The sequence below is a fragment of the Vulpes vulpes genome, chromosome 8 (assembly GCF_048418805.1).
Source record: "Vulpes vulpes isolate BD-2025 chromosome 8, VulVul3, whole genome shotgun sequence".
Classification (NCBI taxonomy): Eukaryota; Metazoa; Chordata; class Mammalia; order Carnivora; family Canidae; genus Vulpes; species Vulpes vulpes.
In genome coordinates, this window is record NC_132787.1 from 64,115,534 (window position 1) to 64,259,712 (window position 144,179).

Below are 144,179 nucleotides of genomic sequence, written 5' to 3' on the forward strand. Positions count from 1 at the left end.
TGTTCATACTTCAATCTCTGATTAAATGTTTTCTCACTTGTGAAACGTTCCAAACTTCCCCCACCTCCCCAGGCGATTTTGGGCAGCTTATGTTCCCTCAGACCTGTAATGATAATTATCTTCTTACATTATAACCAGGCTGTTTATATGCCTTTCTCTGCACCATGCAATTTTGAGGGCACAGGCTATGTTTTTTCCTTTTATTTCTAACGCCAGGTATCCATTTATTCATTTCATCCTTCTTTCCTGTATTCGTTCAACAAACATGTACTGTGTTTAGTACCTACAGTGAGTTAGACAAGGCACTAGGGATACCGTGACACTTGCTACTCCTGCCCTCTTGGTAATTACCATCCACTAAGTTAACAGGGGACTAAGGGGGAAGCCCACAATGCTACCAGGGACATCGGTACAGGAGCTATAAGAATAGGTAGGTGGGGGCAGCCCCAGTGGCGCAGCGGTTTAGCGCCGCCTGCAGCCTGGGGCGTGATCTGGAGACCCTGGATCGAGTCCCGCGTCGGGCTCTCTGCATGGAGCCCTCTGCCTGTGTCTCTGCCTCTCTCTCTCTCTGCATCTCTATGAATAAATAAGTAAAATCTTAAAAAAAAAAAAAAAAAAAGAATAGGTAGGTGGGTACTTTGCCCAGCTTACGGAAGGAAGTTCAAGGTGTTCGGCATGAGCAGAGTGCAGTCAGGAATGCTCCTAGGCCTGCACAGCTGGAAAACAGAAGTGAGAAAGGCAGAACAAAAGGAAATAGAGGCTGGTACTGCCTGTGGACACCAGATCCCAGGGGCCTTGTAAGTCCATTAAAGAGAATGGACTGTATCCTGAGGGCCCAGTGAGTCACTGAAGTGTTCTAAACACTTTGTCCCTTTTTTCCCCCTTTAAAATTGCCTTTACCCAATTGCTTTTAATTAAAAAAGCAAAAACATGATTCTTTTAATAAGCATAAAGGCCAAAGATACAGAAACAAGAAGTTAAAATTCATGCCAACCCATGCCCTTGCCTGGATGTAGCACACGCTGTGAGGGCACCCTTCTCCCACTGGAGTAAGTACCTGCAAACACAGAATGGGCATGTGTGTTAGGTCTTATTTGCTTTTATTCAAATTTTTTATGAAAAGGGATCATAGTATACACACTTTCTACAACTTGCTTTTGCACTTAATAGATTAACATCTCTCCAGATGAATATGTTGGTAAATCTAACTCTTTGTGGTAACTACATGACATCCCATGGCATGGAGGCACCACGTTTTTTCCATTATTTTGTTGTTGGTGGATGGCTATACATTGCCCTATATTTTGCCACAGCAAAGAGTGCTTCTGTAAACATCCATGTCCATCTATTCTTGGGTACTGGTATTTTAAATCTACTGGAATAACTGCCAAAACAGGGTTGCTGAGTCAATGGTGGCATTTTGAACTTTAATAAGCATTGCCAGGTTCTTTTTCCTGGAGGTTTCAGCATTTCATATTCATATCAGCAAAGTGTAAAAGTGCTCATCTTCCTACATTGAAGGAAGATGTCATTCATCTTCCTCAAGCACAAGATGTCATTGCACAAGATGTCAATGACAAGATGTCATTGGTGTTTTAAATTTTTGCCAATCTGACAAATAAATCATCAGATTTGACTTTCTCTGACCAATCCTTTTCGACTCCACTTAAATCTTTATTTTCTTTCTGTGAATTGCCTGTTCTTGTTTTTCCCTATGCTCCTACTGCCTTTTGTCATTTTATTACCAGTTTACATGAGCTTTGAGTAAATTAAGGATAACATATTTTCGTACATGCTACCCATGTTTAGCTGAATCTATCCTTTGTCATTTGACTTTCCTTATCGTGTTTTTTTTTCTTAAAATCTGAAAAAAAAAAAAAAAGCAAGCATGTGTCCTTCCCCCCCCCCCCCCTTCAGTTCTGTGGATTTCCACAATTATTAAAAATATTCCTTCTCCTCCAAAGTTACACAAATTTGGAAAATTGGAAAGTGAATTTTCCACTAAATTTTCCTCAAATATGTTTTGTGTTTATTTGTTTATTTACAGTTACATCTTTAAACCAAACCCATCTGAGATTTATTGCTGCCTATGAGAGCAATATGTAGGAGGTGGTGTCTACTTTGCTTTTTCCTCCCAGATGGAGAGCTGATTAGGTCAACACCATTTCTTGAATCAATCATAATTTTCCCACTGAATTGAAATGTCAACATACTATGTCCATTCCTGAAATCTAGCCTCTTTCATTATTCCATGGGCCTATTCCATTATTCCATTTATTCATGTGCCAAAATATATTATTTCAATGACAATTACTTTATCTTAAATTTTAATATTTGGTGAGGTAAATGTTCTCAGTTTTCCTTTTCAGAATTATCTGTCAAAGTCCACAAGTGATCTATTACAATGATACACTATAATTATGCTTTTTAATTAAATTCCTCTGTGTTTCAAAGAGGATGTGGTTGAGAGAGTCTCAGCAGATTCTGGATGGTGGCACGAAGGAGCACCAAGTCACTCATGAAGCCTCGGTCATCACAGGCACCCTTGAGAGCAGCCCCACACGCCACCAGTTCTCGCCCACCAGACTATCTGAAAGTACCTCAGAACTCTGGACCTTGGTTGCTTTTTTTTTTTCCCCACAAGTTCCAGGGATCACTTCACTCAGATCCTAGGGGCAGCCTGCCCCTGCCCTCCTCTGGCAACTCTGTCCCAGGCAAAGGGCTGCCTGCTTGGGGCTTTCCTTCCATTCAGGTTCCTACCAGCTCTCAGCACAAAGGCATAGAGGATCAAATCCCTGCACTGCTAGCTGCCACTCCTCAGCCACTCAGGAGGCTTCCCTGGGCCATAGTCCTTTTCAGCACTAACGCCCTCCTGCCTGCAGATGTCTCCCTGCTTCCAGGCCACCCTCTGATCTCTCCCTGGGGCACCCACCACCCCTGAGCTTTTCTGAGGTACAGTACTCTGGCGCCCTCCTCATAGGCATTGCTGATGGTAGCAGGAGGGCAATAAAGTCAGAAACATGGTGTTAGGGATTGAACTATGTCCCCTGAAAATTTCTACCTTTAAAATCTAACCCCCAAGACCTCAGAATGTCGGTCCTTATTTGGAAATAGGGTGATTGCAGATATAATTAGTTAAGTCATTAGAGTGGGCCCTCATCCAATATGACTGGAAGCCTCATAAGAGGGGAAATTTCAGACTCAGAGGCACATGCACCGGGAGAAAACCTTGTGAAGATGAAAGCAGAAGTTGGGGTGGTCCTGCTAAAAGCCAAGGAATGCCAGAGATTGCCAGCAAACCACCGAAAGCTAGGAGAGAAGCTTGGGCCAGATTCTCCCTTACAGCCCTCAGAAGAAATCAACGCTGGTGACACCTTGCTCTTGGATTTCTAGCTTCCAGAACCGTGAGACAATAAACTGCGTTCCTCAGGCCCCCTATTCTGTGGGACTTTGTTACAGCAGCCCTAGCAAACTAATACCCACAGCTGACACAGCTAAAGGCAGGCTGCCTCCCCTCTCTCTGATCTTTGCTAGGGTCAGATGAAAAAAGCTTCAAAAACGTATCTTGGGCCTCAAGGACACTTGGCCCCAAGAGCCTTGCTCTCACCCGGGATGGAAGCACCTCAGGCCACCCATTACCACCCCCAGCTCAGACCCTTCAGAGAGGCTGGCTGAGGGCTGTGACTTCACAGTGGGGAGTGGAGCTCAGGAGGGGAGTGTGGTACCTAAGCTTCAGGAGTTCAGCAGGAAATGAGGAGTTAACAACAGTCCTGCAAACTACTGAAGCATGGCATGCTGAGGTTTCTGTGACTTATCCTCTGGTGCCTTCCCACTCTCTATCTGACTGTCTTGCACAGGATCCTCACTCTCTGAACTATATGAAGATGACTTGTGGACATTTATTAGGACTGTGTCCAATCATTCCTCCTGCCACCCCAGGGCCTAGGCCAGTGCCTGCTTCACAGCAAGTACTCAATCTTTGCTTATTGGATGGATGGATGGATGGATGGATGGATGGATGGATAAATGAATGAACAAACAGGCAAGAGGATTCCTTGGGCTAAGCTTTCTGTGGTACATGATTCACCAAAGCAGCTGTGAAGTCATTACCTCAAGGAGCTTCTGGGAACTGAGTAAGCCATTGAGTCCCTATGGATCCCTGTTCCTGCCACATGGACCCTGCATTCTTTCTCATTCTCTCTGGGCTGAAAGTTTCCCAAGTGCCAACCACCACAGCAAGGCTTCCAAGTTCCCTTCTATTAGTGCTCCCTCCTGGCAGCTCTTTACAACACTTTACACAAAGGAGGTTTAAATAGCCTCTGGCAAGTCTCCCTGGAATTCACAGCCAGCCCCCCACCCCCACCCCAAAAGCTACCAAAAGCTTCAGATAAAACCTAAAGGGGAAATTCTGCATTTAAAAATGGATCCCTTTTCCTGGGCTTTTGACAGCTTCTTCTTTTTAGAAAGCACAAGATCATCTTGAAACAACTGTCCCAGGGAAGACATGTGAAGAAACAAAACAAAATAAAGCCCTGAGGCCGATGTGTCATTGTATTCCAGAAACTTCCACAGAGGGGAATTGAGGAGGGTGGCTGCCAGAGCCTGGGAGAGACTGCAAGAGACACTGGGGACTTGGGAACTGGAAATGGCAAGAAAAGTGCCCTGAGCTTGGCCTAACTTGGCTCTTAAAGAGAACCCCACCACTCATTAACCAGCCCTAAAACCTGCTAAGTGAAAAAGAAAAATAAATGAGCTCATTAAACCCAGAAGGAAGGAAGACCTGGAGGCTTAACCAAGGAAATTCCCAACACCCAGTTAGAAAAACAAGGGGGTGTGGGGCACAATTGGGTTCATAGCCAGGAGTAGGGGCTGGCCCCCACACAGGGGGGTTGAGTCCTCCGGTAGCACCACCGTGGAGGCCTGGAGACAGGAGCCTGCAGGGGAGAGCTGTGCTCAGAGTGCAGCTGGCCGGGGGGCTCGGGGTGGTTTACCATCCAGGCGGTCCAGGTCTTTGGTCACACTGGCGGGGACGCCAGTTGGGAAACACTGAGGGAAGTTCCAGGAGCATGACAAATTCAGCCCGGACTGTGGTAACTGCCCATGACCAACACAGCCTCTGGTTTGGCTTATGAAGGCTGCTCATCACTTCATCTTCTCCCCCTTCCATCAACCACTGACTGAGGACCGGCCATCTGTGTGCGGGCACCGCGCCTCACACACTTTTGGACCTGACTTGGGCTCGCCCCCACTGCCCTCTCTAGGTGCCTGGCTCCTGGCCCAGCTTCACCCCCTGGCCGTGACCCCCCCACCCCCACCCTTGGAGGGAGATCCCTTCACATCTCCTTGTTCTCTAACGGATGGGGCTCTGATCATTCCTGGCATCTGCTTCTGTCTTGTAAAAGAGAATTCCCCTCCCACCATGGCAGCCCTAGGTCTGCACAAACAATGAATAATGCCTTGAATAATGTCTGCTGCATGGCGCCTGGACAAGAACAATGGGAACACAGATGAGGGAGTACCTAACTCCACCTGGGTGTTAGGGGAGTCATGAGAAAAGCAAGCCCTCTTCTGCAGAGGAGATGGACTTTCCCCACATGGAGTAGGGTAGAGAGCCAAAGCAGAAGAGCAGTGGGGGCAAAGACATGGAGATGTGGAAGTGGATGCAGATTAACAAGAAGCCCATGTGCTACCAAGAGCAAGAAGTGGTTGTGCTCATTCTGTGCCCTTGTCCCCACCCACTCTATCTGCCAAGGACCATAAGTCAGAATGATTTTCACGGCTGACTCACAGGCAAAGCTATCATTTGTCTAAACTTGGGATTTCGCAAGGACCCCCTGAAATAGGCAAGATCCATTCCTAGCTATCTTCTTGCCATCCTCTTCCAAGACAGGTATCATTCTTGAGAGGCAACATAGCATGATGGGATGAGAATGGGTCGTAGAGTCGTAGAGTCCTAAGAGTCCTAAGATCTGGATTTGAATCCCAACTCTGCTAATAACTAGCTATATGACACTGGATTGGTTCCTTAAGTTCTCTGAGCCATACTTTCCCCATCTGTAAAAGGGGGGGGGGGTAATAAATACCTACTGAATAGACATGAGGATTAGAAATAACATATGCAGTACCCCCCCACGCCCCACGCCAGATGCTTTGAGTTATGCCCACGTTCAAAGACGGCAGCCAGTGTTATCCTGGATTGTGGGATGTATCATCCTGCCCTGCTCCCCTCAGTGCCTGGCTCCTATTCAGTAAAGTGAAGAGGTGGCTTAGTCACTGGAATGACATCCGGCACTCTGTGACTTCCATCTCTGCAACAAGAACTCTAGGTTCCCCACTCTGCATCTCCACGGAGTCAGTCTACCCTTTGCCCTTGGAAGCTTTAAAAACTAATTGCCATGCATGAACGAGCCCTTGGAATCTAAAGTCACTTCCTTAAGTAGGAGCGGTGGGACACTGCGCCAATTTCAAATGCGCTCCCAGAGGTCTGCTCTGGAGGTCAGGGCTGCAGACTGTTCCAGATCTTAAAGCATGTGAGACACAGTCTTCCTCTGAGGCAGAGCGACTTACAAGAGGGGCGCCTGCGAAAGATGAAAAGACTACACCTGGAGTTCCCTGCTCCCGCGAGACAAGTGCCAACCTCTTCTTGGCCTGGAGACTCAGAAAACCAACTTGGCCTTCATGGGCTGTTAGCAGAGGTGGAAGGGAGGGGCAGGGAAGAGATGGGGCGTCCTGGCCTCCCCTAACCGGTCACCCAGGGCACTTTTCTTAGAGGTCTAGATGGATGCCAGGAGCTCGCTGCCCAGACGGGGAGACGGTAACAGCTCACTCTGTGTTTTGAGTTGAGAACAAAGGCTCGCTCGGATTCGGGGAGCCTGATTCGGGGAGCCTGCTGCCCCGGGGCTCCTGGGACCAGCTGGCACCTGGACGGCGGCGGCTGCGCAGGAGCCCTGGGGGCGGAACCCAGCCGAGCTGCGGCCTCGTGAGCTCAAGCAGGGTCCCCCCCTGGCTGAGGTTCCTGCTGAGGGAAGGGGGTCATCCTCCCGGGAGCCTGAGCGGCCGCGGGCCGCGGACAAAAGCGGCTTTGTGCAGGCTGAGAGCCCTTGGACGGCGCCCCCGTGCGGCCGCGCCGGGTCCCCGCACACCCCACCTGCTCCGACGTCTGGGACCCGCCCGAGGGGGAGGGGCGGCCTGTGGGCGGGGGGGGGGGGGGGGGGGTCCTCGCCAGGCCCTGGGAAAACCAGAGAGGCCCACATTTGCACAGCAAGTGAATGGCGCAGCCTTACCCATTCCCATACTCTGCTGAGTTTAGTCCCAGCAGTAGCCCCACCTAAAAATGGATGGATGGTTAAAGGAGATCCAAGTTGCACGGGATAAAGACGGCTTCGAGGTTAGGGCTGCCCAGTCCCCTCCTCCCCGTGGTTGTGGGTTCCCGACTCTCAGAACAGTGAACTCCCACTGCCTGAACTTGACTGTCCACTTGCAAAGGGGGGTTTTCGCCGCAACCTCAGAGACCTGGCAGACGGGACTTTGTCTGTCCTTGTCTCACTGGGCCCCACAGAGTTAGGTGTGAGCCAGGCCCCATATCAGAATTCACAGAGGAAATCTCCAGCAGGTTCTGTGATCCCTGAGCCCTGTCCCCTAATTGAGAAAACAGAGAGGTCTGTGCAGTGTCAAGAGAGGAGGGGAGGCGCTGTGAAAAGATTTCTTTGCAGGGCACTTGGCCAAGTACTCACTTCCTTTTCAAGGAGCGTTGAGGGGTGGCCTCCTCCCCTTGAGCCTGACCAGGGGCCTTCCATAGATGCACCAGAAGATCCCACCCTGTGTTCACACAGACTGGGGGTGCAGAAAGTGCTCTGAGAGTTGAGGCAGCCTGGAGAGCAGGACAGGACAAGGGAGGCTGCACAGGGCAGGGCTGCTTCCCTAGGACTCATCAGTGAGGACTCTGTGAGTGACCGCAATAGTGAGATTCCATGCACAGTGGGCCACCAGCGAACCAGGGGCTCAGGGGAATGACATCCAAAGAGACAGAACACAATGCCCGTGTCACAGGGGCTCTGGTCACAGGGAGCTGCAGGGGGTCTCTGAAGAGTCCATGAAGGCAGTACAGGTGAGAGCCTTTGCTTCAGATATCTGCCTCTCGAGGAGGCTCCCTCAGCCACACTCCCACCACAGGAGACCCTGTCATGACCCCTAGTTATTTCACCTTCAACCAATTACCAGCCTTCATCAGCACGATGTGGGGACAGGAGCTGAGAAAGTGAGAAGTTGACCACCGGCCTCTCAGCGGGTTTTCACCCATCTGCTACAGCAAAGAGAAAGGGACAAGATTGAATACTAATTTCCATTCTGATTTATTATTATTACTATTACACAAACTAGCCTTTCTAATTATTTGAGTGAGACCATTCACAACTGAAGTGACTACAAGATAGTTATTGCCTGAGTGAGAACAGAAAAGGCAAGAGTCCTGGGCAAATTTTAAAAGGATGGTAGGACAAAAGTAAAAATGTATTTTGGGGAGGAGGGCAGGGGGTGGGGGTGAATGGGTGACGGGCACTGAGGGGGTCACTTGACGGGATGAGCACTGGGTATTATTCTGTATGTTGGCAAATTGAACACCAATAAAAAATTAATTTATTATTTAAAAAAAATAAATAAAAATTATTTTGATCATGTCCCACCCAGGTTTGTTCAACATAGATGTTGCAATGTATGCAACCAATATTTCCCAGGCCCTCTCTCTGTTCCATGCTCTGCTGGGGAACTAGAGCCTCTCCCCTCGATGGCCTCCCAGTCGTGTTAGAGAAAGAGTAGTGCCTCTGCTGTGACACTTAGTGGGAGCAGGAAGTAGACCAAGGCCTGGGCATCACTGCAGCCTGGGTGCCCCTGAGTTCAGAGATCCTGAGGCTCTCTCTTCCTCTCTCTCTCTTTCTCTTCCTCTCTTCACCGAGGACTCCGTGGTGATGGCCTGCCCTGTGAGGCTCTCCACGCTCCGGGAGGACGCCACCCTCCAAGGGCTGCCCCAAGCCTGGTACTGCTCTTCAGGGGCAAAGACTGAAGTGGAAGCTCTAGGTCTGAACTGGCCTGACTCTCCCTATCACAGCAGTCCTCGGCCCTCTCCGCCCCACCACCATCCCCAAGCCATCTGCCAGGTACCATCTCTGCCCCCCCACCACTCACATCCCTCCTCTGCCAATGAGTGCCCCTCACACTCCCATCCAGCGTGCAGTCTTCTCAGGACCCTGACCTGGTTCCACAATCACCTCCCTGCTGCTGTCACACAGATCAATCAGCAGTGACCACCGTCGGAAGCCCCTTTCCCTTCCCTCACATCCTGCCCCCACCTAGAAGAGAGACCGTGTTGTGATCCTCACTTTACAGGTGTCGGAGGCTCATCATGACAGGTCGTGATGTGAATACTGAGTAGCGGTGTCAGAACCAAAAGGGATGTCTCTGGTAAAGACTCTCGGAGGGAGGGACATTTGAGCTGAAACATGTAGGAGCAATCAGAGTGAGCCAGATGAAAAGGGAGATGGGATGGGAAGGCCATTTCGGAGCAGAGTTTGCTTGAAGGCAAGGAACCAAGAAGGGTCATGACCCATGACACACTGTAATTTCTTCACTAGGAGTCCTTAGGTGCCTCCTCATCATGTGGGGCAGAAAACCTGTCTGTCTCCATGCCCTACAAAGCCCTGCTCTCTCTCCAGCCTCGGCCGTACCCCCAGCAGGCTCCCAGCACCCCAGATGCCTTGTACTTCTGTGCAAGTAGGACTGCTGATTTTACCCTGGGTCCCTCTACACGAGCATGTCCCCCCCCTGCCTTCCTGGCAAGATGCATCTCAAACATCAGCGGCTCCACAGACCTCTGTGACCTCTGTAGACACAATTACACTTGCTTCCCTCAGACCTACACAGCTGCCCTGACACATGCATTTTTAGATTTGTCGACTGCCCCAGGGACTGTGAACAAGGTCTTCACAGGTCAGGTCAGCACATTTCCACTATATGTCCCTGGGCCCCCAATCCCCCCAACTCCTCCACCCCCGGAGCTGGGAAACCCCTGGCACAAAGTAAGTATTCAAAAAAAAAAAAACAAAACTAGGAGAGTGGTTAGAAAGAGGGAAGAGAGAGAAGAAAGTGGCCAAGGTATGTTGATTTCAAGGACCCGCCGCTGAGACCTAAAGTACTTATGCCTGTGCTGGAACTCAGAGACTCTTGTAAGGTTTCATTAGGATATAAGCACACCTCACTTTTGTGGACATAAATTTCATTTTCAAAACAAGATAAGGTGACAAGGGAATGTCTATATTTGCAGGGTTACATGGCATTTCAGAATCTCTGCCCGTAACGAACACATCCTTGGATGAAAAGTCTGGTGCTGTCCCACATCTACCGGCTCCCAGAGGCCACTTCAGCCAGCCTCTGAGATTTCACTGCACACAAACCACGTCTACTTTTAATGCTCCAAAGGGTACTTCTGCTTATTTGTTTTTCTTGCAAAATACCCAGATTAGCTTTCAAAATTGCAGCTACATCTAAAGCAAATAACTTAGAAGAAAAGCAAGGGTGGGTCACTGAATAATTATTACCTGGCTTGTCCCCAGCTGCTTGTATCTCGGCCCCATTCTCCAGCTCAGCTTGACATAGCTGCAGAGTTGTTCAGTAAATGGCCCTGATGTCCACCAGCAGGGTATTGGCCAAATATACTGTGGTGCAACCACAGGATTTACCACTCTGCAAGCATTCGAAATGTGTTGAATGTCCATGTTTGTTGACATAGGAGAATGCTCCTGACGCCTTGTTAGGTTGATACATACACAGTTCTTTGTGCAGAAAAAAAAAGAATCTGAGATATGTAAACCAAAATAGTTATTATTTTTGTTTCTGTAATTTTAATAATTTTTTTAATAATGATCTCATTGTTTAATTTTAAAATTTTAAACTTAATGATCAAAGCAAAAAGATTAAATATATATTAGAATTCATTTATGCTCGGTCATATATATATTACAAGGTATTATATCACAAGGGAGATTTTACAAGGTCAGGAGGCCTACAGCCCCCAGCTTTTGTCACCTGGCAAAATGCCACTCCTATTTTAAGACTGAGCTCAATTGCTCCACTTCTGGGGACTCTTCTGACCAACTTTGTATAAATCTCCTTGGTCCACTGGGCCACCCCCCTACACCCCCAGCAACCACTATACCTAATGGTTTTCTCATAACATGCTCTGAGCTCTTGGGAGGGGATTATTCAACCTCTGGTCCCTGGCTCTACTTGGCACATTGAATAACCGATGACCAAATACATTGATGTGTGATGTTGGGCACGTCACTGCTTTTCTGTAAATCTCAGCATCATCATTAAAGTGGAGGTCAATGTACCCATCCCAAGAGTTTCTGTAAGGATTGATCTGATGCTTTGTGCATTAAAGAGCATGGGATCAGTAGACCCCACAAGGAGAGCATATTCAACAACCAGAACCCAGAGTCGACACCACAATGTGTCTGCTTCCACCCTATGCTGCAGGCTGTTGCCTAATGAGACAGAGAGTTCCATTAAAAAATCACCTTGTCCAAGCAGTGAAAGGGAATTATATGCATGTGTTTTTGTTGTGGTTGTGTTCAGTGAGAATATAGCGGTCCTTTCGCCTCCAGCTCTCCCGCAAGATCTCCACCAGAGGGCAGGGTAAGCACAGCCAAACTTTGGCCTTCCAGAGCTGGGAAGGACCCCGGCTGGTAGAACTGGGTTCTTACCATAGCTAGCATCTGGTCTTGAGCAACACAACTATTTTATTTTTGTTATTTTGAATGGAAAGTCTTCTAACCTATGTCATAAGTCAACAAAACACTGTAACCGACTTTTTAAAAAAGATTTTATTTATTTATTCATTTGAGAGAGAGAGAGAGAAAGCATGGGGGGGGGGGGATCGGAGGAAGAGGGACAAGCCGACTCCCTGCTAAGCACGGAGCCCCGACACAGAGTTTGATGATCCCACAACCTAAAGATCATGACCTGAGACAAAAATCAAAAGTCAGACAAGCTCAACCGACTGAGCCACTTAGGCACCCCTGTAAACAGACTTTTATAACCATTTTGGGTTGTTAGGCTCACTGTTTTTCTTTTTAGGTATTAACATCATACACAAATAGAAATGATAGCTAATATTGACTTGAGCCTTACTATGTTGGAGACATCATTCAGAATATTGTACACATATTTTCTCATTAGACCTTCATAACAATTATAGGAGACGGGTGCTATTGTTATTCCCATTTTCCATATGAGGAAACTGAGACCCGCAGAGGTTAAGTGAAGTGCCCAAACTCACAAAGCACAATATATAGACCCTAGCACTGTGGCTCTGGAGCCCACATGCTAAACATTGCATCACAGCTCTCCAGCCACATAACACAAAGAAAAGCACACGATGGAGAGAAGAGCTGTGTATGGACTGTTCATTTGTTTCTTAGTCCATTATGAAATGAGCACATACATATTATAGAACATATTGAAAATAAAGTAGAGAGAAGAAGGCATCCTAGATCCATCAACCAGTGTAAATACTCTCATTTATTCATAATATCCAGTAAAATAATAGATAAATTTCATACAACAGTAAAGTCATCAGTCGATGTGTGGTAGTGAAGGAAATATGACAAAAAAGGTTATTATTGTGGACAATGTCTACAATGTATAGGAAAAATCTAGCCAGATGACATAGTCTAAATCAGGATTGTGTGTCTCCTCCCTGCAACCCTGCAGGAGCATCACTGAGGGCTCCTGGCCGTCCCTACATGTGCACTTATGATGGTCCTTTAAACGCCCTAAAGTTCCCTCTGACTCCCTCTCTCCCTGGGCCTGCTGAGAATTCCCTGGCAGAGTCTCTGCAGGAGGCACTTTTCTAGCTGAGCTGCTGCCACTCCCAAATGCTGTCAAACATTAATGAAGATTTACAAAGCCACTAGGAATATTCGGGGCCCATTCACAGGACACAGTGGTCACTCCTAAACCTGCCCTCAAAACTCTTCCCTCTTTCTCAAGCTGCCATGCATTTGCTTTTGCTCATTCACTCATGCATCCACCCAGTGAATGTTTATGGAGTAACTCCTGGGCATCAGGCCCTCCATCCTCAAGAAACTGAGGCCTAATAGACAAGACCAATGGCAAAAGGTGATAGGACTGATCATTGTACAGACCAGGTGTGAATAGCCGCATGAGGGAAGGGAACAGGTGGCTGTGATTTCTCAGTCTCAAGCTTGTCAACTTGCAGGACATCTGATGGAGATGAGAAGGGTAAGACGTCCAGAATGGGGAATGAGCCAGGGAAAAGGCAAGAGTGACTATAGACCGCAGGAGGGGCACATGAAAGGCCTGAAACCTTTGGGATCTAGGGACCTCATCTCCCGGGCTACAGACGAGGGGGCACTTGCCAGAGATTGCACCTGCCCCTGGAGACTGGGGCAGGCACCAGGTCCAGGGAGGTGTGGGCTCCAGGTTGGTCTCATGTCCAATGAGAGGACATGAGCAAGATAGTCATGGGGAGGAACACAGCATCCTTGCCCTCAAGGAATTCACAATGGTATAATGAGATTATGAACTCCAAAAACTGATTTAGCCTGGGGGAAATGATGAGATGACAGAGATCTCACTAATATTTTCCTAGCAAGCTTGTGCAGATATAACCATGTTGACAACTACTTTGAGAATTTCAAGTTCCGTTTTCTGACTGTTGCCCTTCTCAGTAAAGATAGAAAGAACAGGCCAGGGAATATTCATGTTCTGGGGACTACAGGAGCAGAATGAACAGAATACATAGGCCAAATAGGATAAGGTCTTCTTTAAGTTTGAATGGATGCAGGGGTTTCTGATCATAAATTATAATTTCTTTCTTTATTGGTTGCTAGCAAGGATCAAGAAGCTTCATGATTTACTACATCTATTAATTTACCATGTATTTATTTTTCACAACCACTGCATGTTTGACTTTCAACATTAGCTTTGGGCTCTTACCCCAGGGTGTGACAAGCTACAGCTCATGGGCCAAATCTGACCTGCCCTCAATTTATTTATTTATTTATTTATTTGATATTATTTTGTTTCTGTTTTTGTTTTTGAGAGGGAGAGTTAGAAAGACAACATTAGTGGAGGGGAGGGGCAGAGGGAGAGGGAGAACTAGACTCCTCACTGAGCAGGGAGCCCAACAATGTGGGGCTCAATCCCAGGACCCTGGGATCATGACCTGAGCCAAAGGTGGACACTTTACTGCCTAACCGACTGAGCCACCGAAGCATCCCCTGCCCCTTGTTTTTATACTGCCCATGTGTATTAACCATGTCTTTTATTTGCTCTATTCTGATGCTCTGACACCTGGGGCCTGGTGTTCCCTGGGTTAGCCCTTCCCTAAGAATTATAATTCTTAAAGACAGTAAACAAATAAGCACACTTTTCAAATATAAACCAGTCCAGAGCTCACAACCCCAACCACCTGCTTTACTGGACTCTCACACTCCAGGCCACCATCCACCTGCCCTCATCACCCCAGAGCCTGGTACTAGATAACCAAAGACAGATCCTACACCCTAGAGCCAGTTTGAAATTATTCAAACTAGGCAATCCTAAACCTGCTTACCCTGACGCACTCATTCCCTCCCACAAAACCACAGGGAAAGCTTTTGCCTGCATTTCCCTCATTCCTCTGGAGTGACCTTGGTCCTTCCCTGTGTGTGCTCCCCATACCATGGCATGGTGGGCCCTCTCCTCTTGGGGACTGTGAGTAACAAACTATTTTTTAATGGCAATCATCTGATGTGCAGGCCCTGCCAAATTTTATTAAGTTCGAATAGATGGAGGGGCTTCTGCATCCATTAAATTTTCTATTAATACGGTATATTTTAAAAACATCATTAGCTAAGAATGGCTCTTACGTTCTTAAACAGTTGAAAAAAATCAAAAGTAGAATACTTCATGACATTTGAATATATATGAAATTCAAATGTTATTGGAATCCAGTCCTACTCATTCATTTACATATTATCTCTGGCTGCTTCTTGCACAGTTGAGTAGTTACGACAGACACCTTAAAGCCCATAAAACCTAAAATATTTACTGTCTTCACAGACATAGCTTGTTGACCTCCATAACATAATCCATAGTTGTTTTATTTGCTCATTGAAGCTATGAACTTGTATCAATTGACCCAGTGCTCTCTGTACAGTGCAGATCCTCTCATAGTTTGAAAGATTCAGAATCTCTGGATATAGCTTTCTTCCTAGGGTCTATCCCAAATATCTGAGCCTCTAATGTCTGATTTTTAAAAAATTGTCCTCAATAAGAAGAACATTTTTTTGTGTGACTCAGAACATCCAAATAGATAATAGAAACAAATTTCATGAGACATTATTCATCCTTAAAGTGTCTGGATCATTTTGATGGTTTCTACTCTCTTCTCCATTTTTAAAATACACTGCTCACAATCTACTGTTTTCAAAACCCACTCATGAGTCGATGTGCACATTTTAATTAACATCATAAATCTAGCTGAGTCAAATCCAAGTAACACAAAATGTTTCTCTTATAGACACTCCACAGAGGAAGACAAATATAGAAACAAATAATAGCAATAAAGCACAAAAAACATAACACAAGTTTAAAAGAATGCTCTAGAAGCAAAGAGGAAAAAAGAGCTAATTTTTTTTTTCTTAGAGCTGTTGGACAAGGTTTCATGGAGCAAGTAAGATTTGAATTTAATCTAAAAGGATGGTCAGAAAATCCTTGGTAGGGAAGGAAGAGAAAGGCAGGATTCATGCCATATCAGAAAAACATGCTCTCTAACAAAACCTCCCAGAAGGCCAAGGACAAGTCTTATTCCATTGTTCATTTCCAGCGCCTAGAATGTTTGACACTCAGTAGGTAATCACTAAGTGTTTGTCGCAGGTTGACCTACTATGCCCCAGATTCCATAGTATCTGCTTCTAAGTTTGAGTTTTTTTCTTTCTTCCTTTCTTTGTTTCTTTGTTTCTTTCTTTCTCTCTTCTTCCTTTCTTTTTACCACTTTTCACTTCTATCATGTTCATTTTTAAAAAATTCATGCAACTAACTACTGTCCCAGGCATACTGGGAGTAACATTTGAAATAAAGATCCCAAGTATGTTTCTATTGCTCTGTTTGCCAGGTTTAATTATTAAGAAATTCATCAAATCCATACTGGATGGCTGCCTTTCCACCTTGAATCCCTTTGTCTGGCCTACCATTTCCAGACTCAAGGACCACAATATGAGTTCTAAGACCTAGTGAGGCCAGAGAGGACTGCCTGCTCCACACTTCCTTTCCTAGAGCTCACCCTAGGCCCACTTGCCTCTTCTTACTACCCTGAAGCCAAGAGGAAGTGTGTGGATTCCTGCCTCTTGTGGGAACACTGGTTCCCACAAGGCTCTGCTCTTTATGTGATGCTATGTGCAGTCCAATGCCCTCTTCAGGATTCCTGCAGATTCTTCATTATCTCCTTGGCTGCTACCACTCCCTCCTGGCTTTTCCCTATTGCCTCTACTTATATGTCCCTCATCTTCCAAAACCCTCCCTCCTTTGTGATAAATTCCCTTCCCGAACCTGGCAGGAAGCAGGCATGGTTAGTTGATTCTAAGGAGCTAGTTATGTGAGCCAGTCTTACCCAAGTTTTGCCACGCCAATGGAGCTGGAGGAAAAATCGAAAAGCATCATGTTCCAGAGAGTTTCCAGGCCCAGAAAGAGAAATGTGTCCTAAGCAGGGACTTGAGGTGACCAAAAGAAGACAAAAAATAAGGGCAAGGGCAGGATGGTCATTTGAGATGTGAGTGAAGTTGGTTCTCCTGAAATACATTGCAGAAACACCCCACGAGATTCTTGTATAGGATTTCAAGAATGAGACAAAGACAGAACCAAACATTCTATAGCAGAATTAGATTATTCCATAGCACAATGGAAGGCTTGATTCCTTTAAATGATAAAGATAGTGGGTTTCCAGGTCGTAAAGGATCAAGGAGAGGCACCAGGAGTAGATGCTCCATCACAGCAGCCTACACTTGGCTTGATATGGGTATCTCATGCATCTTCCATACAGGAACTGCTTGCCAGTGGTCAGTTAAGGTCAAATGGAAAGTCTGGACTGCTCAACCACAGTTTGATTCAAACAAAACAAAACAAAACAAAACTTTCCACTTATACTGGCCTAGAAAATGACAACATTGAATATATTTCATCCCAATTAGTTGATAAAGGACCATGAACTTGAGTGACCCTGAGAAGATAGACCCTAAGAAAACTATTGGAATACTTTCCTGACCAGTGAACAATGGAACAGACATACAGACTCACTTAACCCTTAATTAGCATCACTACTTTAAAAATCGCTAGCTGTTCCCCAACTGTAGAGGTTTCGCTGAATTTTTCCCTTGGTATGTGCTCTTTGCCTGGCAATTTAATAAACTTGTGTGCTTTTAAGTGCTCTGGTTGTTTTTATCCTATTTTTTTGAGACTAAATGAAACATGAATTATCCTTTGATTGTACTGAGTTCTAGTACCTGTAGGACGAGTCTTGGGCAGAGGCTGCCAGGTGTGTATCTGAAGCTAGGTAGAGGTGTCTGGAAGGGAGAAGTAGACCAAGAAGCCATCAGCAAACAGGTGTTAATTGAAGTCATAGATAAGAGAGTTCAAGCTCCAAGTTGGATGTCGAGATTACTTAAAAAATGAAATGAAAATCTAAAAAAAAGAATAGAATCTTGGCTATGTGGGAACATTTTGTCTGAAAAGATAAGGCTTCTGTGGTGCCCTGGGAGATTCTCTAGATGATGCAAAAGTAGATCCTGAGACCTGAGACCACACACACACTGTGTGTGTGGATGTGTGACCCTTTCATTGAAAGCTTCTACTATTCTCTACTGGCAGTCAGTCCCCATATGCCCTGTTGCTTATAGTTTTATTTTTATTTATTTATTTTTTTTACTTTTTTTTTAATTTTTATTTATTTATGAGAGTCACACAGAAAGAGAGAGAGAGAGGCAGAGACACAGGCAGAGGGAGAAGCAGGCTCCATGCACCGGGAGCCCGACGTGGGATTCGATCCCGGGTCTCCAGGATCGCGCCCTGGGCCAAAGGCAGGCGCCAAACCGCTGCGCCACCCAGGGATCCCTGCTTATAGTTTTAAACTGAGTGTGTTGTTTCTTTCCACATCCATAATTCTTTTTCCAGACCTCCTTCAGAAACAGTGGAGTCATGTGGCCATCTCATGATAAAATAAGTATAAATGTTTCCAGGAATCTCCTCATAGGTTAGCATGGCGGTGCAGCATTGATTAGAAAACAAGATGTGTCAGGGAGGAACCTCAGTCTTTAGATTCCTTTAAAAGAGATGTAGCCTCATCTAGCTTTAACTTGGTTTCTATTTGGAGCCCCAGCACCACCAGCATTACTGCTGTTCCATAGGAAGAGCAGAAATTCAATCCCAGTAAATTCCAGTCCATCCCTGCCCCTCCTCACAGGTCTCTGACTCTGTAGTTGTAGAGAATTAACTACTGATTCCCTTGCAGGGGTGTCACTGCTTGCTTACTGGCCGCAGGTGCCCTAAGATCTCTCTGGAGTCCTATCACACAGTACTCTCCTCACTCACCCAAGAACTCTGCCCAGATAACATCATGCATGAGCCTTCTCTTGTGTAGGATTTCAAGAATGAGACAAAAAGATAGAGCCAAACAATCCTCTGGGCCTCTGGGACTCAGGAACTACTGGGAGGCTGTGGCCATTTCTTTCCACAAACTTCCCAACTCTTTACACTCTAACACCAGACCTCTCCTAGCTCCCTTACCCTACCCCCCACACACCCTCCCTCTCAGCCAAGGGAATTCTTCATTCTGATTTTAGCTTTACTGTGATATTTACCTTCAGAGGGATCTCACTTAATCTCCTTAGGGAGTTTGGGCTTTAGCCAGAGACTGGCATGCTATTTCCTGCTAATGCTCTTGCTTCTGAGACAATCAAATTAAACTAGCCCAACGTCTTGGACAGAGGTGGTTTGGGGCACAATTCAGAAAATTTAAAAAGGAGGGACACCTGGGTGGTTCAGCAGTTGAGCATCTGCCTTAGTTCAGGGTGTGATCCCAGGGTTCAGGGATCTAGTCCCATATTGGGCTCCCAGCAGGGAGCCTCCTTCTCCCTCTGCCTATATCTCTGCCTCTCTCTCTGTGTCTCTCATAAATAAATTAATAATCTTTTTTTAAAAAATTAAAAAGGAAATATGCAAGAGGAAAAAATATCTCAAAATATTATTCTAATATTTATTTGTATTCCCTCAGAAGTGGAACTTATGTCTAGTTCAGATCATTTCACTGTAGCTGAGACTCACATCAACTGCCAACTCACTACCTCCACTCTTGAATGTCCAAGAAACACAATGATACAATGTACTTTGTGCTGTTTTGAGCATTAATAATCTCCACTGCCATTGAACCCCTGCTCCAAAGGAGGATTAGAAATAACCTCAAATCTACACTTAAACCATACCAAGTTTACTCCACTGTGGTAACATTGACTTTCTTTTTTTTTTTTAATATTTTATTTATTTATTCATGAGAGACACAGAGAGAGAGGCAGAGACACAGGCAGAGGGAGAAGCAGGCTCCTCACTGGGAGCCCTATGCAGGACTTGATCTCAGGATCCCGGGATCACGACCTGAGCCAAAGGCAGACACTCAACCACCAAGCCACCCAGGCGTCCCAACATGACTTTCTAGTATCTCTTCACCACAGAAAGGAAGAGCCCTGCAGTAGCTGGTTGTGGTGTGGCAAAGAGCTACAGAGTTAGGGTCCTGGTAGCAGTTGGATGATAATGGCTTCAAACTGGTTCTTGGGTGGTACTATGCTAATTAGGTACTTTAAGACTTAAAGTTTCTTTAAGAAATAATAGAGTTCAAAGTGCTTTGTTAATTTGCAGAATGCAATTATAATAAATATATTTTTCTAAAGGTCGTTGGGGGTGGGGAGTGGGAGAAAGCTCCCCATCAACAACATGGGAATAGACTCTCCAGTTCCCAAAGAGGCAAACGACAGATGCTAGGACTACACCTTCAGGCACCCTTTATATAGTGCGTTATCAGAGAACTGTCTGAACAGCGTGAGCCAGGGGTGCCACCTGGTGGAGCTAGGTGCTTGCTGTTGGTGGTGGTTCTTTTCTTCCTTTAGGGAAGAATGAGAGGGAGAACAGAGCTGATGGATGCCTTTCTGACGTAATTGCTTGCGTTTTGCTCTTCATTCTCTTGGTTTGTTCCCTTCCCTTTTTAGTAAAGGGAAGAAGTAATATCTGGTATGTTCCTTTATTCCAGTTTTCTTATGCAATACTAAGGGTGTATTTTGTAGCAAAATTCTCAAAAAGGTAAATTAAAGGTTTAATTCCTTCATGACTACTCATGCTTTACCAAAAATTTGCTTTCTCAGGCAAGGCACTTCTTTTCTGCTGTATAACAAGATATTGATACTACTTGTTTCTGAACCTGTATCTTCTCATTGAATATCTACGTGAGTACATATGTATGTGATTATTTTTTAGTCGATGTGTAGTATCTTAAGATAGGAGGAACCATGGTATATTTAGCTATTGATGTGCTATATATTTTTAGCCATCAGGTTTCTTTCAATTCTTAATTGACAAACAGTACTGCAATGAGCATTCTTGTGTGTTGTGTATATTTGTGATTTTTTGGGGGGAGTTAGATTAGAAGTGGAATTACTAAGTCAAAGAATATGTCTACTTTAAGTTCTGAGATACTGTCAAATTTCCTTTCAATTCAGACTAAAACCGTATACCGTTAGCAGTGTGTGGGTAATATCTTGTCCTCACTCGTGTTTTCTCTCTCTCAATCTAGAGAGGAAATAATCTTTTTTTTTTTTTTAAGTAGGTTCTCCACCAAACATGGACTTGCAGTCACTTCCCTCAGATCAAGAATCGCATGCTGTACCGACTGAGCCAGCTAGGCAACCCAAGAGAGGAGATAATTTTACTGTTGCTCTAATTTTAATTTCCCTGATTACTAACTAGACAAAAATTGTTTTCTTTCTTTAAATATTTTATCTATTTATTCATGAAAGACACAGAGAGAGAAAGGCAGCGACATAGGCAGAGGGAGAAGCAGGCTCCAGGCAGGGAGCCCGATGTGGGACTCGATCCTGAGACCGTGAATCACGCCCTGAGCCAGGGGCAGGCACCCAACCGCTGAGCCACCTAGGTATCCCTGTTTTCATGCTTCACAGTCATTCATGTTATTTTTTGCCATGAATGTCTATTAATGTGTTTCATATATTTTAATATTCGATTGTATGTTTTTGTTTTTCATACTTAGGAGTTTTTTTTATATATTCTTTAATTTTGTTTATGGCATCTTCTGTTCTTCAGAAATTATCAATATTGGTATGATCAGGTTTATCGATCTTTTTCATGCTTTTTTTTATTTTTGTTATAAGAAGATTTTAAATATCTTTTATACATACGTAACTGGAAGTCTATACCTTTTGACCCCCCCTTCTCCCATTGCTACCATACTCACTCAGCTAGAACAAGGCAGAGGGAGAGTGTGCAGATGGCACCCACCTGTCTCTGGCCTGGGAGGGTGTTCCAGCAGGCTCTTCACTGTGTGTGTTAGATTAGATGCCTGTTCTCAGACTCACACTTTAATATATGCAAACAAGGGGCACCTGAGTGGCTTAGCCAGTTAAGCATCTGACTTCAGCTCAAGTCATGATCCCAGAGTCGGGGATCGAACCCCACATCCGGCTCCTTCTTGCTCAGCAGGGAGCTGACTTGCTTCTCCCTCTCCATCTGCTTACTGGTCCCCCTGCTTGCTCTCTCACTCTCTGTCAAATAAATAAAATATTTTTAAAAATAAAAAAATAATATAAGCAAATAAGCCTCTTTCACCTAAAGTCTGAGCCCTATCACGGTTTCTGCCCTGGGCCATGGGGCCATAAGTCTCAGCCTATGGGTGCTTTAAGACTCAAGTCTAGTCTTGTGCATCTCAGGCACACAAGCTCTTTGGTTTTCAAAGCTAGATGTTTGGGGGTTCATCTTTTAGATGTAGGACTTAAAAATAAGGGTGCTGATGTAGGGTTGGAACCCTTCACTCCTCAAGGAGATGCTCCAGATTTTGAGTTTCGTGCCCACTGCTGGTCATTGCATTGAGGGTAAGGTTCACAGCAAGATTGTGTCCTCCCCGCTCTCCTCCCCACTTTGAGGTGATTTTCTTCTCTTTGCCCAAGGTGTAGTCGTTGTTCAACTAGCCTTTGGACTATTTTCAGAGGAAATTTTTTTCATGTGTAGCTATGGGCTCAGTATGTCCATAGGAGGAAGTGAATTCAGGATCTGCCTATGTTGCCATCTTAAACTGGAACCAATCGAAAGGTACGTGTGTTTTATATTTTCTTCTATGACTTCATAGTTTTTTATTAATTTATTTAACCTTCAGGAGCCTACTTCCATAATTGGCTAAGGACCTGTTTCAACCTTTTCCCATAGGTATGGACACAATTTGTTGTTAAATAGTTTATACTTCTTTGAATTGATTTGAATAGCCAATCTTTTTCATGTGCTAAATTCCAAGGTCAGAAGAGATACCTTAGCTAGAGATAGTGCTGTCCTTTCCTAAATGCCAGTAGCCTTTTCTCCTTTGAAAACCCTTGGAAGAGAGATCAATAAGGAAGTGAATGCAAATCTACTGAAGAAATGATGAAGACCTAAGCCAGAGCAGTGGCAAAGGATCCAGAGGAGGGGGTGGGTCTGAGGCATATTTATAAATTAAAACCAGCAAGACAAGGTCTTGGATGGTTGATCCAGGGTAGGCAAGAGGGAGGAGTCAATGAGCATTCCAAACATTGTAGTTTGGGCAGCCAAGTGGCCGAGTGTTTCGCCCATCAAGATAGAAATAAAGAAGTGGATCTGGGTAGGTAGGACGTGATTAATTTAATTTGGAACATGGTGAATTTGAGTTATCTCTGCGAAATTGTGTGGAGATGCCCAGCAAGCCAGGAGTCTCTGGACATGTAAGAAACGTGGAGAAAATTCCCACACAAGAGACTGAGAGGGAACAGCCAGGTTTGGGAAGCACTCATGGCCTAAATGGCCACAAGGACAAGTAGCACCTGTGGGAAATAACCCACTAACACACACAGACCACTGGTCAATCTAGGTCAGCCATACTTCCCCAGTGAAGCTCGCCTGTGGCCGCACACTCTGTGGCTGATAGTCCTGGCTGCCGCAGAAACAGCACGCCCTTCCTAATGTGAGCTGGACCAAACCTAGGCAAGTGTAAATTTAATAACACCGGAACCTTCATAGCTTCTTTCTCTCCTAGGGGAAACAGTAAGGGGAGGAAAGATAATAAAACCAGCTAATCATCAAGTTCTATCCCCATGCGGGTGGATGGCTAGGGATAGGCATTTAAGCCACAAGCCCTTCTCACTGATCTCTATCTGGGAGATAAATATGATGCAGATTATAATTTTTGTCAATGTCACATAAAGTCCTCAGCAAACACAGCTTCAAGCTCCCCCTACCTACAGATTGCTGCATCTAACTCCTCCTGCAACAGAACCCAGGGGCTGCCACTAATCTCATCACTGCTGCTTCCTAGACCTCACATTCTTGTCCATAATGCTTCCTGGGATGTGTCAACAATACTGAGTCCAGTAGGAAGGATTCTCAGAACATTGCTCCCAGCAGAGAAGACTGGCCTGCAGCCGGCTATCAGGCCTTGATTTGTAGATTAGAAATGTGCCTGCCTCTAAATTCTTAAGAAATACTACTTGATATTATTCAGGAGGATAATTTCTTTGTTCATCTTTTTTGTTTCTTTCATGTTCTGATTGGAAGTCTCCTTTCTGCTGGCTTTGGAACACCCTAACTTTTCCTTCCACATATCCCCTGTTCATTAGCCTCCCAGCTTTATGTGAAGGAGTTTATACTGGATTCTAAGACTCATCTTCTCTCTCATTGCCATTAACCATTCTCTCCCCAAACTCAAATCAGCGTAGACATCCAAGCTGTAAGACAAGTCTTTGCTGGGACATTCAAGGAGGGCTTTCCGAAGGGGGTGGCATGTGCATCGAATGGGGAAGATTGGACAATTTCTTGTATTCACAGCTTGTATTTATTTCAAAATATCTTTGCTTATTTTTCAAACTGCAGTTCTCTCAACACCACATCAAATTCTCCTGGGGTACCCATTAAAACCACAAATTCCTGTGCTTCTCCCCAGATCATTCAATCAGATATCTCAGAGTGGGACTTAGAAATCTCCAGAAATACCGGGATCCCTGGGTGGCGCAGCGGTTTGGCGCCTGCCTTTGGCCCAGGGCGCGATCCTGGAGACCCGGGATCGAATCCCACGTCAGGCTCCCGGTGCATGGAGCCTGCTTCTCCCTCCGCCTGTGTCTCTGCCTCTCTCTCTCTCTCTGTGACTATCATAAATAAATAAAAAATTTAAAAAAAAAAAAAAAGAAATCTCCAGAAATACCTGAACAATTTATGTACACAAGACCTGAGAAACACTATTATAGGCTGAGAGCTTTGATAATAATCCTCCAGTCTTATTTTTTAAAGATTTTATTTTTTTATTCATGACAGACACAGAGAGAAGGCAGAGACACAGGCAGAGGAAGAAGCAAGCTCCTTGCAGGGAGCCCAATGTGAGACTCGACCCTGAAACCCCGGGATCATGCCCTGAGCAGAAGGCAGACGCTTAACCGCTGAGCCACCCAGGTGTCCCTCCTCCAGTCTTATTTAACTCAGCCTCAAAGTATCTGAGTAATGCATGTAATGCATGGTGTTTTTCTCTTTTCTTTTCTTTTCTTTTCTTTTCTTTTCTTTTTTCTTTTCTTTTCTTTTCTTTCTTTTCAACCAACAAGTGCAATTCTTTGGATATATAATCTCTGCCAGATGCTCGAGACATGCAGTAGACCAGATCAGTGGTTGTGGTTGGGAAGGGGTAAGGATTGACCTTCCACCCTTAGACTCTCACATTCAGCAAACTTTCTCTCTTCCCTGCCGTGGAAAGCACTGATTTGGGGGAGCTGATAGACCTGACTTCAGCTAAATACTCATTTAGTTTAGTGAAAGTGACTTTGGACAAGTCATTAAACTCTTCATTCTTTGCATATCCTGGGAGCAGTAACACCTAACACAAAGCTTTCCCCAGCATGGTCTTGACCTGAAGGCACTCGCTTGCTTGGCTGATGGTGAGGCCCTTCAGAGGAAAGGGCTGGAAGTGGCATTAATTGATGCCTTTTTAGTTAGATTTCTGCAAAGATGTATTCACCACAAGTTCAAAGATGTATTCACTACAAAATTCTGTCTCCACAATCAGCAGCCCTTCACATTTTTTGATAAATTGATCAAAGGAATATTGGTGCTGTAGGCTAAATCTAGTAGCTTGTAATTGACTAAGAAGTGGTGTTTTGCTAATGTGGAACTAGGAGACTAAAGTTTTCTTTAAGAAATACTAATCAAAAGGTGTGCCTGAGTGGCTCAGTGGTTGAGTGTCTGCCTTTGGTTCAGGTTCTGATCCCAGAATCCCCGGATAGAGCCCCACATCAGGCTCCCTGCTCATCGAGGAGTCTGCTTCTCCCTCTGCCCCTCACCCCACTCGTGCTCTAGCTCTCCCTCTCAAATAATAAAAATCTTTTAAAAAATACTAATCAATAGAGTCCAAGAAGTTGTTTTTTTTTTTAAGTTTTATTTATTTATTCATGAGAGAGAGAGAGGCAGAGACACAGGAAGAGGGAGAAGCAGGCTCCATTCGGGGAGCCCAATGTGGGACTTGATCCTGGGTCTCCAGGATCAGGCCTTGGGCCAAAGGCAAATGCTCAACCACCGAGCCACCCAGGTGTCCCCAAGAAGTTTTTTATTGAAAACAAAAACAAACACACACAAAAAAACCAACTTGTGGGGATCTCTGGGTGGCTCAGCAGTTTAATGCCTGCCTTCGGCCCAGGGCATGATCCTGGAGCAGGAGACAACACAACCTAAGTCAGATCTCGTCTTGGTTTATCTATTTAGTTGTTCAACCCGAACACTTTCTTCCTTTGTAAGATTATCAAGAAAGATGTTGATGTCTTCTTGTTTACTTTCTGCTCAATTCATTTTCCGTTACATTTTTAGCCTCACAAGTACATCTTTGCTAATGATATCAAGATATATAAATACAGTAGTTTCCTTCCAAGGATTGCACACAGATCAAGCAATCATTTTTCCCACATCTTTATTTTATTTATTTATTTATTTATTTATTTATTTATTAATAATAAATTTATTTTTTATTGGTGTTCAATTTGCCAACATCCCACATCTTTAATTTTGAAAGGTAAAATAGCATCTTATTTAGCTATTACAAAAAAAAAAAAAAAAACACATGACTTCGTTAACTTCTATAATAGTGAACACTTGGTTTAAAAATGCTTGAAAAGAAAAAAAAACTTGCTTGAGGTTTCCTCAGGATTGGTTTCCTGAGGGCAGAAGCCTGAGCTCTCAGTGCCTAGCAGGGTAGCATCTCAATATATATTTAACAAACTGAATGAAGGGTAAATGATGAGTAGATGATGTAGCAACATAAAGAGCTTTGAAATACGACACAGCTGGAGAAGCAGGATCCTTCTGAGCTCAGAACTGAATGTGGTGTCTGCTATAGAGATCAGTCCTTATTCAAAACCATTTTGGGGAGACTTGCCGAGGTTTGACAGCATGCTGGTGAAAGGCAAGGGCTTAGAAGTGGATAATTGCAGACTCTGTGAGGAAACTCCCAGCACATTCTGAGACGGAGGGCGTTAGCACCATCTCAGGGGCACCTGAAGTATCATCCTTAAGATTTGGGGAAACGGAGAACCCTAAGGGACCCTTCCTAAGTGAGTAATCCCAGTCCCGAGTAGTAGGGCCAAGAATGTGTGAGGATTTTGAGCCACCCCTAACAGGAGCATCTGTGTCACAGTTTTAAAAATATTATTGCCTGAATGTGAGGTGTGGCTCCAAAGGTTGCCCATAAACCTTGCTCAACTTTGGATCCATTTGGTAGAACTAAATTAACCATGAAGTTGATGGGAAATATAAGTAGGAGGTAGATTTTACTCATGATTTATTTTTTCACCTTTCCTGTCCAACTCTTCTGAATAGTCTGGGGCCGATTCCTGCAGTCAGCTCTTTCCATGGTTGGCATCTTGCAGTGATTTCCCCATCCATCTTCCTGTACGTCCAACAGTGGGCAGACTCCGCTGCCCACACGTGCATCCCTCCACACCCCAGCTCTCCTTCTTCAGTAGCAGCTAGATCTGCTAATCTCTCTGGATCAGGGGGCTTCAACCGCTCCTCCAAACAGCTGTCTCTACTCCTATCTTCCCAGGGAGAAGCATATCTCCTTGGAGTCCTGAAACCCATGAGCTCTGGGTTTCCCTGGGGGTGGAAGGAGGGGAGGCCAACTCACATCTTTAGACACACAAAGGAGGCTTGCCTTCCAGTGGGGGTGGGGGAAAAACACTAAGACTTACTAGCTTTGTCTCAGCAAGTTACTCTGTAACATCTCTGCATAGTATTTTCAATCCCTGGACTCTGGGGGTGCCTGGCTGGCTTGTCAGTTCAGCATGTGATTCTTGATCTCAGAGTAATGAGTTCAAGCCTCTTGGGCATAGAGCCTGTTTAAAAAAAACAAAACAAAAATCAATCCCTCCACTTTCCTATGCTCTCTAAAAAGTACTAATTAATTTAACACCAGCAATGCGGCTTCCTACTAAGTGGTGCTCACTAAGGTTCACTCTCTGGAACTGTATCTACTGCCAGTTGTCAGCTTCATCTCACCAGACATGCCAGGACTTTGGTGCTGGCTGACCATCCATCTGCTGTCTCCCCTCTTCCATCACACACCCAGTTTCTTTCTCTCTGGCAGCTCCAGATGGCAGCTGCTTCTCTGGCTACAATAGAGCTCATTTTACCTATAATTACATGTGCCCTAGAAGTTGCTGCTCACCAGGCCTCTGTCCTAGGTCCCCTTCCTGTCTCACATCCCCACCCCTCTGCCTCTCTCTCTCTCTCTCCTCTGTGTGTGTGTGTGTGTGTGTGTGTGTGTGTGTGTGTGTGTGTGTCTCACAGGATCACGCCCCGGGCTGAAGGGATCTTTTCTTTCTTTTCTTTTTCTTTCTTTCTTTCTTTCTTTCTTTCTTTCTTTCTTTCTTTCTTTCTTTTCTTTCTTTCTTTTCTTTTTTTTTGATTTTATTTATTTATGAGAGACACACAGAGAGAGGCAGAGACACAGGCAGAGAGAGAGGCAGGGTCCATGCAGGAAGCCTGACGCAGGACTCGATCCCAGGTCTCCAGGATCACACCCCAGGCTAGACACCGCTAAGACACCAGGGTTGCCCTCTTTCTTTCCTTTAAAAAAAGATTTTTATTTATTTATTTAGAGAGAGAGCATGCACACTCGTAAGCAAGGGGAGGGGCAGAGGGAGAGAGAATTCTATGCAGACTCCCCATTTTGTGTGATGTCAGATACAGAACTTGGAGCTCCATTCCACGACCCTGAGCTGAAATCAAGAGTTGGACTCTGAGCCACCTAGGCACCCCTCCAGTTGACTTTCCTGCTTACAGGCGACATATGTACCCCAAAGTCAATGGTTCCAAAGCACGCTTGGCCTGTTCCCCCAAATCTGCTCCCCACTCAAGCCCCCATTTCAGCACATGATGCCACCACTCACTGAATTGCCCAGAAAGAAATCAGAAGCTTCCCCACACCCTGTCAATTAGCAAGGCTTGTAGATTCTTTGTCCTCACTTCTACTGTCACTTCCCATTGGCCCTCTGATGCCATCTGATCCAGGGCACTGTCATGTCTTGCTGGGGTCACGGCGTCTACCTCTTAAATCATCTCCCGAAAGGGGGCTGCTATCCATTCTCCACTCTGCAGCTACAAAGACCTTACCATAGTGCAAACCTGACCTTGTCATCTTGTTTTTTTGTTGTGGGGGTGGGGGGCGGTGCTCGTCTGGGATACAAAACCCTTGTAGTTTTTTTTTTTTTCTTTAAATCTCGGAATACCCGTCAGTGGCCTCCTAAAGAAGAAATCATTATGACTTCCAAATCCCTTCATGCCCTGGTCGCATCTCCCATCCTCATCCTCTCAGGAGCTAGAACTTTCCGCCTTGCTGTGTGGCGCTGTATCCACCAGAGGGCGGCCTAACCACCAGCGCTGTGGAGCTCTGCCTTTCAGGGCCCTGAGAATGCAGTGTTTTCCAGAGAGCTCAGGCCTGATCCCTGATGTCATCCATCTCGGGTTGCTGAAGGAGGCAAGGAAAAAAGAACTGAACCACTGAAAGAATATCTGTCATTTGCTCCAAATGTTATTAAAATAGGAAACAGGAATAATTAGGGACTCCATTGGGAGGGTGGTCAAATTTGGTTTGCTATGTCCCAAGATCAAAGATGAGGAGGAGGAACAATCTAGAGAATATTATAACGATCTGATTTTTGTAATAAGGATCTCAGTCATCATACATTTTTAAAAATATTGGCCACTGGTTTGAAAATATATTTATATATATTTATATATAAATATATTTATATATTTATAAACAGGAACTTATATATATATAAACAGGAACTCAACTTTCCAGAAAACTTGTCCAATATAGTGAAGATTCCAGAACCACCTGTAGAATAGAGCATTCTACATTCATTCATCCATCTTCCAGCTGGAGTCACCTCTTTGTGTCAGGGAGGGAGGGGAATACATTCTCTAGTCTCCTGACTTCCTCAGTTATGTACATGATGTACATCTTCAGGACTCATCAATTCTCCTTCCTGCTGAGAGAATCCTCCCAGCTGGCCTAGTCTGGACAAAATGCTCTCCCACCTGCCGCAGCTCGCCTCCATCCCACCTCCATCCCAGCAACCAACATTCTGTATCTTTCTCCAGAGTAAATTATTTCTCTACATCCATCTCCATGACTGGCTCACAGCAGGTGCTTCATATTTGCGACTATGTACAATATCCAACACATGGACTGTGTGACCTTTGACCAGTCATTACTTTCCTGCAAGCCTCAATTTTCTTGTCGCTTTGGAATAACTCAGTCTGCAATATTGTGAGAAGGCTTACTCAGAGTTTATGCATATTCGTAATAATAGGATTAGTTAAGCAAAGGGCCGTCTGGAATACCAGAACCTGGTATATTTGCTCCAGGGTTTCTTCTCCAACGTATCTCCTGGGGTATTTGCAGAGGGTACCATTCAGTCGAAAAAACACAAGCCTTCTGAAGGGAATCTCCAGAAAAACTGTGGCGTGGACCTCCAACTTCCCGCCTCTCTGTGTGGCGCTGTGTCCACCAGAGGACGGCCTAACATCAGCCTGCGGAGCTCTGCCTCTCAGAGTCCAGAGAATGCTCCTTTTCCCGAGAGCACAGAAGCAACCTGCCCCTCCCCAGCCATTTGGATTGAAAATCCTTATAAAATGGCATCACATGATGTAGTTATTATAAGTACGTTGTTATCATGGCTTCCTGTGAGTTAGCTTCACCATTTCCTGTCACTGTAGCTATTAGCTTAATTCAGGACCAATGCTGCTTTTCAGTCATGTTGTAGAAAAATTTATGTAAAGGAAGAAACAGCCACAGTCTGTGCATTCATGTTTTAGAAATAAAGCAGATTGCTTTCCCATTTTATTATTTATTTATTTTATTTTTTTAGGATTTTATTTATTTATTCATGACAGAGAGAGAGGCAGAGACAGAGGCAGAGGGAGAAGCAGGCTCCATGCAGGGAGCCCAATGCGGGACCTGATCCCGGGTCTCCAGGATCAAATCCCAGGCCGAAGGTGACACCAAACCGCTGGGCCACCGGGGCTGCCCTGCTTTCCCATTTTAAAACCAAAATACCTTATTTCAGAAGACTTAGATAGAAAAATCAAAAAAAGTGCAGAGCCTCCTGACCCCTTAGCCTCACCACTTTTGTCCTCTCTGCCTGTACTTAACAAGAGCAAAGATACTCCAGGTTTTGCGCTGGGCCTCAAAAGTGCAAAGGTTTAAGAACTATTAGAGGCACTAGAGCGATGAGTACAGCGATGAGCTTGCCTTTAGGGGGTGAGCAATCAGATGGGGAAGACAGACAACCAAGAGATGATTATGATCAAGTGTAACAAGCGATTTAATACAAAAATGCACAGGTTCTCTGAGAGCACGCAGTGGAGGCCAATTTGGCTTGAGTGATGAGAAATGCTTTTTGGAAGAAGGACCAATTAAGTTGGATTTTGAAAAATCATGTATAATGAGGAGGTGTGAGTAGAGGGAGCAAGAAACCAACAGACAGAAATATACCTTCCTCTTTCCATATCCTAACGGACAGCAAAATTCTGCCCCCCCCCAAGGGTATATAAGCACCCAGAACAGTGCCACATACACAGTAGGGGCACAGGAAAAGTTTGTTAAATATACCAATATGAATCTCTAGATTTGCAGGCCACTGATGCTCCTATGATTTTTTGTCTCTATGCTACTAGCCTCCCGCAGGTGTTCATATGGCCTGCTCCTTCACTTGGTTCACATTACCCACTTCATTCTCTTACCTTTCAGAGCATTTTACTACTCCCTGATATTATTCACTCTACCTATTGCCTGTGTCCCTCACAAGACTGTAAGCTTAATGAGGGCAGGGGACTTATTTTTCTCACTATGGCATCTCGAGTGCCTCTAATAGTTCTTAAAAGACAGCAGATGCTTGATAAATATTATGTTGAAAAAGAAAAAAGAATGAGCATGAGTCATCAACCCTCACTTTACTTTGTGACTGAAACGTACATTTTTTAAAAAAGCAGGGATCCCTGGGTGGCGCAGCGGTTTGGCGCCTGCCTTTGGCCCAGGGCGAGATCCTGGAGACCCGAGATCGAATCCCACGTCGGGCTCCCGGTGCATGGAGCCTGCTTCTCCCTCTGCCTGTGTCTCTGCCTCTCTCTCTCTCTCCCTGTGGCTATCATAAATAAATTAAAAAAAAAATAAAAAAATAAAAAAAATAAAAAAGCAAACAATGGAGTGAGGTTGCTATAACATGTTGGGACATTTATTGGGACATACGATATTTTATTGGAGAACTCACAAATAAAATAAGAGAAGAAAGAAACCCAATTGTATCCATTCAGCTCACATTCTCTTCCTCTTATTTATTCCAAGGAAAAGAAAACCACCCATGACAAGTAGTGGCTGTCAAAAAGGAAATTTCATGCTCAGGGGAAAGTGAAATCTCCCACCATCAAACCAGCATACTACAGCTTCAAGTACACTTTTCTTCCGTAGGAAAATTGGAAAGACTGAAATGAGTTCACCCATCAGCATCACCTCAACCCTTTCTTGTTTCTGTGGTATTTTACAACTCTGCAAGTTATAGAAAACTGGTAGTAATTCAGTAATTCTTGTCCATAGAAAACAAATAGCATTTGGTGGAATGTGAGGTCACCCAGTGGCATCTATTTGTGAATTCCCTCCAGCACTTCTTCTCTGAATGTATGTGTGGGCAACTTTGAGTCCCCTTCAGACTAGTTATATAACACCCTATTGCTTTCCTCAATAATTAATGAGCTAAATAGGACATTTCACAAGTGTTTACTTTTTTTAAAAAAGATTTTATTTTTTTATTCATGAGAGGCGCAGAGAGAGGCAGAGTCATAGGCAGAGGGAGAAGCAGGCTCCCTGTGGGGAGCCTGATGTGAGATTTGATCCCAGGACCCAAAGGCAGATGCTCAACCACTGAGCCACCCAGGTGACCCTTCACATGTGTTTATTTTATATTTGTATGAGAGCCATGATTTTACATTTTTAAAAAGATTTTATTTATTTGAGAGAGAGAGGGTGTGTGTGTGTGCAGGTGTGGGGGTGAGGGGGATGCAGAGGGAGAGGGAGAAACTGAGAGGGGAGTCTGACTACGGGCTTTATCCCAGGACCCTGAGATCATGACCTGAGCTGAAGGCAGATGCTTAACCAACTGAGCTACCAGGTGCCCCATGATTTTATATTTTTAAAAGAATAATCATTTAACACTTGTCAAATATTAGGAAAATATCACCAAAAGTATTATCATATTATGCAATGCACTTTTTCAGTGGAAGGAAAGTCATTTGCATTTTCCTGGTAAAGGGAATTTTTTTCATCCCTATGAATTAAGGGGGTATAATGGGGGGCTTTACAAAACACCCCCTTCAGATAGCAAAACATCAACAAGGTATTCTGAATGCTGTTGAGAACTACTTTTTGGTCCTTAAAGATCGGACATTTCTCATGAACATGTTGCTGCTTGATAGCCAATCACAAGCTTGTCTCTTTATGCTGTTAATGCTATTCTGCAGAACATCCCAAGATAGTTTGTTTGTAGTGGCTATCTACATGTAAAAGAATGAAATTGGGCCCTTACCTTACACTCTATAGAAAATTTATCTCGGAGGATCCCTGGGTGGCCCAGCGGTTTGGCGCCTGCCTTTGGCCCAGGGCGCAATCCTGGGGACCCAGGGTCGAATCCCACGTCGGGCTCCCAGTGCATGGAGCCTGCTTCTCCCTCTGCGTATGTCTCTGCCTCTCCCTCTCTCTCTGTGTGACTATCATAAATAAATAAAAAAATTTAAAAAAAAAAAAGAAAATTTATCTCGGGATCCCTGGGTGGCTCAGTGGTTTAGCGCCTGCCTTTGGCCCAGGGCGTGATCCTGGAGTCCTGGGATCGAGTCCCGCTTCGGGCTCCCTGCATGGAGCCTGCTCCTCCCTCTGCCTGTGTCTCTGCCTCTGTCTCTGTGTCTCTCATGAATAAATAAATAAAATCTTTAAAAAAGAGAAAATTTATCTCAAAATGGAGTAAAGACCTAAGACATAATAAGAGGTAAAACTATAAGACTCTTAGAAGAACACATAGGAAAAACACATAATGATATTGGACTTGGCTATTTCTGGGATGTGACACCAACAGCACAGTCAACAAAATTAATACATTGGACTACATCAAAATTACAAACTTTGGTACATCAAAGGAAACTATCAAGACAGTGAAAAGTCAACCGATAGAATGGGAGAAACTATTTAGCAAGACATATGTATCTGATAGAAGATTAATATCCATAACATAAAGAACTCCTACAACTCAACAACAACGAAAAACAATCCAATTTTTAAATGAGCAAAAACTTGAGTAGACATTTCCCTAAAGAAAATGTGAATGGACAACAACCACATGAAAAGATCCCCAACATCACTCATCATCAAGAAAATGCAAATCAAAATCTCAGTGAACTATCACTTCACACCTATGAGGATGGCTAGTTTCAAAAAAAAAGGGGGGGGGAAACAAAAGAAAGAGAAAATAACTAGTGTTGGTGAAGATGTGAAGAAACTGGAGCCCTCCTACCTTGCCAGTGGGAATGCAAACTGTGCAGCTGCGGGGGAGGGGGGGGGATTTGAAAGTCCCTCAAAAAGTGAAACATAGTATATGATGTAGCAATTCTACTCCAAGGGTATCCCGGAAAGAATATACAGCAGGCACTGGGATACTCTTACATCAATGTTCATAGCAGCACTATTCACCATAACCAAAAGGAAGAAATAAACCAAATGTCTGTCCATCAACAGATGAATGGGTACACAAAATGTAGCATATACAAAGGGAATATTATTTAGCCCTTAATAAGAATGAAATTCTGATCATGCCACAACATGGATGAACCTTGAAAACATCATGCTAGGTAAAAGAAGCTAGACACAAAAGGCCACACATTGTATGATTCCATTCATATGAAATGCCTAGAATAGACAAATTCCTAGAGTGAAAAAAGTAGAATAGAGGTTACCAGGGGCCTGGGAGAGCGTCGTGGGGATTTAATGTTTAATAGGTGCAAAGTTTCTGTTGGGGATGATGTTCTGGAGATGGCTAGAGTAATGGTTGTGCAATGCTGCAATTGAATTGTCACTGAATTGTACCCTAAAAATAATTAGCAGAGGGGGCAACCTGGCTGGCTCAGTTGATAGAGTAAGTGACTCTTGATCTTGGGGTAATGAGTTCAAGCCCCACATTGGAAATAGAGCTTACTGAAAATAAATAAATTTTAAAAATAATTAAAATGGTAAAATTATGTTATGTACATTTTATGACAAAAAAGAAAGAAAAGAAACAAATTGGCATATTATTGGGAATGGCACTGTTGAAAAAAAATTAAAACAAGAGTCCAGGCATGACTCAAATAGTTATGGGAGCATGTGCCCAGGCACCATACTCTCCTGTTGTTTCCTCTTTGCATGGCTCTTTCCAGAGCTCCTCTCCCTTTACCTGCTTGCCTGGGAACCAAGACATTAGACCTGCTGAGCAGCTTTCATCTGCTGGAGAAGCAACCCCTTCTTCTCAGAACATACTTCCCTTACCATGTTCAACTAGATGAAGTTTTTATCCAGTTATTCCAGAAGCTTCTGAACTGGTCCCCTTGCTTCCATCCTGCACCCAACCCATCCCTGCACCCGTCCTGCATCCATTCTCTGTGCTGCAGCCAGAGTGATCCAGCTAGTGTGAGACCACGGCACCCCTCTGCTCAGATGCTTCTACAGCTGTCCTTTCCACTCAGAGTGAAAGCAAAGTTCTCACAGAAGCTTACGAGGCTCAGCAGAATTTGGTTTCCCATTCTCTCTCTGACCTCATCTGCTGGTCTCTATCTTTTCCGGCACTCTGGCCTCTTTGCTATTCCTCTCTGTGCTGTGCAGGGCAAGGACCCTCTCAACTTAGGGCCCTGGTGCTTGCTGTTTCCTAAGGCTGGAAAACTCTCCTTCTACATACCCATGTAGCCACATGACTCATTACCTCAATTCCTTGAGGTCTTTGTTCAAAGATTACCTTCTTGGGCACCTGGGTGGCTCAGTCGGTTAAGCATCTGCCTTTGGCTCAGGTCATGATCCTGGACTTCAGGGATGGAGCCCTGCTCAGTGCGAAGTCTGCTTCTCCCTCTGCCCTGCCCCTTGCTCATGCTCTCCTCTCTCAAAAATAAATAAATAAACAAACAAACAAACAAATAAATTCTTAAAAAAAAAAGTCCTACAAAAAAAAAAAAAAAGATTACCTTCTTAGTGAACTGTAAACCATCTCACTTAAAATTGAACACACCACTGCAGATCCCATCCTGCCTATTCCTTTTTGCCTTGTTTCCTCTCATAGGACTAACTAATCAGTATCTAGCACATAATTTAGTTATATTTCTTTACATATGTGTTTGATACATTGTCTGTTCCCAATAGAGTGTAAGTTCCATGAGGTAGGGAGTTTCTTACCTGTTTGGTTTACTGATATGTGACAAGTGCCTAGCGGCATAGTGCCTGGCACATAGTAGGGCTTACTAAATATTTGTTGAATGAATGGATGGCCAACTGTTGACTCCGCATAACGACCCACCATTAAAAACCTGTTGACCAAGCAAAGCTGATTATTGCTTATTGCAGCAGTGGAAACACCACCTGATAGACTCAAAGGGAAAGGTAAGGCAAGACATTTGGAGTCATGGAGACTATGCTTTCATGACTTAAAGTATTTTTTTGAGGCAGGGAATGCATTGGGGTTGAACAAAATTCCTGACATAATAGTTTAGGATTGGTGGACATGGCAAGGTGAGGATCTTCAGGTATGTTTTTATGAAGGAAATGTTGTTCTGATAAGTGACTTAGTGGTTCCAGTGAACTAACTGTTTTCTTGATAAGAAGGCTCTTTGCCCAGGTAGCAAACCACCCAGCTAACCTGGTTTACAACAATTATTTGAAGCACACAGGAAAGTTAATAGTTTACAATCTTGTCTTCTGTTAAGTTTTTGTTGATGCAGGAGGTCTCAGCTCTCAACATCAATTAGTGTGTACACCTCAGTGGATTCAAGTATATTTAGCCTTGGTACCTTTTTTGGAAACAGAATCTTGCCATGAAAGTCTAGTTCACAAGGGATCCCTGGGTGGCTCAGCGGTTTAGTGCCTGCCTTTGGGCCGGGGTGTGGTCCTGGAGTCCCGGGATCGAGTCCTGCGTCGGGCTCCTGGCATGGAACTTAGTTTTCCCTCTGCTGTGTCTTCTCTGCCTCTCTCTCTCTCTCTCTCTCTCTCTCTTTCTCACACACACACAGAACGGATATATAATGGAATTGCTTTGGTGGAACTGGAAAAGCCTAGAATCTGGGGCCCTTACTACTCCTGACCTCTGCAAAATTGAAAAGCCTCTAAATAACTTCTGCTTCCTGGTATTTATGATCCTATGGTCCTCTCCCTGTGAGCGTGAGCTGGACCTAGTGACTCTATCCTAATGAGTAGAACATGGCAATAATGATGGGACGTCACTTCTGAGATTAGAAAACAAAAAGACTGACTTCTGCCTTGCTCCCTTTCTGTCTCTTGCTAGCCAGCTCTGAGGGAAGCTGCCATCATATTATGCCCTGTGGAAAGGCCCATGTGGTAAGCAATTGATGTCTCCAGCCAACAGCCAGTGACAGCCTGCCACCAGACACATGAGTGAGCTTGGAATAGGTCTCCTCCTACCTGGGCTCTGAGATGACTGCTTGATCATATCTTGATTACAGTCTGGAGAGAGACCTGAGTCAGAATCACTCAGTTAAGCCATCCTTGGATTCCTGACCCATAGAACTGTGAGATAATAAATGTTGGTTTAAGCTGCTAAATTCTGGAATACTTTCTCACACAGCAATAGATAGCTAATAGAGGGTGTGTGTGCGCGCATGCGTATGCGTCTCTGTGTGTGTGTGTGTGTGTGTGTGTGTGTGTGGAGGGGGGGCTTCTGAGGTGATATCAGGATATTTTATTTAGCAGCATATATACCACAAGACTTCACATATAATGTGTTTCCTTTAGAGAATTTGTCATGACCCTGGGTCTGCCCTCTGGTTTGGAAACTCAGTTTTGTCAGCTCATCAAAACAGACTCATCTTAGTCAGATTTACATGAACTGGGTTTATAGGACTTATATGACAATACCAAATGATAGTTATTAATTTATAATGAGACAAAAAGTAATCATTCTGGCCAGCATAACAGAACACTTATGTTTCTCTGCCAAGCACTTTCCCTGAAGGCAAAATTCAATGTCAAATAAGAATGAGTGAGTTGCTTGATAAACACAGAACAATAGAAGTTAAGCGTAGGTTTCAAATGTTTGGTGGCAGTAGTCTAAAGGGATCACCTCATGTTAGGGATAATTTCATCAGTGGAACCAGACAAAACTCCAAAACTGTTGGTTAAAATCTCAAGAGGAACTCATCAATGGGCCTGGAATTTCCCCAAATCACTTGGTGAAAGCTCCTTCCTTTTGTGGGCAATGACTGACCAATATCTTGGCCGGGCAATGACTGGCCAATAGACCGGTTTTCTATTGGTTTCTATTGGTTTTCATGATGACCAACCCTTCTCCAAAAGGAAAGATTTTTTTTTTCTTTGGATGAGTTAATACATGGATTAGCTTATAGTCTCTTCTTGTTGGTCTAGAAGTTGTTTTTCATCTTTAAAGTAAGTTTAATGCTAATTATATTAATATATTGTAATCCAGACATCTACTTAAAAACTTTATTTATGGATTGTCTGAATTTAATCTATACAGCAACCAAGTGAGGTAGGTATACCAATATCCTAGTACCAAGAAGGGAACTAGGGCAGAGAGAAGATACGGAAAATCTCACAGCTAATGCATGTGATAACATTGTTTTGCCTGAATTTGCTTCAGATTGATTTCCTAAAAATGTTTTCCTAACTCCTTTGCCCTACACTGATGATTCTCAAACTTGAACAATCATCAGACTCACATGGAAGATTCCTTAAAGAATAGAATGCTGACTTCCACCCCCAGAGTTTGTGACTCATTAGATTTGGGGGGACCTGAGAATCTGCATTTTTAACATGTTGCTGATGCAGTTGATCCAGGGATCACATTCTGAAACCTTTTTTTTTTTTTTTAGGTTAGCAATATCACTCTTTTGGAGTAGTTTCTTGCTACCTACTCATTTTGTAAGTGCAACTAGAGTTATATTCCTAAATTTACTTGGAAATATTTATCAAGTGTCAGGCACTGTACAAGGCATAGAGGATGAAATAATGAGCAATAACCTGAAGTGGGTTATTTGCCTGGAACAGTTTCTTTTCTTGGCTGAATACCATATAATGTTGTTCATGCTCTTCTCTCTGATTATAAAATATAAAAGTAATATAACTGAAGTTCCCACAAAATGGTTTTGGCAGCTCTGTGCTCTTTGATTTTGCTCTGTGTAGTTCTTTGGTGGAATAATTAAAACTACAGCTTGTTCTTCATGCTAAGATAATGTCAGAGTGAACTGATGGATTTTTGGGTAAGCAGGAATATGGGAAGAGACGATAAGTTTCTTCAGACTCATTCTTCTAGTTTTGTAAAACTCTACAAAATAATTTTTTCATCCTTAAAAGGGCGGTACATCAGGAATGACTTGGAAATGTTCACAAAGTCCTGCCCTCCTCCTTTGAAGGTCTTACCTTTTCTTTCTCTGCTCTCACCTTATAGGTCCAGCCCCAGCAAGAGTGATGATCAAGCTGTTCTGGGCTTAGTTAGCCCAGGAAAATCATCACCATGACCAGTCACAATTATCTAAATCTCTGCTCCCTTTTCTCTCTTCTCTTAAAGGTTTGAAGTCTCCTTTTTTGGATGGGCAGAAAAAGTCTAAATTTAGCTAATCTGACACTTTGGTAGTGTAATTCCTTGTTATTACGGGACAAATTCTGTTCTAATCAAGAAAGCTGGAATTAACATAGCACTGTCTCTCCTCGTGGCACCTTAAATTCTGTCCTTGAAACATGGCCCTCTTTCTCAGGCTGATGTAACAGCTCAAGTATCTTCAGGATGGCCCAATAGAGTACATGGGGGGGGGGGGGGGCAGGCTACAGAGGCTATTTCTTTTGTTTTGTTTTTGTGGAGTTGTTTTTGTTTTGGCCATTTGATTTTTATTCCAGGGTCAACAGGACACTATGGAAGGCTTTAAACTGGGCAATGATAAGGATGAGGTATGTATGTCTGAGCCATCTTTGGGGTCGCTGCTTGGAGAACTGGACGGATTTGGAGGCAGGAAAACCACTTGCATAAGAATACAGGTGTGGCGGTCTGTAGTGACCCCGAGGAGGACGAGGAGGACGGTGACCCAGATTAGAGATGCGGGTGACGGGATGAGAACGTACAAGGGTTCTTGAAACATTTTATGGTGCCAGGGGTAGTGTTAGGGACTTTACCTAGGGAGAGACCGGGAGACATCAAGGAGATTTCCTGCGGGAAGCCACAGGTTGAATGTTGAGCCGTTACTTGGACAGCCCATAGGGGGGGGCGGTCTGGAGGCCAGCACAGGCCGCGGGAGATGCCCCAGCCCGTGCCCTCGTGCACGAGGAGAATGCTGGAACTAGACAGTAACCTGATAGTCACGCAAGTAACTAAAAAATAAATTAAAATAAAAACTGAACTGCAGATGGTATCCTAGGTGCTAATGGGAGGTACCTAGTAAGAGTAAGAGCCTATAATGGGGTTTTGAAGTAGCGAAGCCTGAGAAAGTGAAGACAGAATTGATTCAAGGAGAGAGAGAAGCTTTCCAGGCTAGAGAACACCCCCAAGGAGGGTTAAAACTTGTTACATCCTGGGGAACTAGAGAAATACGCCCTTTCCCTACAATACTTAGGCCGAGGTTGGGGTTAATGGGCAGAGTGGTGAGGAAAAAGTAGGGGTGGGGTGGGGTGGAAGGAAAAAGGTCTTAGATATTTTGTCCCATAACAGCTGCCATCAACGTCAGGTAGCCGCGACCTCGCCGCACTGATTACTGGGAGTTGTAGTCCTGCCCCCTAGAGAGCAGGCATGGCGGCCTCCATTGCGGGAGCCTGTGGGGCCGCAGCGGGCCTGTGCCGAGGCTTCCGAGCCGCCTCCATCGCCTGGCGTAAGTGGAGTGGGGCTTGCCAGCTGGGGCGAAGGAGCTCAGGGCCAGGCTGGAGGGAGGCGAGCCCAGAAGTGGGGGGCGGCCCTCGCGGGACCGCGAGTTGGGGCAGGTGGCAGGGCGCCGCGGGAGCTCGGGGCGAGCCCTGTTGATGTCTGTCGCCCGCTTCCCGCAGGGGCCCGCGTGGGGCCGGGCCGGCCGCAGAGCACGGGGCCTTCTGAGCCCGGCGCGTTCAAGCCGCCGCCGAAACCGGTCATCGTGGACCGGCGCCGGGCTCCGCGTCAGGAGAGGAGGTGAGGCCCGAGTGCGGGCGCGGGTCCCGGGGCGCCCGTGGGGTCTGTGCGCTCGCGAGCCTGCCGTGGGCGGGGGCTCGGCCTCCCCAGAGCCGCGGGGCGGGGCTCCCGAGGCGCGTGTGCCGGGCTCCGCGGGCTCCGCGGTCTTCCTGGTTTCTCCCAAGCCCGCAGAAATTCTCAGGTGTCGTAAAGGTATCGGGGTAACTGCGGCACAAAGACCCTGCTCTTCGGGGCCTTCCAAAGTACTGAGGCGTGACACACCTGGCTCTTTGACATTTTTCAGGTAGTCCAGGAAAAATAAAAGTTACATGTACGTGTGAAGCAGATATGTCGAAATGTTGGCAGCTGGTGAAACAAAGTGAGGTGTATGTGGGTGTTCGTGTTGTTGCTATTTCAGTTTTTTTTGGCGGTTTTTAAAAAAATCTCAGGGGAGGAAATTGCGTGTTGGAGATCGTCGTCCTCAAAAAGGCGCGACCACGGGTGCCTGCGGGACGCGGCGGGTCAGCTTCGGGCTTCCGCCCAGGTCCCCAGCTCAGAGCTCAGCGCTGCGGGATCCAGCCCGGCGGGGGGCGCCCCGCTCAGCCCGGCGTCTGCGTCTCCCCCTCCCGCTGCCCCTCCCGCAGCTCGTGCTCCGTCTCGCTCTCCTCTCAAATAAGTAACATCTTAAAAAAAAAAAAAAAAAAAAGGCACGAGCACCGATTGAGCTGTGGGCTGGGTCCACCGCGTCCCCCCCTCCCCTGCCCCTTGGAAGGGGGGTTCTGCTTGCCTTTCCTGCTCCCAGAGGCCGCTCTAAAGACAGAGCCTTGAGATGACCGTGTCGTACTGAGAACACATACGTGGTACATGTGACTGAGCCCACTTAGTCTTTAGAAGTTTTTAGGATTTGGCAGTGGGTATGGGGATCCATTCGTCTTGCTGCCGCCCAAGACGAGCCTGCATGTAAGTTCACTCTGCAGTTCACTCTGTCGTTGGAACTGCCACCCGCCCACCTAGACTGACCTGCTGCTTTCCTGGGTATCTACTTGCCCTTAAGAATATGGGGTCCAGAGGGGACCCCTGGGTGGCTCAGTGGTTTGGCGCCTGCCTTTGGCCCAGGGCACGATCCGGGGGTTGCAGGATCGAGTCCGGCGTCGGGCTCCCGGTGCATGGAGCCTGCTTCTCCCTCTGCCTGTGTCTCTGCCTCTCTCTCTAGGTCTATCATAAATAAATAAATAAATCTTAAAAAAAAAAAAAAAAAGAATATGGGGCCCAGTTTCAGAGTACACTTGGGAAGCTCCTGAGAGACTGGTGAATCAACATGAAGGAGAAGGAGGAAACTCAAAGGGATAATCCTTACCAAATTTAATGAATTGCGCCATAGTAATTTACTGTTGGTGGGGGTACACTGGAGCTCCAAGTATATTGAAAATTTTATTTCTTGGGATGGGTAATAAGGACGTGAATTTTCACTGAAATGTCATTTATGCTTTTAAAGAAGTGAGCTTACAGAAGTTAAAGAAGGGAATGGGGAGATTACTTTTAAAGTTAGTTTGCAGTTAACTAATTTCTAGATTTAAATTTTTCCAGTGTCATTTATTTTAACACAGACAACTCAGTGCGAGGCTTGTGGTTTATGGCCATATGCATTGTAGTCTGACAGACATGACGACATTTAAATCTTGACTTGAGGGCACCTGGGTGGCTCAGTGTTTGAGCATCTGCCTCTGACTCAGGGCATGATCCCGGGGTCCTGGGATCGAGTCCCGCATTGAGATCCCCACAGGGAGCCTCCGTCTGCCTGTGTCTCTGCCTTTCTGTGTCTCTCATGAATAAATAAATAAAATCTTAAAAAAAAAAAAATCTTGACTTGGTAAGTTTATAGCTAATATAACAATAGGTCAGTTACTTACCTTCTTTAAGCTTCATTTTTATGTGTGAAAAGATGATGATGACCCCATACCCACCTGCTTGTTGTAAGGATTAATTTATGCTCTCGGTTTTCATAAACCCTTAACACAGTGCCAGGTGAGTACTCGGGAACTTAACTGTTTTCATGAGCATTGACAACAATTTTGCAAGTAAATAATTGACTTTTCTTTAGAGAAGAAAGAATAAAACATGTCAACATAGTCTTTCATTGTTTTGGTAAAAACAACAGTTTTTCCTTTAAAGGTTGCCTTAAATTTTTTTGTTTATATTTTTCACAGGTTCTTGAGTCCTGAATTTATTCCTCCAAGGGGAAGAACAAATCCTCTGAAGTTTCAAATAGAAAGAAAAGATATGTTAGAAAGGAGAAAAATACTCCATATTCCAGAGTTCTACGTGGGTCAGTAAGAGCTGGATGCTTTTATTATTAGTGGTGGGAGGGGTTCATTTTCTTTTCTTGGAGAAGACTGTTTTCCACATATCTATGTTTTGCCCAGATGAGGTATTTCTTCCTAACATATTAAAATATTTAGGAAGTTATGAGGTCACCTAGAAATGTTGTTTGTGTGTCATGTAAAAGTTCACTTATCTTCTGAATTTCTAGGAAGCATACTTCGTGTTACTACAGCTGACCTGTACGCCAATGGGAAAGCCAGCCAGTTTCTGGGGATCTGTATCCAGAGATCAGGAGCAGGCCTTGGAGCTACTTTTATCCTTAGAAACACTATTGAAGGACAAGGTAGGTTTCATTTCATTAGTTTGATTTTCTGGAACATGTTCTCTCAGGATTCCATCTTGTGTTCTGCATCCTCGGATAAGACATCGGGAGCTGCCGTGGGGCCTGTGGCCTAAGAATGGTGGGAGAATTGAAGCTACTGGATAAACGGTCGATGCAGTGTTCCAATGAGGGTGGCTGTAGTACAGCCTGTGACCATTAGACTTTCCAGCCTCTGGCAGCATCACAGGAGGAGACAAGACACTCTAAGCAGTGTGGGGACATTCATTTTTGGAGTAAACGACCCATGAGAACACTAAGATAAACATAATGATGTCTGTGTGAGTCACCTTTTCCTAAAATGAATGGCCCCATTTCGCTTTATATTATGACAGTCATCATAATAATCACTGTTTGATAAGAATCAGAGGAATCTTTAAAAAGGCAAAATTTGTTTGTTATGCCTAGTAAGAAAGAGGCCCAAGTGGCAAAATTCTAAAAATGGCAGGACAGTAAAGTTTTCATACTTAGAAAGTTGTGTGCTTCACAATCCCCGACAGTGAAGTATTATATTCAAAGACACTGAACAGTGAGAACAGTGACTGTCTTCCTTATTGGGTCGTGACCTGCGTCACCCTGCGTGGAGGGCTCAGCAGGACTTGACTGGTTGCAGAAATGTGTGCCTTTGATCAGGCCATGTGCTTGGAGAAGTCTTGTGACAGAAAGACGTGACCACAGGTGTGAGTTAGATGGACTTTGGTTTGATTTTCTTTCTTAAAATTGAGATAATAATAGTTTCTACCTTCCAGGGTTGTGGTCAGCTGTGTTTGATACTATATAGGAAGTACTAGACACTGAATACTCCGAAGGTGTTCATTTCCTGTTGCCCTTCTCTAAAGTACTTTCAGGGACAGGTGGGGGCAGGGAGAAAGCAAAAACAACAAAATAAAGTATTTTTGACTTTTGCAACCTGCCTTGACCTTCGCATGGGTACACCTTTGATGGTTCTTTTTAGCCTATTGGCTTTATTTTATTTTATTTTTTTAAATTTTTATTTATTTATGATAGTCACAGAGAGGTAGAGAGAGAGGCAGAGACACAGGCAGAGGGAGAAGCAGGCTCCATGCACTGGGAGCCCGACGTGGGATTCGATCCCAGGTCTCCAGGATCGTGCCCTGGGCCAAAGGCAGGCGCCAAACCGCTGCGCCACCCAGGGATCCCCCCATTGGCTTTAAATAGCATCCATCTGATGATAACTTCCACATCTGTGCCTCGAGAATTGACCTTTTCCAAGTTGCAGATTTGCACTTATAACTACCTCTTCAACATTTCCAATTGGATGTCTTTTAGGCATAGGACAAGCTCAGGGGGCACCTGGGTGGCTCAGGTTAAAATAAACATCTGCCTTTGGCTCAGGTCATGATCCTGGGGTCCTTGGACTGAGCCCCGCATCGGGCTCCATGCTCCACGAGGGGCCTGCTTCTCCCTCTCCCTCTGCTGCTGCTCCCCTCTGCTTGTGCTCAATCTCTCTCTCTCTCTCTCTCTGTCAAATAAATACATTTTTTTTTTTTAAAGTTCAGAATAGAATTCTGTTTCCCCTCACAATGTGCTGCTCTCAGATTTTTCTACATCCATAAATGGCACCACTGTCCACCCACTTACTTAAAAATTTAGGAGCGATTTTTAATTACTGTCTTTCCCACATCTAGTCAATCAGTTTTTCTTGGCTTAATCTTCAAAAAAATATATCCCAGTTTGGCTTGTTTCTCCATCTCCAGGGCTACCACTCTTGTCCATGCCACCACTGCCCCCTGTTGGCAACCGTGTTATCTCTGGTTTACTTTCCTGGCCCACTAACAAAATTGTTCCAGCCAAAAGAATCTATTTCTGTTTTTTTCCAATATGCCAAATTTGTTAAGACTGCAGTGCCTTTGCATTTACTGTTCTTTCTTCCTTGAGCATTCTTGGCTATTTATAGTATCCATTTATTTACTTACTTTTTAAGATTTTTATTTTTAAGTAATCTCTCCACCTAGCATAGGGCTCAAACCTACAACCCAGAGATCAAGAGTCACATGCTCTACTGACTGAGCCAGCCCGGTGCCCCTCTAGTGTCAGTTTAAATCATCTTCTCAGAGAGGCTTTCCCTGACTATATACTACTTATTCCCCAGCCACAGTGTTATCACTCTGTTTGTCTTGACTGTATGAAATTACTTGAAATTAAGAATTGTAAATGAAATTATAGTGTGTTTATTTATTGTTTGTCATCTACTAGAATATAAGCTCTATGAGAGGAAAAGGATCTTAGCCTATTTTGAGTTTGCTATAGGTACAGTTCCTAAATCAGTACCTGGAACAGAAGAGGTATACAGTAAGTAATGGATTAAATAAATCCTGGCGGTAAATAGTAGATTTTAATGTTGATCATATATATTTGTATTTCTCATGGGATTATTTCAGGAAACCTGAGAGTGTACTCTTTCCCTTAAGTGTTTGATACTACAGACGATGTATCTTCAACTTTTACTTGTAGCATCTTGAGGCATTCAGAGCTGTTCCTAGCTTGCTCCATATAGAAAGCCCCAGCATGTTTTAAAATCCAGGCCATCCTTAAGAGGGGCTTCTAAACCGAAGTTAGAACAAAATTTTATTTATTCTTTTTTTACATCATTAATCATGTCGCCCTTAATGTAGAAGGCCAAGTTTTATTTAAATAATTGGGATATAAATAAGAACACCACAGAGAAGAATTTTCTCAAACCGTCTCCAAGTTAATACTATCAGAAGTGAAGAGCTGTATGACTATAGAAGACATTTTTCTTTAGACTGTCATTCTCATTATTTCACTTTTTAATCTACATGGACTCTAGTTTCTTTTTCTTTTAATAATCTTCATCTTAAAAATTACAGATTTACGTCACATTTCCTGTGTGTAGAACCCTTTGCTAGTTCCATTATGAAATAGTTTTTACTGTTGTATGAGGCATATGCATGCAGACATCTGGGTTCAGATTATAAGAATATATTTTCTCTTTTTAGGTGTTGAGATTTGCTTTGAACTTTATAATCCTCGAATCCAGGAGATCCAAGTGATCAAGTTAGAGAAACGACTGGATGATAGTTTGCTATACTTACGAGATGCCCTTCCCGAATATAGCACTTTTGATATGAATATGAAGCCAGTAGCACATGAGCCTAGCCACGAAGTTCCTGTTAATCAGGTATAAGTTGTAGTTTTGGAACTGAAAGTTGTCTGTAGGATAAGAAAGAGTCATCGTAACAAAAACTTGTAGAATTTTTGCTTGTGACTGTCAGCCTAAAATTAATTAATTAATTAATTAACTTATTTATTTATCTTCCATAGCTGAAAGTAAAAATGAAGCCTAAGCCCTGGTCCAAACGCTGGGAACGTCCAAAATTTAATATTAAAGGCATCAGATTTGATCTCTCTTTAACTGAAGAACAAATGAAAGAAGCTCAGAAATGGAGTCAGCCATGGCTTGAGTTTGATATGATGAGGACATATGATACTTCAAAAATTGAAGCTGCAATATGGGATGAAATTGAAGCATCGAAAAAGTCCTGATTCTGAGAATCAGTTTGGTTATTTGCAGAGGATATACTGACTCCCGGAGAATTTATTTAAAGACCGATTTAATTTCATATATGAGGACATAGTCATTAAATAACTAAACATTGATTTGTTTATGAGTAATGTTGTAAAAAAATAAAATTAGCATACCAGCTTATTACTTTAGAGTCAAATCATTACTGAAATATTCTTAAGTGAGCCTGGATTCTGAACATGGAAGAGGCACGATTTTTTTAAGTTTGTGAAATAAATTATAAAGACAAAAAAAGTATGAAGAGTAATGATAAAGTGAACATTGATGTACCCACCTCAGGGTAAGAGGTAAAACATTTTAGTAATCTCTAAGAAGGTCAAGAAATAGAACATTTACTAGGATTTGAGAAGACCCTTGTGTGTCTGCAATTACATCCCTCTCCCCTCCCAGATACAAGCGCTGTCCTGACTTTATGTCAATCATTCTCATGCTTTTCTTTTAGTTTATTACATACCTATCCATTCCAGAACAGCATATCTAGTTTTGGGAAACCTGTTGGCAGATATAAAAGGACAACATCATTATTACATGAAGCCTTCAGGGAGAGCCTTAAGTCTTTTGGTCACAGTCTGGCTGCATTTTCCCTGAGAGCTTACAAAAGTCACTTTGAGATGGCTAAAGTCATGAGAGTCCTGCTTCAATAGGGGGCCCACCACAGGACAGCTGGTGGGACTATAGCATAGGTAATTGATGACGCGGAAATGTGGTTGGAGGGAGTAGCAAGCTCTCTATTTTCTGGTTTTTAGCTCATGATGAATCAAACTCCCTCTCATAGGACAGATCAAAACAATACTTCTCGAGGATAATGTGAGTATCCTTGCTGATCCGTGTAGCTGAAAGTGGAATGAAATTCTGGCATATAAATGACCTGGTAAAAACCAGTCTCGAGGTAATGTGGGCTAGGCTTACGTGAGCATGCTGTTCCTTGGGTTATCAAGAGTCCGAGCACAGATCTTAATGAGGGCACCCCTCAACTAGATCTACCCTCTGATGCTTGGCTGCATTGGGATTTGCATTCACATCTCTCCTGTGCTGATCTGTTTCCTGGATTCTTTTTTCCCCCCCTTTTATTGGTTACTAACTCTTTTTCTGGAGCATACATTTTGGTAGCTTCTAGAGGAAGTATGTATGGAAGTAAATCTTTTGAGACCTATATGTCTATCATATTTGATATTTTGTAGAATTCTAGGTGGGAAGTCATTTTCCTTCAGAATTTTGAAGATACTGTCTTGTTTCCAGTTGTGTTGAGAAATCCAAAACAATTTTGATTTCTGTTCTTTGCATGTAACTTGAAAGCTTGTAGACAGTCTTGCTCCTCAAGGTAATGAAATTTCACAGTGACGTGCCTTGGAGTGGGTCTATATAGATTTATCCTGTATGTTGGGCATTTGATGAATCTTTTCAGTATGCTAACTTGTACCTTTCAGTTCCAGGGAAAGTTACCGTTCACTGATGCCTCCCTTCTGCTTCTCTCCTTTGGGAGCACTTACCTGGTTGTTGAATCTCTGGGACTCGATCTCTGTCCCTCCCTGCCCCAGCCCTATCTCTGTCTTTTAGCTCTTTAATTCAATCTTCCAACCTTTCTTTGCCCTCATATTTCTGACCTTGAAGATCCCTTTTTGATTTCTGAATGTTCCTTTTCTTATATAGTACTTTGTTCTTATTCTCTATTCTTGCCTATGGATTTGTTCTGTGACCACAGAGTGTATTCATGATAGTGTTTGTGTGTTGTTGTTTTGTTTTTGTTATTTTAGAAATTATTTTTCTGCAGGATCTGTTTTCTTCAAATTTCTTTTTTTCTGTGTGTATTTTTTTCTTCCTGTTTTAGGTGTTACCAGGACATCTGACAATTCTTGACTGTCTACTTCTGGTTGAAGAGTGGATTAAAAAGCTGAGTAGGAGCCTTGGACTTGCAAGAAGGGATTGTTTTCAGGGTTATTTGGGTGGACTTTTGTGGACTGTCCCACCCTCTGTGTGAATGTCTTGGTTTGGTCAGATTCTCCAGAGTAGAGGATTCCAGTCACCTTCCTGGATGGTAAGGATCTGTCTGCCAGTGTTGTGGGAACCTTAGCGGGAGATTCTGGCACTGTACGCGTATATGGCCATCTTGTCCATCTTGTCCATCTTCCCCCCTCCCCACAACACATTTTTGGCTTGCTACCCACATAGTGCCTGAAGTGCAGAAAACCCTTTTCACTCTCTAGAGGATAAACTTCTGGACTTTTGCTGTTGTAGGGAGGGCCAGACAAGCAATGTGAAGAATAGGGGAAGGGATATTAGAGATATAACTGCCAAATAGTTTTCATTAGGTTATTTTAACCACTGCCCTTAACTCCCCATTGCTGAGGCACTGGAACTGCTGACTGGATGGTTCTGAGGGGTGAATTAGGTTGATTCTCACCTTTCTCCGCGGGTCTCTTGCTTTGCCTTTCTTGAGCCTGCCAGTCAATACAGATGCTTTGTCAACTATGAAAATGGTGTTCTGATTGTTTCTTGTCCTGTTCTCTCCTGTGGTTTTATGTCTCTTTCATATGAGAAGTGTTACGTGTTGCTTGCATCTTGTTCTGTTTTCTCCTATCCTGTGGCTTTGTCTTTTTCCCTGTGGTATATTTTAGTGGTCATTTGAATCATTCATTTGACCTATATAGATTTCTTCTCCAAAAATTTTTAGATATTAATCTTTGGGGTTCTCAACATTCAGCGCATCCTTGATCTTTTTCGCTACTAGTTGTCCCATGGCCATCTGACTACTTTCAGAAAGCAGTGGATGTAACCACTTCTGTGGATAACTTGCTGAGATAGCTTCTCATATAAAGTTTTAGCAAAGGTCTGTATTTTATATTTTTCTTCTAACTTGTCAAAAGATAACCATTAAGGCTTGTTCAGTTATTACCTCGATAAACACACTTCAACCTTGATAGAAGAGGAGATGAATGATACATTCCAAGATCCAAAGCGTAAATATGATCCGCTCATAAGTATATGTGCTCATAATAGCACAGTGAGTCATGTTTTCCACTCTGTAAAATTATGTTTAAAATTTTTGTGAATTTTCCTCCAGAAACAAAGCAAATCCTAAGCTATTAAATGTATACAGGATAAAAATTTTATTGTAAGATATATAGTATAACATTTGCCATTTTAACTATTTTTAAATGTGTGATTTCTGTGGCATTAATTACATTCACAGTGTCCTGCAGCCATCACCACTACCTCTTTCGCCTCACCCGAGACAGAAACTCTGTGACCATCAAGTAAAACTTTGTTCCCATCCCCCTCCTCCAAGCTCCTGGTAAATCCCACTCTTTATTATTTTGTTCTAGATACTTCTTTTAAGTGGAATTACAATATTTGTCCTTTGTTTTTGGCTTATTTTGCCTAATATGTTTTCAAGATTCACCCACTTTGTAACATACCAGAATTTCATTTCTTTTTTGGCTATATGATATTTTATCATGTAATAGACTTTTTTTTTTTTTTTTAATCCATTCATCTGTTGATGAACACTTGGGTTATTTTCACCTTTTGGTTTTGGTGAATAATGCTGTAGAATGCTGACAGACATGTATCTGTTTCAGCTGCTACTTTCATGTTCTCTTTACATACCAGGTGTATATCCTGGAATATAATTTCTGGTTCATATGTAAATGTTCTTTCCAGTTTCTTCTTTAATCCATTGGTGCTGTTTAATTCCCACGTATTTGTGATTTTTCCACTTTTCCTTTTGTTACTGATTCCTAGTGTCTTTCTATTACGGTTAGAGAAGATACTTTGTATGATTTCTTTTAAAATTTACTCAGAGTCTTGTAACCTAACATAGTCTGTCCTGCAGAGTCTTCCATGTGCACTTGAGAAAAATGTGTGTTGTGTTGTTGGATGGAGTGTTTTATGTGTGCCTTTTAGGCCTGGTTGATATATAACGTTAAGTCTTCTTTTTCCATATTAGTCTTCTCAGTGTCTTATCAATTTTTGACAGTGGAATATTGATATTTCCAACAATTACTGTAGAACTGTCTAGTTTTCCCTTTAATTCTGTCAATGTCTATTGGATTTGGGGGGCCCTGTTTGGGGCACAAATTATTAAATTTTTGGTGAATTGACTTTTATCAATGTGTAATATCTTTTGTTTCTTTTAATAATTTTTTTCTTTCAGTCTATTTTGTCTGGTATTACTAAAGCCCCCTGTGCTCTTGTTCACTTGCTGTTTACATAGTGTATCTTTTTCAGGGGGTCTGCTGGCTTAGTAGAGCATGTGACTCTTGACATCAGACAAAAGAGGCTGCTGGTGTCCTACCAGTTTCCAGGCTTTGTTCACTTTTCTTCTGTTTTTTTAAATTCTAGTCCTCAGACTTGGTCATTGTAATTGCTCTGTCTTCAAGTTTGCTGGTTCTACTTTCTGTCTGCTCCAGTTAGCTATTGAATTCCACTAGTGAACTTTTATTTATTTTTTAAAAGATTTTATTTATTTATTCATGAGAGACAGAGAGAGAGAGGCAGAGACACAGGCAGAGGGAGAAGCAAGCTCTATGCAGGGAGCCCGATGAGGGACTCGATCCCCGGACTCCAGTATCATGCACTGGGCCGAAGGCAGGCACATAACCTCTGAGCCACTCAGGGATCCTCACTAGTGAACTTTTAATTTCAATTTTGTATTTATGGCTTCAGAATTTGGTTTCTTTTTATAAATTTCTCTGTATGTATGGATATCCTCATTTTGTTCATATATCTCTTTTCTGATTTCTTCAATTGCTTGTCTGTGGTTCCATTTAGGTCTTTGAGCATATTTAAGAGAGTTGTTTTAAAGTTTTTGTCTAATTCTGATGTCTGTGGTTCTCTGGGGGATGTTTTCTGTTGTTTCTTTGAATGGCCATACTTTCCAGTGTCTTTTGAATGTCTTGTGACTTTTTTTTGTTGTTGTTGAAAACTGGACGTTTAAATATTATAACATGATTCTGGATATCAGATTTCCCTTCTCCAGAGTTTCCTTTATTATGATTATTGGACTGTAGTCCATTTGTTTACTGATATTTCCAAACTTTTTGGCAAAGAATCGATCCTTTATTGTGTTGATCACTGAAGTCTGTTAACTTGTATTTGGATACTATTTCCTTGAAAGCCAGGAACTAGAACAAATGCCTCTCCTGGTCTTTGCCAGTTGTCTCTTTTTCTGAGTTACTCCCTCAACACGTATCCAGGCTTGCACTAAGTCCAGCAGCCTGACTTGAAAAGCTTAAGATCTTCTCAGGTCTTTTCTGAGCATGGTTCTTGCCCTCAACATCTGTGTGGCTTTCTCTATTTCCCTGTATATGCTTTTGAATATTCTAATTTCCCAAAGTAACTCTCTTTTCCCCAGCTTTTTCTCCCAGACCTGAGGTGGTAAAACTGTAATTGTTATCTTTGCACCTAGGCCTTTGTGGATTGTTGGTTTGTCTTAGGCCCATTTTGAGCAATGCCTGCTGCTTTTCTGGACTGAGTTTCAAGTTAGGGAAGACAGATGACTGCTTCAGTCCTCAGATACCAAAAGAGAGGCTAAAATAGAGATAAACCATAGTTTGTGAGTGAGGTCTGTTCTCTTCCCTCCAGAAATAGGGACCAAGGTCTAGCACTGGGAAAAAACACAATGATAGGAAAGCTTTGTGGCATCTTTACTTGCCCTTTTGATGTGGCAGCAGTCTTGAAAACGGCACCTATACTCATATACCTATACTCATATAGGTGCCGTTTTCAAGACTGCTGCCACATCAAAAGGGCAAGTAAAGATGCCACAAAGCTTTCCTATCATTGTGTTTTTTCCCAGTTTTGTTGAAGTGTAGTTGACATCCAGCACTATGTAAGTTTAAGGTATACAGCATAGTAGGACTTTCATATATTGTGAAATAATTACCACAATAAATTTAATCCTTTCATACATATACCAATAAAATAGGGAAAAATGGGTTTTTCCTTATGATAAGTTTTAGCAGCATTTTCTCTCTTACCTGCAAATATGCCCTACTTCAGTGTTTATAGCCATCGTGTTGTACGTTATTACATCCCCAGTACTCATTAATCTTGTAACTGGAAGCTTGTACATTTGACCACGTTCCTCAGATTTGCCCATCCCTCCCTACCCCCTGCCTTTGGTAACTATGAATCTGATCTCCTTATGAGTATTTGTTTTACTTCCACTTTTAGTGAATACAGTATTTGTCTTTCTCTGATTTTTTTCACTTAGCATAATACTCTCAAAGTCCATCCATATTGTCACAAAAGGCAGGAATTCCTTTTCTGTGGTGAGTAATATTCTGTGTATGATGTGTGTGTGTGCATGCGTGTGTACATACATAACACAATTTCGTTATCCATTCATCTGCCATTGGACACTTAGGTTGTTTTCCATGTCTTGGCAATTGTAAATAATGCTTCTGTGAATGTGGGGGGTGCAAGTAATTCTTTGGCAGTGGTTTTTGTTTCATTCAGATGTATGCCCAGAAGTGTAAATGCTGGATTTTATGGTAGTTCTATTTTTAATTTTTTGAGGAAACTCCATAATGTTTTTCACAGGGGCTGTACTAAGTTAAAAGCCTACCAGCAGTGCACCAGGGTTCCCTTTTCTCCACAACCTCACAGACATTTGTTTTTCCATGTTCTTTTGATGATGCCATTCTGACAGCTCTTAGGTAGCGTCTCATTGTTTTGATTTGCATTTCCCTAATGATTAGTGATTTTGACTAATAATGGTTTTCGTGTACCTACTGGCCATTGTTATTTTTGCTTTGTGAAAAAATGTTTAGGGATTTTGCCTTTTTTTTTTTTTTTTTTAGATTTTACTTATTCATGAGAGACAGAGAGAGAGAGAGAGAGAGAGAGAGAGGCAGAGACACAGGCAGAGGGAGAAGCAGGCTCCATACAGGGAGCCCAACGCGGGACTCAATCCCAGGTGTCCAGGATCACGCCCTGGGCTGAAGGTGGCGCTAAACTTCTGAGCCACCCGGGCTGCCCTGTGTGTCTGTTTTTATGCCAGGACCATGCTGTTTTGATTGCCCTGGTTTTAAAATATAGCTTGGGAAGTCTGATGCCTCCCATTTTGTTCTTTGTCAAGATTGCGTTGTTTTTTTTTTTCTTTTGTTGTCCATGTAAATTTAGGATTTTTTTCCTCTAAAAAATGCCATTGGAATCTTGATGGCAATTGCATGTCATCTCTTGATGGTTTTGGGGAGTATGGGCATTTTAGCAATATTAATTTCTCCAATCCATGAATGTGAGATCCAGTTCCATTTATTTGTGTCTTCTTTGATTTCTTTCATCAATGTCTTATAGTTGTCAATGTAGAGAGTTTTCATGTTCTGGTTAAATTAATTAAATATTTTTATTTTTTTATGCTACTGTAAATGGGATTGTTTTCTTCATTTATTTTCAGATAATCATTTTTACTCTGTAGAAACACTACTGATTTTTATATGTTAATTTTGTTTCCTGCAACTTCACTGAATTCATTGGTTAGATTTAACAGGTTTTGGGGGGGGAGACTTTAGGATTTTATACATATAAAGTCATGTCATTTGCAAATAAAGTCAATTTTGCTTCTTCTTTCCCAATCCTGATGCCTTTATTTCTTTTTCTTACCTGATTGCTCTGGCTAGGACTTCCAGTACTATGTTAAATAGGAGTTGTGAGAGTGGGCACACTTGTCTTGTTCCTAATCTTAGAGGGAAAGCTTTCAACCTTTTACCATAGAATATGTTAGATGTTGACTTGCCATATATGGCTTTTGACTTTTGACAGTTTATAATGTGTCTCAATGTAGTTTTATTCAGATTGAACCTATTTGGTTGGGGTCTTTTGGTCTTCATGGATCTGGATGTCCAGACTTGGTGAGGCGGGATTCAGGAGCTACATTCAGCAGTGGGAAGGGCTATTAACGGCTTCCCTGCAGGGTGGAGTAGGAGATCTAGCTCCAAGCAGCCTCCCAGGTGTTCCTGGTTAGTTCATCTACTAAGATGGGGCCAGAAGCTACTCAGCAGTGATAAGGCCTATGATCTAGCTCCCTGCCCAGACAAAGCAGGAACACCTGCTCTAAGCGTCCTCTCAAGTGTTTCTAGTCAGGCTTCCTGGTTAGGAGGGGCCAGGAGCCACACTCAGTGGTGTTTTAAATTAGCTTCTCTGCCTGGGTGGAGCAGGGGAATTAGTTTTCAGTTTGGACAAGTAGGCTGTGGTCTTGATTCAAGCCAACTTGCACCCCAAGTTCTCTGGTTGAATGATGCCACTGGCTTTGCTCTGAGAATGATCAGTTCTGCCTGCTGTACTCTCTGCTCAAACACAGCTGGAATATGCAACTTCCATGTGTTCTGACCTGGCTTTGCCCGTAAGCTAAGAGTGGGTAGGACTCCAAGTAGGTAAATACAGTTTGTGAACTGGGAGCACTTAAGCCAAGACATGGAATGAAGCTCAGGTGTGTGCTGTTATTTTTAAAGTTTTTTTCAGTAATGTGTACGGCCAATGTGGGACTCGAACTCACGATCCCAAGATCAAGAGTCACACATTCTTCAACTGAGCAGCCAGGCACCCATCAGTTACATGTTGTTATAAAAAGTTTCTATATATAAAGCAGTGACTTTATTCTTCACAGTCACTGGTTACATTAGAATCTTCTTAAATGATAGTGTATTGGTCAGTGGTGATTTCATATCAACCTTGGGAAACAGTTTAAGTTTGGCTTATGATTTCCAGAGGTGTAAACAAAAAATGGCCCAGGTCATGGCACTTTTGCAAAATAAGCGAAATTAATTTTCGCTTGTAAGATGAAACCGGTTTTGCCGGCTCAGAGAATTTTCAAGGCTGGTTTCCATTTGCTTTTAACAAGAACAACCTCTGGTAAGTCAGCTACACAAACACATACTGTCTTCTAAAGTAATGTAACATGATCTAATGTTGACCCCGAACAACCTTGAGCAGGAAGCTCCAGTGGTTTGTGACTGGTGTCGAGTACTGCCCCCTTGAAGATTAAAAATCTCCCGCAGTGTCCTCTGAGTTACAACAGGGCCCAGGGCATCTCAGCTCAATTTGGGAACTGTGGGTCTGTAGTTACTTAATTCTGTCTCAATACCATCTATAGGAAAATACTGAATTGAATAGTCAACTTTAATCCTCTTTGGACATTTAATAAAAAGCCTGTAAAATTGGGGATCCCTGGGTGGCGCAGCAGTTTGGTGCCTGCCTTTGGCCCAGGGTGCGATCCTGGAGACCCGGGATCGAATCCCACGTCGGGCTCCCAGTGCATGGAGCCTGCTCCCTCTGCCTGTGTCTCTGCCTCTCTCTCTCTGTCATAAATCAATAAAAAAAAAAAAAAAAAGCCTTTAAAATCTTCATTGACATTAATTCACATTGCTCTAGACTAACTCCATGAGACTTGTCTATTTAAGAGAATATTGTCCACATAAATAGTCTTTGATTCTCTTATGGAATCTTTCTGGGGCGTTTCTGGTTAGATCACACTGAATCCCTAACATGAAATCCTTCAGGACAGTGGTTCTAGGGTACTAATTCTTGATGGGAATTTGTTAGGTTAGGTTTGTTTGGGTAGAAAACGGCTTAAAACCCACTTGTCTAATGGAGTATGATTGTTAAAAACAAAACTTCTGATATCCCTGTTTTCCTCAGTTAACATCCACTAATGACCTTTGAAAGTATCATGAAAAGCAATTAGTACGGTCTTCAGTGGTACTCATTGATAACTGAGATCATTCACTATTTCAGACACTTACTTGTCTGACCTATATTTTAAAAAATTGGTATCACTGTAACTATCAGTAAAATACATAGATCTTAGGTTTTCCATTTAGTGAGTTAAAAACTGAATATATTCTGGTACCCATCATGCAATCAAGTTAGAGCATTTCCATCACTACCAGAAAATTCTATTTTCATTCCTCCATCATTTTAATTACGTCTCTTCTTATATTTGTTATACATTGAATCATAAGGTATGTATTCATACCTTCTCAAGATTTTATTTATTTGAGAGAAAGCACAAGCAGGGGGAAGAGCAGAGGGAGAGGGAGAAGCAGACTCCCTGACGCGGGGCTCAATCCCAGGACCCCAGGATCATGACGTGAACCGAAGGCAAACACTTGACTGAGCTACCCAAGCACCCCTAAATTTTGAATTTTGATGAAGTTCAGACTGTCCTTTTTTTTTTTCTTGTGCTGTGTCCAACCCAAGAAATCTTTGCCTACTCAAAGATCAAAGATACTTTTCATACGTGGTTTTTAAAAAATACTTATTCATGAGAGACAGAGAGAGGCAGAGACAAAAGCAGAGGGAGAAGCAGGCACCATGCAGGGAGCTTGACGTGGGAATCGAACCCAGGTCTCCAGGATCACACCCTGGGCCAAAGGTGGCACTAAATCACTGAGCCACCCGGGCTGCCCTCATACATGCTTTTTTTGTGTGGGTATTACATTTATTATTATCTTTTAAAGATTTTATTTACTTATTCATGAGAGACACACAGAGAGAGAGGCAGAGATAGGCAGAGGGAGAAGCAGGCCTCCTACAGGAAGCCTGACGTGGGACTCGATCCCAGGTCTCCAGGATCACACCCGAGGCTGCAGGCGGTGCTATCCACTGCGCCACCAGGGCTGCCCTAGGTCTCGCAAGTTTTAAAAACATCGTCTCAGCAATGTGTTGCCCTTTAGTGCCAAGAAGACGTCTTGCATATCTTTCTATAAATTTATTCCTAAGTATTTGATGTTTTTTGCTGCTACTGGAATGCTATGGTTTCTAAAATTTGTTAATTTGTTTCCAATCCATGCCCTGGGCTTTGATTTTTCTAAGATCTTGCTAATTAATTCATTTATTAGTTCTGGTTGATTTTTTGCAGATTGCATAAGGTTTTCTATGGAAACGGTCATATCATTTGTGAATGACTGTTCTAAACTCTTATGTATCAATGTTTATGCTTTCTTCTTGACTGTATAGTTGTGACCTATGGGACAATGTTGAACAGAAATGGTGAGAGCAGACATCCTTGGTTTAGTATTTCACCATGAAATATGATGTTAGGCACAGATGTTCTTTTGCAGATGCCCTTTATCAGACTGAGGAGTTTTTTTACTTCCAGGGTTTGTATTATGAGAGGATGTTGAATTTTGTCCAATGTATTTCCTATAATCATTGAGATGATCATATGGATTTCCTCTTTTACTCTGTTCATAAGTGGATGAAAGCTGATAAACCTTGCCCTCTTGGAATAAAACCTATTTGGTCAAGATGAATTATCATCCTTTTTATATACTACTAGGTTCAGTTTGCCAATATTTGAAGGACTTTTATTCCTATGTTCATGAGGGATATTGGTCTGTTATTTTCTTAAAATGTCTTTTTCAGGTTTTGTATGGTATTTTGGGGATCCATCTACATAAATATTTTGTTACAGGCCTAAAAAATGCAAAATTCAATTGTTTTGAGGTGTTTTTTTTTCATGGCCCTTTTTGGGTTCCTAACAGCCATAGTGAGTAAGTCTTAAAAAAGTCAGCTTTCTGATTCTGTAAAAACTTCACATTATGTGAACAAAAAGCTGAAAAATCCCAGGAGAGAACTGAGCTGGGAGAAGAACTGCTATCTCAGTTTTGTTCTTGCTGGTGTTGCCTGCCTTCACATCCATCCCACGGTCACAGGAAAAAAGAAAAAATCTGCACTGGGGATTAAATTAAAAGCAGGTTTCGGGATCCCTGGGTGGCGCAGCGGTTTGGTGCCTGCCTTTGGCCCAGGGCGCGATCCTGGAGACCCGGGATCGAATCCCACATCAGGCTCCCGGTGCATGGAGCCTGCTTCTCCCTCTGCCTGTGTTTCTGCCTCTCTCTCTCTCTCTGTGACTATCATAAATAAAAATTAAAAAAAAAAAAAAAAAGCAGGTTTCACAAATGTTTTTTGAGTATCCTCAATTAGAGTATATGATGGATAAAAATCTTGAGGTTCAAACTCCAAGTATAATGAAGCCCGGTATTAGTGAAATTTAAACTACTGGGAGTTTGGGCAGCCCCAATGGCCCGGCGGTTTGGTGCCGCCTTCAGCCTGAGGTATGGTCCTGGAGACCCGGATCGAGTCCCACATCGGGCTCCCTGCATGGAGCCTGCTTCTCCCTCTGCCTGTGTCTCTGCCTCTCTGTGTTGGTCATGAATAAATAAAATCTTAAAAAAAAAATAAACTACTGGGAGTTTAAATTATAGTTTTTTTTTTAAAGATTTATTTATTTATGATAGAGAGACAGAGAGAGAGAGAGAAAGGCAGAGACGCAGGAGGAGGGAGAAGCAGGCTCCATGCCGGAAGCCCGACGCGGAACTCGATCCCAGGACTCCAGGATCGCGCCCTGGGCCAAAGGCAGGCGCTAAACCACTGAGCCACCCAGGGATCCCCTAATTTATAGTTTTGAAAGCAGTTCTAATACTTTCCATTCTATCAAAAGATCAATCTCTCTGCCCAAGTTAAAAATGCAAGGGAACCCCCTCAACACATCTTTAATTAAAAATGCAAAAGTTTTAGGGAAATTTCCAAATATAATTTTATTAATAAAAATTAGAAATTTCATATACGCAATAAAGATCTGTCATTTATGTTAACATACACATGTTGTGTAAGTAGAGAAAAGATCTGAAAGGATAAAATTAAAATGAAATCAGCAGTTCCTTTGGGACAGTTAATTGTGCAGGAATGCTAATTGTCTTTCAGTAATGGTTTGAATTTTCTAGAAGACATTCTATTCCTAATTCGTGTACTAAAAGAAAACTGTTCATACAGTGAATCACAAAAATCTTCATTGCAGTAGAAATAACACAACAATATGTTAAAATATACACAGCTTCAAAACTAGAGGTGATAATGGCAGAAGCCACATGCTGCAGAAGCCACATACTCAAATCCTATATAATCAAATTTTTCCTGGTTATCTTTGGGGCAGTAATTTATAAAATACATATTCAGGGTTGCCCTTGAGTTATTTAACAAATATATTTAAGAAAAGATTTCTAAATGAGAGTTTTAGTAATTTTTTTTTTTTTTAAGATTTTACTTATTTATTCATGAATGAGAGAGAGAGAGAGAGAGAGAGAGAGAGAGGCAGTGACACAGGCGGAGGGAGAAGCAGGCTCCATGTAGGGAGCCCAACGTGGGACTTGATCCCAGGTCTCCAGGATCACACCCTGGGCTGTAGGCAGCGCTAAACCGCTGTACCACCGGGGCTACAGCAGTAATTTTTTCAATTTCTTTTCATTATCAGAAAGTTTGTTTCAGAAAGTTCATTTCTAAGCCTACCACCAATGACAAAACCCTAACAAAAGAGTTACTACCTACAAGTACTTCCTTAGCACACTTCATACATAAAATTAAAATTAAAATATCAGTGAAAAAAAGAATCAGTGAAGAAACTATAACATAGGACAGGCAAAAACATCAATATCTTTAAAATATAAAGTTCTGACAAATCCATAAGATGGATGATTTTTAAAAAATTTATAAATGGACAAAAAACAAGTATTCACTCTATAATAGCCAAAATGAATAATTAAAATGTTTTATATCTACTAAATTTGCGAGGAGTTAAAAAAAATGATAATGCCTATGCTGGGGGCGTGGGGTTCACTGCCCTCTGTTACACTTGTGTTGGCACAATACATTGGTACAGATTTCTGAAGGACAATTTGACAATCGATAGTTATTAAAACCTTAAAATGTTTCAGTTAATACTTAGCAAATAATTCCAATTAAAATTTCCATTTTAACCTATTTGTAAACAGAAATAGTTAAAATGAAGAGAACATACATATGTTTTTATGGTTCAGTACAGAACACTCACCAAAGTCCAAATAGCAAGGTTTCCCAACTTCATAAATTAGAAGTCAAAAGAATCCAAGGGAATAGGTTAAACTTAAGTGCTCCTGTGTGCTTAATTCCTGCAAGCACCACAGGGGGGCAGCCTTTCATGATACCAGAAAGTAAAAGGAATGGAGGGATGGAGTCTGGCTCCACCTCATCCCCAAAGGAGGCAAGTTTGATTATATTAAAATCAAAGCTTGTTATTAAAATCAAAGCTTGATTATATTAAAATCACAGCTTGTTCAAACTTCTTCAATTATTGATTTCAGGTGGTCTAGGTGATATTCTTCTATGAAGGATTCTGCTTGATTCAAAGCTTTTATTTTCACCAGAATAGAAATTATTTCTTTGACTTCATCTCTGAAAAAAAAAGGAAAATGTTTAGGAGAGCATAGTGAATCATTAGTCATTAATCTGAAACAAAAATTTTAAGCCAATATCTACAGTAGCATAAAATATTCAAATGTTACCTTTTCCATACAGTGTTTATTTTTTATTTTTTTTTTGTTTTTTTCCATACAGTGTTTAAATGTAGATTAGTGGATGTATGGTAGCAAATTTTAACACAAATGACTATAAAAAGCAGTTAAATCTATCAGAAAACTGAGTTATGGTGTGGGGCTATCAGCTTGTATGGGCTACTTTGGTGGGAGCCTCAGTCAGAATATTTACCTACAGAAATGCTATGTACCTGGGCTATTTATTTATTATCTGGGCTTTTTAAAAAATTTTTTTAAAATTTCATTTTGGAGAAAGTGGTTTATCAAAACACCACTTTACTAAACATTTAATGCTATTAGTGAAATATCCAAAACAGATCTAGCTATTGCAGGGTAAATAGCAGCCTGCAGACCCGTACTTAACAACTGCTGAGATTTTAAAATGGTCAGGAAAATGAACAATACACTTATTAAGAGGTTTTTTGTTTATAGTTTCCTAAATTCCCCTGTGTGATAGTTTTCTGGAAATGCTTATTTTGGAAGACATTTACATTTAAAATTTGAACTATTAGGCATGAGGTGTAAGTATAAAATAGTGATTCCAAAGGTTGCACATGAAAATATCTACAAATTCTATAGTGGTAGTTTCCACAGACTTTTAAAATTAGAATAAAAGTACAAATCTTTCTAAAAATTGCGGAGTGTAGAACAGAATCCTTGAACTATTCTTATGGAGATATAAATATGCAAAATTACCTGAATTCACTTCTAGATAATTTATGTGCAGACTGTAACAAAAACTGGATGAAGTTTCCTAGCTGAGGAATAGATGTTCTCATGGCAGAGTTTTGGAACCATTTTTCTGGTAATGATGCTGCTATCTGTTAATTAAAACACACGGTCAGTTTTTATTAATGACAGTTATGTCTTTTGCTAACATCAATCATTTCATTTAATCTTTACAGTTTACGGTTGAATACATTTTAAGAATTTTTCTTTGTCAGAGTTTATACTTCTTAGAGAATTGTATTTTAATGCCAACAGCTTAAAATAGACTATTCTTTATGACTACTCTCTAGGGGTATTTGTAATACTTTCTATACTCTCTATTCCCAAGCTATTAAATCTGTATAAACATAATGTAAAACTAAACACCAGAAATGCTTAGACACAAAACATTTATAGTCAACATAAATATAAAATACATGCATTTGTATTATTTCATACTAAGAAATTGGGTGACCTAGCATATGATCTACATAAGGAATCAAGTAGGTGATTGTAAGATACATAGAATAAAAAAGTCATGGATTTTTTTTTTTGTTGTTGTTAATATATTGCTTTAAATGTTCATGGAAGCATACAGAGTTAGTTGCATTCAATTTTTCTTTTATGGGGAAAACACCAACACTTACCATTATGCTAAAGGAAATACATGATTTTGGGGAAAGTTTTAGTAAAAATAAAAAAATGTTTTAAGTAAAAAAACCTAAGAACATAAAACCTTCTTCATAGCAGAAGGAAGAATAAAAGAGAGAGAATGGGAGGAAATAAAAACCTGAGATCATAGTCAATGAAAGTTTTGGACAGATTATGCTATAATTGGTAAGGTCAAGATCAGTATCTATAAAAGTAAAAAGCTGGGCAAAATATACCACATATACATTATAAAAATATTAAATAAAAGTTCTGGAAAGTACTATTTTGAAAACACAGTTGAGGAAAAAGACTTATCCTATTTAATCACCTTTTTCAATTATCCAGAAAAAAATGTAGACACACTGCCTAGGGGAGAAATACTTATCTCTTCTTTAGGGTTTAAAAACCAGCCCTGACTGGACTGAAACTTAAAGTTATTTGCACATGCTTTTCTCTTGGTTTGCATCACAATCTCAATAAAATTTTCACAGAACTACCTAGTTTCTCCATAAATGATCAGAGGACTTAAAGCCACACTGTCCTGGCATGGTTTTATCTACTTTTTTTTTTTTTTAAATAAGATTCATTTGAGAATGAGTGAGCATGTGTGTGAGTGAGGGTGGGGAGGGAGTGGGATGCAGAGGGAAAGAACCCCAACATGGGGCTCCATCTCAAGACCCTGAGATCATGACCGGAGTCAAATCAAGAGTGGGCCACTCAACCACCTGTCACCCAACTGCCCCCTTGGCAAGGTTTTCTAGCCATAAGCTGTGGAGAGAATGTCCTGCATCTTCCCTACTTCTGATAGTAGACTCGTGGTCAAAGGGGACTAAACTGAACCTGAAATACATAGCATGGACAATGAATTCAGTTTTGGGGAGATAATGTATTTTAAAACTATATGATGAAAAAATCACAGCCCAAAATATCTGGTGGGTTAGGAATTGCTATCCTTTGTTTCATGTTGTTTTTAAATTTATAAACTTTTTTCCATGTTTTTAACTATGACTTTTATCTGATGAATAGGCAATGTTTTTGGATATTCAGGTTGTTTCCATTTCTATTATAAATAATGCTACAAGAATATTCTTTGTACTTAAATTCTGATAAAGAAACATGCCCCAAATGGAGTCATTTACTTCTTACAACAGCAAACCTAAGACTTAACTGCAGTTTCAACTCATCCCAGAAATGTTACTTTTTAACAGTCAATCCCCAGATTTCTGGATAGGCACTAGTGAGGTCATCTGCATGATAAAACCCATATCCCTGTCCTCTCCCCAAAAAGACCATGTCCTGGCCTGAAATAATCACGTTCTTTTGCTAATAGCTTTCTTTCCCCACCTGCTTTCTTACGAAAACCTTACATTTTGTACAGCTCCTGAAAGCCTCTCTCTAGTTGATATGGAATACTGCCTGATTCACAGATCCTTAATAAAGCTAGTTAGATCTCAATTTTTTTCTTTAACAAATCTACATGTGCATCTCTGATTTATCTTAGCAATTTTACTTCAAAGCATTTACCCTAAGTCAGAGGGGTATGAACCTTAAAGGTTTTGAAGCCATCATGCCAGAAGTCTCCAGAATTCTATCCCTCATTCCACCAGCACAGACTGTTTCTCAGAACCCCTGTACCACCCATTCTAAGTGGCCCTGAAACGTGCTGTCGTTTTCTCATGCTTAGGACAATACAAGGAATAAGAAAATAACAGCAAAACAACAAAAACAACAACAACAAAAAACAAAAACCCCCAAAACCCCAATACCTGGTCAGCATAATAGGTAAAATAATATCCTTACTTTATTATTTTGCATTTCTCTGATTATTAGTACTTGTTAATCATTTCCACATGTTTAGAAATTATTTTTACTTTTTTTTGTGAATTTCCTGTCTTTTGTCCATTTTTAATTGGAATATCTGAATTGTTTTCTAATTTTAAAGAGCTTTTTAAAAGTGTGGACATTAGTCTTTGTTATAGCTTATAACTTTTTTCAACTCCCTTCCTTTTAAACTTTTCATTATAGAAAATTTCACACCAACAGAAGGAATACGTATGGTAACCCCAAAGGACCTATCTTCCAGTTTTAACAATGATCAAATAATCTTGATACTTTTTATTATTTAAAAGATTTTATTTATTTATTCATGAGAGACACAGAGAGAGAGAGAGAGAGAGAGAGAAAGAAAGGCAGAGACACAGGCAGAGGGAGAAGCAGGCTCCATGCAGGGAGCCTGATGCAGGACTCAATCCTGGGTCTCCAAGATCACACCCTGGGCTGAAGGCAGCACTAAACCACTGAGCCACCCGGGCTCCCCCTCTTGATACCTTTTAAATGTTTTTTTCATTTACTGAAGTTTTATACTTTCATCAAATCGCTTACAGTTTTCCATTTTTTCTTTTGCTTTTAAGTTCAAAAGGACTCCCTTACAAACAGATTAAGTTTGTCTTCTTAGTACAATATTTTTACAGTTTCATTTTTATACTTTATTTCATCTGAAATTTATGCTGGTATTTAGTCAAAGTTGAGGATTTAAAATTCATTTTGTAAAGAATTAACCAGTTGGCCTGGCACCATTTATTAAATCATTTTTCTTTTCCCTGCTGGTGACAATTCAAACCAGTATACTAATTCTTAAATAGTGAGAGGTTGGTTGATTTTGAGTTTCTAGTCTATTAGATTGATTTGTTATTATGTGAGTACCACAATTTTAATTATTCTGTTATAAAATAGATTTTAAACTTTTTTTTAAGGCGATCTCTACACCCAAAGGTGAGCTCAAACTCATGACCCTGAGATCAAAAGTCACATACTCTACTAAGCCAGCCAGGCGCCCCACGAAACAGATTTTAATTGAATTTTTAAAAATGATAAAATTAGAATCTTCACAGTTACCTGGTTGCACTTTTTAACAACATCTGGCCCAGGTATGGCATTAAGTAGAGCTATAATAAGGTAACGGTTTAGTAGCTTCCCTAGACCTAGTTCTTGCAAGGTGTCATCAGGGAGGAGTCCATTCCAAAGAAGAATATTGCGGAAGAGCTAAAATAAAATAAAGTATCAAGTGAGTATGTACTGTTTCTCTAAAGGAAAACTGCAGTAGTCTCCAACAAGCATAAAATGTTTGTCAAACTATTTTAAACTCCAGTAGCACTGGTAAAAATATCAATTTTACAATCAATAGAAAACATTTCTGAATAAATACCTAATTCTTTTCAAACTTCATGTATTTGTTCATCCTATTTTTTTTAGGACTATTACCCAAAACCCATCTCAAATAACTTCACTGGAGCCTTTCCAGATCAGTAATCTTCCTCCTCAACTCACACTCCCAGAGTCTGGGGCCATTGGGTACAAGACCACCAGGACACAGGGATTCATGAAGGAATACTGTTAAAAGCCAATGCCACTGTTACTAATGTGTGATCCTGAGAAACCATCAAACCTGACCACCTCACTGCTCTGATATGTAAAATTTAAAACCCTCATAAGAAATTCCAATAAAATTAATATTGGTTGCCTTCCTTCCTCTCAATCCATATCTTTCTGTGAATTTTATGGTGTTTTCCATTTTCTTCCCAGTACTATATTTATTACTCTAACATGCAATGCTTTTCCACACTTTGTGTCATTGTTGAGCTCTCTCTTCCTGGAAAGTCTTTTCCCTGACTCATCCACATAATAAATATGGATTCACACTATTAAAAAAATATGCCTACTGAGGTCACTCATAACCTATTAATTGTCAAATCCAGTAAACATTTTCAGTCTTTCGCCTAATTCTCTTGGGTGGCATTTAATACCTTGTCTTCACTCTTAAAAATCCTTTGCTTAGTTTCCATGATGCCACCCTCTTATGACTGCTCTAAGTTTCATAATTCTAAGGCTTCTCTGAAGACTTCACTTTCTCTGCCTGCCTCTTAGGTCAGTATTTCCCAAGGTTGTGTCCTTAGCCACCTTCTCAGCTTCACTCCATCTACTGAGAGGTTGTCATTCATGACCATGGCTCCAAATACTGCCTACATGTGGCTGACTCCCAAATCTCCAACCCCAATCTGTCCCCTGCAATTCAGACTTCTAAATCTACGCCTGTATTTTTCCCACAGATAACTTCAATTCACCATCTGAAACAGAACTTTATTTTTCCTTCAAACCTGTTCTTGTATCTCCTCCAATGCCCTCAAAGAATGTCACTGTAAGTTACCAAGTTGCCAAAGTCAGAAACTTGGCTAGCACCCTACATAATCTTCATATGCAATTATAATTAGTCATCAAGTCCTTTCAGTGCTTCATCCTAAGTGTCTTCTGAACCCAACTTCTTACCATCCCTCCTTATTACCACTGACTTAGCAATGACTTGATGCTTCATCTTTTAGACTAGGAGTTGGCCAACTATGGCTTGTGGGTTAAATCTAGTTTGGTGCCTGGTTTTGCAGAGTTGGCAAACTAAGAATGGTTTTTATATTTTGAAGCGACTGGGAGAAAAAAGAAAGAGGGTATTTTGTATGTGAAAATTAGGACACTGAAATTTCAGTGTCCATAAGTAAATCTTACTGAAATATAGCCATGCTGATTTGCTTACATAATGTTTTATAACTGTTTTTGCACCACAAAGGCAGGGTTGAATAGTTCAACAGAGACATCAAAGCTTAAAATATTTACTCTTTGGTCCTTTACAGAAGTTTGATAATCTCAGCTCTACAGTATACTGATTTTTTTTTTAAAGATTTTATTTATTCATAGAGAGAGGCAGAGACACAGGCAGAGGGAGAGGGAGACGCAGGCTCCATGCAGGAAGCCCGATGTGGGACTCGATCCTGAGTCTCCAGGATCACACCCCAGGCTGCAGGCGGCGCCAAACCGCTGCGCCACCAGGGCTGCCCCAGTATACTGGATTTAAAATAAAGTTTATTTTTGTATTTTTCTGCTTACCTTTACACCTGACCAGAACTGCCTTTCTTGGAACTTTGAATGTGGTGATGTTTTGTCTTCTACAGTGCTAATTTGAAACACAGAAAGGACAAAATGCAAACAATAATCTTTCAGAACCAGAGTCTAAAAAAAATCAGTTTTTTAACCAACCAGATTACATCTTAACACATTAACAGAATGTAAATGGAGTGCTCTGATATCAAAATTACAATTACACTTTGATTCAACAACCCTATTTCTGAGAATACCTTCTGTGGGTATACTTGCACATGAACAGAGTGGTGGGTCTATACTTATCCACAGCATTGCTGGTAATGCTTTACCACTCACATGCTTACCAGTTCCAGTACATTATATGCAGGCATATTCTGTAGCTTAAAAGAATGAAAAACAACTCTTGTGATGACATGAAAAGATCTCAAAGATGTACTAAGTCAAAAAAAGTAAGGCACAAGACAATGGTTAAAACTCTGTATTTCCTTTGCTGTAGAAAGCGGGGGGATGGGGATAAGATTAGAGTATATGTAAGTATTCTAACTGCATGAGGAAATTCTGTAATGGTAAGAAAAAGTTACTAACAGTGATTATCATTGCATGCATATATGTGTATGGAGGAGGAAAGGCAAAAACTGGATGGATGGCAGGAGAGGGAGGGAGGTAGGACCCCATTTTAAATATAAATTTAAAAACTACATACTTACACTTTTGAAAGAAATGAATAGATCTCTTACTTAAAACATTACAAAACAAACCTTAACAGTGCATGATTTTTACATGCAGATATCTCTAAACAATTCAAATTAGCCAGAAAGCTTAGAAGTTCCTTCTTTTCTCTCCACAAAAGCCTTCTATCCTGCAAATAGTCACTGGATAGCTTCAGTTCATGATCCAGTATTATAAACTAATGACTTCTTGATGTATCAATATGCATCAAATACTATATGCTTTGTGATACTGTATATAGAAAACCCTCAAGATTCCACTGAAACTACTACGTGGATAAGTGACTTCAGTAGTTATAAGATACAAAATTAACTTACAGAAATTTCTACATAATAATGTAGAAGAAAGAGAAATTAAGAAAACAGTCCCACTTATAACTGTACCAAAAAGAATAAAATCTCTAGAAATAACCAAAGAGGTGAAAGACCTATACTCTGCTAACTATAAAACATGAATGAAAGAAACTGAATACAACACAAACACATGGAAAGTTAATTCCATTCTTGTGGATTGGAAGATCCAATAATGTTAAAATGTCCATACTACCCAAAGCAATCTACAGATTTAATGCAATCCCTATCAAAATACCAACAACATTTTCACAAAACTAGAATAATATTAAAATTTGTATGGAACAAGAGAAAACTCCAAATAGTCAAACCAGTCATGAGAAAGAACAACACTAGAGGGATCACAATTCCAGATTTCAAGACATAGTATAGAGCTGTAGTAGTCAAAACATTATGGTACTGGCACAGAAATAGACACATAGTCAATGGAACAGGATAAAGAATCAGAAATAAATCCATGCTTATATGGGCAACTGATCTACAACAAAAAAGGCAAGAATATACAAAAGGGAAAAGACAGTCTCTTCAATAAAAGTTGCTGGAAAACCGGACCACTTTCTTACACCATACACAAAAATAAAATAGATTAAAGACCTAAATGTGAGACCTGAAACCATAAGAATCCTAGAAGAGAGCACAGGCAGTAATTTTTTTTTGACATCAATGTATCAACATTTTTCTAGAATGTCTCAAGCAAGGAAAACAAAAACAAAAACACCCTACTTGTTTCCTAAAGCAAATCCACCATTCACAGCTAGTTTCTGGCTTTCTGTGCCAAGCACTATTCTGAACACTCTGTTCATCTTCACAAAGTCCTGTGAAGTAGGCATTAATACCTCATTTTGCATACAAAGACACTGATGCACACAGAGGCCCAAAGTCAGATATCTAGTAATGGCAAATTTGGGCTCCAGAATCTAGATTTAATCTATGATGCCATCTGTCATGTTCTTAACATAAAAAACCTATGTCCAACTGTGCCAGGTATCATACATGGCACAGAAAAAGTGTGCAATACTTTGTTGAAATCTCAATTTGCATCTTAAAAGGCATATGTATGTTTGAGAGAACATGTAATAGCTTCTTTTGCATTACATTCTTAAATCTGTGTTACGTGATTAGCTATTTCATATAATCTAGAAATTAACAGCTCTTACCTCTTTGGATACAGAGGAATAAAAACATCATCTTCTATTGCTTTCTTCATTCTCACAACAATGGATTTAAGTAAATCCTATTATATAAGAATTTAAAAGCATCAGTGATAGTCATAGTTAGAAGTTTATTTACCAAAAGAAGTAATGTTAACAGTAAAGTACAAATTTGTACACATAGAATCAGGTGTTAAAATAAATATCAATCAGGTACAGAGAACTTTACACCCACGTTGGTGCATACAGCTGTAGCTAGTGCATTTTCATTGATATATAGTATATGCTGTCACATGAATACTAATGATGGGACATTCAGATGGTTTCCAGTTTGGGGTCTATATTACACACAACATTGTATAAAAGTTCTTATACATGTCTTTTAATATATACAGGCATACATTTCTAACAGATACACAAACAAGGATGGAATTGCTGGAATTTAGTTTATTCTTATACATTCAACTTTGTACATAATGTCAAATTGTTTTCTGAAGGAGTGATACCCCATTTACATTTCCACCAGCCATGTATGAGAAATCCAGTCTCCCTACACCTTTACTAATATGTGGTATCCTTTTGTTTTTTAATGTCTGCAATTCCTGGGGTATGCAGTCATACTTTATTATGTTTTAATTTTTATTTTCCTATTGAATAATGTGACGATGAGCATCCACTCATATTCTTTTAAAGATTCTTTTTAGATGGTGAGCATGCATGCTGGTAGGGGGAGGGGCATAGGGTAAGGGAGAGAAGCAGATTCCCTGCTGAGCTTGGAGCCCAAGGCAGGACCCTAAGATCATGACCTGAGCCGAAATCAAGAGCTGGATGCTTAACCGACTGAGCCACCCAGGCACTCTGAGCATCCACTCACATTTTTTGCCATTTGGACATGACGTTTTGCTAAGTATCTAATTAAAAGGTGCTTGTTTATGTATTTGTTGTTGTTAAAGATTTATTTATTTGTGAGACACAGAGATAGAGAGGCAGAGACATAGGAAAAGGGAGAAGCAGGCTCCCTATGGCTATCCTGATATGGAACTTGATCCCAGGACCCCAGGATCACTCCCTGAGCCAAAGGCAGATGCTCAACTCTGAGCCACCCAGATGTCTCTAAAATTAGATTCTCTTATTAGTAGAAGCGTTTTATATACTCTAGTTATGGGTCCTTTCTTGGTTTATCAATGTCTTTCGATATAATAAATTCACTTTGGCACATTCATTTTATTGTTTGTATATCAAAGAATGGGAGCAACCAAAATATTCAATCATAGAGACTTTAGGATAACATGTTATATCCATCCATTGCAAGAAAATATTACTTAGCTGGTTTGTAAAGACTGTAGTAACATGCAAAATTAAATATTTAATGAGATAATGTTAAGGGAAAGAAGTAGGATACAAATGTACACATCCACCAGGATTATAACTCTGAAGTAAAAGGCTGGATGAAAATATCCTAAAATGGTATCAAGTCCTTGTATGAGGATGAAAAGGGGAATTAAAATTCTTTTTCATGTATTACTAAAATTTCTATAATAAAATCCTATTCTTACTCTTAAAAAGGAATCCACATTTGAAAAATAAAAATGCCAAACACACTAGAGTATTTTTCAAGTCGGTGACAATGTATATAGCACAAATTAAGCTGTCAAAAACCTTATACTGACCAAATTACTCATAAATGTAGAATTCAACCAAATATATTTTTTCCCCAAGTATATCTAACTGAAGTCCTATTTTTTTTCCACTTAAATATGTCTGACATATTCCTCCAGTGGCCACTTATCACTATTTAATGTTAAAAACAAAATTCACCTTTTAAAATCCCATTTCTAAAATATTTTGAATTATTTTAAAAGAATAAAGATCACTTTCTAGGTATTATCTCCCAAAGTAGTATCTGAACTTATTCAGATTACTAAATTAGTGTTTGTACTAGAAAAGACAGTTATGTTTTGTTTTTTCGTTTAATTTACATCATGCTGAATACTAGCCTTGACCGATATTTCTATATTGTTCAAATTTTTGTTTCTTAAAAAGTAGTCTAAAAAAATGCTATAAAAGACCTTACTGAGTCAAATGATGGGAAATGGAATATGGATGGTAGATTAAGTATCAGGAAGTTTACTAAAAATGGTAAGTGTCCCATGGTTATTTTTGGGCTGGCAAGACCACGGACCTCAAAATGGCCGACCCGAGGCCGGCAACCTCAAGATAATGCCGCCTTGTCACCCAACCTAACTTAGCTTACAAAGACCTGTAACCCTGCCCCAATCGGAATGCTGCCCTGCCCCCATCTTCCCGCCGAAAACTCTAGATAAACCCTCCTGCAGTTTGCCTTTGCCTAGGTGCGACTTCCCTGACTTCCCTGACTCAGGCCTCCTCTCCCAGTCACTGAACCTCCCCGGGAGCCCTCCCCATTAAAGCACTATCGAACCTACCGCCTGGCTCTGCTGTCTTTAATTTTGTCCGCCGATCATTAAAAAGAAAACCTAACAGTTATGTAATAGACTACCTTTATTCTTAGCAAATATGCAATTTACTCTCAAAGTGTTCAGGAGAAACAAATCATGTATACATACAATGGGACAGCAAATAATAAAGTAAATGGGGCAAAATATTAATGATAGGTGAATCTGGGTGAAAGGCCTATGAGTATGCTATTTTTACTCATGACAGTTTTGGTAAGTTTGACATTATTTCTAAAAAAATTATTTAAAACAAATTCATGTATTTTAAAACTCTGAGCTCATTACCTTTTCCAAATATTCAAATACATTATTTGGTGGTGGTGGGAAAGTGCTCTGAACAGTAAAGTTTTAACCACCACACACACATACTCTGTACACTCTTTAAAACTGCTTTGAAAAGACTCTTATAAGCTTTATCTAGTAGTTTTTACACTGCTCTTTATATCTAGAGAGATAATCCTAGGTGGCTTGGCCAGATATTGAGGCCTTCAAGGGAGAGTGACGGCAGGTGCTCATCACAACAAAAGCAGCTTTGCTTTTGTGTGTTTGTGTATAGGGGTGTGTAAGATTTTATGTGAAAAAAGTTCTGTTGATAAAAAAATCTGAAAACTAGCAATCTAAACACTTGATATCATTTTCACATTTCCACTAACTGGTCAACCAACCTATGCCTAAAAACAAGTAGTGATAGGGAATCATGATCTCCTGAGGCTGCCCATAACTTTGGGCAGCTATTAACTGTTAGAGCAACAAACTTCTATGCCTTCCACTCCTTGGTCCTCCCTAATTTACTTCTTAGTATCATATATAAAACAAATCTAATCTCCTTTCCACATGACAATTCTTCAGATTTGAAGACTGATATCTCACTTTTCTAGATTTTCTGTTTCCATACCATCTTAGACACTTCCCATTTATTTAATACCCTTACATCCAGAATTATATGCAACATAACCAGGGAAGTCTTATCTATGAGCAAAGCATTTATCAACATTTTTACTCAAAATAGCACACACTCAGTAGAAAGAACTCCCCTTAGGTTTTCTGGTACTCAAGTGACACAACTAGCTCATATTGGGTTTACTGCTGGTTATGTCCCTCTTTGGTTTACCTGTGCTGCTTCAAGGCTGTTCTTTCCTATCTTTTATTTATGCAGTTGAATGTTTTAATACAGGGGTAGAACATAATATACATTTCTTTTACATCGTGTATTTTGAAAGTCAGTGTCTGAAATCTTTTCAGATACTATTCTACTATCCATAAGTCTATGCAGAATTCCTAACTTTGTGCCACTGGCAAATTTTATTAGCATGCATTTTACATATCTTCATCCAGTTCAATATTGAACAGGGCCAATATTTAGAAGATATCTAATACTAAAAGACTCCCCCTAAAGATAGCCACATCCCTCTTGGTCCAGTATTCTGTATACTCTTCCAGTTTATTGTACCCAACTGTACCACTGCTAAGCTTATCTTTCCCCATTAGATCCACAGGAACAATCATAACATACTTAAATACACTACCTATTCTAACTGCACAGTATCTTATTCATCTATGAAAGTAACTGAGATAATATGTGAGAATTTGCTTCGATAAACAATCACCTGCATTAAGGAACCCTATCAGTGATAGATTATAGTCATCACCACTTCAAGTGTTTATAATCTACCTCTATAATAATCTATTTTAGAATCTTAACAAGAATCAAAACCATTCTTAACTAGGCATTAGCTTACAGAAACATTTACTTCTCATTTTGAAAATGGGAACTATTGCTGTCTGATTCCATTCTTCTAGAACCATTTTCATTCTCTTCAATTTCTTACACATCACTGAAAAAAATACAGTGATCTCTCTGGCAAGGCAAACTGTCTTAGTAGCCACGAACGCTATGTAGTTCAGTGATTCTTAAGTAGGAGTGACTGTGCTATGCCCAAGGAATATTATAATGTCTGGAGAGATTTTTGGTTGTCAAGACTAGGGAGCACTACTGGAATCTAGTGGTCAGAGGCCAAGGAAGGTGCTAAGCATATTACAATGCACAGGACAACTTTCCACAGCAAATAATTATCTGCTCCAAATGCCAACACTGTTGAAGCTGAAAAATGATGAAGTCCAGTCTCCTACTATCTACACAAAGAACCCATTTTCAACATTCATAGTGGGAAGGTTTCCAGAACAAAAATTCCCAATCTAAAAACTTCATGAGTGAATCGTAACACTTTTGAAAGATTTTAGTTATTACAAACTACGAAGTGCCAGATCTACCACTTAGTACCCAAGCGACCTTTTACAAGTGAGCACCCTATGGGCCCCAGCTTCTTCATCTGTAAAATGAAATTAAAGTCAACAGATTTTACAAGGCTCTGAAGATCAAAGGAAACAATGTGAAAGTGTTTAATAAACAGTAAAGCACTATTTAGGTTATAATTACATAATCCCATATAGAGAGCAAATATAAGATTCCATAACTACTTTCCTGTGGCTCTTATCTACTAATCCTGGTTCTATGCTCTGTAACAACATAGATTAAAGCCATTCCTCCTTCAAATATAGCATCTTCATGTATATCTTCTTCTAAGTTAAATATCTCTAATTTCTGCAATGATTTTCATGTTATATGTTTTTATCCTGTTGGAGGGAGGTGAAGAATGCCTTCCTCTCCATCATAATTGCTATCTGTTCAAATCCTTTACTTTCCACTAGGTCCCAGTTCATCAAATGCCACTTGAACATTTCATAGTATTTTATCTGGGCTGCTCAGGGGAGGCAATGTGGTTAGTGACATGAGTGTAGGCTTTAAAGTAAGATTAAGGTTCAAATCCTAGTTCTAGGGATGCCTGGGTGGCTCAGCGGTTGAGCGTCTGCCTTTGGCTCAGGACGTGATCCTGGAGTCCTGGGATCAAGTCCTGTATTGGGCTCCCTATGGGGAGCCTGCTTCTCCCTCTGCCTGTGCCTCTGCCTCTCTCTGTGTGTCTCATGAATAAATAAAATCTTAAAAAAAAAAAAAAACCCAAAAACAAATCCTAGGTTTTTTTTTTTTTTTTTAAGATTTTATTTATTCATGAGACACACAGAGAGAGGGGCAGAGACACAGGCAGAGGGAGGAGCAGGCTCCATGCAGGGAGCCCGCCATAGGACTCGATCCCAGGTCTCTAGGATCACGCTCTGGACTGAAGGCAGTGCTAAACCGCTGAGCCACCTGGGCTGCCCAACAAATCATAGTTCTAATTCAAGGTATTACTATGAACAAATTTCTGAGACTCAGTTTCTTCATCTGTAAAAAGAATCTATCACCCATTTTTTTTTTTTAACAGAGCTATCAGAACTAAGTAAGATGACACAGGTTATAAGACTGTTAACAGAGTGCCAAGTACAGAGCAGGAGTTAAATAAGTGTTCCTTGCCTTTCCCCCACCTCTCCCTTCTTATTTTAAAGAAGTTTTTTTTTTTTTCTTTCTTTTTTAATGCGGCTTCATGCTCAGAGTGGAGTCCAACGTGGGGCTTGAACTCATGACCTGGAGGATCAAGACCTGAGCTGAGATCAAGAGGGAGCTTAACCGACTCAGCCACCTAGGCACCCCTTAAATAACAATTTATATTCATCTTATCTCCTTTAAAATTACATGCTTCTTGAGAGCAGAATCATACAGGTTTCCCCCTTCTCCCTCTTCTTACAGCCTTTCCTCCTTCATAATAATTCCCAGTGCTAAAATTTAATGGTGTTCAGAGTAAGAATGCGACATGCTTCCCTGCTTCTCAACTACCTTGGTCATTCTACTCTAAATGCTCTCCAGACTGACAATCTCCCTCAATTTCCTTAAAGGTCAACATATACTTGGTTTACTGATTTAACTGTATAAATATACGACATTCTCATCAACAAACAGAATGATAAAAAAAGAATGCCACAATAAAAGATTAACAAACTCCCACCAAAGCCTCTTAAAGGTCTCTCCTATGTCTTATGTTGAGTAAAACTCAATTCTAAATCATGGTGAGATGAAAATCTATCCTATTGAACTTTTTTTTTTTTTTTAAGTATAATCTACACCCCAATGTGGGGCTCGAACTTACGACTCCAAGATCAAGACTCACATGCCTTAACTGACTGAGCCAGCCAGGTGCTCCATATCCTACTGAACTTTGAATCCTTAAAGAGATTATAGCTCTTAACTTGGTAGATTACAAATAACTAGTTAATGAATGTTAACCTAATTTTAAAATCATTGTTAAAGCAAAGCCACAATCTACCAGATTTCTGCCAAAAGAACAAAAGTAAATAATCTTTTTCTTTTAGAAGAAACAAGTTTGCCCAAATGTATTTTATACCTGTTTATCTCTGCAGTGCCAATGTATAGTCACCAACCTGAAAAATGGCTGGCTTGACCATGAGAACAAAAATCAGACCACTAAACAGAGAGGAATAATCTAATAAGAATAAAAATAATAATCTGGGTCTTATTATATGTACATATATCCTATAATTAATAATAACTGCCATTCCTGTTAGTGTTCATAAATATGAAGGTATATTCTTTTATTATTATAAAGAAGGAATGGTCAATCCTAGGTTTTTTTTTAAACATTACATTTATTTATTTGAAGATTTATTTATTTGAAGGAGAGAGAGAGAGAGCAGAGTTAGCATGAATGGGGGGAGCACAGAAGCAGAGGGAGAAGCAGACTCTCTGATGAACAGGGAGCCCAATGTGGGGCTCGATCCCAGGACCCTGGAATCACGACCTAAGCTGAAGGCAGGTGCTGAACTGACTGAGCCACCCAGGTGTCCCCTCAATCCTAGTTTCTATAAATTGGAAGTAAATCTATTTTTTCCCAAATTGTTTTTTGGTAATTATTTCTTTTTGCATCTTCTGTAAACAAAGATAACAAAATTACATTAACCTATAAATGAATCATGAAGTTTACAACTCTAGAAATTATTACCTGTTTGCCTTTACTAACTTCATTTGCACAAGTGGAAAGTTCTTCATGAATCACTCTGCAGTTTGTTATTAAACTTGTTGTTTGTGAGGTCGACAAGGGATCCCAAATGAATTCTACAAAGTCTGAAACAAAGTTTCAGTAGTGTACAATTTATTTACTAGATTGCTTTACTCGTCACAAATAAACAGCTGAGGCCTTTAGCAAAGACTTCCATCCTACGCAATTTAAAATCCATGCCAATCATTACCATTATGTATTTGCATACATCAATTTCCTTGTCCTTTTTGGGCTCTGTTGAATTTTTCTAACTCAGTCACCTGTCACTGAGTCTATGGCTCTAACCATGTTGCTAAAACATGGCTAGGAAAAAAATACACTTTAAACTTATCAAGGTAAAACTCCAGTAAGCCCTTCACTCTGCCTAGTAATCATATTGTTTCCCTGGCCCATTCCATCTCCCTCTCACCCAGATGATCATTTTATGCCTTTTTCTTCTCAGTATATGAACTTAGCTTTTCTAGACGACTATTTACTTTTTTTCTCTTCCTTTGCTTTCACCCTCATGCTGATGACTTCCTCAACTGATGGAAAACAGACAAGCAACTACTGCAGAATCTACACATTTACCTACATGTATGCCCACATACTCTGAACTTGTCTTCCATTCTTATGGATGAAGCACCTACCGTCCTCGCTAAGGCCAACCTTTTATTTGTACAAAATGTCTCAACCCCTTTGGATTACTGGAAGATCCTGTTTCTGGAATTCACCCTTTTAATTTCAGTATTGCTATCACTTCCACTGGATCTTTCCCATTAGCCTTAGAAGAATTATTCTCTTATATTGAAAATAATCCCTCCCTTGACCCTTCTTTTCCTTCTAGTACTGCCTGATTTTCCTTCACTTTACAACAAAATTCTTCAAAAACCATCTCTAATTTCTCTCCTCCTATTAACTCTTGAATTCATTTCAATTATTCAATTAGGCCTTATCTCTAACCATTCTACCTAAACTATTCTTACCATTGCAATGACTTTCACACTGCAAAACCTGATGGGTTGATTCTAGTCCCCATCTGATTTATCAGCAACAACTGGGAAAGTTGATCACTCCCCTTACAAACATTTCTTTTCTTGGCATCCAGGATAGCATTCCTGGTTTCCCACCTACCTCTGTGGTCTCCTTTACTGGTGGTGCCTGTCATCTCTTTGATTCATAAATGCTGGAGTACCTCAGGACTCAGGTCACTTAGCTCTTCTTTCCTATTTACATTTATACCCTTAGTATTTAAGGTCAGTTTTATGGCTCTAAATGGCATCTATGTGCTGATAATTCCGAATTTATGTCTGCTACTTGGACCTCTCCTTTAGATTCACATATTCAACAACCTAATTGGCATCTCTATTTGGATAACAGGCATCGCAAATTCAACATTTGTCAAACTGAGCTCCTGATAACACCTCCTTACCCTAAATGTGGTCCTCTCAGTCTCCTCCACTTCAGGAAATGGCAACTTTGTCCTTCCACATGCCCAAACCCATGCAGTCACTTTTGATTCCTCTCTCTTTTGCTCCACACAACCAATCCATTAGCAAATTGTTAGTGCTCTCTTTAAATGTATGCAGAATTTGACCACTTTTCAGCACCTCCACTTTTAATACCCTACCCTAAGCTAGTATCTATCATCTGTTGCTTGGATTACTGCAAAAGCTTTCTAAGTGGTCTATCTATACAATTCATTCTCAACACAGTAACCACAGTGATTCTATTAAAATGTTAGGCAGATAATCATTTCTCTGTTCCAAACTCTCCAATTACTTCTCACTCTTTCACTTACAATAAGAAATTAAGGTCTTACAAATGATTATAAGGACCTATAGAACATAGTTCCTGTCATCTTTTAAAAAGATTTTTAGGGAGGTGCAGGGAGAGAAAGAATCTAAAGCAGACTCTGCGGGGGATGGGGTGGGGGAGCCCAATGCAGCACTTGATCCCATGACCAAGATCATATCCTGAACTGAAACCAAGAGCTGGACGCTTGACTGACTGAGCCACCCAGGCACCCCAGCTTTTGCCATCTTGTTAACCTCTTCCTGCTCTCCACCCATCCTCACTCTACTTTAGCTACACTGGCCTATGTGCTGTTTTTCAAGCAAATCAGGCTGGCTCCTGCCTCGGGGCCTTTGCATTTGCTGTTTCCACTGCCTTGGGTCCTATTTCCCCAGATATTCCTAAGGCCCACTTCTTCCTTTCAAAATGTCAATTGTGACCTTCTCAATAAGACCTTCTCTGGCCAGTCTATTTTAAATTGCAATTCTCTTTGATAATTTGTATCCTTTCTCTTACTTTTTCATCTCATCCCTCATAACTAACATGTTCTAGGTTTTCTTTATCTTGTTTATTATCTGTCTTTTTCACAGAATGTAAGCTGCAGGAGAGAAGGAAATATTATTTTATTCACTACTGCATATGCTGAGGCAACAACAGTGCCTAACTCAGGGTAGACCCTTGTAAAATACAAGTTAAGTAATAGAAAAAATGAAATAGGTTTTAAAAGAAAAACCCCAAGCCAGATGTGGCAATTGCTTGTATAGGTAAGAAAGATGGAGGAGTGAATGACTGAAAATCCCGGTTTGAATACATGGGTGATGGAGATGTCACTTTCTAGATAAAAAACATAAGAGAAGTAGAACTGCAGCAAAGATGGTAAGTATGATTTCACATGTGGACTTGGAGATGCCTATTGGGTATCCAAGTAGATGTACTCAGAAAGTACTTTGGTAAGAGAGATCTGGACTTGCTCTAGTTCTTTTGGATTTAAAATTATGTAGAGCAGCACTATCCAAAGTAACTTTCAGAATGATGGGAAAAAGACATCATAACTGCTATCTGATAGCCATGAGCTACATATATATGACTATTAAGTATTTAAAATGTCATTAGGGTGACTGAGGAACTAGATATTAATTTTACTTAGGTAAAAATTTTAATAATCACATTTAGTCACTGGTTACCACACTGAACAACACAGACATAGATGGCACTAAAGGAGGGCATGAAATTATCCAAGGGGCTCATGAAGAGTAAAAGAGGGTCCAGGACAAAACTTGAGATTAAATATACAATACTAATTTCTCATAATTCTACTTATTTGAGGGACTTTAATTTTAAGTGATGTATTTGGAGATTTTAGAAGAGTAAACATATTCTGTGTTATTAAGAGAGCTAGGTAAAAGTATTAACTTTCTAATACAACTATGACTGTACTGCAAGATACACTGAGAAAAATCCTTAGAGCTTAGCCAAATTGGCTAAGAAGCAATACAAAAGTGGTTGCTTCATCTTTTAAGAGTTCTGGAGACTTTGGTATAAGAATCGATTCTCAGGGACATGGTGAAACAGATCAAGTAAAATTTCAGATGAAACAAATCTTCAGGAAGCACAAACAAACACCACTGTAAGTGCAGATGTAGGGAAGATGTAGTAATGTTTTTTAAAGAAAGAAATTAGCAGAAATGGGGTGAAGTCAAGGGAAAGAAAGAAAGGAATAGGAATGAAAGTATGCCACTAATAAACAACTTAGATATTATAAAAGCAACACTAATGTCACAAATGCTAACGGCAGAGAAATACTAGCAGTTTGGTAGCCAATCACTTGTGCAAAGAAGCACTTTTTAACCACCTTCAGTTACATCTATTGGTTTTTACTGCATATTTCTGCATTCAAAAACTTCTTTTTTTTTTAATGCATTCAAAAACTTCTGAAAAAAATTGTGAATATAGCAGAAATGATTGATCCTAGACTCTGCCAGAGAATAATTTAATTTTATCAAGATTACAAAGCAGTACCTGTAAGTCGAGGAATAACTGTTTTGTTGATGACAGTAGGCAAGATTTTCTTATCAGAACTATCTTCCTTCTTTGAATCTTCCATACTGTTAGCCATAAATTTTTCTATAGATGTGAACCACGGCATCTGTTTTAAACCTATGGCATCAAACTTACAAATAAAATTATCAAAATTTTTAATATATTAAAAAATTAGTTTATTTTAAAAATAATATTTTCAGTAATCGCCTGTTCTGAGAATCAAACATAATAATTCCATATTTTAATCCCCTGTATTTAGCCCTAGACCACCAACACTAGGCAGAATGACATGACAAAGACATGATGTCTAAACAGTATGACAAGAAACTACATTCTATGCACCATTCATATGACAAATATTCCAAAAATGCCCACTGTGTTCAGAACCTGCCACACATTACTTTTGAGAACAAAATATATTTGTAAGAATAGCACTTAAAATAACCATGTAATTTGTTTATAAAAAATCATTTACCTCATGCAAAAGTCATTTCTGGTTCCCTCGATTCTCACAGGCACAAATTTATATTTTTAGGTGGTTTAGCTTACAATTAGATGGCCAATTATTATTTGTGGAATGAATGAATGAATGAACAGATCTCTGCTAAGCGTAACAGAGTACTCGACTCAGCTTGAGTGATTAACAATTAGGCTGCTGTTCAACCAACTACTTAACATTTTCTTACAGATAAGCTTAGTTCCTGTACTATGAATACTGCCTGGCCCTGAACCTAACACAGCAACAGGCAGGCATGCATGACTAGGGCAGAGAAAGAGAAAAGGATATGGCTCTGTCTCCTTCACGTTGTTAAATCTTTATCTTCGTTTCTCCTCTATTCCTACAATTTCACTTTCTCATTTCTGTTTCCTCACTAGACATATCCACATGGATGTTCCACACTATCAGTAAAACTTCCTTCAAAATCTTTTTCCCTCTGGAAATGCCTCATTTCTATTAATGGAACTACTACTGTTCTAATAACCCAGAATCAAAACACTGGGGCCACCTTTCAATGTGGTGTGTCAGGGTGCAGGGTGATAGTATTTTACTAATTCTTTTTTTTTTTTTTTTAATTTTTTTTTTTTATTTATGATAGTCACAGAGAGAGAGAGAGAGAGAGGCAGAGACACAGGCAGAGGGAGAAGCAGGCTCCATGCACCGGGAGCCCGATGTGGGATTCGATCCCGGGTCTCCAGGATCGCACCCTGGGCCAAAGACAGGCGCCAAACCGCTGCGCCACCCAGGGATCCCTACTAATTCTTTATTTTAATTCTAATATGGTTAATATACAGTTGTATTAGTTTCAGGCATACAATATAGCGATTCAACGCTTCCATACATCACCCAGTGCTCATCACAGCAAGTGCACTCTTTAATCTCTATCACCTATTTCACCCACCCCACCCCCCTACCCTCCTCCTTTCTGGTAACCATCAGTTTGTTCTTCATGGTTATGAGTCCGTTTCTTTTTTTTTTCCCTCTTTCTCTGTAATCCACCCTTTCTCTTTCCTTTGTCACTACCACTCTGTATGAAGAATTCACTACCTTGGACTTGGGGTACAGCAGTAGCCTTTCAGTATTATATCCATCTCTCATCTCCCTTCCCTCCAAGTTAGCCTGCTGCTAGGACTTCCTAAAACATCTTATTACTTTCATAATGCTACTCCTCCCATTATTTACCAAAATAAGTTCCTATCTCTTTAGGATCTGAAACTCTATACAATCGCTACCTCCTGAACTATGATTTCTCCTTATGTGCCTTTACAAAACTTTTCCTTTTTGTCTCCTGTTTAAATCTCCTATACCCTTCAGTCCTCATTTAAATCCTCCCTTCTCAATGCAGCTTTCCAAACCAAATTATTGTCAATACCTTATCTCCAAACTTCAGTACTGTTGGTACCTAAGTTGAATTTCCTCACACTAAAATTCTTAAAAGCTAATACTGGGCAGCCCTGGTGGCCCAGCGGTTTAGTGCCGCCTTTAGCCCGGAGTGTGATCCTGGAGACCTGGGATCAAGTCCCACGTTGGGCTCCCTGCATGGAGTCTGCTTTTCTCTCTGCCTGTCTCTCTCTGTTATGAATAAATAAATAAAATCTTAAAAAAAAAAAAAAGCTAATGCTATCTTTACGTTTTTAAATCATTTAAAAATGGTCTTAAATTTATCATAGAAGTAGATAAAAAATAAAAGTGTTTCCTTGACAGATGTTTAGTGCTATTCAGCCTTAAAAATAAAGGGAGAAACAAAAAGAAAAGAAACAAGAAAAGATGAATGCAAACTATTACCCCAACGCACTATCAATCCCAACTGTATGTATTTTAAAGCTAAACTGATAACAAGGGCATTTTAATAATGACCATGGCAGACTTATTTCTTTCCTATGTTAAGCTTAAATACCTTAAGAGGATTCCAATCAATCAACTGAACTCGGATTAGGGGATTTAAAAGCTTCGGTATGCACAAACTAATGAAAGCTTCATAATAAGAATCAGGATACTTTTCTCGCCATTGTTGAAATTTCAACAAAATATGCTGGATGTTACAAAAATCATCATGTACATCTTCAAAAATCTTCTTGTGGTCCTGTAAAATATCACCTGTAAACAAAATGAGTCTCTGTGTTTCGGGCATTTTAAGTTTGTGAACTTTATTTGCTTTCTAGAAACACAGTCATGTACAACTATGTATGTAATCAACTGAGCTGAAAACTTTCCTTTGATGTTAACGTATAAATTAATTTTTATTCAAAAATCACTTTAATAGCAATAGTGACACTAAAAAACTCCACCATTTATTGAGTCCCTGCTATTTCAGCGTATAACTATCTTCTCTACAAGGCAGGTGTTACTACCTATTCACAGACAAAAAACAAGCAAACAAACAACATGAGATTCAGGGAAGTCAATGGACCTGCCTAAGATCACACAGAATACAGCCCTTCTTCAAACCCATCTATTTGACTGTAAGGCCCACATTCTTTCAAATATACAATATTTTACTTTCTCATACCATTAAAATTTTTTAAGTAACCTCTACCCCCACCATGGGACTCAAACTCATAATCCTGAGATCATCAAGAGTTACATGCTTTACCACCTAAGCCAACCAGGTACCTCTAAATGTAATTGTTTTCAATTAAAAACTATAATATAGACAGTTTGTAGCAGAGAAATGAAATTAAAAATGTTCATCATTCCTTTACAAAAGATGAGAAAGGCTGAGGGAAAAAACCGTAAGGATGTAGAATACTCACAACGTTTCTCCATTTTATCTCACTTTTTTCAGAAGTAGAAAAAGTGTTTTTTGTTTTTTTGAGTAAACTCTACCCCAACATGGGGCTCTAGCTCACCACCCCAAGCTCAGGATCAAGAGTCAGTTCTACTGATTGAGCCAGCCAAGTGCCCCAGGAAAAGTCTAAAAAGGGGGTAAAAAATGTGTTCCTTTTTCCTTGAATTTCAACTATTTTATATATTTTATGTATTTAAGGGCAATCACAGTAAAGTATTTCCTACCATTTCAATATTTCAAATTAAGACATATTAGAAACTTGATAATTAACCTTGGGTTTCTTGGAAGTCAATCATGTCTTCTGAAGACAGTTCATCATCACTAGATGTCCCTTCCTGGTGATCACAATTCCCACAAAGTGTCCTTGCTTGTCTTCTTCGTGACCTATGTTTTGCAATAAACCGAAAACAAAAACAGTTCCTGTTGAAAAGAAATGCTTTAAAACAAAAAGCAGGAGTCACCATTTATTTAAAATGCTCAGAATATAAACTACCTTATTAGCACACAATTTTATGTTAATATTTTTGGCATTTTAGCTTGATTAATCATAACTGGTAGTTCTCCCTCTTTTTCTTACAGGACATTCTCATGGGCTACACAGACTTTAAAGAGGGGGTAACAATATAATAACGGGTGGCTGCTAGTTACAAAAAATTACCAGACTAAGAAATACCATTTACCTGTTCCTTCTGACTGACCTAATACACCAGTGTGTCTTAAATGCTGGGGTTTAGGACTGTTTAACTAAATCTTGGTTTTACATCATCCTCACAAACTAATGTTCAGTTATGGTTAATTATATCATATGGGTTAACTATATTTAAGTAGCAAAAAATACTTGCTCAATGATGCTTTAAGTCTTCACTTTATATAGCTACCTTCGAGATTCAATCTCTTCTAAAATCCATTGAGTTTTTTCATCCATAGCCAAGCTTTCATTTGTTGATGTCTCAGCTCTGCCTGTTAATGAATAAAATTGATTTCATACTGCAAATTCTTAAAAGAAATAAAGTAAGACACTTTGAAACCAAAGTTATATCTCGGGTATATATACATACAAGTGTAAATAAACACACTTAATATGCTTGAATTGCATATTTCATCATGCAATGAAATTTCAATGTTAGCTCCCAACCATAATATTAAAATGCATTGAGCTTGCTAGCCTGACACCTTGGCTAGTGAAAATAGTTCAGCACTTGAGAACACTAACAAAACTCTACCAAGTTTCTTTTTTGCATATTCTTTTTCTTAGTACTTTTTACCAGTTTTTTTTTTTCTGTGCCTGAATTGTTAAATTTGCATTACCAATCTTATTCATACTATATTTTACTTCAGTATATACCATAATTTATAACTACAGGTCATGTGTTTGAAGTCATTTTGCTTTAATCAGCTATTTGGTTATGATCCCATCTTTCACTATTCCCTGGACAGCACTTTAATCAAAGGAAGGCATCTCTGAAAATACAAAACCAGTGTAAGAACTAAAATCCAAATCTATTTTTTTTTTAAATCCGAATCTTGAGATTTTACAGATGATTCTCTACTGAAACCCACCAAAATGTCTTTAACCTCCATAACTAATCTGTGGGAGGGCCATGAAATCTTTATTAAGTTACATTTCTGACATGGCCTATAGATTTACATCAACTCATCTCAAAATAGTCATTATCTGACCATATATTGTCTCAAATACTAAAATGATTAGAAGTTATTTTTATTTTTTTTGTCTTAGACTTAATTCAAGACATTCTAAAGCCCTGGCTCTACATATTTTGAGGTTTTTAAAAATGGTAGGTGAAAGGTTAGTGAGAAGATACGCAAAAAACATTTTTTATACAGAATACAAATATTTATATTCTCCAGCTGATAATTCAGCTTAACGATAAATCATACTGAACACGAAATACACTAACGTGATAACTGTTGTAAATGCGTTGATTCACATTTTAGTTCATCTTGCCTGCGTTTCATAAAGGTCATGGCTTGTTTTAAAAGAAGTGCATGCATGGATGATTCTATTTCTTGGATGCTGATAATCTGAAATACACGTAAGTAACATTTTGTAGGTTATCAATAATGAATTATAAAAAATACATAAGCATATGTATATGCTCAATTCCTATGTGTAAAGGAGCATTTTCAATCCTACATTTTAATTAAAAAAAAATTGTGAGATACAGATGTGGCTGCCAACGCTTTTAATATTCATAAAAACCAGGAAATCAACTATACTAAAACAGTAATAAATATAATAATGAAAGCAAATGGGCTGAAGTCAGGAACATGGATAAGAATGGATAGATAAGAAATAGGGTTCTTTATTTGAGATACAAGGAGCAAGAGAAAATGAGGAGTTCAGCTCTTTTTCATAAGCTGAGGGGGGGAGACTATAAGAGGGCACTTGACAAAACTGATAAATTAAAAAAAACCAGAGAACGGAAGAGACCTAACCAGACTAGTAAAAAAAACCTGTGAAGCAGAAATAACTGATTATTTAAAATCAACATTCTTGGGCAGGCCCCGTGGCACAGCAGTTTAGTGCCGCCTGCAGCCTGGGGTGTGATCCTGGAGACCAGGGATCGAGTCTCATGTCAGGCTTCCTGCATGGAGCCTGCTTCTCCCTCTGCCTGTGTCCCTGCCTCTCTCTCTCTCTATGAATAAATAAATAAAATCTTTAAAAAAATAAATAAAATAAAAATAAAATCAACATTCTTGGGGCGCCTAGGTGGTATAGTGGTTGAGCACCTTCCTTGGGCTCAGATCATGATCCCGGGGGTCCTGGGACTGAGTTCCACATCAGGCTCCCTAAAGAGAGCTGCTTCGCTCTCTCTGTTTCTGCCTCTCTCTGTCTGTCATGAATACATAAAATCTTAAAAAAAAAATAAAATAAAATCAGCATTCTTATATTTCTTGGGCAACAACCCCCTCACTTCAATGATGTTCCATAGTAGCTACCATGGATATATCAATCTGTAGGGTGAGAGACTTTAACAGTGTAATTCTTCAAGGATCAATGAAGAAAGCTGTATTGCAATAAATACTTCAGAAAGCAACTACCAAGGGACAGTAAAAGTTAGACAACTTAAAACAAGAGGAGAGAAAAAAAAATCCAATTGTTTGATAACATTTTAAATGTAAATGAAAGCAGTGAAGAAAGTTGAATGTATTTTTTAAATGACTCATCTACTTAAAAAAAAAAAAAAAAGATCAACTCAAGACCCCAATGTAAGGGCTTAGTATGTACAAACAAAACCAGAAATTATAAAAAGGAATGATTCACTGATTAATACAAAAATTTCAAAACATCAGGATATCAAAAAAAAAAAAGTGAAATCAAAAGACAAACTCTAAGTTTATCTACATGAAGTAGGATAAAACATTAATTTTAAGTAGTAAGGAATTTTCACCAAAGAAGGAAAAAAGAGGAAAAACACTATGAACTAAAAGGATAATAAAGAGACAAATAATTTGCAAGAAACAAGACTACATGTGTTAATAAAACAAAGGACTGTTCTGAGATATATAAGATGAAACCATAAGAGTCTCTTAATCATAGAAAACTGAGTGTTGCTGGGGGCAGGGAAATGGGTGGAGGGATGGGGTAACTGGGTGATGGGCATTAAAGGAGGGCACATGATATAATAAGCACTGGGTGTTATATAAGACTGATAAATCACTGACCTCTATCTCTGAAACTAATAACATACTATAGGTTAATTCATTGAATTTCAGTAAAAAAAAAAAAAAAATGGAAAAAAATAAAATGAAAAAAACCCACCAAATAAGTATGTAAAAACAACCCATTTTTTAAACGAAATAAGCTAAAAATAAAACTAATATATCTTTCTGGTGAATAATTAAACAATGTTTCACAAGCCTCAAAGACATTTAAACACTTTGATTTCCTAATTCCTTTTAGGAATTTTTCTTAAACAGATGGAATTTTAACACAATTTAATATACAAAACTTTGTAATACCAAAATAATTGCAAAAAACCCCTAACTGCCCAAAATTAAGGGGATCCTTAATGTCACAGTATGTCAAAAATGTGTAAGAAAACAGGAAAGTATTTAGTTGTGCGATTTACTTATATATCTTATGGTAAGGGGATTTCTTTATAAAAAGGAAATATATTTATAACCATGTTACCTTTTCATTAAGACAGTCAATTAAATTTTCCACATAAACTTTCATGCTTTTATAGAATTTAAAATTTAGAGCTTGAGATGATGAATTCTCTAGGTTCTGGATGGTACTCTTTGAGCTCTCGACATCTTGTATGTATTTTTCATATTCCCTCAGGTGTGAGCGGTGAGTATCCTGTAGCAATGTTAATCTAAGTAAACAAAACAAAGAAAAATGAAAACTGCTTTGTTTTTCCAACTTTTATTTCTAGTACAGTAAGTAGAAGTCTGATGAAATTTTTTTCAAAGCTACCTTACAGACACCACCAAGGAAATGGACAGTCACATAAACCTGGGTTTATGAGACTTGCTGCACACAAGAGAGTACCACAATGAGAAAGGTCTCAGGGGAAAAGGTAGGAAAGGACACTTAGAAGTTTTTAGGTGCTTGAGCTAATTAGAGGATAATTTTATTTATTTTTAAAGATTTTATTTATTTATAAATGTTTTGAGAGACAGAGAGGGGACGGGGCAGGCTCCAAGCATGGAGCCTGATGCGGGACTGGATCCCGGGACTCCACGATCACGTCAGATCACGCCCTGGGCCGAAGGCAGGTACTAAACTGCTGAGCCACCCAGGGATCCCCCTATAGTGTGTGACTTTTAACTTTAGTCTTTAGACCATGAAAACGTAATTTCTTTTTAGAATAAAAAACCCAGTTAATAAAAAAAATTAAATAGGGCAGCTCGGTTGGGCATCTGACTTGATTTTGGCTCAGGTCTTCATCTCAGGGTTATGGGATTGACACTTGTGTTGGGTTCCATGCTCAGCAGAGTCTGCTTGGGATTTTCTCTCTGCTCCCTCTGCCCTGTTCCCTGCTCTTGTGCATTCTGTCTCAAATAAATATTTTTTAAAAATACACTAAAGTTAAATATAAAATCTATCCAGATAAAGTGAAATGCTAATCTCTAACAGTGGCCGGCTACCTTTTTCCTATTCTATAATTAATGTAAGACAACGGTCTCAAAATTTCAAAAAAAGCCAAAATACAAAAAACCCCAAGTCCCACGTTATATGCAATTTTAGATGCAATCGCTGTAATTCTAGCTCTTTTCTTCCAATTAAGGACTTTCAGAAAGATAGTAAATAATAGTGAGGTTACTACAAAAATAGTCTTGAATCAAGGCAATCTTCATCATTTAACATCAGTACTGAAAAACAATGATCTGGAACACAGCGTGGCAAGTTTTTCCTGTAAAGATCCAGATAGTATTTTAGGGTTTGGAGTTAATAGTTCCTATTGCTATGAACTCAATTGTGTGGTGTAGCACTAAAGCATGCACAGACAATACATAAATGCACAAGTATGGCTGTGTGACAATAAAACTTTATTTACAAAAACAGGCAGTAGGCTGGTAGTTTTCTAACTCCCTAAGTATAGATAGCCTAATATCTAAAACTGGTACATCTAAAAATTTTTATATTTACTTCACAATATGATATAAAATGCTATAAAGTACTTCACAATGCTATATAATGTCCTTTTCTATGTCAAACCATTTAAATGAACCACTACAACCAATATATCTTAGCTGCAATATGATTATGGAATGAAGCTACTTTAAAGCTGATTTACACAAAAGATACAGAGGAAGAAAATTTGGAACCTATTACCATATATTAGAAAATAAATTCCCAAGTATTAAAAAAAAAAAAAAGGGCAACAGAAATGTTCTCTATGAACATCATCATTCCACTGTGTTTGGAAAAGATACTTGGTATTACTTCAGTCTGAAATTTGTTAAGGCTTTTCTGTTATTTCACATTTGATCTATCCTGAAGAGTATTCCACATGTGCTTGAAAAGAATGTACCTTCTGCTCCTGTTGGGTGGAATATTCTGGTTAGGTCTGTTTTGTTCAAGATCACTGTTTCCTCATTGATTTTCCAACTGATGTTCCATCCATTATAGATAGTAGGATACTGAAGACTCATACTATTCATTATAATATTGCTATTTCTCTCTTCAGCTGTCAATACTTGCTTTATATAGATGCTGTAATGTCAGATGCATATATATTTATAATAGTTTACGTTAGAATTTCTGATAAATTGATCTCTTTATATAAGCCATAATGTCATTCTGTCACTTATAATAGTTTTTTTAAAAAGATTTATTTATTTATTCATGAGACAGAGAGAGAGAAGCAGAGACAGAGGGAGAAGCAGGCTCCTCGCAGGGAGCCCAATGTAGGACTCAATCCCAGATTCAGGGATCATGCCCTGAGCTGAAGACAGAAGCTCAACCACTGAGCCACCCAGGCGTCCCCCTAATAACAGTTCATAATTATGCCACTACTGCTCTTTAGTTTACTATTTTCAATCCTTTCACTTTCAGTCTATATGTATTCTTAAATCTAAATGAGTCTCTTGCGACAGCATATATCTGGATCTTATTTTTTTACCCAGTCACTCTGTCATTTAATAACAGCTTAATCTTTTTGTATTTAAGGTGATACTAATACAAGAAGATCTTGTTATTGCCATTTTGTAAATTTTCTGTCTTGTATTTTCTGCCTTTTCTTCTCTTGCTACTGTATTCTGTTGATTTTTTTTGTAGACACATGCCTTTAGTCTTTTCTCATTTTCTCCTGTGCATCTTCTATAAGTTTTGTGTGTTTATCATGGGAATCACAAAAAAACATAGTTCTAATAATCTATTTTATGCTGATAACTTCAATTACATACAAAAAAATTCTACTTATTCCTTCATATTTCCTCCACTTGTTATTGATGTCACAAATCACATCTTAAAATTTTGTATTCAATAACAGTGTCACAGTTTTTGTTTATCTTTTAAATTCTATACCTAAACTAAAAGTGATTTTCACATCAATCTTACAATAGTACATGAATAGCTATTTGTTTCTATATTTATGTTTACCATAGCTTTATATATATACACACACACACCAAGGCTGTGTCAGAAATTTAGTTTATTACTTTTAAGTCTACACCCAATGTGGGGCTTGAAATCACAACCCACAGATCAAGAGCTGAATGCTCTATTGATGTGCCAGCCAGCCTTGTATTTTCATATGCTTCATGTCACTGGCTGGCTTTCTTTCATTTCAACCATTTTCAGTCCTTTTTCAAGGACTTTTAATAGCAATTTTTGTAAGGCAGGTCTAATGATAATGAACACCCTCAGCTTTGAGGTCTTTATTTCGCCTTGGATTTTTAAAGGACAATTATATTGATTATAATAGTCTTGGCTGGGAGTTTCTTTCAGCACTTTATATACATCATCCTACTCCTTCTGGCCTATAATATTTCTATAGAGAAATCTATTAATAATCTTATGGGGTTCCCTAGTATCTGATAAGGTGCTTTTGTCTTTTTGCTTTCAACATTCTCTTTCTGTCTTTTGGAAGTTTGATTATGTGTCTCAGTGTGAGCTTCCCTGGGTGCATCCTTCTTATAAACTTTTTGAGCTTAAAATTGCATGTCTATTTTCTTCCTCAAATTGGTAAGTTTTTGAACTTATCTTCAGATAATTCACTGCCCCACTCTCTCTTCTCCTACTTGGAATTCCATAATGTGTGTTATTCTGCTTGACATATACAGTATGTCAGGCCCCTTAAGCCTTCGCTTTTCTTCATTTTCTTTGATAATTTCAAATGACCGTCTTTGAGGTCATTGCTTTTTTCTTCTGTTTGATCAAACAGGTTGCTAATCCTCTCTACTAAAGTTTTCAGTCGCTTATTGTGTTATTACAATATAGTATATATTTATTACAATTCAGTGTATATTGTTTAGCTCCAGAATCTCTGGTTCTTTTCCACAGTTTTTCTTTGCTGATATTTCCACTTTGTTCATGTATTGTTTCCCTGACTTTGTTTAGTTGTGTGTGTTCTCTTATAGCACTTTCAGCTTCTGTAAGTAGATTATTCTGAATTGTTTGTCAAGTAATTCACAGATCTGTTTCTTTAGAAATGGTGCTAGAGATTTATTTTGCTCCTTTGGTTGGACCAGGTTTTCCTGTTTCTTTATGTCTCTTGGTATTTTCTGTTGTTGTCTTATGCATTTGAAAATGTACTTAAGGGAAATAGTTTCATAGAGGGGAGGGACATCACCCATCAGCCTGGCTAGAGATCTGAGGAACAGGGGGAGTCTCTTCAAATCTTTTATGGGCTTCTATATTAAATTTCCCTATTAGAGAAATCATGGGATTCTTCTTTAGGCATTCATAGTCTCTTGCTCCCTCTGGTGTTTGTCTGCAGTATGGTAGGCTTTCTGGCTCTGCCACAACTGAGCGGTCTTTTGCTTTCTGGGGCCCCAAGTCATCTAAGGTATGACAGTTCCCTATTATAGCTCTGAGACAGATGAAGCAAAAACAGTCCCTCAGGCAGTCCCTCCAAAAACCAAAACACTGGAGGTATGTTCGACTTTTCTTTTTTTTCCCTCTCAATGGAGAAGATGTGAGTTGAGCTCTTTCAGTCTCACAAGTAGTGTGGGCTTGTAAGAGTGGTTGATGCAGTTGAAATGAAATGGCTTTTCTTACCCATTACAGGTGGATATCCTTGGCTTTGAGTTTGCCTGGCACAGTGTAACATTCTAACTGGTTTCTGGAAGGTTTTTTGGACTGTATATTAAATCAGTGTCTCTAAAGGGAAATGAGGTCTGAGGCTTCCGACTATGGCATCTTACTGCCATCACTCCCAACTTACTACTTTGAAAAATTAAGGCTATCTAACAATGCAGATAAAGGCTTTTAAAAATATTAAGAAAAAAAGCAAAATTTGATTATTTACAGATTTTAACCATGGAGCATGTATCTATTATAAAGACTAAAAAGACATACAGAAAAGAAAGTCAGTTGTGTTACTGTGGTAACACAGGTGATGATATTTCTTTCCCTACAAATCTGTTTAATATTAATATTTGTACTGAATTAAGAACACAGTGCTTTTTTCACTATTAAATGTTTAGGACAAATGTATTTTAAAATCAGTGCTACTTACCTGGTATTTAATTGCTTCTTTATAATTTCTAAATTTACTGGTGGAAATGAAATTGAAGTATCAAACTTCTTTAGTGCTTGAGGTTTACTGCTGTAGGAAAGATCTAGGTCTCGTCCCTAAAAATATGAAAATTTGTATTGTTTTAAAAGGCTCATTAATCTTATAAATATTAATAGCACAAAAGCAGACTGGGTATTTCAATTTCTCACCAGATCTAAATTCCATGCCTTTGATGTTTTTAATAGTTACAATAAAATGTTTTTATAATTTTCGGTTTTAAGATACAGAACTTTAGGGGTGCCTGGTTGGCTCAGTTGGTTCAGCATCTGACTCTTGATTTTTGGCACAGGTCATGACATTGAGCCTTGCTTCAGACTCAGGGTGGTATCTGCTTAAGATTCTCTCCCTTTCCACACCCCCTCCCCCTTTACTCTCTCTCAAAAATAAAAACAAAACAAAAAACGAAATATATAATTTTAAAATTACATGCAAGAGGCAAATTACAAAATCTTTTCACAAAAACTTGCTTCTCAGTGTTTTTAAAGCTACTTTTGTTTATGATCTAATGTACTCTCAGAAAATTATGTTCTCCATCATAGAAGTATCCACCTAACTCTAGTCTAGTCAAAGAAAAGTAAATGAAAGTCTTCTGAAGGGTGTATAGGTAAAGCTTTTAGTTCTGTTTAAGCTACTATTATATGGGTTTTCTATTACTAGTCAAGGACCATATTCTAGTTAGTACATCTTATAATATTTCATATTATTGTCCTCCGGCTAATCGTAGTTTATCACTACCACCTTAGAATGCTGAAAGAGTTCTGAAGAATATATTTTAGACACAGACATGCAAAGAAGTGGACCAGATAATTAGCTAAATCAGTGGTTTAACTATCCTTCTTATATTTTCCATAAGGCATCATCATTTCTCATATTAATTCTTTATTTTTAAAAATAGTTTATTTATTTATTTATTCATGAGAGGCACAGAGAAACAGAGACATAGGCAGAGGGAGAAGCAGGCTCCTCTTGGGGAGCCTGATGTGGGACTCGATCCCAGGACCCTGGGATCATGACCTGAGCCAAAGGCAGATGCTCAACCACTGAGCCACCCAGGTGCCCCTTTTATATTAATTCTTAACCAATTCTCCCATTCATCTCTAATCACACCTGCAAATCTTTAAACCAGCCAGGCTGTTTCAAATCTTATGTCTTTACATCCAGGTATCTGTTCTCAAATCCCTTACATTATACACATCTTTCTAAGACCTATCCAAATAGGACTGACTTCTGCAGAGGCTTTACCAAATCTCCCTATTCACCTATAAAACCTACCACTTACTTCTATGTGCCATCTCAGGACGCTGTACAAGGTTCTGTCAAAGAACCGCTGTCTCTCCCCTATAAAGATTGTACATAGTAGGGCCTATTATTAAGTGGCATAGTGGCAGAATGGTGATTCCAAAATGGTAAGTTTATGTCCTTACCTCCCAAACCTGTGAATTTTACCTTACATGTCAAAAGATGTGATTAAGGATTTGGAGAAGGGGCTTACCCTGGATTACCCAGATGAGTCCCAAATACAATACACATATCCTCGTAAGAGAAGGAGAGGGAGTTCTGGGGCACAAAAAAAGAGATATGAAGATGGAGCAGAGAGAGGGGTAGCTATGTGCCAACAGCTACCACAAGCTAGAACAGTCAAGGAATAGATTATCCTCTAGAGCTTTTGGAAGGAGCATAGCCCTATTAACACCTGGATTTTGGGTTTCTGACCTTTTGAAGTGTGAGAAAATAAAGTTCTGTGTTTTAAACCACAATGTTTGTGGTTGTTACAATAGTCATATGAAACGAATACAGTAGCATGTGGTAGATTTTCAATAAAGAAACCAGTAAATGCACCCACAGTTAATAATAAAAAAATGCAAATCAAATAGTCTGAGATTCCATTTTTTAGGTGCAACTAATCCTGCACCTAACCTGGCAAGACTGCAATGAAACATTCCCATAATATCAGTGGTATTACAGATTGATTTAAATTTTCTTTAGAAAGCAATATGGAAAAATGCAGTAATGCCATAGAAATGTTCATGTCCTTTATTTGTAATACCACTCTTGGCCATTATCCTAAGTATCCTTCAACATACATCTGAACAAGAGAGGGAAAAAAAGGAAGGAAAAAAGGGCAAGCAAATATTTACCAATTCTTATTATTTATTTTAAGTTTTATTTAAGTAATCTCTACACCCAACAAGTGGCTCAAACTCACAATCTTGAGATCAGGAGTCAGATGCTCCGACTGAGCCAGCCAGGCACCCCATCTATTCTTATTAATAATGGAAAAAAAAATTCAGATTGTTAATAACCTAAAATGTTTGCCAACAGGAAGAATGGCTAAGAAATTATGATTCACTAACTCTAATAAATATTATACAGTTTAAAAAATTAGTCACTATTAAAACTATGTAATAGAAATAGGGGAAAATATTTATAACATGACAAGCAAAAAAAAAACAAACAAAAAACCAGAATTTGAAATTGTATGCATACTGTGGTTCTGAAACTACAGGCTAAGGCATCCCAATGAACTCAAAGGGATGCTATGAAATATTTTAAATATAAATATTTTAGGGAAATACATATTCATCATTTGTTGGACTACTAGTTTTAATTTGTTCACAGTTGCAACATTAGATCGTCCTAGAGTCCTCTGCTACAGTCTTATTAGTGAAGGTGGGTTCTTGGTGGATATGATAAAAAGGAAGTAGTGATTGAAAATCAATTTGGAAAGGAGGTGAGAAGGACAGTGAACAATTTGATTCCAAGGTCTGAGACGTCATGCAGTGCCCAAGAGGTGCATCACCATTACTAAATAATTGTGGTTATTAAAAAATGAAATTAAAAGACTTTTTTCTTCAACTTATCTGTGTTTTTTTCCAAAAGATACTAAGTTATCAGGACATAAATATTATTAAATTCTTTGACTCGAACTACTTAATAAATGGAATTGTTTGGTACTTCTTTTGGCCTGGGGAAGCACCAGGATAAAGTTACTGATACTGAGGGCTCCACGAATGGGAAGTCTGGGAACTTCTGATATATATATATACTATGACTACAATTAAATATTTAAAAAAGGAATTATGCAAACTTGAGCAGTCAGAGTAAAGACTGTGGCAGTTTTTTCTCAAAGTATTTTGTTTCATGTTGTTTTGCTATACTGATTTTACTGAAGAGGGGAGGGGGTCCCAAGTCTATTATTTTTACATGATAAAAATAGTCCTCTATATCATTGCTCTGGTCAGAAATTTCTAAATGTTGTTACAACCAAAGGCTTACCTTCACTTAACATTTTACTTTTAATAACATGGAAATCTTAATACCTTCTTACTTAAAAGAGCAAATAATCTTTCAAAGCATTCTTGTTAAACAGATTAAAATATGAAACATTTATATTTGTATACTATTATATAATTTATAAGTGCTCTGATTTAAATTATGATTTTAAACTTTATAGCCACTTACTCATGTAGGTAACATTGTCTTCCCATTTTATTGATGAGAAAAGTTTAGAAAATTAAAGAATTTGTTGTGCCTGGGTAGCAAAGTTGTTTCAACATCCGACTCTTGGTTTTATCTCAGGTAGTGATCTGAGTTGTGAGATCAAGTCCCATGTTGGGCTCCATTCTTAATGTGGAATCTGCTTGAGATTCTCTCCCTCTCCAACCCGCACCCCCCCCCCCCACTTGGGCATGTGTGCTTGCTAAAATAAATAAATAAATCTTTTTAAAAAAGGGCTAAATAATTTGTGCAAAGTTGCACAAGTATTTATTGAGCACTCATAATATTAGGCACAGAGGGATAAAACACTGAACAGTTAATTATAACTCTTGACCTCATGGAGCATATATTTTAGTGGTACAGCCAGAACCCAAATCTAGGACTCCTGACCTCAACAACAGTATTATTTTTATTAGTTTCATTTTAAATCTATTTATTTGTTTAAACACTTCACATTTACATACCTACCGTATGTTACAATTACTATAAAATTAAAAAAATATAGTCCCCTCAAGTGGCCTATAATATGTAGAAGATATTTATAATTTAGTAGGAAGAGAACATAATATATAAGGTATAATAAGTTGAATGGTAGCCTCACAAAAAACAAGTCTATGTCCTAACCTGTGAATATGACCTTATTTGGAAAAAGGGTCCTTCTGGTCGTAATTAAGTGGAATATCTAAAGATGAGAATATCCTGGATTATCCAAGTGGACCCTAAATCCAATGACAGATATTCTTAATATTCTTATAAAATAGAATAGAGGTATAGGAAAGGTGGCCATATAAAGAGGGAGATAGAGACAGGGGTTATATAGTCACAAAGCAAGGAACACCTGGAGTGACAGTTGGAAGGCAAGAAAGGATTCTCCCCTAGGGCCTTCAGAGGGAGCACAACCCTGCTAACACCTTGCTTTCAAACTTCTAGCCTCTACAACTGTAAGAGAATAAATGTCTCTTGTTTTAAGCCACCAAGTTTGTGATAATTTGTTACAGCAGCCACAGAAAATTAATATATATGGTATAAAAAATAACTACCTCTGTAATTTTAACTGCTTTCCTCATTTGCTGCTGTTCCCAAATATCTTGATTTTCATCTTCCTGACTTTCTTCACTTGTTTCTTCATTTCTGGGTTCTAGGAAAAAAAATTCATGAGTAGTCTGTATTTTTCCATTCTAATAGCATCAGCTAACATTTTTGAAGGGCTTACGATGCACTGGCTTAGCAGCTTTATATGTGTTAACTTATTCTTCACAGTAATTCTGGGAAGAAAGCACTACTAACAGCCTTTTCTTTCTTTTAATGAGGAAACTCCTATCAAGAGATTAAATAACTTGTCTGGAAAATGTGCTGAAGCTGGGACTTGAATCTGGGAACCTGTACTCATCAACAAACTGTCCCAATGAAAACACTGCAGTTTCATATACGGGGGGAAAAAACTTAGAAAAAAAATGAAACATTTGATAATCCTTATTAGGAATTATAAATTCTATCCTAGAATCTAAATATTGAAAATTAATTTCTGGGTTATGAAGAAACCAAAAGTCTCATTCTGAAAAAATATCATTCAAAATGATAAGAATTTTGATAAAACATGTAATTGTTTATAAATAACAAATGTGAAAATAGTCCTATTAGACCTAAGGATTATTGGTAGAGGAAATTTTTCATCAGAGCAGGGGAGAGCTTAATAAATAACATCTAAAATCCCTATAGATGCTTCCATGTTAAAAAAAATCTTTATAAAGGTGACAATGAAAGTTTTCAATATCAAAAATAAGACACTGTACAATTTTTTTAACCTACCAAAAAAGATCAAGGAGGTCAGATAATAATGTTATTACACATTATTTGGTAATAACATCTTAATAGATCTTTTAGAGACAATGATGTCATTTACCAAATTCGTATTAAATAAAAACCAACTTTTTTTTTTTTAAACCAACTTCTAACATCTTTTAAAGTATGAGATACATTATGTTTTTATGGAAAATTTTAACGTAATATACTTGGGTGAAAAATCCCTCAATGTTTAAATATTGTAAATAAATTAAGTATGTACTTGTTTCTTCAGCCATTCTTTGTCTAAGGTTTTGAGGCTTTAGGGTAAATGGTATTCTCCTTTCATGGTCATCAGGCTCACTCTCAGGATCTTCATTACTATTTTTCTTCATCTCAGCAATGGTAGAGGTATGTTTTACATCCAAAGAGATAAAGTCATTTTGGGCCCTGGCCAATTCACGTTTTCTGCGAGCTTCCTGAATAAAAGCTGAATCAGGGATATTTACTAAAAGAAACAAAGAGGAAGACAATGAAAAACAAACACCAACAGAAATACATATGCCTCGTATTTAAAGAAAATAAAAAGGCAGTGTCTTTTCAATTTTTTCCAATTCTGGTATTAATGTAACTGTAGAACTCAAAACCTCCATCAATAAGATTACTTTTAAAGAGATTTAATGTAAATTAGAAAATGAACCTAATTTAGAAGTATCAGAAAATATAACGATACGACTTCAATGTATCTTCTAGCTCTCTTATTCATCAGATGTTGCTGACTTTTTGTTGAAGACTATTTCTCATTTCTAAAAGCTCTCAGATTATGAGGATTGGGAAGGGGGAGAGAGCTGAGCACAGAACTGCTTAGTCTGTGAGACCTGCAGAGGTTCGAATGACGGGGTACAGGCCAATCTGATGCACAAAGAATGCTGTATTATGCCCTTCCCCTCTCCTTGTGGTATCCAGGCATACAGGAAGTAAGAAAGAGACTAAAACCAGCACACAGCTAAATCAAGATCCTGTGGTGATTTCCACATGAATAAATGAGAAGTTAAAAAGTATAAAGAAAATAATCAGATTCATTTATCAGGTGAAAAATATTTAAATGATATCTTTTAATAGACCCATGTTTTAGTTTTTTTTTTTAAGATTTTATTTATTTGACAGAGCATGCATGCACACAAATGCAGGGGGAGCAGCAGGTTCTCTGCTGAGAAGGGAGTTTGATGCTGGCCTCCATCCCAGAACTCTGGGATCATGACCTAAGCCAAAGGCAGCTTAACCAACTGAGTCACCCAGGTGCTTCTAGGTTTTATTTTATAGCATATAAACAACATTAATGTGTATTATTCCAATTCAAAACAAGTTTCTTCATGTATGATCTAAGCTGAAATTTATCTTTACTTTCTGGAAAAACTTTCTAGTATTTAAGCAAAATACTAAGGTAAACAAAATGGTAAAGGAAATTTTCACTATTTCAAGCACTTCACAATGTTAATTAGGGATGTCAAACAACCAAGGCTCAAGTAAAATGTTCTAAACTTTACCACAAACTGTTCCAAATTCTTTGAAAAATAAACAAAACAAAAAAAAGATGTCCTATGCTTGGAGATGTGGGAATGTTCCAACTTTTGGAAAAAGAGAATACAGAAATTACTGACCATTATGCTTGACATTGGTGCTAAGGAAAACAAGTTCTTAAATTATTAAACAGTAACAGGTGATGACTAAAAATCAACATATGTTCACTAAGAACAAGAAATATCAGGGACGCCTTGGTGGCTCAAATGGCTAAATGTCCAACTCTTGTTTTTGGCTCAGGTCGTGATCTCAGGGTTCTGGGATTGAGCCTGCGTGGGGCTCTGTGCTCAGTGCGGAGTCTACTTGAGATTCTCTTCTTTTCCCTCTCCCTGTCGCCATACCAGTGTGTGTGCATGAAATCTTAAAAAAAAAAAAAAAAAAAGGAACAAGGAATATTAAATCAAGTGATTTACTTTTTATGGACTAGTACTAATTTATAGATTAGTATCAGGGAAATGATGCAGATCAGGTGTTTCTTCATTTTCCAAAGCATTTAACAGTTGCATGTTTTCATTGTGAATTACATTAATATGTGTGGGGAAAATCACATAGTGCACTTGATTTTTAACTGGTTGAATAATTACACCCCCCACCCCGCCCCAAATATGTTGATTATGAAGCACTGCAGGGATCTGCTAGAGGGCTCCATAGTTTGTGTTCCTGGTTTAATGATCTTAATGTGATGTGGACTAAGATAAAAAGACATGTCTTTAAAGCTGGGAGGAACAGCTAAATATAACCTAGACTCAAGACTCAAACCTTCACAACAGGTTACATGAGCATTTCTTGACTCCTCATTACACATTAGAGTCACTTAGGAAGCTTGATAATCTACTGGTTATCCTAAGCTCCCCATCCCAGAGATTCAGATTCAGTTGATCTGAGGTGGGGCTGAGCAGCACTATGTTTTAATAGCCCTCTAGGAAATTTTAATGTAAAACCAGGGTTAAGATGATACACTTAGGTTCAAATACTCAAGTGTATGAATACAAAAGCAGAAATACTGGAAGTGATTCATCTGCAAATGACTTGGTGGGGCTTAATAAATCATAGGCAATGGACTCACTAGTAAAATACTAATACTAAATAAAACTAATCCTCTCTCAAGCTACAATAAAGAAGGAAAAGTTCAAGAGAAGAGTTATTATCCTGTCCTGTCTATACCCAACACCTAGCCCAAAGCAGATGCTCGCCACATGTGGAATGAATAAAGTTACCATATTGCTTTACAATAAAAACATGCAGATTTATAAGTTAAATAATTTTCACATACATCATCTTATTTAAGGAATACAGGTTAATATCATGCCCCATGTGTAACATGCAGTATCTGCAACATCTCAAAAGAGATATTTTCCACTCTTGGATCATTCTAATAGTTCCACTGTTTGAACAAAAAATAACTGCATTCCTGGGTCCACAAACAAATCCACAGACTTCTTGCATTCCTTCATCTTTTCTTCTCCAGAAGAAAAAAAGTTTTTCACAGGAAAAAATTTTCAACTTTCAGTGTTTCTAAAACACTGAAACACTGAGGAGGGATAATTCTTCACTGTGAACTGTCCTGTACTCTGTGAGACATTTATCATTTCTTGCCTCCAGAGCACTACATGCCTGTAACACCTCTGTCACATGATAATTAAAAACTATCCCATAGATGAGCACTGGGTGTTATGCTATATGTGGGCAAATTGAACTCCAATTAAAAAAAAAAAAAACTATCCCATACATCTGTAAACACTGTCCTCTCTCCTTGCATGTGTAATCCTGCCAACACTTTACAACTACTGGCTTACACTTTCTAATCCATCAGTTTCTATAGCAGCATTGTACAATACAGTACACACTGGCCATATGAGACCATTTAAAAATTCAAAATCCAGTTCCTTAGTTGCATCAGCCACATTTCAAGAGCTTTATAGCCACATGTGGCTAGTGGCTAATATACCAGACAATGAAAATATAAAAATTTTATTATCATCATAGAAAATTCTTTTTTTTTTAAAAGATTTATTTATTTACTTATTTATGATAGACAGAGAGAGAGAGAGAGAGACAGAGATACAGGAGGAGGGAGAAGCAGGCTCCATGCCGGGAGCCCGACATGGAACTCGATCCCGGGACTCCAGGATTGCGCCCTGGGCCAAAGGCAGGCATTAAACCACTGAGCCACCCAGGGATCCCCTCATCATAGAAAATTCTAATGGACAGCACCATATGTAGAGTCTAGACAAAGCATCATTTATCTATGAAGCTTCAATTCTTTTTTTTTTTTTTTAAGATTTTATTTATTCATGAGGGACAGAGAGAGAGAGGCAGAGACACAGGCAGAGGGAGAAGCAGACTCCATGAAGGGAGCCCGATGTGGGACTTGATCCCGGGTCTCCAGGATCAGGCCCTGGGCTGAAGGTGGCGCAAAACCGCTGAGCCACCCAGGCTGCCCCGAGGCTTCAATTCTTAATACTGGTTTCATCACTAAGTACTTCTACTTCTGTAACTTGTGAAGTTGTGTAATAAAAACAAAATTACAAGAGTTACTGGTTCTTGTTTTTAATAAGTTAATAAAACACATGATAAGTCTTTAAAAATGTATTTAAACAATTGTATCTCAAGTTAATTTGTTTCTTTTATAAAGCTACATATTTTTATTTTCTCAGAAGGGGGTTCAGACTTAGTAAGACTGTCAAGGGTCCACAGCACAAGTTCTAGATCCCTGAGACTAAATAGGCCAGAGAAATATTTTCAGCTTTGTGAGCCATAATGTATGTTACAATTTCTAAACTGTCACTGTAGTGCAAAAGCAGCCACAGACAACATGTAACTAATGAGTCTTTTAATAAGGATTTACTTGCAAAAGCAAGTGATGGGTCATATTTGGCTTACAAGTGGCAATTTGCCTGAACTGGACTGATCTTTCTAAAAAACAAAAATGGTCATGCCATTTATTTGCATAAAATTTTCAGTAGTTCTCCCAAACTCTGTATTATCTGACTCCAATTTGTCTGCTTTTTATTGTTGTTATTCCTGTTTCTTAAACTCCAACCAAATCTTTTCATTTTAACATCTGTTTTTAGTTCTCTGCACATGCTATGTTATCTCCCCTAGAGTTTTTTACATTTGCTATATCCTGTACCCAAAACATCTTCACTAACAATTCTTACCATCCTTCAGATATTGGCATCAATCACCCAGTGTAGCACAGTGGTTAAGAACACAGGTTCTAGAGCAGATTGCCTGGGTTTGAATTCTAGCTCTGCCTCTTACAAGCTGTCTGACTTTGGGCATGTCATGTAATGGAAAAGAGCAATAGATTTTGGCACTCTGACAATTTTGGTAATGATTTACTTGCCCCATACTTCACTATAGCTGTGTTACCAAAAATAATAATCACTGGTATAGAAGATACTGATACTAGAAATAAAGTTTATCAAAATTACAAAATTTACTAACCTATTGATGAAAATTCTTCTTCCAGAGAGCTAGAGCTGTTGGATGATGAATTCTGATCATCTTTACTTTCTGAGGAATGATGTGTTTCACCCTCTTCATCTGTTAAAAGATCAACCATTCTGGATTATAACAGGACATTTTTTTGAATATAACAAGAAAGAGTCAAAAGATACTGGAATCAGTAATTGAAATTCTACACAACACATAGCATTGTACACGTACAGTGTTTTAATTTTTCTCCATGTATGTGAGGTGTATATACAGATCTTTCTCCATTTCCCTTCTTTCTGAAATCAATGGATGACCTAATAAATGCATATATTTACCCTATTTATATGATCTACTTATCTAATAAAATATTCTCTTAGAAGATGCAATGATAATGGAAGGAAACAGAGAAAAAAGATGATGACAAAAAGTGAAGGAAGATTTAAAACAAAAAAGAAAAATAATGGTAGTGAACAAGTTCAAAAACAAAAAAATCCTGATGTATACTTCCTATACGCTAGGCACACTTAAATCTGTTTTACAAGGTCTATGTCATACAATTACAGAATTTCACAATTATATAAAGTAAGTACTATTATTGACGAGGACATTAGGAATTGGAGAGGCTAAATAACATGTCCAGTGTCACAAAGTTATTCAGTGGAGAAGCAGGGTTTTCAATCTAATTTTATTTAATTCTGGAATTTAGATTCTCTTTATGTCCTATTTCAATGACTGGTGGCAAGTAGTACCTGTAACGAGCACTGTGGTCAAATCACAGATCTCTGTTTCTACTAAGTGATTTTGGGAAGGACAGTCTGTCCAGTAATCTATTAAGCAAAGATAACACCCATAAGGGTATTGTGAGGGCTGAATAAAATGTGAAAGAATCATAGTAGTATTGACAAAAAGGACTGGTTAATTTATAATTATTTTGTATTTTTTATGAACAACTTTAAAGCTTAAGATTACATAAATAGTACTCTTTATCTTCAAAATATACCTTAATTAACAGACCTATATAGAATTTAAAAAATCTAAAGATCAAAACTTAGAAGACAAAGGAATGTAACTACTGATTACATCTTTCTTTGCTACTATTTAACAACTCCTACCTGTTCTCAAAATGGATTAACACTAGAGGGGTGGTTCTCGAGAGCATGGTCCATCAACCCCTGGAAGTCTGTAGGACCCTTTCTGAGGGTCTGTGAGTTCAAAACTACTATGAAAGTATTGAAAGTATGAAACACAGTATTATCGTGTTATTTGCCCTTTTTAGTCTGTTGCTATTTATACAATGAAGCAAAAACAGTGGTGGGTAAAACTCCTGGCTTCTTAATACGAATCAAGACAGTGACAGCAATCTGTAGTGGCGGCCATTGTATTCTTGCCAAGAAAACAAACAGGTAAACTTACCATCCTTAATAGAGCAACAAAAAGTCATTAAATTTATTAAATCTTGACCTTTGAGGACACATCTTTTAAATAGTCTATGGACCAAAACAGAAGTGTGTATTAAGCACTCTGGGGGGCATACTGAAACATAATGGTTGCCTCACTGAAAAGCGTCTGTATGAGTTGCACGTTGAACTAGCCACTGTCTTCAAGAAGCAACAGTTTTATTTGAAAGAATGAGTGACAAACTCTAGTTATTCCTACATGTCTACCTGACACATTTTCTCAAAAATGGCAAAGAAGTGCCTATCACTTCAAGAATTAGAGATTTCAAGTGAAAACTCAAATTTTGGAAAACTTATATGCTACACAGTGAACTTAATATCTTTCCATCACTTAATGACTGATGATTATGAGAAGGAACACAGTAACATTAACAGATTCTTTTGGATATTATATAAAATGTACCAGCATTTGCAAACCCAGTGAACCAAGAGTTTCCAACAGTCAATGCAAGATTTTACCAATTGTGCATGGGTAAAAGGTTCATTGAAAATGCAAAACAGACCAATGGATTTTCACGTAATGGAGTATAAAATAACTGACAAGTATGATTTCAGCTGCCATGTTGCAAACTGACCTTCAAGAAACTATTTTTTGTTGATTTTTTAAAAATATCAAAACAGAACACCCTGTCATCTAAAAAGGCTATTAAGTATTCCTATTACACCACAAACCTGTGGTTTTCTTTTCATATATCAAATGAAACATCACAACAGATTGAATGCAGAAGCACCTTTGAGAAGTCGGCTGTATTATTCGTTGAAGCCAGACATTAAAGACTTGTAAATTGAAACAATGTCATTCTATTTTCTGGAAGAGGGATCCCTGGGTGGCGCAGCGGTTTAGCGCCTGCCTTTGGTCCAGGGCGCGATCCTGGAGACCCGGGATCGAGTCCCACGTTGGGCTCCGGGTGCATGGAGCCTGCTTCTCCCTCTGCCTGTGTCTCTGCCTCTCTCTCTCTCTCTCTGTGACTATCACCAAAAAAAAAAATTATTTTCTGGAAGAGTGTCCCCCCTCAAAAATGTTACCTATCCATACAGGTAATGGTTTAATTTAGAAAACGTGAATAAAAATTTATCTTAATCTCTAACATGGTAAATATCAATAGATATAATCTACAGAAACAAAAGCTCTTTGGGATAGTCTCATAAAGGGGATATTAAGACCAAAAAGTTTTGAGAACCACTGTTTTAGATGCAAGCAAAAAGGCAACTCCTGGCCTCAATTCTCCCAATTAAAGTTTGACCAGGTGACTGCCATAGAGTAGAAAAATACAAAAAGTCTTCAAAGCTTTAGACAAACAGAAGGTCGTAATTAAAGAAATCACCAAAATCACTTGTACTAAAAATAGTGGTGGAGAAAAATTCTACCTCAATACTAACGGAAAACTGCATTTTTATTAAGCTCCAATTCAAAACGGAACAACTGTCAACTTTATGTTGCTTAAATTCTGTATTTAAAAACGAAAGGGTACTTCAAACCACATTGTATCCTTTATGCTACTTAGTGACATAGCATGTTATTTTTTTTAAAGATGTTATTTTTATAGGACATTCTTATACAGGCAGAGACACAGGCAGAGAGAGCACCAGTGTAGCACACCCAGTGTACACCGGGCAGAGACACAGGCAGAGGATGAGACACAGGCAGAGACAGGCGCAGGCTCCACGCAGGGAGCCCGACGTGGGACTCGATCCCAGGACCCCGGGATCAGGCCCTGAGCCGAAGGCAGACGCTCAACCGCCGAGCCACCCAGGTGCCCCTAGAGCGTTATTCTTATTTCCCTTCTTGCAAATAACTGATGAAAAACAAAACAAGCACAAGAAAACGTTCCAAGTGTCTGTTACCTATATTCTTCTAATGGACTATTCTGGTTAAAGTGTTTTCTGGAAAAATAACTGAGGATGTTTCCAAAAGTACCTAACACTTTCCCCTACCTCAAAGTAGTATGGAAAAAAAATTTTTTTTTACTTCTGTGACGATCTAGGCTCTTCACAAACAGCAAATACTGCACTTACAACTGCAACCGGTGGGAGTTCACCCGATGGTGCAAACGCAGAGGAGCCACAAACCCCGCAGGGCTCCTTCCAGTCCCCCGCCCCACCCCCACGCCGCCCAACGCCGAGATGCGGGCAGCGGGCGAGTGGGCACCGGAAGGCCGGCAGCCGTGCTCACAGCCGCGGCCACCGCGGTCCGCAGCGCATCCAGGACCCTCCCCTCCCCAGAACCCCGCGGGCCTCGTCCCTCCCTCCCCACCTCCGTCACTTCCGGCGCCCCTCCGCCCCGCTCCCCTGCCTCACCTGGGACGCCCGAGCCGCCCTCCGCGCGCGGAGCCGCCCCCGCGGCGCGCCGGGAACTCGCCCACACCCGGCCCCGGCCCCGGCTCCGAGGGCCGCGGCCCCGAACATGCCGGTCCGCCGCTTCCACACGGCCACCTCCCGGGAGTGGCCCTTCCTCCCTAAGGCCCGGCGCCCCGGGTTCAGCAGACGACTCCTCGGTGCTGTCGCTGTCACTAGACTGGGTTCGGCGCTGCCGGAAAGTCCTCTTCGGCCTGTGAGCCATGGCCGAGGCCCGAGCCCGACGCGCGCCTGCGCCCCCGCGTGCGGCGTCCAAGGCGGCGCGCGCTCCCGCCTGCGCGCTCCCGCCGCCGTGTGCGCGCCCCCTTCGCCCTGCGCATGCGTGCTCTGTCCCCTTCGCTCCGGGCTGGGGAGTGGTTTCCGGGGCGGCGGCCTGGAGGTGCAAGGCCTGGAGAGTCCGGCAGCCTCCCGGAGCTGGGCGCCGCGGAGAGCATCACTCACCGGTGCTCCTTGGGCAAACTCTAAGATTCAGGCACTACACCTACCTCCTGGACTGGAACCCCGTTCGCTGCCTTCCGCTTTATTGAAGAGAGTAAAGTTCTCCCCAACCAAGCATTAAAAGAAACACACCAGAATAGTGTGTGTGTGTGTGTGTGTGTGTGTTTGGGGAGATTGCTTCTGAAAGCTAAACAGCAAAATCTGCACATAAATGATAGAGAAGTAAGCAAAAAATCAAGATTGCTCTCAGGGGGCAAGGTTTCAACAGAGCCTGGTTGAATGCTTTGGCTCATGGGGGGGGGGGATGTATTCAGAGAAAAGGGGGTGTTGTTTAGAAAGATGTGCGGCACTAAGAAGGATGGCAGACCCCGCGGGAAGCTTGGACGGGGTCCATTCACGCTGTTGAGAGAGAGGAAGCCTTGATGGGGGCCTGGGGGTAAAGCCCATTCTTCCTTGGACGCCTCTGACCACATCCATCTGACGCAAATAACCATTGAGTTCCTTTAAATTCTCTCGCAGGGTTTGGCCTCCATGCTCCACAAAGTTTTAGTTCGTGCTTTAAAGTTCAGGAAGGCTTTCCAAGAGGTTTGTAGGAAGGATTGTTTTAAAAGAGAACGTTCCCGAGGCTCCCCTCCCTCTATATAGCTGCCTCTATATGTATTGCTCGGTGATGTCATGCTGGTAGTTTGGAATCAGCCAGGGTGGGAATATTACATACCACAGAAACTTACAGACCTCAAATAAATAACCCCTGCATCCACACAGTGCCCGTGTCGTCTTCTCTCTCCGCTTGTTACAAAGAGACACGATTCTCTATCCATTCTCAATGTACAATAGTGTATACACCCACGTGTAAAAACTCCTGCAGCATCTAAAGTTTTGTTGTCAGGATGAGAGAATAAATACCTCCGAACGCAACAATTCTCCTGGAAATCAGACTGTTTCCAATGTCTTGATTTCAACAAAAATAGAGGAGCAACTCCAGCTTTCAGTCGACCACTCAAAATAATTTTTGATTATGAATCACTGATTTTTGCACAGAGTTCAGAGTGGAGCTTGTTACCCAGGATTTGGGTTTGTGCTAGATTTTTTCTTTTTCAAGTTTTTTTTTTTTATTTTTATTTATTTATGATAGTCACACAGAGAGAGAGAGAGAGAGAGAGAGAGAGAGAGAGGAAGAGACACAGGCAGAGGGAGAAGCAGGCTCCATGCACCGGGAGCCCGACGTGGGATTCGATCCCGGGTCTCCAGGATCGTGCCCTGGGCCAGAGGCAGGTGCTAAACCGCTGCGCCACCCAGGGATCCCCTCGTTTCAAGTTTTTATTTAAATTTCAGTTAGTTGACATACAGTCTAATATTAGTTTCAGGTGTAGAACTTAGTGATTGAATACTTCCATAAAACAGTGCTCATCACCTATTTCGCCCATTCCCCACCCACCTCCCCTCTGGTAACCATCAATTTGCTCTCTGTAGTTAAGAGTCTGTTTCTTGGCTTGTCTCCTTTAATACCCCCATGTTCTTTTTTCTTAAATTCCACTTGTGAGTGAAATCATATGGTATTTGTCTTTCTCAGACTATTTTGCTTTGTGCTAGGAGGTTTTTAAGGAGAGCTAAGGGAAGCAGGGCCAGATTTAGATTGCGTCATGTCAGGAAGTTGGGTTCCTTAATAATTTGGTTCAAGAAGTGGGAGAAACAGATTTCCCCCTGCCCTCAGTGCGCACTTTCTCTCTCAAATAAATAAATAGATCTTTTAAAAAGTGACAATTTGTGCAATACACCAGAAATTACATCCTTGGCAACTGTCAAAATTTATGATACACACATAAATATATACCTAAAAATGTTCTGAGATAATGGATTTTTGAAACTTCTGAGGGAATATGCCAGCAAAAAAGTATGAAGTTCACCATCACAGATAACTATACCACTTCTAGCTTCTTTCTACTGACTGTTGAAACCCCAGTTGCTCAAAAAACAACAACAAAAAAACCCCACTTCTTGCCTGGGAAGTCTCATAAGGATTGTATTTTAAAAATTGATTGGAGGGTAGAGTCATAGCTAAAATGGACATTACCATGCATTTTAAGTGATATACTCTACCATTAAGCCAATTCTCCTCTAGAAATCTATCCCCCATTCCAAATCAGATTTCTGGAGCTATGTCCACCTGCTGGGACAAGGCTAGCAGGATCAGAATAGACACCTAACCATGGTAGACCAAGTAGAATCTTTCTCTAGGATATTAGCTTTGGGAATGAGCCACATTTTCTTCTCTGTGTGTGGCATGAACCAAGTCTATGCATGTCTGAGCTGTGAGACAGCTCTTTCACTGGTGAGCTGAGGTCAGCTCCAGTGTATGCTGGACAGGTGATTGCAAAATGTTCAGGCAGTGTGTGAACCAGTTGTTAAACATAGTCATCATTAAAAATGGAATTACAGAAATACAATCAAATAAAATACACAAAAAATATAGGCAATAGGTACTCAAAACTCACCACTTCCTATTTCCTACAACCCCTTTCTGTTACCTGTGCTGTTGAGGTTATTTACGTCCACCATATCTGTACGGTAGAAGTACTGTGTATTGTTGTGCTCCTCCCACACATCTACTACCGACTCTTTGTTCGGTGATGTCATGCTGGTAGTTTGGAATCAGCCATGGTGGGAATATACATACCACAGAAACTTACAGACCTCAAAAATCAGGCCTTTTCTTCCAGAGAGCCAAGTTTTAAACACTTACCATTTTACTGACTATATTCCACCAAAGGGTTATGCAACGGGCAGAATTTCCCTGATTGATTTAGTTCCTTTCCATGGCTCATCTTGATGAATTTATACTTTCTAAAACACACTTGGGGAATGCTATAATAAAGTATTATCAGTTATTCATAATTTATTAATGACTTCTAAAGAGAACTTTAAAACATCTAGGTAAAATTAAGGGACTGACTTAAAAACTTTTTATTAGGGTTGTGGCAAGTGATTGGAAATGGAGATATTTGTGTTATTTAAAGGAAGATCTTCCCAACACATGGGCCAAGCATTCTTTATAGCTAGAAAGAACTCCAAAGATTGAAGGCAGGGTCCGGGATGTCAGTGAATATTTCATTTGGTCTAGTGCTTTTTGGCATACCGCCTATCCATGTGAAATTCCCAAGTCCAGCAGTGAGTGCTGCTCTATTTTCCCAAAGCAGAGGAAGGTGTCTTTCTAAATCACACTACAAAGCAGTTAAGGTAAAACCAGTAAGTAGACTAGTACTTTTTTTTATTTTTAAAGATTTTATTTATTTGAGAAAAAGAAAGCGAGTATGAGCAATGGGAGGGGCAGAGGGAAGAGGGAGAAGCAGACTTCCCACGGGGCAGAGAACTGACATGTGGGGCTTGATCCCAGGACCCTGAGATCATGACCTGAGCTGAAGGCAAACCCTTAACTGACTGAGCCATACAGGCGCCCCTTTATGATTATGACTTTAAAATGAGATGATCATAATTGTGATTAGAGGGAAAGCCAGTGTTCTTTTATGCACTGTATAAAGAAACAGACTCATGCTTTATACAATTCAACGAGCATTTATTATGCACATACTAGTCCAAACACCATGCTAGGCTCTAGGACAGTGCTCCTCAAACCTAGTCTTTTTCAAATAATCTAGGGATGGTGTGGAAATATGGATGCTCATTAATCAGGTCTGTAGTGAAACCAGAGTCCTCATTTTTAGTAAGCTCCTGGGAGAAGCCAAAGCTGCTTGTCTGAGGACCACACTTTGAGTAGCAAGGTAATAGGGTAGATACCCTTAAGAGATTAAAAAAAAATGTTTTGGGTAAGAATCATTGTTGAATTTCATATCAAACTGTAAAAACATGCAAATGCCATTATGTACATCAAAATTTAGAAACTACATCACCCTCAAAGAGGAAAACTAATAAGAATCTATTCACATTGATTGAGTTTATCTAACTATAGGCGTCAGTCACCATAAGGGACATGTGTCTACATTTTCTCAAAAAGGATTCTCCACCAGTCTCCAAAATTGCTTTAGGCATTTGTCTTAGTTTGAAAGGTGATCAGCAGGACAGAATTCGCTCCCAGTGTTGCTCACAAAGGAAGCAGTTTATTTAAGAATAATCTAAGTATGATGCTGGTGTTCCAGAAGGCTGCCCTTTCCCTTCAAAAGTCACCAACTCACAAACCATGTCTAACTGAGATGTTAAAACAGTAGGCAGACTTCACTTTTTCAGCAGGGTTCTGAGATGTCAGCTGATAGGAGCTAGTTATTTACTTCCTTTTTAAATTACACTGCCTTGCCAGAGGGGACCCCTCTCTTTCTCCTGATATCCTTGTACCTAGCTAGTATAGTGTCTAATGCACAGTATACATTGAATTAACATGAATTCAATGAACTAAATGTGTGGATGAGGCAATTCTGAAACACTTCTCTTCAATCATGATAACGAAATCTGAAAAACAAATCACTTTAACTTGTTGAATGCAAATATGTTATCAGATTGAAAAACTTGGCTATTTAAAACATAAACTAAATATATATTCCAAGGGAGAGAAGTGAGATAAGTTATCTTTTCTGGATATTGCCTGAATGGGAAAAGATAAAATAGGACTCTTAACAAAGGGGGAGGAATCCTGAGTTTCCTCCTCTGACCCCAGGGGAAGCAGAGTAAAAGCTCTAGGGTGGCGTTGCTAGATTTAGAAAAGTTATAGGATGACTTGTAAAATTTGAATTTCAGATAAACAAGGAAGTGGTTTTTGTTTACTTTTTAAAGATTAAAAAAAAAGATTTTATTTGTTTATTTGAGAGAGTGTGCACACAAGCAGGGGGAGGGGCAAAGGGAGAGGGAGAAGTGGACTCCTCCCTGAACAGGGAGCCGGATATGGGGCTCCATCCCAGGACCCTGAGATCATGACCTGAGCTGAAAGCAGATGCTTAACAGACTAAGCCACCCAGGCACGCCACAAGGAATTGTTTTCTAGTATAAGTATGTCCCACACAATATTTAGGACATGCTTGAATAGGACATATCGGAACCCTAGACTAGGGTAAAGAAAGATGTGAAAAGACATCAAAAGACAGAGTAAGGTTTTGAAACCTGTGGGTGGTAGTGGTTTTGGAACCTGAGGAGAAATGATGCTTAATGAGAAGTTCCCAGTTGCCGGGGTGAGAGGAGAGTGGGACAAGGGACTTTTAAGATGCTGTCTCTCCTCAAGCCTTTAGTAAAACTTTGCTCCAAGTCTTGAATTAACACTGCTGTTGGGAATGAAGGACTTGACAGCTGAGGCCACAGTGGGGCAGCACTTCTGAGATGGTGACTCTTTAGTTTTTCAAGTAGAAGTGTTCAGAGGAAACACAGGAGGTGACAGAGGAGAAGCAGGCTTTTGAGCATACAGGCTTTGGTGTGGCTGTGGCTGTGAGAAAGACCCCTTCCTCAAAGGTACCCAAGAAGGTGCAACTTGAAAGGGGACAATGTCCTACATGTTTACCCACAGAGCTAGGAAAAGAGAGGCCAGGAGCAAGAATTCTGTTTCTCTAAACAGCCTTTCTGGGTACCTATACTCATTACTGACTTATATTACTTGCTGTTTTTCATGAACATTAGGAACTTTTCTCCTAAGAAGGCAAAGATAATGCAGAGTCTCTTTTTTTTGCCCCACACCCTACTTACAATAATAGGTTATTAAATTGACTATTAGGAGGCTTTGTATTATTTACCTATTATAATTAAAAATTGAAGCTAATAGTTGGAATATGAAAAATTGCCAACCTCTGAAAAATCAATGTCATATTTACTCAGACTCTTTTTTTTCTAAAGTGAAATGACATTTTATTCAGCTTCTCTTGCCCTTGATCAGTGGGTTCTGAGCTCCCTCTAGTGAGACATGGGCTACTTACAGAAGAATTGTGTCAAATAATCTTTTGGAAATTGCCTCCTTCTTATTATAGAGCTATTTTTTCATTCACTCTTGTTAAAAGTAAGGGATATATATTCACTTTTAAGTCAACCTATTTCAAAACTTCTCAGATGACAAAACTTTGCAAAGTCACATTTATAAGTAAAGTATTGCTCTTTCCTTCCTTTGAGTGAGTTCCTTTTCCTTTTTTAAGTTATTGTGGAAATGCATCCATAAAATATGGACCTAGCTGTGCTTTAATTTTTCAGTATCTATTTTTTGAGTACTTACTATGATGGGAACCTTGTGCTGGGACCAGAAGGTCACAACTTACATGGGGTCCTGCTCCCAGTGGTCAGGTTGCTATTAGCCAAATTAGCTCTACAGGTTGGCTTCCGGGAAGTGCCTTTTTTTTTTTTTAAGGGCAAAGGAGGCAAGAATATGCAATGGAAAAAAGGCTTTTCAATAAATCATGTAGGGAAAACTGGACAGCTACTTGCAAAAAAAAAAAAAAAACCAAACAAAAAGAAAGAAACTGGACCACTTTCTTACACTACACATAAAAATAAACTCAAAATGGATTAAAGACCTAAAACATGAGACCTGAATCCATAAAACTCCTAAAAGAAAACATAGGCTGTAATCTCTTGGACATTGGCTTTAGCAACATATTTATGGATGTGTCTCCTCAGGCAAGGGAAACAAAAGCAAAAATAAACTATTGGGATTACATTGAAATAAAAAGCTTTTACACAGTGGTGGAAACCATCAACAAGACAAAAAGGAAACCTAGTAAATGGAAGAAGATTTTTACCAATGATATGTTTGATAAGGTGTTAATATCCAAAATATTTAAAGAACTTAAACAAAATAACACTAAAAATCCCCAAAGAACTATATTAAAAAATGAACAGACGACTTGAATAGACATTTTTCCAAAGAAGACATACGAATAGTCAACAGACACAAGGAAAGATACTCCACATCACTCATTATCCGGGAAATGCAAATCAAAGTCACAATGAGATATTACCTCACACCAGTCAGAATGGCTAGTATCAAAAAGACAATAAATAAGGTTCAGGCAAAGATGTGGAGAGAAAAGAACCTTCATGCACTGTTGGTGGGAATGTAAATTGGTGCAACCACTGTGGAAAATGGTTTGGAGTTTCTTCAAAAAATTAAAAAGAGTTATGCCATATTATCCAGTAAGTTCATTGGTGGATATTTACCCACAGACAACAAAACAATAATCAAAAAGATATGTGAACCCCATATTGACTGCAGCATTATTTACAATAGCCAAGGTATGGGAACAGCCAAAGTGCCCATTGACGGGCAAATGGATAAAGAAGATGTGACATAAGTATACAATGGAGTATTAGTCAGCCATAGAAATGAATGAAATCTTGCCATTTGTGACAACATGGCTGGAGCTAAATGGTATTATACTAAGTGAAATAAGTCATACAGAGAAAGACAAATACCATGATTTCACTTATGTTTGTAATCTAAAAAACAAAGATGAACAAAAAACAAACAGACTCAAATACAGAACAAATTAGTGCTTGCCAGAGAGGAGGTGGGTGAGGGGATGGGTGTTATAGATGAAGGAGAATAAAAAAAAGTTTGGGGAAAAAAAAAGTTTGGGTATAAACGTCCAGTTATAAAATACATAAGTCACAGGGATGAAAAGTACAGCATAGAGAATATAGTCAATAATATTTTAATAACATTTTAATATTGTGATAGATGGTATCTATACTTATTGTAGTGAGTGTTGAGTAATGTATAGAATTATTGAATCAATATATTCTATACTTGAAACTAATATAATATTTATGCCAATTATATTTCAATAATAAATTGTGGTAAGAACACTTAAGATGAGTTCTGCCCTTTTAACAAAAATTTTTTTTAATATTTTTTATTTTTAATAATCTCTACACCAACATGAGGCTTAAACTCATAACCCCAAGATCAAATGTCACATGATCTACTAACTGAACCAGGCAGGCACCTCCATTTTAGCAAAATTTTAAGTGTAATGTACAGTATTGCTAGTTATAAGCACAGTGCTGTAGAGCAGAACCCTAGAATTTTTTCATTTTGTTTAGCTGAAACCTTATACCTGCGGAACATCAAGTACCCATTCTTCCTCCTCTAAGATCCTAGCAACCACCCTTCTCCTTTCTGCTTCTATAAGTTTAACTATTTTAGATACCTTATATAAGTTGAATTATATAGAATTTGTCCTTCTGTGACTTAACATATCTTCAAAGTTCATCCATATTGTTGCACATAGCAGATTTTTCTTATTTTTAATGCCAAACAATATTTCATTGTATGTACACACCACATTTTTATCCATTCATTGGAGGATGGACATTTAGGTGGTTTCCAAATCTTAGATGTTGTGAACTGTGCTACAATGAACATGGGAGTGCATGTATTTTTTTGAGATCCTAATTTCAATTCTTCCAGATAAATACTCAGAAGTGGGATTGCTGATTAAAATGGTAATTTTATTTTTAATTTTTTAATTAATTTTTTAATACAACTAGTATTTAGTTATCCTAACAGGTGTGCAGTGATATCTCATTGGAGTTTTTAAAATTTTTTTTAATAAATCAATTTTTATTGGTGTTCAATTTACCAACATACAGAATAACACCCAGTGCTCATCCCGTCAAGTGTCCCCCTCAGAACCTGTCACCCATTCACCCCCACCCCCCGCCCTCCTCCCCTTCTACCACCCCTAATTCATTTCCCAGAGTTAGGAGTCTTTATGTTCGGTCTCCCTTCCTGATATTTCCCATACATTTCTTCCCCCTTCCCTTATATTCCCTTTCACTATTATTTATATTCCCCAAATGAATGAGACCATATAATGTTTGTCCTTCTCCGATTGACTTACTTCACTCAGCATAACACCCCCCAGTTCCATCCACGTTGAAGCAAATGGTGGGTATTTGTCGTTTCTAACGGCTCAGGAATATTCCATTGTATACATAAACCACATCTTCTTTATCCATTCATCTTTCGATGGACACTGAGGCTCTTTCCACAGTTTGGCTATTGTGGACATTGCTGCTAGAAACATCGGGGTGCAGGTGTCCTGACGTTTCATTGCATCTGAATCTTTGGGGTAAATCCCCAACAGTGCAATTGCTGGGTCGTAGGGCAAGTCTATTTTTAACTCTTTGAGGAACCTCCACACAGTTTTCCAGAGTGGCTGCACCAGTTCACATTCCCACCAACAGTGTAAGAGGGTTCCCTTTTCTCCACATCCTCTCCAACATTTGTTGTTTCCTGCCTTGTTAATTTTCCCCATTCTCACTGGTGTGAGGTGGTATCTCATTGTGGTTTTGATTTGTACTTCCCTGATGGCAAGTGATGCAGAGCATTTTCTCATGTGCACGTTGGCCATGTCTGTGTCTTCCTCTGTGAGATTTCTCTTCATGTCTTTTGCCCATTTCACGATTGGATTGTTTGTTTCTTTGGTGTTGAGTTTAAGAAGTTCTTTATAGATTTTGGAAACTAGCCCTTTATCTGATACATCATTTGCAAATATCTTCTCCCATTCTGTAGGTTGTCTTTTAGTTTTGTTGACTGTATCCTTTGCTGTGCAAAAGCTTCTTATCTTGATGAAGGCCCAATAGTTCATTTTTGCTTTTGTTTCTTTTGCCTTCGTGGATGTATCTTGCAAGAAGTTACTGTGGCCAAGTTCAAAAAGGGTGTTGCCTGTGTTCTCCTCTAGGATTTTGATGGAATCTTGTCTCACATTTAGATCTTTTATCCATTTTGAGTTTATCTTTGTGTATGGTGCAAGAGAGTGGTCTAGTTTCATTCTTCTGCATGAGGATGTCCAATTTTCCCAGCACCATTTATTGAAGAGACTGTCTTTCTTCCAATGGATAGTCTTTCCTCCTTTATCGAATATTAGTTGACCATAAAGTTCAGGGTCCACTTCTGGGTTCTCTATTCTGTTCCATTGATCTATGTGTCTGTTTTTGTGTCAGTATCACACTGTCTTGATGACTACAGCTTTGGAGTATCTTAAAATAATTTGTTCTAACTCTCTGAAGAAAGTCCATGGTATTTTGATAGGGATTGCATTAAACGTGTAAATTGCCCTGGGTAACATTGACATTTTCACAATATTAATTCTGCCAATCCATGAGCATGGAATATTTTTCTATCTCTTTGTGTCTTCCTCATTTTCTTTCAGAAGTGTTCTATAGTTTTTAGGGTATAGATCCTTTACCTCTTTGGTTAGGTTTATTCCTAGGTATCTTATGCTTTTGGGTGCAATTGTAAATGGGATTGACTCCTTAATTTCTCTTTCTTCAGTCTCATTGTTAGTGTATAGAAATGCCATTGATTTCTGGGCATTGATTTTGTATCCTGCCACGCTACCAAATGGCTGTATGAGTTCTAGCAATCTTGGGGTGGAGGCTTTTGGGTTTTCTACGTAGAGTATCATGTCATCGGCGAAGAGGGAGAGTTTGACTTCTTCTTTGCCAATTTGAATGCCTTTAATGTCTTTATGTTGTCTGATTGCTGAGGCTAGGACTTCCAATACTATGTTGAATAGCAGTGGTGAGAGTGGACATCCCTGTCTTGTTCCTGATCTTAGGGGAAAGGCTCCCAGTGCTTCCCCATTGAGAATGATATTTACTGTGGGCTTTTCATAGATGGCTTTTAAGATGTCAAGGAAAGTTCCCTCTCTCCCAACACTTTGAAGTGTTTTGATCAGGAATGGATGCTGTATTTTGTCAAATGCTTTCTCTGCATCTAATGAGAGGATCATATGGTTCCTGGTTTTTCTCTTGCTGATATGCTGAATCACATTGATTGTTTTACGAGTGTTGAACCAGCCTTGTGTCCTGGGGATAAATCCTACTTGGTCGTGGTGAATAATTTTCTTAATGTGTTGTTGGATCCTATTGGCTAGTATCTTGTTGAGAATTTTTGCATCCATATTCATCAGGGATATTGGTCTGTAATTCTCCTTTTTGGTTGGGTCTTTGTCTGGTTTTGGAATTAAGGTGATGCTGGCCTCATAGAACGAATTTGGAAGTACACCATCTCTTTCTATCCCAAACAGCTTTAGTAGAATAGGTATGATTTCTTCTTTAAATGTTTGATAGAATTCCCCTGGGAAGCCATCTGGCCCTGGACTCTTGTGTCTTGGGAGGTTTTTGATGACTGCTTCAATTTCCTCCCTGGTTATTGGCCTGTTCCGGTTTTCTATTTCTTCCTGCTCTAGTTTTGGTAGTTTGTGGCTTTCCAGGAATGCGTCCATTTCTTCTGGATTGCCTAATTTATTGGCGTACAGCTGTTCATAATATGTTTTTAAAATCGTTTATATTTCCTTGGTGTTGGTAGTGATCTCTCCTTTCTCATTCATGATTTTATTAATTTGAGTCTTCCCTCTCTTCTTTTTAATAAGGTTGGCTAATGGTTTATCTGTCTTATTAATTCTTTCAAAGAACCAACTCCTGGTTCTGTTGATCTGTTCCACAGTTCTTTTGGTCTCGATTTCATTGAGTTCTGCTTGAATTTTAACTAACTCTCTTCTTCTGCTGGGCATGGGGTCCATTTGCTGTTTTTTCTCTAGCTCCTTTATGTGTAAGGTGAGCTTTTGTATTTGAGTTCTTTCCAGTTTTTGAATGGATGCTTGTATTGCGATGTATTTCCCCCTCAGGACTGCTTTTGCTGCATCCCAAAGATTTTGAACGGTTGTATCTTCATTCTCATTAGTTTCCATGAATCTTTTTAATTCTTCATTAATTTCCTGGTTGACCCTTTCATCTTTTAGCAGGATGGTCCTTAAGCCCAACGTGTTTGAGGTCCTTCCAAACTTCTTGTTGTGATTTAGTTCTAATTTCAAGGCATTATGGTCTGAGAATATACAGGGGACTATCCCGATCTTTTGGTATCGGTTCAGACCTGATTTGTGACCCAGTATGTGGTGTATTCTGGAGAAAGTTCCATGTGCACTTGAGAAGAATGTGTATTCAGTTGTATTTGGATGTAAAGTTCTATAAATGTCTGTGAAATCCATCTGGTCCAGTGTATCATTTAAAGCTCTCATTTTTTTGGAGATGTTGTGCTTAGAAGACCTATCGAGGGTAGAAAGAGCTAGATTGAAGTCACCAAGTATAAGTGTATTATTATCTAAGTATTTCTTCAGTTTGGTTATTAATTGGTTTAAATATTTGGCAGCTCCCACATTCGAGGCATATATATTGAGGATTGTTAAGTCATCTTGTTGGATAGATCCTTTGAGTATGATATAGTGTCCCTCTTCATCTCTCACTATAGTCTTCGGGGTAAATTTTAGTTTATCTGACATAAGGATGGCTACCCCTGCTTTCTTTTGAGGACCATTTGAATGGTAAATCGTTCTCCAACCTTTTATTTTCAGGTTGTAGGTGTCCTTCTGTCTAAAATGAGTCTCTTGTAGACAGCAAATAGATGGGTCCTGCTTTTTTATCTAGTCTGAAACCCTGTGCCTTTTGATGGGGTCATTAAGCCCGTTCACGTTCAGAGTTATTATTGACAGATATGAGTTTAGTGTCATCATGATATCTATTCAGTCCTCGTTTTTGTGGATTGTTCCACTGAACTTCTTAAAGGGGAATTTTAAGAGTCCCCCTTAAAATTTCTTGCAGAGCTGGTTTGGAGGTCACATATTCTTTCAGTTCCTGCCTGTCTTGGAAGCTCTTTATCTCTCCTTCCATTTTGAATGAGAGCCTTGCTGGATAAAGTATTCTTGGTTGCATGTTCTTCTCATTTAGGACCCTGAATATACCCTGCCAGCCCTTTCTGGCCTGTCAGGTCTCTGTGGAGAGGTCTGCTGTTACCCTAATACTCCTCCCCATAAAAGTCAGGGACTTTTTGTCTCTTGCTGCTTTAAGGATCTTCTCTTTATCTTTGGAATTTGCAAGCTTCACTATTAAATGTCGAGGTGTTGAACGGTTTTTATTGATTTTAGGGGGGGATCTCTCTATTTCCTGGATCTGAATGCCTGTTTCCCTTCCCAGATTAGGAAAGTTTTCAGCTAGGATTTGTTCAAGTACATATTCTGGCCCTCTATCCCTTTCGGCGCCCTCGGGAACCCCAATTAAACGTAGGTTTTTCTATCTCAGGCTGTCTTTTATTTCCCTTAATCTGTCTTCATGGTCTTTTGTCTGTCTCTTTTTTCCTCAGTTTCCCTCTTTGCCATCAACTTGTCTTCTATGTCACTCACTCGTTCTTCCACCTTGTTAAGCCTCATCGTTAGGACTTCTAGTTTGGATTGCATCTCATTCAATTGATTTTTCATTTCTGCCTGATTGGATCTAAATTCTGCAGTCATGAAGTCTCTTGAGTAGTTTATGCTTTTTTCTAGAGCCACCAGTAGCTGTATAATAATGCTTCTGAATTGGCTTTCTGATATTGAATTGTAATCCAGATTTTGTAACTCTGTGGGAGAGAGGACTGTTTCTGATTCTTTCTTTTGAGGTGAGGTTTTCCTTCTAGTCATTTTGCTCAGTGCAGATGGCTAAAAACAAGTTGTATTGGGAAAAGGAGAAAAAGAGAGAGAGAGAAGGAAAGAAAAGAGAAAAAGAAAAAAGAGAAAGAAGAAGAAAAAGGAAAAAAGAGAAGAAAAAGAGATAGAAAAAGAAAGAAAGTTAAAAAAAAGGGGTGGGGGAAGCAATCAGAAATCAAAAAGAAAGAAAACAAAACAAAAAAAACAAAACAAAACAAAACAAAACAAAAAAACACGGGGGAGTATCTTCTGATTCTGTATACTTTAAGTCCCTTGACTTCCCCTGGAACTGGTCCATCCAGCTGGTCTTCTGGGGAGGGGCCTGCTGTGCTGATTTTCAGGTGTTAGCACTTGGGGGAGCTTCTCTGCCCTCTGCCTGGTGCAGGGCTCAGTGGGGGTTGTTTACCCCGTGAGGTCCAAGAGGATCAACCCCAGTGGCGGCGGCCAGCTCTGGAGCCCTAGAGTCGGCTCCCGCAGTAACTACTGAGGTCTCCATCTGCAGGGCCTGGAGGCTCCGGGGCGAGGCTGCTGATCTGCTCAGCTCGGGGCAGGAGCGTCCTTGCTGTCCTGGGCCCTCCGGTCTCTGCCTGTCCCGGGGGGAGGCTGGATCCTGGGCTGTGTCTAGGGCGCCCTGTGCCCCGGGGCCTGCAATGTTGGATTCGCGCTTCCGGCGGCGCAGCCCCCTCCGCGGAGCCTCTTCCTCTGCCTGAGCCCCTCTGAGCTGCTCCCGGGTCAATGTGTGCGCTGCAGCCCTTAGGGAGCTCAGCTCACTCTCCTGGGTGCGCCGCAGGTGCCTGTTAGTGTCCCAGGGAGCCCGAGGGCATCCCCGCCCTCCTGGGTCCTGCTCCAACTCCCTGCGAGCCCCTTTCCACCCGGGAAGGTTGGTGCAGCTCCTGCTTCTCTGGGACGGGGCTCCCCTGTCCTGGGGACACTCGCCCCGGCCTCAGCCTGGCTCCTCGCAGGGGCCCCTCCCCCTTGGATGCCTTTTGTTTCTTTATTTCTTTTTCCCCGTCTCCTACCTTGATAGAAGCATGAACTCTTCTCACTGTAGCATTCCAGCTGTTCTCTCTTTAAATCTCAGGCCGAATTCGTAGATTTTCAGGATGATTTGAAGGTTATCTAGGTAATTTGTTGGGGACAGGTGATTTGGGGACCCTACTCTTCCGCCATCTTGCCCCTTCCCTCCTCATTAGAGTTTTTATTTGGATTTTCCTAATGATTAGTGACATTGAGCATCTTTCACATACCTGGTGACACCTTTGGAGAAACTATTCAAAACCTTTGCCCATTAAATCAATTATTGAATCAATCAATCAATCAATTAATTTTTAAAAAGATTTATTTACAAGAGAGAGAGAGAGAGAGAGAGACTGACCCAGGGGAGAGGGGCAGAGGGAGAGAGAGAAAGAGAGAGAATCTCAAGCAGACTCCTCGCTAAGCCCATGGCCCCACATGGCAATCCATCTCATGACCCTGAGATCATGACCTGAGCTGAAATTAAGAGTTGGATGCTTAACTGTCTGAGCCACCCAGGTGCCCCAAAAACTTTGCCCATTTTAAAATTAGATTGTTTGTGATCAAGTTGTAGGAGAACCTTGTATATTTTGGGTATTAATCTTTTATCACATCTGTGGTTTGCAAATATTTTTCTCCCTTTCCATAGGTGCTCTTTTCTTTCTGTTGAGTATTTCATTGGCTGTGCAGAAATTTTTGGTTTGATGTAGTTCCACTTATCTATTTTTTATTTTGTTGTTTGTGTTTTTGGTTTTATATATATATAAAAAATCATTGCTGAGATCAATGTCATGAAGATCCCTAATACTTTCTTTTATGAGTTTTACAGTTTAAGGATAGAACTCATTGCATTAATATATTTTAAGTTGATTTATGTGTGTGGTGTAGGACAAAGTTCCAATTTCATTCCTTTTCATGGGGATTTCTAGTTTTCCCAATGCCATCTATTGCAGATGCTATCCTAGTCCCCTTGTGTATTCTTGGCACCTTTGTCAAAGATCATTTGACTGACTCTATGTGTGGATTCATTTGTGGATTTTCTATTTCATATCTTTCCTCTACATGTCTGTCCTTATGGCAGTACTATACTGTTTTTAATTATGGTAACTCTGTGGTAGGTCTTAAAATCAGAAAACATGAAGCCTCCAACTTTGTTCTTATTTCTTAAGGCTGTTGGGCCATTTGGCATGCTTTGTGGTTCCATATGAATTTTAGGATTATTTTTTCTACTTCTGTAAAAAATGCCATTAGAATTTTAATCAGGATTGTATTGAATTTGTAGATCATTTTGTGTAATATGAATATTATGACACTATACCAAGTTTTCCAGTCCATGAATACCAGATGTCTTTCCATTTTGTCTTCTTTAATTTCATTAGTGTTTTGCAGTTTTCAGTCTATTAGTCTTTTACCTCCTTGATTAAATTTATTTCTAATTTTTTTTCCTTTTTGATGCTATTGGATTATTCTCTTAGTTACCTTTTTGGTTTTTTTTTTTTTAAGGTTTAACATCTTTTAAATTTGAGATAGACAGTGAGAGAGTGAGTAAGAGAGCGAGAAAGCACAAGTGGGGGAGTGGCAGAGGGAGAGGGAGAGTCAGGTTCCCCACTGAGCAGGGAGCCCGACAGGCACAGGTGGCTCTATCCCAGGATCTGAGATCATGACCTAAGCTGAAGGCAGATTCTTAACCAACTGAACCACTCAGGCACCCCTTAAGTTCCTCTTTGGATTGTTCATGGTAAAAACACAATTAATTTTTGTGTCTTGATTTTGTATTCTGCAATTTTGTTGAATTCCTTTATTAAAGGAAAAGTTTGTGTATGTGTTTATAGTCTTTAGGGCTTCCTACATATAAGATCATATCATGTGCAGATAACAACAATTTACTTCTTCTCCAATTTCTTTTTTTTAAATTTTTATTTATTTATGATAGTAACACACACAGAGAGAGAGAGAGAGAGAGAGAGAGAGAGGCAGAGACATAGGCAGAGGGAGAAGCAGGCTCCATGCACCGGGAGCCCGATGTGGGATTCGATCCCAGGTCTCCAGGATCGCGCCCTGGGCCAAAGGCAGGCGCCAAATCGCTGCGCCACCCAGGGATCCCCTTCTCCAATTTCTTTATTTTCTTTTTATTTCCTTATCTTGCCTGATTGCTCTAGCTAGCACTTTCAGTAAGATGTCTAATAGGAATGGTGAGATTAGGCATCCTTTTCTTGTTCCCGATCTTAGAGGAAAAGCTTTCAACCTTACACTGTTGAGTACAAGGTTAGCTGTAAGTTTGTCATATATAGCCTTTATTATGTTGAGGTATGTTCCTTCTGTGCCCGATTTGTTGAGGGTTTTTATCATGAGAAGATTTTATATTTTGTCAAATGTCAATTGAGAGGATCATATGATTTTTCTCTTTTATTCTGTGGTGTATCACATTAATTGTTTTCTGTATGATCAATCATCTTTGTATCATAGGGATAGGCCCCATTTGATCATGTTGTATAGTCTTTGTAATGTGTTGTTGAATTTGGATTGGTAATATTTTGTTGAGAATTTTTGCATTGATAGCATTTATATCCATCAGAAATACTATTCTGTAGTCTTCTTTTCTTGTAGTGTACTTATCGGACCTTAATAGCAGATAAGGACACTATAAGAAAACTCTTCAAATGAATTTGAAGTATTCCCTCCTCTTCCAGTTTTCAGAAGAGTTTGAGAAGTAGCTGTGTTAATTCCTCTTTAAAAGTTTAAATGTTTTAAAAAATGTTTTCATATGGTTGCTACCTGGATGGCTCTGTCAGTTAAGTATCCAACTTTTGATTTTGGCTCAGGTGATGATCTTGGGGTCCTGGGATTGAGCTCTGTGTTGGGCTCCACACTCAGAGCAGAGTATGTTTGAGATTCTCTCTCCCTTTTCCTCTGCTCCTCCCTCCACTCTCTCTCTAAAATAAATAAATCTTAAAAAATGTTTTCATATGAATATCCAAATAATTAAATTTCATTAAAAATTATGGAAAACTTCCAAATATATATAGTAAATACACAGAACAGTTTAATGTACTCAGGTTTGATAATTCTCAACCCATGGGCAACTTGTTTCATCTCTACTAGTCACTTTTCTCTTCATATATTATTTTTTAAATAAATTACAGTCATGGTGTTTTATCCATAAGTAGTTTAGGCATCTCTCAAATGTAAGGACTACACTATTAAAAATACATAATCACAATAGTTTTCAAGCTTTTTATGTGCTCATAATTTAAACATACAGAATGTGTTTTGAATTACTGAAGTTGTTATTCTAATTGATAAAGTTATCTCATCTTTAGTCAGGGAGAGCAAATAACAAATATCAATGCACTTAGACAAAGAAGAAGAAGGAAAAGGAGGAGGAAGAATTATTATGAAAATACAGAGTGTTTTGTGCGTAGTAATATAGATGCGTCTTAGGCAGACCTGAAAGTAGGAATTAGACTCCTTTTCCATATCTTTTGTCAGCATGTCTGCTTCCTTATCTCTCTTAGTCAACTCACTTTCTTAGCTTCTTAGTTTTCATACTGGGGAGAAATCCTCCTGAGTTTAACTCCAGTCTAGCTTTATCTTTTCTCACAGTCTACACTATCCTTATCATTGACAAACCTTAGGAAAAATGAAGAAAACATAGGGAATTCAAAAACTATAACTATCTAAGTTTGAAGAAACCTCACATTTTCAAGGCTTAATTCTTGCCATTAGCTGTGATAACAATAATGATTCTCCTTCTTGGAACCATAAGTTATCACCTTGTGAGTTAAAAACAGATTGCTTCAAGCACTTGGGCATTGTTTCCAATCCTAAATTCTAGCCCATTGTAAGCTGATACAACTGAACACTACTGGAGGCTCATATGGTGCTTCCAGCTTAATTATCAACGAACTACATTTCTAAACATTCACCTAGGTAGACTCTACATGATCTTAAACCTGGATTTTAGTCTTGTAAAGGAGACATTAGAGAAAAATCTGCCCTCAAGCCTCAGTGGAATAAACCTTACCTGGTTTTGTTAACAACTGACATCTGGTAAAACTTCAAGGTTTTAATCTCAATTTACAAGACATATATTACTTTCCTTTGACTACTTTTTGTCCATTCCACTCAGATACTTTAAATTTATATTTTTAAGGAATTTTTCAGAAGACTCTAACTACAGAAACCTTTTACTCAAGATGACAGAATACATTGCTAATTATAGAAAAAGCTGTTTCCACCTAAGAAGAGATTTATTTTATATCTTTTATCACCCATTTGCTTTTCCTTTACTTTACCATTAATCTTATATATTATTGTATTTTGATACCCTCTATGAGCTAAAAGCCTTCTCAATACAATCTCCCTTATCTTTATTCTATCATTTTAGACTCTGTATGGTGTTCGCCACTGAAGAAGAAACCAAAACTTCCTGATATGTTTTTCTCAGATCATAGCTAGGCTATAAATTTAACTGCCAACAAATTTAATAAGCATTCCTTCAAACGCTTCAAAAGGTAGATTTTCTTTTATAGGATCTTCCAGAACTTAAATTTTCCTCACATCATTAATTCTAACCTTTAGTTAGTCTTGTAAAAAATTAAATTTCAACCTCATGGTAGTAAAATGCTTTTGCTAAAATCATTACAACTGCATCAGCAAAACCTAGCCTTTCAAAAATAAGATTTCATATTAGGGCCATTTTTCCTGTAACAGTCAATTTGTTTTCTTCAGAGATACACCTGCTTTGCAGGAATTGCTTAACTCCACTCAAGGAATCTGCCCAATGTGAGGAACAAAATTTTTGCCTATTCCTGCTGTATTAATTTATACTTACACTCTCAGTATAATGTCTCTGTTAGAGTACTACTTAGGTGAAATACACCTGCTTGCCACATACTAATATAACCTGTGTATTCAGGATAAGTGTTAGAGATTTTCAGAAAATTAAAAATCTTGGCAAATCAAATCATGCTTCCCTGAAAATAATGCCCAGAGATCTGTAAAAAGAAGCAAGCACAAGCTATTTGAAAAATCTCCTATAAGGAAAACTATCTCCGTCTTTATACATAAAACATAGGCTACAATTCCCATGGTTACAAAAAAAAAAGCACTACAGAAAAAAAGTCAAAAATTAGTAAAACTTGTAAATTTTACATCTTTGTCTCTGCAAGCCCAATAAACCAGTTTGAATTTAAGTTCGCTAACTGGAGCTATAGTGAATAGTCACATAGCCTTAGAATTATTCTTAACTAGTGAACGAAAAATACATGCTATAGCAATTCTTGTGTTTACAGACCAGAAAGTGAGTAAAACAGCCCGTGACTAAGCTAAGGAAAAAGCTAGTTGGCTCTCTAAAATAGATCTAGGTAAATTGTGGGCCATATTTTCATTGTTGAAGATTTATATTCTAGGCTCCTGGCTCTGAGACTTATTACAAAAGTGAATGAAAATCATTTTGTTCCAGGTAATTGACTTTTTGCAGTTGGCCAATGTATGTCATCCAGAATCTTAAGTGTTACTGCATAATCATTGTCATGTCAGATGACGGAACAACTCATCCTATGACAGCAGGGGATCGTGGGTTAATGGAACATGTATTAGGTGTAAGTTGCACCACAGCTCAGCTGGTCAAGCACAAGTAGATTTCCAAGTAGCATTGAGGAGACTGTGAGGCTGTCTTTTTAAATATACCACATATTTAAATGGTACCAACACTCAGAGCTATGCCATTTTCTCCAACAATCCTTGGATGCCATTGGATGCCATGAAGTAGAAAAAAAAGGCATAGATTCCATGGATTCATGGTTGGGGAATTGTAGACAGGGTGGGACTATGTAGTTAAGAGTGTAAGCAACAGAGAAGTCTGATGGGACAGAGTCCAGACAGACTAGGGAAGGAAGTGAGGTCCAGGGAAGGTGCCTGGATAAGGGAAATAGGACAGGTGGAAGGAATATAAGCATATAGCTGATGAAGAGTAAAGGTAGCAGGAATCAAAGTGTAAGGAAATCTTACTATTTCCTAAGTAATAGGAACAGTGGTATTTTGGTAAACAACCAGCTCTCCAGGAGAAAAGCCCTAATTTTAGGATCTGCTGCTTTCTATAGTGGTACTGGTATTGATACTATCACACTCACTTAGCTGGCGGGACACTATGCCACTCCTGCAGATTGACACAAGACTTCAGTCCCCTGGAAGTTCAGACCCTCTCCTCTCTTCTTCTCAACTTTGCCTCTCCTTTCAGAGAGCACCTCCACCCCCTCACAGGTGCTCTGCACTCAGGGAACTGAACGAAGATCTGGCTCTGTGTCCAATGCTCTCAAACACCACTGTTCCTGCCTTTCCCAGAAAAAAAAAAAAATCACAAGTGAGCTTGGGAAACCCTGCTGCTCTTCCCTTGCCGGGGGCTGTGCCTTACAGCCCAAGTGTTTCCACAGGGAAGATTAATAATTGGATACCCATTCAAACTATCTTAAAAAAAAAAACTTCACCTTTATTTAGTGTGGCAGGAAAAATGGATTTCCTATTAACTAGATGTTATATTTACTTCTTTACAGTAAAAATAAGTTGTCTGATTTTGTTGAACCCCTACAGCTTCTTGGGCTTAAATTTTATATGATAAAGTTAATTATTTGTTCTTTTCACATAGTATTTTGTCATGTAGTATTTGGCTTCAGAATTTTAGCCATCTTGATCTGTGGAGGAGTGTTAGCGGGCTGCTCTTGGTTGGTGAAGTGTAAAGAAAGCCTCCTGTATACTTCTGAAAAATATTCAATAGCAGCAGGTTACCCATGGAAGTGTGTTTTCTTCAATTTTTTTTTTCCCCACATGAGGGCACTATCTACTTTGGCTTTGGCAGTCCTTAATGGACACATTTCCCATTTTGCCCATTGATATTATAGCACCCTTTCTAGATCTGTTTAACCCTACCACATCTACAAATTGCATCTGCAGTTTATGTGGGAGTTAAGCATGGCAGGTCCTTGCCTTGTAGAAAAGGAGAAATGGGTAGGACCTCTCTATCAGCTCTTTGTCTGTTGCTTGAAAACAACTTGACTTCCAGCCTGAGCCAAGCAATTTGTTTGGTGGCCTCGCCTGACATAGATGTTTAACAATGCCATCCATAGACCTTGGCAGGGCTTGGGTGACTGGCACTATCTATGGGTCAACCTCGAGGCTCACTGGGTGAGGTATTAGATAAGGTTTCTGAGACCCTGAGGATGTCTCAAGAGATATATTCACTGCAAATAGTGAAGCATATTTGGTACTATGCCTTCAGCTCCCTGGATACTGTCCTGGGACACCTGGCCCATTCATTCTCCTAATTACTACAAATCTCAGTGGTAAATGTATACTCTGGTCGGCAGACTAATTTCTCCAAGGATTCTAGGTCTATGGGTGGATGTTTATTCTGATGCAGGACTTAACACTCAAACTTTGTACCATATCCTTGGTCCTGGTTATAGGAACCTAATGTTTCATGGAATTCTGGGTAATTGGTTCTTGCCTTTTATTTAAGTTCTTGCCTTTTTGACCCAAGACCCAGGAAGCTGGGCACATTTGAGACCAGTTATCTCATGAGGGACAGTTTCTACTGAGATCTGGGCTATGCGAAGCCTGCCTCAAGAGGGCACAGAATGACAGAATAAGACCTACAAACCACCTAAGCTTGGAGCAGCTGAGAAAGACTGGGACATTAACGGTGCTCCAGAGATGTATTATCTTAATGCCTTTTCATCCTTTCCCTGTCAGCCTGAACTCCTGGCCAGACATGTTCTGTCCTGGAATCTAGAGTGCTACAGGTTCAAGCAGACACTTGTACCCTCAGTAATCCTGTCGCCTGAGATTTTGCAGCTTGGCAAGAGCAGCGACCAGATAACTACACACAATAGTGCTGCTCTGAGAACCAATGTCTCACACTGCCAGGCTGGCCAGGGCCAAATAGGTAGGTGAACTAGCCTCAAATGTGGGAGTCTGTGTGTCCCTTCTGGATAATTTACTCAGGCACTCTGACTAAGCCATGATACCATCTGGCTAGCTGAATCACAAAAGATGATCTAAATGGGGTTTTGTTGGTTTTACACTTTATGGATGAAGGCACAAAAACACCATTACTGATATTTTTGACAGGACCACGAAAAGACCCCGGTAACTAAAAGAGCTGCTATATCCCCTTGAGATGATCTCGCTTTATAGGATATTCCTTTTCATATTTCTATTCATGTCATGCTTTGGGAGTGATGAAAATTTTCTCTAAGAGGGTATACCTCATTGATCCTACATGTATCTTGTTCCCACTGGCATCTTGATATCAACCTGCTATCTGCCTTCCCAGGTTGCTAATCCCTCTGGGCTTGGGCATAGCTCCCAGTTTGAGGCCTGATTTTGAAGAGTATTATATCAGGCTCAATTCCTAAATATAAATAGTCAAACACGACAAATCATTTGAGTGTTTAGCCAGTCTATGTCAGATCAAAAATATTTATCGAGTATTGTTTTGCCAAGAAGTGCTACCTGTAAACTGACTATTAGCAAGACAAAGGAGGTAGAGAAGGCAGTTCCTTCAAGAAGAAGGAACAAGATCCCTTTGATGGGAAAGGCATGTTGAATTTAAGGAGTGAGGTGATGCTCATTATGTTGACACAGGGAAGAACTGAGTAGTGGGGCCATATGATGCTAGAAAGGCAGGCCAGTGAGAAAGTATACACAATCTATTGGCTCTGCTAAGGATTTTGGGCTTTATTCTAACGCAACTGGACTCCAAGAGAACTTGCATTTTATTTCTACTTCTGATAATGCTTTCTTACTATAGTGGAATTTATATCTGTGATGGGAAGGAAAACTAGCCTTTTAAACAAAATTGGTCATAGCAACTTTTGTATTATTGGGAGTGGTATAATCTCAGGGAAGCTGATTTTTTTTTATTTATTGTAAGAAAACACCGTAATAAACACACCTCAACATATTAAAGGCCATATATGAAAAGCCCACAGTTACATCATACTCAATGGTGGAAAACTGAGAGCTTTTCCTTTAAGATCAGGAACATGACAAAGATGTCCATCTTTACACTTTTATTCAAAATACTACTGGAAGTCTTAGCCTCAACAATCAGACAAGAAAAATAAATAAGAGGCATCCATATCAGTAAAGAAGAAGTTAAAGCGTCACTATTTGCAGATAGCATGACACTATATAGAAAGCCCTGAAGACTCTATCAAGGAACTACCAGAAGTAATAAATGAATTCAATAAAGTTGCAGGATACAAAATTAACACCCAGAAATTGGTAGTATTTCTATGCACTAATAACAAGGTAGAAGAAAGAGAAACTAAGAAAGTATTCTATTTATAATTGTACCAAAAAGAATAAAATACCTAGGAATAACCTTAATCAAGGAGGTGAAAGACCTATATTCGGCAAACATAAAATTCTGATAAAAGAAATTAAAGACAACACAAGCAAATGGAAAGATATTCCATACTCATGTATTGGAAGAATTAATTTTGTTACAATGTCCATATTCCCCAAAGCGATCTATAGATTAAATGAAATCCGTATCAAAATACCAACAGCAGTTTTTCACAGAACTAGAGCAAATAATACTAAAATTTGTATAGAACCACAAAAGACCCTGACTAGCCAAAGCAAACTTAAGAAAGAGAGACAAAGCTGGAGGTATCACAACCCCAGATTTCAAGATACACTATAAAGCTGTAATAATCAAAATAGTATGGAACTGGCAGAAAAATAAACACCTAGATCAATAGAACAGAACAGAGAATCCAGAAATAAACCCACACTTACATGGTTAATTAAGCTATGACAAAGGAGGCAAGAATATACATAGGGAAACAACAGTCTCTTTAATAAATAGTGCTGGGAAAACTGGACAGTCACATGCAAAAGAATGGAACTGTACCACTTTCTTACACCATCCACAAAAACAAACTCAAAATAGTTGCAAGACCTAAATGTGAGACCTGAAACCATAAAAATCCTAGAAGAGAGCACAGGTAGTAATTTCTCTGACATTGGCCAGAGAAACATTTTTTCTAGATATGTATATATATATTTAAATATTTTATTTATTTATTCAAGAGAGAGAGAGAGAGAGAGAGAGAGAGAGAGAGAGGCAGAGACACAGGCAGAGGGAGAAGCAGGCTTCAGGCAGGAAGCCCAGCACGGTACTCGATCCCGGGTCTCCAGGATCAAGCCCTGGGCCAAAGGCGGCGCCAAACCACTGAGCCACTCCGGCTGCCTGTATATGTTTTTATTGGAGTTCGAATTGCCAACATATAGCATAACACCCAGTGCTCAACCCGTCAACTGCCCCCCTCAGTGCCCACCTCCCTTTCCACTACCCCTTGTTCCTTTCCCAGAGTTAGGAGTCTCATGTTCTGTCACCCTCACTGATATTTCCCACTCATTTTCTCTCCTTTCCCCTTTCACTATTTTTTATATTCCCCAAATGAATGAGGCCATATAATGTTTGTCCTTCTCCAATTGACTTACCTCACTCAGCATAATACCCTCCAGTTCTATCTTGAAGCAAATGGTGGGTATTTGTCGTTTCTAATGGCTGAGTAATATTCCATTGTATACATAGACCACATCTTCTTTATCCATTCATCTTTCGATGGACAGCGAGGCTCCTTCCACAGTTTGGCTATTGTGGACATTGCTGCTAGAAACATTTGGGTGCAGGTGTCCTGCCATTTCACTGCATCTGTATCTTTGGGGTAAATCCCCAGCAGTGCAATTGCTGGGTCGTAGGGCAGGTCTATTTTTAACTCTTTGAGGAACCTCCACACAGTTTTCCAGAGTGGCTGCACCAGTTCACATTCCCACCAACAGTGCAAGAGGGTTCCCCTTTCTCCACATCCTCTCCAACATGTTTTTTCCTGTCTTGTTAATTTTCATCATTCTCACTGGTGTGAGGTGGTTTCTCATTGTAGTTTTGATTTGTATTTCCCTGATGGCAAGTGATGCAGAGCATTTTCTCATGTGCTTTTGGCCATGTAGTGCCTTGGTGAAATTTCTGTTCATGTGTCTTGCCCATTTCATGATTGGATTGTGTGTTTCTTGGGTGTTGAGTTTAATAAGTTCTTTGTAGATCTTGGATACTAGCCCTTTATCTGACATGTCATTTGCAAATGTCTTCTCTCATTCTGTAGGTTGTCTTTCAGTTTTGTTGACTGTTTCTTTTGCTGTGCAGAAGGTTTTTATCTCGATTAAGTCCCAATAATTCATTTTTGCTTTTGTTCCCCTTGCCTTCATAGGTGTATCTTGCAAGAAGTTGCTGTGGCGAAGTTCAAAAAGGGAGTTGCCTGTTCTCCTCTAGGATTTTGATGGATTCTTGTCTTACATTTAGATCTTTTATCCATTTTGAGTTTATTTTTTTTAAGATTTTATTTATTTAATCATGAAAGACGCACACACACACACACAGAGAGAGAGAGAGAGAGAGAGAGAGAGAGAGGCAGAGGCACAGGCAGAGGGAGAAGCAGGCTCCATGTAGGGAGCCCAGTGTGGGACTTGATCCTGGGTCTACAGATCAGGCCCTGGGCTGAAGGTGGCGCTAAACCGCTGAGCCACTGGGGCTGCCCTTGAGTTTATCTTTGTGTCTGGTGTAAGAGAATTGTCTAGTTTCATTCTTCTGCACATGGCTGTCCAATTTTCCAAGTACCATTTATTGAAGAGACTGTTCTTTTTCCAGGGGATAGTCTTTCTTGCTTTGTCAAATATTAGTTGACCATAGAGTTCAGGGACCATTTCTGAGTTCTCTACTCTATTCCATTGATCTATATGTCTGTTTTTGTACCAGTACCATACTGTCTTGATGATCAGGGCTTTGTAGCAAAACTTGAAATCCGGCATTGTGATGCCCCCAGCTCTGGTTTTCTTTTTCAATATTTCCCTGGCTATCTGGGATCTTTTCTGATTTCACACAAATCTTAAGATGATTTGTTCCAACTCTCTGAAGAAAGTCCATGGTATTTTGACAGGGATTACATTAAATGTGTAAATTACCCTGGGTAGCATTGACATTTTCACAATATTAATTCTTCTAATCCATGAGCATGGAATATTTTTCTATCTCTTTGTGTCTTCCTCAGTTTCTTTCAGAGTGTTCTGTAGTTTTTAGGGTATAGGTTCTTTACCTCTTTGGTTATTCCTAGGTATTATTTATTCCTAGGTATCTTGTGCTTTTGGGTGCAATTGTAAATGGGATTGACTCCTTAATTTCTCTTTCTTCAGTTTCATTGTTAGTGTATAGAAATGCCACTGATTTCTGGGCATTGATTTTGTATCCTGGCACACTGCTGTATGAGTTTTAGCAATCTTGGGATGGAATCTTTTGGGTTTTCTATGTACAGTATCATGTCATCTGCAAAGAGAGAGAGTTTGACTTCTTCTTTGCCAATTCGAATGCCTTTTATTTCTTTTTGTTGTCTGATTGCTGAGGGTAAGCCTTCTAGTACTGTGTTGAATGGCACTGGTGAGAGCGGACATCCCTGTCATGTTCCTGATCTTAGGGGAAAGGCTCCCAGTGTTTCCCCATTGAGAATGATATTTGCTGTGGGCTTTTCGTAGATGGCTTTTAAGATGCTGAGGAATGTTCTCTCTATCTCTACACTCTGAAGAGTTTTGATCAGGAATGGATGCTGTATTTTGTCAAGTGTTTTCTCTGCATCTATTGAGAAGATCACATGGTTCTTGTTTTATTTCTTGTTGATATGATCTATCACGTTGATTAGCTTTATGAGTGTTGAACCAGCCTTGCATCCTGGGATAAATCCCACTTGGTCATGGTGAATAATCTTAATGTACTGTTGGATCCTAATGGCTAGTATCTTGTTGAGAATTTTTGCATGTGTGTTCATCAGGGATATTGGTCTCTAATTTTCTTTTTTTGGTGGGGTCTTTGTCTGGTTTTGGAATTAAGGTGATGCTGGCCTCATAAAATGAGTTTGGAAGTTTTCCATCCCTTTCTATCTTTCGGAACAGCTTTAGTAGAATAGGTATTGTTTCTTCCTTAAACGTTTGATAGAATTCCCCTGGGAAGCCATCTGGCCCTGGACTTCTGTGTCTTGGGAGGTTTTTGATAACTGCTTCAATTTCCTCCCTGATTATTGGCCTGTTCAGGTTTTCTATTTCTTCCTGTTCCAGTTTTGGTAGTTTGTGGTTTTCCAGATATCCGTCCATTTCTTCCAGATTGCCTATTTTATTGGCATATAGATGCTCATAATATGTTTTTAAAGTCGTTTGTATTTCCTTGGTATTGGTTGTGATCTCTCCTTTTTAATTCATGATTTTATTAATTTGAGTCTTTTCTCTTGTTTTTAATAAAGCTGGCTAATGGTTTATCTATCTTATTAATTCTTTCAAAGATCCAACTCCTAGTTTTGTTAATCTGTTCCACAGTTCTTCTGGTCTCTATTTCATTGAGTTCTGCTTGAATCTTTACTATTTCTCTTCTTCTGCTTGGTGTAGGTTTTATTTGCTGTTCTTCTCCAGTTCCTTTAGGTGTAAGATTAGCTTTTGTATTTGAGTTTTTTCCAATTTTTTGAGGGAGGCTTGCATTGTGATGTATTTCCCTTTTAGGACTGCTTTTGCTGTATCCCAAGGATTTTGAATGGTTGTATCTTCATTTTCATTAGTTTCCATGAATCTTTTTTAATTCTTCTCTAATTTCCTGGTTGACCCTTTCATCTTTTAACAGGATGTTCTTTAACTTACACGTGTTTGAGTTTCTTCCAAATTTCTTCTTGTGATTTTCAAGTTTCAAAGCATTATGGCCTGAAAATATGCAGGGGACAATCCCAATCCTTTGGTATCAGTTGAGACCTGATTTGTGACCCAGTATGTGGTCTATTCTGGAGAAAGTTCCATGTGCACTTGAGAAGAACCTCTTTCTTTCTTTAAATTGTGGGTAAATTGTCCTAAAGCCATAAACTGAGCAGAACATTCTGCTGTGCAGTGTTACTTTTGTCACATACCATGTTCTCTACATTGTTCCTTTGGCTTATTTGTCTGGCCTGCACCAATATCACACAATCTTATTACCATGGCTTTAAAATAAGTTTTAATATCTGCTGGGGCAAGCTGTACTTGGTTGTTTGTTTCCAAGTCATCTTGAATATTCTTGGCCTTAATTTTTCATATGAATTTTTATATAATTAAAAAAATTATTATGCTTTAAGTGAGATTGGTCTACAGATTTTTTCTTATACTATTCTTGTCTGGTTTTGGTATTAGGGTTTTCTATGCCTTATTAAATAAATTGGACAACTCTTCCTTTTCTATTATTTAGTGTTTCTAAAATAGAGATTATAGCTATGTTTTATAATATGGCAATCAGTGGCTACATGTGGCTAGTGAGCTCTTGTAAAATGGCTACTATTAATTGAATATAAAATACTTATTGGATTTCAAAGACTTGGTATGGAAAAAGGCATGTAGATTATTTCACTGATCCTTTAAATATAAACTTTCTATTATTATTTATCAAAATGAAATATTTCATTATTGTAAATAAGAAATGTTATTAAAGTGAATGTTACCTTTTTAGTATGGCCAAAATACAAAATTACACAGGGGTTTACATAATATTTCTATGGAAAAACACTAGATTAGATGCTCTTTAAGGTTTAGTAAGACTCACCTATGATACTATCTAGGATTGTTGTCACTTATTGGAAGATTGAGAAAAACTTTTGATTATTTATTTATTTAGTTTTGGGTTTTTATTTAAATCCCACTTAGTTAACATATAGCATAATTTTAGTTTCAGGAGTAGAATTAAGTAATTCCCCACTTACTTGTAACATCCAGTGCTCATCACAAGTGCCCTCCTTAATAACCATCATCCATTTAACACTTCCCATTTATTTAATGATTATTGGCTCACATTGGTTTGTATTTAATCTTGAGTCAATTTTGGTAATTTATATTTCTCTAGGAAATTGTCCATTTTATTCAAGTTTACGCTTTTTGGGGTGATAAGGTGTTTTTAAAATACTGCTCTATTATATAAAAATTTCAGTTCTTCGTCCAATTTATTTAATGAAGCATAGGAAACCCTTTGCTTAATATACTATTTTTTTTTGTTCCTAATACTTTGAGTCTTTTTTCTTGATCATTTTTTCCAGAGACTTGTAAATTTTGTTCATATTTTCAAAGAAACTGCCTTTTCTGTTATTGTCTCTACGTTTTTTTTCTAATTTATGAATTAATTTTGAGTCTATTTTCTTTAGTTTTTATTTTCTTTCAGTTTTTTGACTCGAGCTGAACAGTTATCTCATTTTTTATCTTTTTGTTTTTTTATATATGCCTTTAAAGATCTAACTGTAACACTAAGCATTTGCTTTAGCTGTATCCACTAGTTTTTTCTTTTTAAAGATTTTTGTCTTTTTAAGTGATCTCTATACACAACATGGGGCTTGAACTCACAACCCTGTGATCAAGAGTTGTACAGTCTACCAACTGAGCCAGCAAAGCATCTCAGTATCCACTAGTTTTTCTTCCAGAACTTTTATTATTATCCTTCTCTTTATTTAGTAATTTCTATTATTATTTTGTTTTAACCTATGAGTTAAGACACCATTTTTTCCCTAAGTTTTCAAACATATGGGTATCTTTTTAAAAATGTTATTTTTACTACTGATATATAATTCAATTTCATTGTGGACATAGAATGAGGTCTGCATGATCTGGATTTTTAAATTTTATTTTATTTGTTGAGACTTTCTAGTTTATAAATTTAATTGCTCAAATAATCCATATCCTGTTTTTTCCCCTTTGCCTAAAATACTTTTTTTTTTAAATTTTTATTTATTTATGATAGTCACACACAGAGAGAGAGAGAGAGGCAGAGACACAGGCAGAGGGAGAAGCAGGCTCCATGCACCGGGAGCCCGATGTGGGATTCGATCCCGGGTCTCCAGGATCGCGCCCTGGGCCAAAGGCAGGCGCCAAACCGCTGCGCCACCCAGGGATCCCTTTGCCTAAAATACTAACTTCTGACTGTAGTAATACGATTGTTTATGTTTTTAAAAACACTCCTTATAATCAATTTTTGCTTTATCTAGTGTAAAGCTTTGCTGCTAGTACATACAAGCTCAAAAGCATTATACTTTTGTGATTGTGTAATGTCCCTCTTTATCCCTCTGAAATAATTGAATTCTATTTTATCTGGTATGAATATTGTTACACCATCTTTCTTCTGGTTAGTATTTCTCAGTGTGCCTGACAGCTTCCCTGCTTTTTTATTTCTCATTTTCTTTTACTGATTTTTTTTCGTAAATACAATTATAGAGTCAAATATTCCATGAGGTTTGTTGTAAAAAACCTAGTACACCTTATTTCCTTCCCCTAAGATGAGATATGTTTAAGTTTAAACTTTAAATTTTTTTTTAAATAAAGATTTTATTTATTGGAGAGAGAGTGTGCACACATGCCTGAGTGGGTGGCAGGGCTGGTGAAGAGGAACAGAGGAGGAGGAAGAGAGAGGGGGAAAACAAAAATCTCAAGCAGATTCCCAGCTGAGCACCAAGCTGGATGCAGGGGCTCCACTCAGGGCTCCATCTGAGTATCCTGAGATCAGGACCCTGAGGTCAGGACCTGAGCTGAAACCAATAGTCAGTCACTTAACTGAGCCAGCCAGGTGCTCCACCTTTAAATTCTTTTAGATGAACCTTTTAGTACTTCTTGCTATCTTTGTAGCATGCTAATGCTGCTCCTTCTCCATGTTTTGTAAATTTATTTATCCGCTTCTCACTTTGGAGTAGTAACAGCAAACGTATATAGACCACTTGCTCTGTGCCAGGCACTACTCTATGTGCTTTACATGTATGACTCCTAGAACCCTCAAGCAGCCCCTGTGAGGGGATCTGGGGAACTGTTGCTTAAACACTTTCAGCCAGTCTTTCTATTTGCAGTCTAATTTTCCTTATTTCTCTCCATTCTAGAGATCTCCAGTGCCATTAGATCCTAAGCATTTGAGTCTGCAGTGTAAATCAGGTTGCTTTCTTGATTTTTACTACCGCTAAGTCAACTACCAAGAATCCACTTGCTTTACAGCTTCCAAAATTATATGGCTGATGTCTCTTTCACCATTGTCTTTGTTTTTGTTGGTGTATGCCTTGAAAATGTATACTACCGTTTTTAGTGGTATTTCAGACTGGATCATATATATGATCATGTGTTTAATCTGTCATTTTTCAGTTGCAAGTCTGGTACAGCTTTCTATCCATTCATTTTCAATATTTCTGTATTGTTTTCATTTAGGTACATGTCTTAAATATAAAATTAGAATAAAAAATACTTGTTGGTTAATAAAGGCATTTAACCTGTTTGAATGTATTGTGAATTATTTCTACCATTTTGTGTTTTCTCTTTATTAACCTTTTCCCTTGCTTTATTTCCCCCCATATCATGCAAGGTGAGGCCTTCCATATTTTCTATTTTTTTTTTCCCAAGGAGGTTTGGAAACTATACACTGTAATTTTTAGACTTTAATTTCCTTACATATTTAGTATAAAGTTGTTCAGTATCTCTAACCAACTCCTTTTTTAAAAAAAAAAGATTTATTTATTTATGAGAGACATAGAGAGAGAAGCAGAGACATAGGCAGAGGGAGAAGCAGCTCCTTGCAGGGAGCCTGATATGGAACTCGATCCCAGGACCCGGGGATCATGACCTGAGCCAAAGGCAAATGCTCAACCACTGAGAGGCACCCAGGTGTCCCCCTAAAATTAGTTCTTATATTAAAAAAAAACGTTTACAGTTGATAGTTAATTACATTGATCAATACATTTTATCAATTGCTGCACTACCGCTAATTTTTGTGTTCCCTGCAGTCTGTCTGGTTTTGTCCTTCTTTGAATAAAGTATTTTTTTTAGTAGTTTTTTCAATGAGGGTTCGTTCATGGTAAGCTCTTCATAATCTTTATCTGAAAAAGTCTTTATTTCCTTCCATTTTGGATTGTGGTACAGATATATATTTCTTCCTTCCTTCTTTTTTTTGTTTTCCATCCCTTTAACAAATAATAGTGGTGTGCTGGAGCCAACTTGAATTGGCTCATGAGAACCAGTTGACCCTGTTGCTTCTCAATTCTATGCTTAGTGACACAGAGCTTCAAATTGGATCATTCGAGAATATACACCATGGAAATTGGCAAATGCCACAATTAGAGGGTTCTTTGTTGTTGTTACTGTTGTTTACCAGCACAGTGCTATATATTGAGCACTTACAGTTTTCCAGGCCCCATTTTAATTGTGTGATCCATCAGGAAACAAAACAGATAAAAATCCTGGCCTTGGGGAACTTACACTCTAGTCAACAGAGATAGCAATAGTTGATTAAATAAATAGATAAATAAATAATATTCCTAATGATCATAATTGCTGTGGTGAAAACCTAAAGTGGAAGAGGGCATAAGGAGTGTTGCATAGTAGGTGGATTTGCAATGAAGACTCACTGAGCTATGAGGTCAGATGATACCTGGCAAAGCTCCGAGGAGGTAAGGGAACAAATTCTACAGATATCTGGTGGAAGAGGTCTGGTAGAGAAAATAAGTGCAAAGCCATGAGGCAGGAAGGCACATGACATCTGCTGTGTTCGAAGAACATCAAGTTGTCTATTGTGCCTGGAGTGAGATGAAGCTGGGAGGTGGTGGAAGAATACTTTAAGATGAAGTCTAAGAAGAACAAAAAAATCAGAGTGGATAAGGCAATATCATTCAGTATGAAGACTTTGCTTTTTATTTTGAATGATGTGGGAAGCCATTGGGGGGTTTTGGTCAAAGAAATAACATGATCTCACATTGATTGAAAATAACCAAATTACCACTCTAGCAGCTGTGTTGAAAATAGACTCTAAATCTTAGTGACTTGCTTAAACAATAGGATGTGGCAGCAGTGATGTTCTAGGACATTCAAGGCTGAGGGATAGGAACCCTTGCAGCTTCTGCCTGGGTCTCTTAAATATTTACATCAGACACCATGTAAGAAGATCTATTACTCTGAGACTACCATGCTGTCAGGGAGTTAGAACCCTTCATAAAGACAGAGATGCCTAACTGGCCCTTAACGGTAGAATCATCCTAGCCTATGCACCACACTTGTAAATGAATATGCTACATGTGCCTCCTGCCTCAGACTGCCCAGTTGATCCTGTCAACTTCATAACAGTGCGAGATAATGTTAAATTGCTATTTTAAGCCATTAAGTTTTAGGGAAGTTTCTTATGCAACAATAGATAACTGAAATAGAACTCTTTGACATATAGATGACATAGAGCTATGAGGCCAAATAAGCTCATGAGGGAGTGAGAAGAAATAAAGGAGGAGATCCAAAGATTGAACTCTGGAATGTTCCAACACTTAGTTGTTGGACAGATTGTGAAGAACATACATACATACTTACATACATAATACAAGACAGACGGTTATTATTCCTCAATGTTTTTATATCTTTTCTCTCTGGTAGCTTCTAAGATATTTCTTTCTTTTTTTATCCTCTCTCTAGTTACATTTGGGTTTTATTTTTATTTATCTTACTCAGTAGTTTGAGTCTGTGTTTAGCTTGAGGACATATGCTTTTGATTCTGGAAAAATTTCACCCACTAATTTGTCAAAAATTGTCCTTATATTCTTCCCTCTAATCTGGGATTCCTATGAGACATGTGTTGACATCTCTCAATTTTTTTCCTCCAAGTCTCTTACTGCTTTCTCTATAAACATGCATGTGTTTGAATATGTACATGGGTATATGCATGCATACATGCATGCAAATGCATGTATGCATGTATATATGTGTAATTATGTACTTGTATATATGCCCATCTATGTATGTGTGTGTATATGCACATATATGTATGTGTGTATGTGTAATTTTTTCCTGTCTTCACTGTTGTGCTTTTGGGACTCTTCAGACTATTTTCTGATTAGCCAATTCTCTCTTCAGCTACATCTTTTCTACAGTTTGTCTCATTCATTCATTTAAAAAATTTGGTATTTTCATATTTTAATGTTTCTAGCAATATCTTTTTTACATCCACCTGTATTTTTAAAAATTTCTGCTTGCTTTTTATTCTATAGTTTCCTTTCCTTTTTTTTTAAGACTTTATTTATTTATTCATGAGAGACACAGAGAGAGGCAGAGACATAGATAGAGGGAGAAGCAGGCTCTCCACAAAGAGCCTGATGTGAGACTCAATCCCAGGACTCCAGGATCACGACCTGAGCTAAAGGTAGATGCTCAACTGCTGAGCTACCAAGGCATCCCACCTTTTCTTTTTTATGGCTATATATCCTTTATTAATGTAATTGAAAGGCCTAAAATGTTTATTTAAAAGTCATTCAGACTGTCTATAAAATTAATTTCAAGCTGGAATAAATTCAAGCTTATCATATTAAGTTTGTTAAATATCTTTCTTGGCATTAGATCCATCATCATGTTATTTGGAATTTTACTTTATGTATTTGGCTTCCCATGGCTCTTATAACCTATAGTCCTAGGCAGAATTGAGAGTAGTTTTCTTTAGCCTGCTTTCATGAAGTGCAGATCCTCTACTAAACCCTGTCTTAGGCAGTGGGTTAGCTCTGATGCACTGCCTGGTTTAGCAGATCCCTTATATTCCCCATTACTTCCTAGGAACTGAATTTCTAATAGCTCCTGTTTGCTTCTTGATCCAGAGCTCAGCTCCCATTTTTCATTTCTTTTCCATGTATGGTCTACAAAGGTATATATCTTTTGTTTTAGAACAGCTTTACTTGTTCTTTGTTTGTTTTCTTTTTTTCTTTTTTCTATGACTGCTATGTATTTGGAGCAGAAGGACTGTTTCAAAGTGTGAATTTACTGCTGTGTCTTCCATGAGCCCTTGCTTTTTATCTTATAGTTACAAGTTTAGTGAAGAGTTTGTTACTTGAAACCTGCTAGTTGCTCTTATTTCCTTCTTAGGTTTTTGTAGATGAAGTACAGTCTCAAACCGAGT

At 39.6% G+C, this 144,179-nt stretch overlaps 2 protein-coding genes and 1 long non-coding RNA gene across 16 annotated transcripts; 2 read left to right on the top strand and 1 right to left on the bottom strand.

Annotated features, from left to right (window-relative positions):
- Positions 1 to 20,923: 20,923 nt before the first annotated feature.
- Positions 20,924 to 51,615, top strand: MRPL19 (mitochondrial ribosomal protein L19). Of its 3 annotated transcripts, XM_072767034.1 has the most exons (11): positions 20,924 to 22,419; positions 37,425 to 37,477; positions 38,989 to 39,037; positions 39,564 to 39,683; positions 40,010 to 40,060; positions 40,815 to 40,971; positions 41,144 to 41,261; positions 43,448 to 43,566; positions 43,771 to 43,905; positions 46,923 to 47,104; positions 47,248 to 51,615. In XM_072767034.1, exons 6-11 carry the CDS (start codon positions 40,893 to 40,895, stop codon positions 47,467 to 47,469), a joined length of 855 nt encoding a protein of 284 aa, XP_072623135.1. In that variant the 5' UTR covers positions 20,924 to 22,419; positions 37,425 to 37,477; positions 38,989 to 39,037; positions 39,564 to 39,683; positions 40,010 to 40,060; positions 40,815 to 40,892; the 3' UTR covers positions 47,470 to 51,615. The 3 variants fall into 3 exon arrangements, with proteins under 3 accessions (XP_072623135.1, XP_025850237.1, XP_025850236.1); XM_025994451.2 differs by lacking the exons at positions 20,924 to 22,419; positions 37,425 to 37,477; positions 38,989 to 39,037; positions 39,564 to 39,683 and having other exon boundaries at positions 39,992 to 40,060; XM_025994452.2 differs by lacking the exons at positions 20,924 to 22,419; positions 37,425 to 37,477; positions 38,989 to 39,037 and having other exon boundaries at positions 39,048 to 40,971.
- A 2,079-nt stretch (positions 51,616 to 53,694) lies between these two features.
- Positions 53,695 to 55,086, top strand: LOC140599987 (uncharacterized). The gene is made up of 2 exons (XR_012003123.1): positions 53,695 to 53,781; positions 54,313 to 55,086. It is a non-coding gene; the product is annotated as an uncharacterized lncRNA (long non-coding RNA).
- A 4,939-nt stretch (positions 55,087 to 60,025) lies between these two features.
- GCFC2 (GC-rich sequence DNA-binding factor 2) lies at positions 60,026 to 108,545 on the bottom strand. Of its 12 annotated transcripts, none has more exons than XM_072767029.1 (17): positions 108,228 to 108,545; positions 104,482 to 104,580; positions 99,734 to 99,958; positions 98,709 to 98,806; positions 94,111 to 94,226; positions 89,112 to 89,298; positions 86,875 to 86,998; positions 85,834 to 85,915; positions 85,227 to 85,339; positions 84,065 to 84,264; positions 81,648 to 81,798; positions 77,799 to 77,920; positions 70,382 to 70,458; positions 68,152 to 68,218; positions 66,115 to 66,261; positions 62,557 to 62,681; positions 60,026 to 61,720 (listed from the first exon to the last, which is right to left on the bottom strand). In XM_072767029.1, the coding sequence occupies exons 1-17, from the start codon at positions 108,487 to 108,489 to the stop codon at positions 61,603 to 61,605; spliced, it is 2,313 nt and encodes a 770-aa protein (XP_072623130.1). In that variant the 5' UTR covers positions 108,490 to 108,545; the 3' UTR covers positions 60,026 to 61,602. The 12 variants fall into 12 exon arrangements, 5 of the variants coding, with proteins under 5 accessions (XP_072623130.1, XP_072623133.1, XP_072623131.1 ...); XM_072767032.1 differs by lacking the exon at positions 108,228 to 108,545 and adding an exon at positions 107,946 to 108,176; XR_012003118.1 differs by having other exon boundaries at positions 60,534 to 61,720; positions 85,798 to 85,915.
- Positions 108,546 to 144,179: the final 35,634 nt, after the last annotated feature.

Excerpts from the sequence above, each read along its gene's own strand:
- MRPL19 (XM_072767034.1), top strand. The coding sequence starts at position 40,893 with ATGGCGGCCTCCATTGCGGGAGCCTGTGGGGCCGCAGCGGGCCTGTGC. Across the intron at positions 40,972-41,143 it reads AGCCGCCTCCATCGCCTGGC|GGGCCCGCGTGGGGCCGGGC; the intron begins GTAAGTGGAGTG and ends CGCTTCCCGCAG. Across the intron at positions 43,567-43,770 it reads TATTCCAGAGTTCTACGTGG|GAAGCATACTTCGTGTTACT; the intron begins GTCAGTAAGAGC and ends CTGAATTTCTAG.
- GCFC2 (XM_072767029.1), bottom strand. The coding sequence starts at position 108,489 with ATGGCTCACAGGCCGAAGAGGACTTTCCGGCAGCGCCGAACCCAGTCT. Across the intron at positions 104,581-108,227 it reads GGGCGGCTCGGGCGTCCCAG|ATGAAGAGGGTGAAACACAT; the intron begins GTGAGGCAGGGG and ends ATCTTTTAACAG. Across the intron at positions 61,721-62,556 it reads TTATCTAGAAGTGAATTCAG|AGATGAAGTCAAAGAAATAA; the intron begins GTAATTTTGCAT and ends TTTTTTTTTCAG.